At 25.3% G+C, this 139,811-nt stretch overlaps 18 protein-coding genes and 1 non-coding gene across 25 annotated transcripts; 13 read left to right on the forward strand and 6 right to left on the reverse strand.

Annotated features, from left to right (window-relative positions):
* Positions 1-3,718: 3,718 nt before the first annotated feature.
* Positions 3,719-4,896, forward strand: Bm4020 (Uncharacterized protein; the record flags this gene model as incomplete). The annotated part of the gene is made up of 3 exons (XM_001896006.2): positions 3,719-3,881; positions 4,338-4,500; positions 4,674-4,896. 3 exons carry the CDS (start codon positions 3,719-3,721, stop codon positions 4,894-4,896), a joined length of 549 nt encoding a protein of 182 aa, XP_001896041.2.
* Positions 4,897-6,827: 1,931 nt separating this feature from the next.
* Bm2199 (phosphorylase B kinase alpha regulatory chain, putative) lies at positions 6,828-19,043 on the forward strand (the record flags this gene model as incomplete). The annotated part of the gene is made up of 28 exons (XM_001896008.2): positions 6,828-6,941; positions 7,508-7,641; positions 7,953-8,164; positions 8,488-8,570; positions 8,873-9,008; positions 9,216-9,301; positions 9,420-9,578; positions 9,746-9,898; positions 10,253-10,371; positions 10,636-10,769; positions 10,918-11,050; positions 11,381-11,498; positions 11,629-11,787; positions 12,197-12,297; positions 12,690-12,844; positions 13,153-13,272; positions 13,498-13,622; positions 14,063-14,121; positions 14,381-14,494; positions 14,751-14,829; positions 15,060-15,293; positions 16,148-16,237; positions 16,665-16,877; positions 17,017-17,193; positions 17,449-17,529; positions 17,791-17,844; positions 18,240-18,401; positions 18,885-19,043. The coding sequence occupies 28 exons, from the start codon at positions 6,828-6,830 to the stop codon at positions 19,041-19,043; spliced, it is 3,663 nt and encodes a 1,220-aa protein (XP_001896043.2).
* A 2,380-nt stretch (positions 19,044-21,423) lies between these two features.
* Bma-chl-1 (helicase, putative) lies at positions 21,424-28,771 on the forward strand (the record flags this gene model as incomplete). The annotated part of the gene is made up of 17 exons (XM_043076146.1): positions 21,424-21,526; positions 21,995-22,194; positions 22,398-22,534; positions 22,713-22,869; positions 23,299-23,496; positions 23,866-24,023; positions 24,251-24,407; positions 25,015-25,213; positions 25,483-25,627; positions 26,010-26,142; positions 26,254-26,332; positions 26,750-26,934; positions 27,166-27,292; positions 27,571-27,665; positions 28,076-28,237; positions 28,550-28,656; positions 28,753-28,771. The coding sequence occupies 17 exons, from the start codon at positions 21,424-21,426 to the stop codon at positions 28,769-28,771; spliced, it is 2,361 nt and encodes a 786-aa protein (XP_042932080.1).
* A 6,084-nt stretch (positions 28,772-34,855) lies between these two features.
* Bm8003 (Uncharacterized protein) lies at positions 34,856-41,797 on the forward strand (the record flags this gene model as incomplete). Its single annotated transcript, XM_043076147.1, has 14 exons — positions 34,856-34,867; positions 34,979-35,115; positions 35,293-35,470; positions 35,804-35,925; positions 36,581-36,662; positions 36,805-36,957; positions 37,588-37,767; positions 38,254-38,565; positions 38,916-39,026; positions 39,376-39,596; positions 39,813-39,933; positions 40,533-40,752; positions 40,897-41,135; positions 41,600-41,797. The coding sequence occupies 14 exons, from the start codon at positions 34,856-34,858 to the stop codon at positions 41,795-41,797; spliced, it is 2,286 nt and encodes a 761-aa protein (XP_042932081.1).
* A 2,148-nt stretch (positions 41,798-43,945) lies between these two features.
* Bma-scrt-1 (Uncharacterized protein) lies at positions 43,946-47,224 on the reverse strand (the record flags this gene model as incomplete). Its single annotated transcript, XM_043076148.1, has 4 exons — positions 43,946-44,064; positions 44,649-44,735; positions 45,021-45,419; positions 47,035-47,224. The coding sequence occupies 4 exons, from the start codon at positions 47,222-47,224 to the stop codon at positions 43,946-43,948; spliced, it is 795 nt and encodes a 264-aa protein (XP_042932082.1).
* An 11,396-nt stretch (positions 47,225-58,620) lies between these two features.
* On the reverse strand, positions 58,621-63,835 carry Bma-let-611 (uncharacterized protein; the record flags this gene model as incomplete). The annotated part of the gene is made up of 11 exons (XM_043076149.1): positions 58,621-58,779; positions 58,896-58,986; positions 59,619-59,668; positions 59,972-60,073; positions 60,549-60,632; positions 60,985-61,112; positions 61,289-61,430; positions 61,726-61,964; positions 62,268-62,424; positions 62,899-63,156; positions 63,686-63,835. The coding sequence occupies 11 exons, from the start codon at positions 63,833-63,835 to the stop codon at positions 58,621-58,623; spliced, it is 1,560 nt and encodes a 519-aa protein (XP_042932083.1).
* Positions 63,836-64,232: 397 nt separating this feature from the next.
* Positions 64,233-65,038, reverse strand: Bma-mrpl-36 (ribosomal protein L36 containing protein; the record flags this gene model as incomplete). The annotated part of the gene is made up of 3 exons (XM_001902356.2): positions 64,233-64,364; positions 64,635-64,755; positions 64,956-65,038. 3 exons carry the CDS (start codon positions 65,036-65,038, stop codon positions 64,233-64,235), a joined length of 336 nt encoding a protein of 111 aa, XP_001902391.2.
* A 2,817-nt stretch (positions 65,039-67,855) lies between these two features.
* On the forward strand, positions 67,856-69,498 carry Bm9047 (Uncharacterized protein; the record flags this gene model as incomplete). Its single annotated transcript, XM_001902357.1, has 6 exons — positions 67,856-67,978; positions 68,171-68,283; positions 68,427-68,547; positions 68,823-69,010; positions 69,126-69,279; positions 69,373-69,498. 6 exons carry the CDS (start codon positions 67,856-67,858, stop codon positions 69,496-69,498), a joined length of 825 nt encoding a protein of 274 aa, XP_001902392.1.
* Positions 69,499-70,878: 1,380 nt separating this feature from the next.
* Bma-mrps-10 (conserved hypothetical protein,hypothetical protein) lies at positions 70,879-72,068 on the forward strand (the record flags this gene model as incomplete). Of its 2 annotated transcripts, XM_043076150.1 has the most annotated exons (4): positions 70,879-70,979; positions 71,263-71,377; positions 71,513-71,783; positions 71,989-72,068. In XM_043076150.1, 4 exons carry the CDS (start codon positions 70,879-70,881, stop codon positions 72,066-72,068), a joined length of 567 nt encoding a protein of 188 aa, XP_042932084.1. The 2 variants fall into 2 exon arrangements, with proteins under 2 accessions (XP_042932084.1, XP_001893263.1); XM_001893228.1 differs by lacking the exon at positions 71,989-72,068 and having other exon boundaries at positions 71,513-71,944.
* A 384-nt stretch (positions 72,069-72,452) lies between these two features.
* On the reverse strand, positions 72,453-74,102 carry Bm4021 (Hypothetical UPF0131 protein CG2811, putative; the record flags this gene model as incomplete). Its single annotated transcript, XM_043076151.1, has 5 exons — positions 72,453-72,483; positions 72,993-73,135; positions 73,359-73,448; positions 73,505-73,603; positions 73,911-74,102. 5 exons carry the CDS (start codon positions 74,100-74,102, stop codon positions 72,453-72,455), a joined length of 555 nt encoding a protein of 184 aa, XP_042932085.1.
* Positions 74,103-76,355: 2,253 nt separating this feature from the next.
* Positions 76,356-79,063, forward strand: Bm9048 (Uncharacterized protein; the record flags this gene model as incomplete). The annotated part of the gene is made up of 6 exons (XM_043076152.1): positions 76,356-76,695; positions 77,021-77,198; positions 77,606-77,774; positions 78,047-78,223; positions 78,423-78,538; positions 78,982-79,063. The coding sequence occupies 6 exons, from the start codon at positions 76,356-76,358 to the stop codon at positions 79,061-79,063; spliced, it is 1,062 nt and encodes a 353-aa protein (XP_042932086.1).
* A 2,593-nt stretch (positions 79,064-81,656) lies between these two features.
* Positions 81,657-85,984, reverse strand: Bma-spe-6.1 (Uncharacterized protein; the record flags this gene model as incomplete). Its single annotated transcript, XM_043076153.1, has 7 exons — positions 81,657-81,806; positions 82,493-82,559; positions 82,935-83,085; positions 84,128-84,279; positions 84,678-84,851; positions 84,987-85,154; positions 85,806-85,984. 7 exons carry the CDS (start codon positions 85,982-85,984, stop codon positions 81,657-81,659), a joined length of 1,041 nt encoding a protein of 346 aa, XP_042932087.1.
* A 1,220-nt stretch (positions 85,985-87,204) lies between these two features.
* On the forward strand, positions 87,205-89,998 carry Bm17323 (Uncharacterized protein; the record flags this gene model as incomplete). Its single annotated transcript, XM_043076154.1, has 5 exons — positions 87,205-87,282; positions 87,960-88,055; positions 88,316-88,636; positions 89,128-89,352; positions 89,918-89,998. 5 exons carry the CDS (start codon positions 87,205-87,207, stop codon positions 89,996-89,998), a joined length of 801 nt encoding a protein of 266 aa, XP_042932088.1.
* Positions 89,999-91,470: 1,472 nt separating this feature from the next.
* Positions 91,471-96,384, forward strand: Bma-cup-4 (Uncharacterized protein; the record flags this gene model as incomplete). Its single annotated transcript, XM_043076155.1, has 9 exons — positions 91,471-91,561; positions 91,897-92,087; positions 92,280-92,389; positions 92,668-92,740; positions 93,592-93,763; positions 94,017-94,152; positions 94,917-95,143; positions 95,411-95,587; positions 96,278-96,384. 9 exons carry the CDS (start codon positions 91,471-91,473, stop codon positions 96,382-96,384), a joined length of 1,284 nt encoding a protein of 427 aa, XP_042932089.1.
* Positions 96,385-100,828: 4,444 nt separating this feature from the next.
* Positions 100,829-106,491, forward strand: Bm17325 (Uncharacterized protein; the record flags this gene model as incomplete). Its single annotated transcript, XM_043076156.1, has 2 exons — positions 100,829-100,988; positions 106,349-106,491. The coding sequence occupies 2 exons, from the start codon at positions 100,829-100,831 to the stop codon at positions 106,489-106,491; spliced, it is 303 nt and encodes a 100-aa protein (XP_042932090.1).
* A 3,654-nt stretch (positions 106,492-110,145) lies between these two features.
* On the forward strand, positions 110,146-110,217 carry Bm14549. Its single transcript has one exon. It is a non-coding gene; the product is annotated as a tRNA-Ala (tRNA).
* A 1,057-nt stretch (positions 110,218-111,274) lies between these two features.
* Bma-let-765 (Notch signaling pathway homolog protein 1, putative) lies at positions 111,275-123,700 on the reverse strand (the record flags this gene model as incomplete). 6 transcript variants are annotated; one of them, XM_043076158.1, is made up of 30 exons in its annotated part: positions 111,275-111,375; positions 111,555-111,794; positions 111,917-112,139; positions 112,247-112,410; positions 112,524-112,739; positions 112,879-113,093; positions 113,280-113,355; positions 113,435-113,522; positions 113,647-113,790; positions 113,862-114,047; positions 114,364-114,485; positions 114,584-114,751; positions 115,353-115,544; positions 115,838-115,959; positions 116,110-116,255; positions 116,451-116,558; positions 116,704-116,844; positions 116,947-117,083; positions 117,242-117,401; positions 117,942-118,106; positions 118,261-118,333; positions 118,624-118,708; positions 119,007-119,115; positions 119,299-119,451; positions 119,876-120,093; positions 120,292-120,464; positions 120,625-120,790; positions 120,879-121,056; positions 121,219-121,747; positions 123,663-123,700. In XM_043076158.1, the coding sequence occupies 30 exons, from the start codon at positions 123,698-123,700 to the stop codon at positions 111,275-111,277; spliced, it is 4,836 nt and encodes a 1,611-aa protein (XP_042932092.1). The 6 variants fall into 6 exon arrangements, with proteins under 6 accessions (XP_042932092.1, XP_042932091.1, XP_001891576.1 ...); XM_043076157.1 differs by having other exon boundaries at positions 119,876-120,464; XM_001891541.1 differs by lacking the exon at positions 123,663-123,700 and adding an exon at positions 121,923-122,086 and having other exon boundaries at positions 119,876-120,464.
* A 4,076-nt stretch (positions 123,701-127,776) lies between these two features.
* Bma-set-1 (Protein set-1, putative) lies at positions 127,777-130,433 on the forward strand (the record flags this gene model as incomplete). The annotated part of the gene is made up of 6 exons (XM_001891542.2): positions 127,777-127,841; positions 128,832-128,927; positions 129,137-129,251; positions 129,428-129,572; positions 129,771-129,958; positions 130,296-130,433. The coding sequence occupies 6 exons, from the start codon at positions 127,777-127,779 to the stop codon at positions 130,431-130,433; spliced, it is 747 nt and encodes a 248-aa protein (XP_001891577.1).
* A 2,374-nt stretch (positions 130,434-132,807) lies between these two features.
* On the forward strand, positions 132,808-138,548 carry Bm6018 (uncharacterized protein; the record flags this gene model as incomplete). Its single annotated transcript, XM_043076162.1, has 14 exons — positions 132,808-132,867; positions 133,151-133,259; positions 133,657-133,742; positions 133,927-134,073; positions 134,292-134,373; positions 134,729-134,808; positions 135,198-135,267; positions 135,665-135,760; positions 136,183-136,311; positions 136,406-136,545; positions 136,710-136,844; positions 137,351-137,483; positions 137,666-137,861; positions 138,362-138,548. 14 exons carry the CDS (start codon positions 132,808-132,810, stop codon positions 138,546-138,548), a joined length of 1,650 nt encoding a protein of 549 aa, XP_042932096.1.
* Positions 138,549-139,811: the final 1,263 nt, after the last annotated feature.

The following is a 139,811-nucleotide window of genomic DNA, read 5'->3' on the forward strand; positions in this document are numbered from 1 at the left end:
AAACAGAGCAATTCACATTGAATACGAATAACCTAAATTTGTTTCGAGGCGATGAAATCGTTTTTATTGAAAATGAAATAAACACAAAGATAAAGGGGGTTATATCATAAAAATAAAAAAAAAAAAAAATTTGGTGACCATTTTTTTTTTTTCAATAATTTGTCAAATAATATGAAATTTTTGAAATTGAAAAAAATTGATTTAAAAAAATTTTTTTTGAAATTTAAGAAAAATTTTTTTTTTTTTTGAAATGTGATGCTTTTTCGCAGTTTAGTAGTTAAAATTTCCTATCTTATTACTTCTTTCATACTGAATCTAGCTTTATATTTAATTTCAAATCAATGATAATGTTCAAACCAAAAAATGGTTGTGTATAAATGTATAAGTTTACAAAAATTAAAGAACTTTAGTTTCTCAAATGTAATATTTAAACAAATTAAATTTTCCAAATAGAAAAATTAAGAAATTTCAATTCACTAAATTTTATTTCGTATACTAAAATTAATTTGTGAAAAATATTGTAAAAAATTTCTACCTCTTAGTTTGAATAAACGATTGTAGCGATGCAACCAATTTCATTTTATATCAATTTCAATCAGTTCACATCTCACTTATCAATTATATCAATGAAATTTGAAAACATCATGATAAATCACTTCTAAATTTATTATTTTATTTATATTTTTCTATCATAATATTTTTGATATCTTCCGTAGAATTTTCAAACAATTCCTGATACATTCCTAATTGTTTATCATATTTATCTCATCAATCATTTAAGCCACTTCAAAAAAAAAAAAAAAATGAAATTATATATAATTTGACAAAGCAAGGAAAAAAATTTTCTTCAAACTGAAAAAAAATTCAAAAATTTGCGTTAAAAAACTTGAAAAATAAGTTTGAAAAAAAAAAAACAAAAGAAAAACAAGAGAGAGAATTTTCCACAAATTTTCACAAAATATCTATAGTACATGGTTTCAAAAAAATTTTTAAATTACAAAAATTATAAATATTTCCGCATGAAATTTAAAAAAAAAAAAACTTTTTTCTTTCCTCTTTTTTTTTTCTTTTTGTTTAAATATTTGACCTTTGTCTATTTCACACATTTTGTTTTTATAATTGTTTCAATGTTTTTTTTATCCACAATTTTTTCAATTTGTAACATTAATATCTGCCAATAAGTAAACATTGTCATTTTCGCAAACAATTAATTGCTTCCAATTAATTAACTCTTTTTTTGCAAACATCAGTGACTACCATGTGCGCACAGTAACATGTGATTTCACGACAATATTCATAGATTTTCATGGGATCATAAATCAGTGATCAGGGATGATCGATTGCATGTGAATTTTTACATATTTATTAGCAGGACAGGTATTGTAACAATCAATGATAATACAATGCAAATACCGTAGTGCGGTCGAACCATACTGTAACCATTGAATACAGTACGACAGTTACAGAGGTACTGTAGTAGCTGTTGGTCATATAAAATCTAAACGAATATTTCAACAGTTAATGAAAGTAATTAATGTTGTATAAACTAAAACTGTAACAATCAGTGATGTACACATGTTATTTATCATTCATAAAGTATAAAATGGCTGAAACGAGAAAATCAAGAAAATATTTATTAATAAAATATAATTATGATGTAATTATACGATCATATAATCAAAGAAATAAAAATGATTATGCTAGCTATTATTTTATACATTACACGTATTCCTATCATTTTGAAAGTTTATTTGCTACGCAATAATTAGCTAATTTTGCATTTTTACCTTTGTATCATATGAACATATTATAGCTTTTATAAAATGTTAATGAAATATACTGATTTATTCCAAAATTTCTTATTTTAATCAATTCAGATATGGTTAATCGTTAATGTAATAATAAATCAAAGAATATTTTGATCGGCTTATTGTATGCTTTGTCATTAAGTGGTGCAATAGTCTTTTTCCATTCACTTTCTATGGTTAAGTAAATTATTATTACTAATATTATTGCTATTATTGCTATCATTATTATCATTGTTATTATTATTATTATTATTGTTATTAATTATTATTATTATTACTGTTATTAGATAATTATTGTTATTCGCTAACATTACTTATTCCAAAAAGTGAAAAGATGAAATAAAACACTAAGTATTACAATCAATAAGGTTTATATTATAAAATTTGTCGCCGAATTTTGCTATTTCCATTACGTCTTACAACATAAAGTAACATTAACATTCTACAACTGGTTTTATTTATGATTATTTTGCTGTAATAATAATTCCTGCTAGTATTTAGTAATAACTACGCAATCAAAATATTTCATTTGCTCGCCTTTTCCTTTTAATGATAATTTTTTATTTAAATAGATAGAAGTTGCTTTGTGCTATTAACTGTGGTTCACAAATGTTCTAGTATTATAAACTACTTATAACTATAGCTAATATAAAATAAAATTATCTGCTGATACTTACACATTTAATTTTTATTTAATATCACTAATTTTGCCTTATTAATAAATAATGATTAATAAAAAAAAAAAAAAAAAAAGATAAATTGTTTTCTTGATTTTATTTCATATGTGTTATAACAGATAATATTTACTAATTAGAAAGATGAATGATAATGTTGAAAACAATAGTAAAATTGCAATCATTCTTTTGATTAATTCACCGATTGAAGTTAATCATTTGTTTAACATCCAATTCAAATAAAAAAATCTATACAGGACACATTGAAAACAAGATAAAACAAAACAAAATAAAAAATAAAAATGTTGCATATAGAATTAACAAACGCTTTAATAATAGTTTAGCATAAAATGTGATTCGAAATAATAAAACTAAAAAAATATTTGCCTGAATTATTCAGTATGGACATGAAAGTTTCAATTAAACGATGAAATTTGATTCAATTTTACAAAAAAACAAATACATGATATATATATATTTTTTTAATGCTATAACAAATTTTATTTGTAACTAATACTTTATGCGATTATTTTATTCAGCAAAAAATGTATATCATTAAAAAAATTGTTAGAATCAAGCAAAAAAAAAAAAAAAAAAAACAAATTGATTGATAGAAAAATCAATCAGAATGAATGAATTGATTAGAGAATGATTGGTGTAATAATCAGCTGTTATTCGAAACAATAATATTTTATTTAAACAACAAATTTTTCTCTCTTATAAATGCAACTGAATTTTATTCACTTGTTTTTTGAATTAAAAACAAAAAATAAAAAACTATAAATTTTATTCCCACTATTACTATTATCATTACTGTCGTTAATTTACGGCATGAAATTAAATTAGTTTGCTTTTTTGGTCACTTATTGAAAATAATTATAAGTAGAAAATTTTGCATATTTTGAAAAACTTAATTCATTCCTTTGTTTTGACATATTTTTCAATTCTTGTTGTCATGTTTAGTTTAAGACTTAATTCAAGCATTAAAAAAAAAAAAGCAAAAAAATATTTAAAATTTTAAATTTAGATTTTAAAGTAAAATTTTTGAAGGTATTTATTCCTAATGTGTTATTTTTTGCATTATTTTGTGATTCTATTACTGCTTAACAGAAAATATTAAAATTTATTGTTCTGAGTCTCGTCTAGATAGAATACATTGCTAATGAAATTTTATAATATTAAAATTCAAACTAAATTTTTGCATCATTATTTCAGAATTTCATTAATTGATTTCAGATGCTTAAAATGTTATTTGTGATAGCATTGTTTGCAGTAGCTAAAGTATCTCTATGTGAAATTACTTGTAAAGCTCCAAATGGTACCGAATCGAATTTTGTTTGGACAACTTGCTCAGATGGACCTATAATATATCATAATATAACGCTCATGGATGAAAATTGTTTGTTTACTTTATTAAAAAAGAAAAAATGAAATAATTTTTTGCTAGAAGCATCAATAATTCTCGAATATGCATCAATATTCATTTTATAATAAGATTAACAATTATACTTCATTGGATATAAAATTTTCATTCATTTGTACACGGATTTAATAAATTATTGTTAATAATTATTATCTCCTTACTTGCTTTTGTATGAAAATATTATTTTTTCTTTTTTTTTTTTAAACTGATAAATTGATTAGAAATGAATTTTTTTTTTTATTTTTACTTTGGAGACAAACTTAATTGCAGTATAATTTGAGTAAAGCTTTTTTAAAAAAAAAAAAAAACGATGATTTTCTTTCTTTTTTCATAAAATTGCAAAATTTTCAAAATAACTTACCAAATTTGTAAAATATTTCAAATCTTCAATGAAAATAGAAAAGGAAAAATAAAAAAAATATTTATTTACAGATAATGAAAGATATCCAATCATTGCAATAAAACCATTTATTATATTAGCTAATATAACAAATACCGGTGAACAATATGATAATTTGGAATCATCTATCAAACTATACAAATGGGGAGGATGGCTTGGCTGCGGATGGCATCGAATTCCAACTTTTGGGATACTGTAAGCTACAGTAATGACATCTACCATGTCATCATAATCATTATATCACAGTCAGATTTCAAAAATTTATTGTAGTGCAAATTTTTAAATTGTTATCAAAAAAACAAAAAAAATTTTTTTTCGTCCCGAATGTTAGTTAAAATTTGAATTTTACTTTAGAAAATTACTTTCAGTGATAATTTGGTGCAATGCAATAAAAGCATTCGATGTCCAATAAAACCTGGGAAGCAAGAATTACCAGTAACGCTTGACTTGAGTGAATTTCGATTCTTTATCAAAGTACTTCCGGATAATATACCATACAGGATGCAAATTGAGATTGGTAATCAAGAAAAGAAATTATATTCATGTATTGATCTTTGGTCTATAATAAGATCCCGTAGTGATCCTCATTGATAATTTAATTATTAAATTTGTTCATATCATGCAATGTTTCATAACAATTTTAGCTATATAAATAAAACAATTTAATATCTCAATATAATAGAATTAATTTAAATTTAAACGCTTATGGCACATTCAGTATTGAGGTCTAATTAAAGCGAATTAGACTTGGATTCATTCAAATTACTTAAATTCGAATTAAACTTACATTAAGCATGCCAAGCATCTCTAAAAAAAGAAAGAATTAAATGTCAAATAAATGATAACTAAATTCGAATTTTCGTTTTCTATTTACATGGAATTGTAATATGCATAATTTTTCTATGCTGTTTCGTGTGAAAAAATAGCTTTCACTTTGATACTATGAAGTAATTTTCTTGCTTTACTACCAAATTTGACTTAAATTCAATCTTTCTACAAAATTTTGATTCCAAATAGAAAAAAAAAGGATCTCATTAGTGGTAATATCATTAGTACTTTTAGAAAATGAAATCATTCATAATATAGCAAAAATACAAAAGTTAATTTTAATGATTTTGTAATTGAAGTTAGATAGAATTTAAACGCTCAAAAATTTGGTAATCTTAAGAGATTTTAATGGATTTTGGTTTTTTCTTATGAGATTAGAGACTCAAGTAAAACTAAGACATGAAAAGATATGTAATAATTTTACAGATTGGCTAAATTCAATCATTCCTGAATATATAAATTTATGTATTTTAATGTTGTAACTGTTAATGTGTAGTTTGATTGTGCAATTCATATACTTTCATGTATTTGAATTCCGGACAATATGCAAGATATTAGCTATTAAATCATTCCGTTTAATCCATCTATTCAATCGGACAGTAGTTCTAATCATATGAATCATTTATGATTTAAAACTCACTGAAAAAAAAAAAAGAAGAAACATATGTTATTCATAAATTGGAAGGTTTTATATTTATTTATTAAATGTTATTCGTAAATTTTAATTACTATTTGGAATTTTATAAAAGTTTTTCAAATTATTTTCTTGATTACTTTAACATTTTTCATTACTTATCATAAATTTTCAAGATTCGTTGATAATATATTGTGTGGATAAAAAATAATAAAGTTATTATTCCATTAGTGAACTTCATAAAAGGTCAACCCATAAGGCAGATATCTGACCTTAAACACGACCAGACATAAAGTTTCATCCCATAGCTGCTTCCTTTGTTTGCAACTTGGGCATAAGCCCAGCCACTGGATTTTAGCTTCCGGGCGCATTTTGTATGTCCTCAAGGAGATATTGTGCCTTACAGTCGTCCAGATCTCATCACTCTCTAACTTCATCAAAAGCATTCTATCTTGCAAATCTCATCACTCTCTAACTTCATCAAAAGCATTCTATCTTGCAAATCTCATCACTCTCTAACTTCACCAAAAGCATTCTATCTTGCAAATCTTATCACTCTTTAACTTCATCAAAAGCGTTCTATCTTGCAAATCTTATCACTCTCTGATTTCACGAAAAGCGTTCTCTCTCGCATATCTTATCACTCTCTAATTTCATCAAAAGTGTTCTGTCCTGCAAATTTTATCACTCATTTCTCAAAAAATACTAATCAGTTATATATTTTTATACGTTATCTTTCTATGTGATTATTTACGTACGTACATATCATTTATACGATTACTTATCTTTTTTTTGCGTGTGTTTTCACGTGTTTTGGAGGATTATAATGAATATATAGTATTACATTCATAATGTTAAAGATTCGGATTGGAAAACGTGAATTTTTTTTCTCATAAAACTCTGAAATAAATTTGCAAAAACGGAATAATTCATGATAAGATGAAGAAAAAGAACAGAAGAAATGTTCATGTCAAATGATGAGAAAAGATGATATTCCTTCCGGATTACGATTTTTCAGGATTTTAAAGGAAGTTTTTGGGTGAACAAATTGATTAATAGAATGCGTTCGAGAAGTGGTTCTAGTGTACGTTTGGACTGTTTGATGCATCTTGTTGAAGAGACCATTCTAAAATATCAAAATCCTGTTACTGGCTTATTCACCAATGACATAGAGGTATGGTTTTTCACAAAATTCTAAATTAAATTTCAAAACGGAATAATTCATGATGAGAATGAAGAAGAAAAAGAGCAGAAGAAATGTTTCTGGACGAATAACTTAGCATGATATAATTAAGTAATTGTTTGATTCCTTTTTTAATTAGCTGAATTATTTGCTAATTGTTTAATAATGAATTAAATGTTATTTGGTTATTGTACGTAACTTTTTGTGTGTGATGCTGATTTTGCAAATACTCAAGATTGGTTAGATAATTATTAGATGGCTGAAATTCAAACTGTTTCTGCTTCAAATTAAATAATTAACTATTAGATGAGACGCAGTTATTTGTTTTATTCTGGTAGGTTAGTTAAAAAATAAATTTACATTATCATATTCTGGATAACAGAAGTTTTTTCAAACAGCATATAGTATATTACCATTACTCATTTATGATGCATTAATAACTTGCTTTATTTCAGGTTATTTTTATTATTATGGGAAATGTAAAGAGTTGCTCTTTTTTTTTTTTCTTTGTTTTTTTATCTCCTTCTATACTTATTTATTATTTTTTCATATTTGAGGGTTCACCTGATCATGCTTGGGTGCGTGATAATTTATATGCAACTCATGCAATATGGGCAATGTATCGTGCATACCAAAAAAGTGCCGATGTAAACGAAGATCTCGCTAAAGCAAATGAATTAGGATTAACCTGGTAAATTATTTCATTGGACTAAAGATAGAATGTCAGTAATGATAAGTGTTTTGTTGTTTCATCGATTAGATTAACAGTCTAGCCATTTATTTGCTAACCATTTGGACATTCGGAAATATCACTGGCTATAATATTACGTATTAAATTTTGTGAAATAAACAGCATATAGCATTATGACAGTGATCTGATTAAGTATCATAATAACATTGTGGGAGTTTTATTTTCTTATCATCAGTTTCTTATCATTGTACATTGAAGTGCGCATTTTTTCATTACATTGGTTTGCATCATTTCTTTTTCAATAATTTTAGTGTGAAAACTATGCAGTCATTGTTGGAATGTATGATGCGTCAATCAAATAAGGTTGAACAGTTCAAATTATATCAGCGTAAAAATGATGCTCTTCATGCTAAATATTCAGCACAAACAAAGAATGCTGTTGTTGGTGATGATGAATGGGGACATTTGCAAATTGATGCAATATCACTCTTTCTACTAACACTAGCCCAATTAACGGCATCAGGTAAATGTAACCTTGAGAAGCATGAATTAGCTTTGAAGAAAAATTATAAAATTTTTTTGAGATTTTAATGATCTTATTAGTTTAGACGACAGCTTTAGTGATGAAATGGCAGCCCCGAATGTCAGTCAGTTTGGAAAATATATTTAACCATTATTATATTGGTTTGAAAGACATATTGGAATATAAATTAAGTGAACAAAAATATTACCCGCATTTCTGATTCTTTGTTCAGTTTTTTCCAGTTTATTATTACGTTTTTTTTTTTTATTATCAAAATATTAAATTAGTTACAACAAATAAGTATACAATATTGCAAGTTTTAGGACTGCAAATTGTTCGAAATTTTGATGAAGTTGCTTTTGTACAAAATTTGGTGTATTACATCGAAGCGGGTTATCGAACACCGGTAGCTGTTTTCATTTTTACAAATATGCATCAGTAGTGGTTTCGTTCAAGTACTTATGGAAAATTTTTCATTTACTGTTTTATTTTACTAGGAAATTTATTGACAATTCAATTGATGTGAAAATTTTACTCCAAAATTTTTTTTTTCGGTATGTAATTCTGACGTAGTATTCGAAATTAAAATCCATTTTTAGAATAAGAAATTAGTCCAGAGCTAACCATCGTTTGGTGGTCAGTTTTTGTCTGTTTGTTCGTTCGTCTTTTCTTTTTCATGTAATTTCTCTTATTATGAATAAATTTGAGGACTATGGTGTTTGGGAACGTGGTGATAAAACAAACCAAGGAATACGAGAACTAAACTCTAGTAGTGTTGGTATGGTTAAAGCGGCATTGCAAGCTCTCAATGATGTTGGCGATTTGTTTGGAGATGGTTCAAAAGGTTTTTCTTGATTTAAAATGTTTTCATATTATCGATACTTCGATTTATATCATGCATTCATGAATTGTTAAATTTTTAATATTTGTCAATTGACTCCATCTTTCTTTTCTTGCTTATTTTTGTAAAAAAGAGAAGAAGATAAGGAGACTATCATCTTTGAGGTTTGTTTCTTGTTTTAATCTTGCCAATTTTTTTTTTTTTTTTCAGGATCTGTTATTCATGTATTACCGGATCAAATTCAGCAATGTTCAGCTTTGTTGACATCAATGTTGCCCCGTGAATCATTTTCTAAAGTATATTTTTTAGGCTTTTTTTTTCTTTTGCAATTTGACTTCTCCTCATTTGTTTGTTCTCCTTATATTTGTGCAATTTTTTGCTAATTTAAGGATTTTTTTTTTCAAATGATTTAAGGAAACTGATTTGGCGCTTCTGAGTATCATTTCATATCCGGCATTTGCAGTGGAAGAGCAAAGTTTAATTCAACTTACTCGTCAAACAATCATTGATACGTTGCTTGGTCGTTATGGTTGTCGACGTTTTCTACGTGATGGTTACAAAACACCATTGGAGGCAAAACGAAAAATTTCTAACTAAAAATTTAGTAGTAAAAAGATGTCCTAAAGTCGTGAAATCGATCGTAGCTTAACTAACAGCAATATAAGATCTTTCTCCAAATAGCCGCCAGCAGTAGATCCATGTTGATAACTATAGAGTTTCGGTATTTTTTGATTTTTCAGGATCCATCTCGTTTGTATTATAACAATTCTGAATTGCAACAATTTGAAGATGTAGAATGTGAATGGCCTTTATCAATTTGTTTTCTCATGCTGGATGCTTTGTTTTCTCGTGACGATGTTATGGTTGAACATTACTGGACAATTATGCAAGATGTATGAAATTGTTTTTTTTTTTTTTTTTCTTTTTTTGACACCATGAATTTAGCATAAGTCTGATTTTCCTTTGCAAGAAGTCAAGAAGAAATACATTTAAAATTGACGATGTTTTTAAATAGTAGTAATAAAATTTGCCAAAGAGTAGTCCTTCGCAACAACCCGTAGAGCATTTCGTAGTCCGTAAAATAATCTACTTTAGTATAAATATTTGAGAAATAGTTCGAATTGAAAAGTTTCGGTTCACCTACTTAATCTCAACTTTAAAATGTCTGGGAAATAAAGTTCAATTTATTTGGATATTTGTTGCAATTTGCATTAATTGTTTTGAAAAATGAGGAGAAAAGGTTTCAGATTGTTATCAGTGACAATGGTTTACGACTAGTGCCTGAACTTTACAAAGTACCATTTGATAAAGTGGCGGAAGAAAAGCTACAACGTGGTAGCCAAGTTAGAGAAGCTTGTGGAGCAATGTAAGTTAAAAATTGTAAACTTTTTTGAGGTTATGATTTCTGAATATTTTCTGTCCACGTTTTTTATTTTGGTTTTTCATGGGTGGTAAATTTTTATTTGAAGGTATCTTGTGAATTCATTATGAACTTCTTTTTTGAAGATAAAAAAACTTGTAATGTTATTGATGCATGATGAAATTTACATCCTGGCATATTTACATCGCAGCAAATAAACATTGGAATAGTTTTATAAAATAATTTGAAATATCACCAAGTTTTTTTTAGACCATTTTTATGGGCACAAGCACTGTATATCATATGTTGCTTACTATATGATGGTTTTCTAACACCAGCTGAACTGGATCCATTACGAAGGCGATTATCAGCATATGAAAAACATCCTCCTTGCGAAGTTCAAGGTATCTTTTTAAATCATTTAATGTTATAATATAAAAAATCGCTTTATTAAGATATTAATCAAAAAATTTTCTCGCTGTCTTTTTTTATTCATTCATTTTGCTGTCCTGTTTATGTATTGTTTGAAATGTTTCATTTTGAATTTTAAAGTATCAATATTGGCTGAAACATATGAAGTACAGCAAGAACTGTTGGCACAAGATATACAGGTGCAGAATATTAGTGAAATTGATGAATTATTTTGCATTCAACCTCCATCTGTATTTGCTCGAATTCTATCAAGGTTTGCATTTTGTTAATTTTTTTATTTAATGTTACAGTATGAGAAATCAGTTAAAATTTATTTCATGTTTTATTAAACTTTGTGTTTTTCGAAATAATGGATGGATGAACTTTTCCTATTCCTCACTGATGTCATTGTAGAGTATTCCGAGAAGATGGAAATTCATTAACTAATATACATTAAAATATAATTGAATAAAATTATCTTTTGGGACATTCGTAAACAATTGGAAATAATTTAATTCATGGAAAGTAAATTTCACGAATTATGTTTTGTTTAAAAATTGATTTATCGTATTTTTTAATATTATTATTATTATTTTTTTTTTAGATTAGGAGAATCTGAAAAATTGGGACTCACCGGTCGTCCTTTGGATCGTGAGATTGGTGTACTCAGCACTAGTAAACTTTATCAACTGGGGCAAAAATTCGTCATTTTCACACCACAGGTAATAATCTATTCAAACTTTAAAGATATCGTCTATGCATGTGTTATTATGTTTTATTTTAGTTCTCATTCATGCACTGATTGATTTTTATCATAGAGTATACTCACGTGTAATGCGTTTCCTTTTTTAGTTTATGGATCAAAAACGTTCATATTTGATGTATGATATTCGAATTCTTATGAATGAATGGAGTTCAGAGCTTCAATATATATATAGCAGTTGGAATAACACGTCAGTATCTGGTCGACCATTAATTGTACTAATTGTTGCAAAGAATATGCTTGAAGCAGTAAGTTTATTTCTTATCATATAGTGATCTCATTTCACTATGGTTTGCTGTTCTTCCATAATTATTCGTTACTTTTAAACTTACTGTTGTACTTTTCCAGCTAATGATTCAATTTAAGAAATTTAATTCTTTATCGTTTAACACTCTACTCAAGATCAAAGATTTGATAATGAAGTATTATTCAACCAGGTAGAAATGAAAAGGTACTAGAGAAAAGGAGAACAAAAAGTGAAGAAAGAATGAGAAAAAGGAAAATAAATGATAACAAGAAATTATTTTCAACATAAAAGAAAAATGTTGTTTGTATGATCATGCAATGTACTGTTCTGATTCGTGCTTTCAGATCATAATGTGATAGCTTCTTTCATTCACTTTTCATTTAATACAAAGGATTTGTTCTTGCTTTTAGGATATGACACCAAGTGATAGTTCCTTTACTGATGTTCACATGAAAGCATCCGTTATAGGAACGATCAAAAAAATTGCAACAGGTTATATTGGTGGCGCAAGGTATGTTTAAACTACTCTTATTTCTACTAGTAAATTTTTAATTTCTGTTGATAAATACAGAAAAAGATTGATATATTACTGAAAGTGTTCACGATGACAACCAATAAAAATAATATGCGAGTGTTATTGAAATTAGTACCTGGACTAGATTTTAGGTTTAAAATTTAAGCAGTGATAAATCCTGAAACAGGAATTATAAGTAAGATTTATGGCCATATAAATAGACGCATAGTAAGTACTAGGCTGATGGATTTTTCAAAATGTTACTTCATACTATCAGAAGTGATTTGTTAGTGTTTTTTAATTCTGTTAGTAATTAATTGCAAATATGCGATGCAGTAAGTTTGCTAAAGCAAAGCATTCGTTTTTTATTTTTACTTCTTTTGTTTCAGAGTAGTCATGAAGAATATATCGGATTTTTTCCGAACCACAGCAGTTAGCAAATTGGAATTTTATGGGCATAATGCTGAAGATTTGATTTTTAAAGAAGAAGAGGGAGCAATGCATCGAAATCTACCATGTTCGAACGTTGATAATTTAAAACTAAGTATGGATTTTATACAAATAAAGGAAAGAATTCTAACTAAAGGCGTAAATTATTACTCTTATATTTTGCTTGTAAATTATTATACACGATTGATAAGCAAAAAATCCATGAATTTTCTAGACCAATTATGATAAATTTTGATTGTACACGAAATTTAGATATATCTAAAGTAGTATGTCTCCCCATTAGCTTTATTACAGAGAGTTTCATTATATCTCTGTGATAAATGATTATTCAATCCTTGGTGTAACAGAAAAATGAGAAAGTGCTGAGTATACTTCCGTTGTTGAAAAATGTCACATTTTCAGTTCATCCATTACAATCATTGCCTGAACAATTATCATTGAGAAGTAATGCTGAGCGCTATAGTATTGTATACAAAACTTCAATGCGACATCGTAGTATTATGATTGATAGCGATGATCAAGGTGATTTTATTTCAAAATGATTACAAATTAGTAATTTTAAAATTTACAGACAATTTTACCAGATAAAAAAGGTATTTTGTAATTTATTTCAGTACTTTAAATTTTTGATTTTTTCTTCAGTATTTCAATAAAGATAATATTATACCACTATTCGTTGAATCCCAGTAATGTAGTATTATTTCGTCTTGTTCTGCTGTAATGCTGATTTTATGAGCTCTTTTTTAGATCTCATCAAATTATATTTATCTTATGGTAAACAAGAACAAAGCAGTCCAAATTCAACAAATGATAAATGTCCACCTTTGAAACGTTTTTTATCACCTGAAAAACGTACTTCTACAGATGATTTGGTTTGTTTATTTATTGACTTGTTTTTTAACTTTTGATAGTCACAACTATTGTAAGTTAAAGCATGGTATTTTAGTTTTGAAAAATATACAAAGAAAAGCTTAATAAAAACTTAGTGAAATGCTTTAAGTTAGCAGTATAATGGAATCCACTTTTTACATAGTTTTTATATAGTTTGTCGTTTTATATAGTTTTTATACAGTCTATATAGTTTATATAATTTTGCATAGTTTATTGCAACATGATGGATTTTGAATTTGTAGAAAATCTGAAAAAAAAAAAAAAAAAAAATGAAATACAAAGTGTTTAGAGATGTCGTAGCTTGTTGCCTTTCATACCTCATAATGAAGCATATTTAATGTTATACATAACTGTTGTCTATCGATCTTAAAATAATGATCAGTTAAAATTGATCAATACCATTCATATACCAATATTTAAGATACGAACATCGTCAGCAGTATCTCTAAGAAGTACATCTAGTGGCGATTCAGAAAAAAAGTTAGTTTTCTTACTCTAAGATAATCTACGATAATTTTCTTACTCTATGATAATACCTTAAATTAAGGTGAATATCGGTCAACTACCATTATGTGTATGTATGGTATGTAATTATGTGACTATCGTTTAGTAAATGGTCAATAAACTAAAAATGATCAATGAATAAAATGATTAATAAACTAGGATTCTCAGTCCAGTGATCATATTAATACTAAATAAAATTAGAACAAGGTTTAATTGCTAATAAGTGATATTCCAGATTGGATACAGCACAAATGGACGAAATGTCAACAGCAGATTTGATTGATATGTTAATTGGGACAAGTATTTTAGATGAGCAAGCATCCATTGTTCATTATTTGTGGATGAAAAAGTATTAATATTTGAAATTTTTATATAATAATGTATCATGCAATTTTATATTCTCGAATGCATCCTATTCATTCTAAGATGATAGAGCATTTTCAACTCACAACAACAGACTTGGCACCATACAGATAAATAACTGTAATAGATTTTTTCATTAGTAAACATGCACTAAAATATATTAGTTTTGGTATGTTAATCTTGTTAAAATCTTATTAAGCATTATGAAAAAATTCCACGTAGTAATAATTTTAATGTTTCAGAGGACCTGATTTTGATACTGAGTTGAATAATATGAAAGGTGCAACCGTTCGAGCACTCATGGAAGAAATATATTTAAAGGTTCTCAATATTTGCATTAATTTTTTAGCATTTCAAAAATTTTTATTTGCTGGAAAAAGAATCAAAAGTGCTTCTTATAGAATAGAAATGATTCACTAAATATAGCTATATTATTCTTAACACTTTAATATATGTATATTAAATATTGTTTTATTATATTATTATTATTATTATCATTCTATATAAACCACAGTCGTACTATTTTTATGAATGCTGTAGAATATTTTCAGGCATGTGAAAGTCGTAATTGGTCTTTGATTCGTCTATCATTTGGATTGTTGAAACGTTTACTGGATGAATTATCCAAATCAGTAACTCATCTTTTAGTACGTCAAAAGCAGATCACAGTTGGTATGCCATCAAAGAATGAGCAAGCAATTACAACTCCAAAAACTAAAGAAGAATTGCATGAAATTTTTAAGCTTATCTATAACGATGACGCGAATAGTTATGCTTTGTCACAGGTAAAAATGTGTTTTTTTCTTTCAAAAATTTTATTTTCCAATGAGCAATGTTAAGATATAGTTCAAATAAGATTTAAGTGTTTTTTAAATTATATTGATTTATATGCCCTGGGAAAGTTAGTATTCGAATATTATTTACCCTACATAGTAGAGTTCGTTTGAGGGGATCGGGAGGAGGGTAGTTTGGTTTAGGCGGCAGTGTTTCTAATTGTCAGTTTAATGATCTTGGATCGATTTCTACAAGCGACTAATGCGCTCGTTCATCCACTGCACTGTTTTTCAAGTTCATGTGGTTCCATGTGGCGCAAGAAAATAGTTTAAATCACGGTTTTCGCTGACATCGTGCACTAATAGTGCTGACGTTTGATAGTAGACCGTGATATATTCAAGATTTATAATTTATATTTTAAAATGGAGGAAGAAAAAATTCATGTTGTGATTGTAACTAATTGGGAACTTTGTTTTTCTTTGATTTTTCTCGTTTTATTTTGTTCTTATCTTGCAGTTAGTGGTGTTGATAATCTGTTTAGCTTTAAATTAACTCAAATTACTATTCACTCACGGCATTAATAACAACAGTAATAGTAAATAATGTTAACAGTAAAATAATAATTATTATTAATTAAAAAGAAGAACAAATAGGTTTTGGTACAAAACGGTTTAAAGCAAAAAATAGTTCCAATGAGTCGATTTATCAGTTCTGATGTAGCATTTACAGAGTAGCGTTTTTCCAATTGATGCAAAAAAAGCATTATCCAATAGTTAGTTATCCGCAGTGTGTATTTAAGTTTACTGAAAATAAAATTAATGAGAAAAATTTTTAGATTATATTTGTATATTTCTAAGTGCTGCAGGAAATTATCGTTTGTCTTGGTTCATTGGTGTTAACGGAACCGCGTTTGTTTGTAGAAATGTTCAGAATACGTATTGGACTAATTATACAGGTGTTTTTATAATTTGAGATTATCAAAAATCTGTGATTTTTGTGATTTGTCAAAAAAAAAGAGAGATTATCAAAAATCTGCGATTTTTGATAATCTCTCTTTGGTTTGACAAAATTAAATGACTGATTCCTAATCATCGTGAACTTTAGAAAATTGGTACTTAATTATTTGTATATATATATATATTATATATAATATTGCAATATATAAAATATTGCAATTCTCTCCGGAATTTATCAAGCATTTTTGGTAATGTAATAAGTAATTTTAGCTTTTTCATTACTTGAAAATAAAAAATTTTTTTCTTTTTTCCAATATTTTATGTAATTTTATGAGTAAAGATTTATTTGTATGATTTAATTAAGAAATTGAATTAAATTGGATCATTTGTTGAAATATGAACAATTAAATTATATGATTGTTTCAGGTATTAGCCAGTGAGCTGGCTCGTTTTAGTAGTATCAGTGGAATTGATGCGACACAGAAATTATTTCAACTTTCACCATTTCAAGTAAAATCAATGCTGTTATTGTTGTTAAGCGGTCGACTTCTGGAAGATTTTAGTATGGGTGCCGAATCTGGTGCAAAAGAGCAACGTAGTGGTTTGGGTTCTATAAGAAAACAAATCGAGGAACGAAAAGTAATTTTCATATTTTATGAAGTCTTTTTTTTTTTAATTTTGCTTCGAAAACACTGTTTTGAATTTTGCAAATCTTCAAACTAAAATTCTAATAGATAATATACATTACATATCTATTGTTTGACACATATAATTGTAGTCACGGAGATCCATGATAGTGAGTGATAGTACTATGGATGTTGATATGAATGCATTGGCTCCAACTGATTCTGAAGAAATAGATGTTGACGAAGCCGAAAATTTCCAATTCGGTATTTGGCTAAGACATCGTCGAATTGATGGAGCTTTGAATAGGGTTCCACCTAATTTTTATGCAGTATGTTTGATTTTTTTCCAATTTCTTTTTAAATGATATACAGATTAATGAGAACCCATAAAGGAAAATTACGCGTTTTCTTTTTTGTTTTGCTCTGTCGAATTATTAAAAATTAATCGAATAAAGTGCATGGAATATATGCTTCTTGGAATAAAAATTTACTCTTATCATTAAAATTCTTTTTTTTTTTTTTTTTGAAAATTTGCTCTTACATTTGCTCTTATCATCGATGCGTAACGATTTAATTTCTTATAGATGTTGTGGGATACTGTACGGCGTTTTCCACGTGGTCTGTCAATCAATCATATTGTTCTGCATTGGGGTGTCACACAGGAGGTTTGCTAATTTCACTATTTAATAAGAAAAAAAAAAGGAAATATTCGATTTTTTACGAGTATTGGAAATTTATGCGATCGAATTCCAGTTCAGATACGTTATTGAAATAATACTGAGATTACAACTATGCGAAGTAGAGAGTTGTCTATCCACGAATCAAGTGACGACAATTGCTGAAAGGTTTGCAAAATTAGGCAATTGAATGGAAAACTGAAATAAAATGAAACTCCTCAACATCAGCCTACTTTTTATCATTTTCAGATGACACGTAGAGAAATCAAATTTGCGTTACAAGTTGAGGAAGTATTAAATCAGGTTTGCATCATTTTGATTTCGTTTTTATTTGGCTCATTATATTCAGTATTTTCGAGTGCTGAAAGTTAAAGCGCACTTTAAGCAGATTGAACCAAACAACAGTTCATGTAAAAAATTCTTTCATACGAAACTATCCATATATAGCTATTTTTATCTTGAAAGAATAGTGATTATTTGTGTATTTCACGAAAAGTGAAACTTTTTTGGATTAGACGAAAATTATTTAATAACAAATTTAAAATAACGATGAAATTTAGGAAAGCAGTGTTATTGATCAATGATGATAATATCATGTTGATTAAATAGACTGAATGGAGTTAGTTAGCGTAGATGCTATGAATTTTTCATTGATTCCCATAAATTTTTGTAAAAAAAAAAGTGCAAAAATATTTTAGATTGCTCAACCCGAATATCGTGAAATTATGATAGAAGCTTTATCACTTTTAAGCAGAATGGATATATTATTGAAAACTGACAGTCCCAATATACCTTATGATCAATCGTTTGTAGTAGATTCTATACTACGCAGAGCAAACGAATTATTTGTTGAGCATAATGTTAGTTTATTATCTTATTAAGACTGCTTAGTTAATACCATTTTATACGATAGGAATTTTCAAATTTTAATTATAATTTTTGGCTCATTTTATTCGTTACTATAGTAATTTTATTATAATTCATTTATTTTTAACAATCTAACAATGTTGGAAACAATATACACTAAATTGTCATTAAGCTTAGTGCATATTGTTTCCAGTAATTCGATTGTTCATCAATTTGGAAATTGATAATTTGATATTTAAAATCTTACAAATCATGTAATGAACTTTTAAATACTGTCCATCGTAGGCTCTCGAATAGTAAGTATAAACTTTAAATACTAATATAGTGAAGCAATTTTTTGAAGTAACTTCGTTTAATTTTGGTCGCTGATAATTTGAATCTTTTTTGCATATTTTCTGAATGCATTACACTAAGCATGGCTGACAATTTTGATAATAATAAATTAATAAGGTAATAAGATTATCTTATTCTGACAGAAGAAAATGGAAACAGTTGTAATGGAATGTTGTGGATCTGGGAAGCGTTGTGATGGTGCTCAAGGAATGTGTCAATATTTCTATGATTCAGCTCCAGCTGGTGAATATGGTACAGCTCATTATCTGATAAAAGCTTTAATGGATATTTTCATTTTATAAACTTGGAAATGTCATTAATTTAAAAATTGTTTGACTCGTTATTCAATTAATTCGAAATTTGGCTTGCTTTAACAAGCTCTTAGATTCAATATTAGCCTAATAAATAAGCTTCAAAAAGTAGATATTTATAAGTAAATATCACTAAAATAAGTAAGTATCACTGAAATACCAACTTTGTTTTGTATTTTTATATTCAGTAATCTATGCATCATTTAAGTACATATTTCATTTTCCACTCAGCTAGTCTATTTTTTTCTGATTAAAGATGTTTGATTCTTTAGTTTTCCCTTAATTTCTTAGCTCTGCTGCGCCGACAAAATGGTTAAATGAGAATGAGCTTATTCATACTTCCTTCTCTTTTTCTTCGAAAAATTTATTCATTATTTCTTGTTTTTTAATCCTTCATATATTAACTTATAACGGTTATTTGATTTTTGATAATATTTTTTCCTTTGTTCTTGACAATTTCTTATTCTAGATAGTTTTATCAATTTGTTAGCTCTATTTTGTGCCATTATTTTGCTATTTTCATGAAATCATATATTACTATTACATTTACATTTACATTTCTTTTGATGCCAAAAGAAACTATTTGTAATTGAGTGTTTTGTTGTTTTATTTTATTAGTGATAATTATAGTTAGCTGCCATAAATTTGTGCCTTTTCATTTATTTATAATAGTGCCTTTGTTTTCCTGAGATTCAGTATGCAATTTAGATGAGTTTAATTGTTTTCTAGTCTTTTTTAATATATATATTCAAATATTTTTGTTTAGAAATATTTGTAATTGTGTATACTTGTATATATGATAAAATTTAGTTACATATACATTGTGAAATGTCTTGAAACGTTTAGATCTTATGATAAAAATTCAGGTATTTGCACAAAGAGAAGGGAAAAAAAAAAAAAAAAAGAAAGGATATGATGCAAGGAATATGAATATATCGATAATTATATATAATTTTTCGAGAGCAACTATTGCTTATATTGTAAGTTTATTATACTTTATATTTGCCTTTTAATATTTGATTGAAAAAGTTAAATGTAAAAATTGCTTTTAATTCTCGCGCATAAATGTTGATATCATCTGAATTGGTAGATATCAATAATAGAATTATGGAAATAACATGTATTGTTGACATCAATGTTTAACAATGTATTAGTTTTGCAAATGGTTAATTTTAAAATAATTCATGGATGAAATGAATCAAAGATTTAAGCAGTATGGAGAAAGATCCGGTTGGTTAATTATGTTTTCCTGATTGCTGATTAGAGGTAGTGAGGATTCAGATTGATGCAGAAGTGTTCTAAAATAATTTATTTAATTTTTGATTTAGTCCTTGCCTTGCCGATCTTTTTGAAGTCAAGAAATGACATACGGGAATGAAATTAAGAAAAGATATAAAGACAAACGATTGTCAAGAAGGAGTGACAAGATTTGTGAGAGAGAGGGAGAGAGAGAAGAGAGAAAGGGCGAGAGATAGAAACATCAATCAACCAATAATCATTATTTGATGTCCTCTTTGTGTGTCACATATATTTTTGCGGGAATGATAATTTCAAATATATTTTACTTTAGTACAAACACCAAAATGGCTCTTATTTTATAAAGCCTAGAGTTAGGTAAAAAGCCTAGGCCTAATTGTGAGTGTAACTCTACGGCTAAAGGTATTTAATTTAAGTTTTGAATTAGGCTTAGCAAAAATTTTTACGATTAACTTTAACTTCTATATTCCAAACAGTAATTTTTTTACTTTCACATTTTTTTTTTTTAAAAAAATCTCAATTTTTATTCTGTTTCACTTGCAAGTACATATGTAGTAAAATTTAGTAAAAAAAAAAAAATTTTTTTTAAACAAAGAATAAGTGATTTATGTTAGTAGAACTGTTTGACCTTGAAAGTTGTTCCAGAAATTCTTCCTTTTATCGTTCAATTGAAATTTTAAATTTAGCTAAAATTTTTTAATATTAATTTCAATCTTTGTAATAGTGTTTACCTTTGCATATGCTTACCTTTGATTGCTATTTTAAATCTATGACTTCATTTTTACTTTATATTAAATCTGTATATGTTTCATTGATACTAATATATCGTTGAATAGTATATGTTTGCTATTTAATACTTAAGGGTACTTAATATTTTGCTATTTAATGCTACTTAATAGGTGATAATTATTTTTTTTTTTTTTTTTTTCACAGATTAGATTTTTTTTTTACAGACTATTTGTTGTTTTTAAAGAGATATTTTTCAGGCATGGCAGAATTTTCGTTTCCATTTGAGCCATATGATATTCAGGTATCATTAATGCGAAGTATTATTTCGTGTATTAATGAAGGAAAAATTGGTATATTAGAATCACCTACAGGTACGGGAAAATCTATGAGCATTATTTGTGCAACGCTTACTTGGCTAGAGACATTTGAAGCAGAACGGAAAGTAAATCTCGAGAAGCAACTGAAAACAGTTGAAGATGTTGGAAAAGGTGAACTAAGTTTTAGAAAGTTAGTGGTATTTTGCTGCTTACAAGCAGTTTTATATAATGTTAATCATAAGTTTGAAGATATATATATTTTTATTTTTTTGATTGCATGCAATATTATCTACTTAATTTAAGTTTCTTGCCATATATGCTGTTTTGGATGATTTTGACTTCTCACAATTTTTTTCATCCACTCCAAAAAATACTTTTTTTTTTCCGTTAGGAAAGAAAAAAAGAAGTAGTTTTTTAATTTATAGAGTTTTACATATTGCTGAATGAAATTTATCTACCAGAAAATTTATTAAAATCTAGGGAAGAAATTCTGAGTGATAGTAGTCATGTTTTTTATCAGGTAATAAAGAAAGATAAGCTTGAGATAATCCAACTATGTATAGCATGTGGTGATTTAGATCAGCGTAAGATCAGGCATAATTTATTTCCAATGAAGTTTGATGACTGGATGTATTATAGATGATGATTGGTTGAATGCTCATATAAAGAAAGTTAAAGCTGTCGAGGATGCGAAGGAATTTTACAGTGAGCTTGAAAACGATCAGAAAATAGAAGAACGCATTCAAAAAGCATTAAAAAATTTAACAGTTGAACGAAAGCGAAAATTATTGAATGATGAAGATATTGAGGGAAAAAATGATGATGATGAAACAGATGATGTAAGTCATAATTTATTTATTTTCTGATAGATTTTGAAATTCAGAAATATACTCTTCTGAGTTATTCAATTACTTACTAACAGTCTATCAAAAGGTTCGAGGAAATTGTTCGAAACTATAAGGATTAGATTTGATACGAGTTGTAGGGGATGACATATACTTAATGGTGGAGAAGCTTGATAAATGTAATATTTTTTGTTTAGATACTGGATGAAGATTTTACAAATGATCAACTTGCAAAGAAAATTGAAGAGCCAACTCCAACCTGTACAAAGGTAATTTATGCTACACGAACACATTCTCAGTTGCTGCAATTTGCTGAAGAAATCACGAAAACACGGTTATCTGTTTTTTTTTTTTTTGTTTTTTTATTTTAAGATGCATCATGTTGTGAATTACTTAGCATACTAATCAGTCTACTAAGATAATCTCGGGAAGTTGCATTTCAAAAGAATTATTAGAGAAATAGATACTTTGCATGCAACAACGATTAAATATTGTTGGTGGCTGTTTTTCAGATTTCAACCAAGAGTGGTAACGTTGGGATCGAGGCAACATTTATGCATTAACGAATCGGTTCGTGCTTTACAGAAAACGAATCTTATGACAGAACGATGCAATGAATTGCGTGATAACAAAGCATCGGAAAAACGCCAGAAAGATGACGATGATAAAGTATATTTCATTTTCTTTTCTATTCACTTCATTCAGGAGCTCGATTAATTCAACATTTTAAATTTTAACTTGTATCTTAATAGTATAATACAATTGTTTGAACAAAGTTACACAAGCTCAAAACTCAGACATATTTTTATCTTCAATATATTGCTAATACTATTATCAATTAAAAACTTTATGAAACCAGTAATATATTTTATCATCACCCGATATGTCTTTAAAAATTGTGATATCAGTTTCATTTAATATATCAGTTAATGATTAAAATAATTTCATTTAATATATCAGTTAATGATTAAAATAACCAAAAAATTATATTCCACGAAGGCTGTTATCATATTGGGCCTGCATCTTTTATGCGAAAATTACTTAATTACTATGAGAATCATTTGAAACTTGAAACTTCTGATTTGAAGACAATTGCAGTATGTGGCAAAAGCATGTAAAGGAAGTTGTCCATTTGCAAGAAGTGATGCAATCGAAGATCTCTGTGATCAAATTCTTGCATCAAAGTTATCAAGTACACCGCAGTTAGTTGATTATAGCAAAAAAATCTCAGCTTGTCCGTACTTTGCATCACGCAAGTCAGTAGCTTATTCACAATTAGTGCTTCTACCATATCAAGTTAGTCTCGTTTTTGGAATTTTCCTTTTAATGTCTTCATTTATAAGTCAGTGCTTAGTTGTTCTCTCTTAATCGTTTTATTGAATATATTTGAGGTTTATATTCTCATTCAAACAAAAGAATGCTGTGATGACAAATAATATAAATTTTATGACAAATAACATAAAATTTCAATCATCAATCCATAATTATGTGCTATAGTATAAACATATTAGAAAATTTTTTTATCTAGTATAGTTATGAATAAGTGATACAATATTAATACTGTCACTTCGTAAAACATGTGCTGAAAGATATAGTATGATAACTTCGAAACAGATTTCAAGCGACGATGTTTGAACTGCAAATAGTTTTAGCAGTAAGTTGCAGATTTTATTTCAAGAAGAAGCACGAAAAGCTTGGGGAATTGAATTGAAGGGTAACGTTATCGTTATTGATGAAGCTCATAATTTACTAGAAACAATTACGAATTCACATTTTGTTACGCTACACGCAAAGGAATTGAAATCTGTGCTTTCAACATTAGAGTAAGCAAAATTATCGATTTCTCAAGCGTAATAATAACATTACATACTTTAGAAGTTGATAAAACCAAATCATTTTCTTACGTGTATTTTCTTTTGTAATTATACAAAGTGAAATATTAAGAAATTCTTATTTTATTTAATCCACAAACTCTAACAATTAAATAATTACAAATATTTTATACGTTTCACAGTTATATAATTTACAAATGTATTATTTATTTTTCTAGTGTTTATCTAAATCGTTTTCAAAGTCGACTGACACCGGTGCATAAGAAATATTTGCGGCAGTTATCGACCATTGTAGATTTGTTATTGGCGTATATGAATCATGCATTAGATAAGAATAAAGATTTTGTTGAAACAATGACGTCATTTGCTGGTAAAGTATGTTGATAAAAATGGACTTTTTTTCTTTGTTATTAAGGATGTAAAATTAATACTTTATAGGTTAATGGTAGAGAAAATTAGTAAAGCACTAAATTGAAATATGTTTGATTAGCAACTTTGGTTATATAATTCTTACATTAGTAAAATATAAATCGGTTATTGACTGGCCTATATTGCCTAAATTGGATTATTACATTTCGTACAAACCGAAAATTCCAAATCTGATTTATCACTGATTGAAGACCTGAATAGAGATTTTATAGAGATTTTTTTTTCTTTTTGTAATTTAAGTATTCTTGATAAGAACAATTTGCTGCAGTTCTATTAACATTTATTTCTATAAAATCTCTTATCATTAATTCATTAGTTCACAAAGCAAAAGGAAACACATCACATGTCATATATAACTTAGCCGTTTAATATGATTACAGTTTGGTACTAATGGGTAGGTACCAACGAATGGAATGCAATTACATTCAAATATTATGGATGTATTTTTGTTTATATCAGCAATTTCCTAAGAAATAATGATTTATATCAGCAATTTGCTAAGAAATAATGATTAAGTAACTTATTTAATTTCAATAACATTCGACACTTTCAGGCTTATCTTGCGCAATATAAGTTGGACATTTTATTAAAATATATTGAGGAAACTCACTTAATCATGAAGTTGAGCAAGTTTTCGAAACGTTTGGATGGACAGCACAACAAGAAAGTTGATTCTACTTATGAGTTCCGGGTAGAGCATTTACTTCGCACAAAAGATTCCTCGAATGAATCTCAAAACATTTTTGAATCCGGTTTGTTAAAGTTCATTTCATATTTATTTTAATACGGATTTTAACTTATTTTTGAAAATATAAATATACATAATATAATCAAAATCCAGGAATAACTAATCATGATTAGTATTTAAATCATGATTACTTGAAATTTCCACATTTTTACGGAGCAGCTTTACGATTTCCATGATTATAGGGATATTTCATTTATTTTTTATGATTTTAAGAAATATTCTCGCTGAACATTCGTTTTCGGATGGTCAAATTTTTATGGAATGAAATTTCAGCTTGTTCAACTAGTCAACCACTGGTTGAGGAGCGAACAATTGCATCTGCATTGTGTGCATTCCAACAGTTTTTACAAATGCTAATGCTGAATTATAAGGATGGTAGATTAATAGTAGAATGTTCCTCCGGGAAGGATGAAGCCAGGTAATGATTTCTTTCTTTTCCTTTTTTTGAACATGTCGTTTTGCTTGATTTATCTTGATTTATTTATTCCTTAAGTTTTATTCTTTATTACTTTAAATTCTCGAGTTCTGGATAATTATTGTTTCCTTGGATAATGTCTCGTATTCAGAGTTTTTTTGTTTTATCGCCCAAACTATTACCATAGCTGTTGTCGAGATATGTGCTTTCCATTAAGATAAATAGATATTATAATTCAGATTTTCAAGCAGTTTTATCTATCAGTTGCTAAATTGTTAATTTCCGTGCATCTTTCAGTCAGATTTATTAGATAGCATTCTAAATCTAGCAATTCATTGATTACAGTGGAGTGTCATTTAATAAATTTCATTTTAATGATTTGCAGAATAAGTTATTATCTTATCAATCCAGCTTCTCAACTCGGTGATATAATTAAACAGTGCAGATCTTTAATATTAATTGGTGGTACTATGGAACCGTCAGAAATCTTGATACGCTCACTTACCATGTGTTGCAAAGTTCGTTGATTTGCTAGAAATGGTTTGCGCAATCTAGAAATAAATCACTTGTTGTTTTCGATGAATTGTTATACTTTAGTTTTAATTAAACGCTGTGTTCTAAATTTTTAGGTTGACCCAAGCAAGGATCTTATCCGCCGTTCTTTTGGACATGTGATAAAGGATAATCAGTTATTGGCTCTAACAATAAGTTTGCATTTTTTAGCATATATATACATATATACTTTGTTTATTGCGTATTATTGAGGAAGCTGTTATTCAAGAAATCCTTTTTGAATCTAAGTAGCAAAGATTCATTTTGAAATTAAGCCTAAGTATTGGATGAAATCATCTGATTCATGTAAGTTGTGAATTATTACTGAGTGCAGAATTGATTATGCAGTATCGGTTATAAGTTGTAGTTTTAATCTAGAGAAAAAAATTTTTTAAATCTTTATTCTGTTAGGATCGATTATTTTAATCTCTTTACTTTTGTACTTTTTGGTATGTCGCAGTAAGGAGCGCAGTGTGCTTTGACTATTTGAGCACCAAACATTTAATAATGCTTAAAAATTGACTTTATAATACTTTTAGTGCTTTTTTTACAATTATTTTTGTATTATTGCAGCAAATGTATCTAATATGAAATTGATATTTACACATGGTAAACGAGAAACTCAAGCAATCCTAAATCTTTTGGTAATGACATTAGAACGGATTGCCGGAGCAGTTCCAAATGGAATGATCGTATTCTTTCCAAGCTATGCCTATTTGGAAGAATTTATTAAAAAAACAACTATACATGCTTTACGGGTAATCGAATATGTTTTTTTCACTACATGAATAAGAAAAGTTACCTGAATTGTCTTTCGAACTTCCGACTACTGTGCTATGCTATCTTTTAAATTATTCATGATTATGGGATTTAAATTTAGATTTTTTTTTTTTTTTTTGAAATGATTAGAAAATTAATCAAAACATTTTGTATATTCGGATTTTTTTTTTTTTTTTTCATTTTCCTAAAGAATATTATGGAATTTTCAGAAGGCTAAACCATTATTCATTGAACGGCGAAACAGTTTCTCTGGCTTGTTTAATGAATTTGCAAAGTTAGCTCGAACTGTAAAAGGTGCTTTATTGTTAGCTGTAGTTGGTGGAAAATTAAGTGAAGGTTTATTTTTTATATTTTTTACTTTTTTCCTAAATGTGTTATTTCTGATTAAAATTCAAGTAGACATATTAATGTCAATTTGTAAAGATATACTGCTTTCAGCTAAACTCTGCATATTTTTAGTTTAGAAAATTAATGCTTAATGTTCATTATTTTTGAATATTATCTCTGATAAATCTTGTATATCAGATATATCAGCATTATCAACAGAACTGCAAGCTGATTTTTCTACGAAGAATATAATATATAGGGTGAAGATAATCACAATTCATTTTCAGGAATTAATTTTTCGGATGAATTGGGACGTACAGTTGTTGTCATTGGATTACCATATATGAATAATCAGAATATTATTGTAAAAGAGAAAATGAAAGTATTTTTTATGATTTTATATAGTCTTTGTAGGATGATGTAATTATATGGGAGCAATGAGAGAGAAAGTAAAGTGAAATTTATTTGAAAGCATGAAATTAAATAAGGCAAGTGACAGATTTCTGTTAAAACGTTGTCAATCAATCGATTAATCGTGTAATCTACCACTGTAACAGTTAGTAGCAATTGGATTGATTGATTTAAAATGTAATGCTAAATGAATTTTAATGTTTACAATCAAAAATTGTTCGTATATCTTAATAATGGAATATAAAGCTGGGAATAATGCATTTTTATGCTGAAAAAAAAAGAAAAAAAAAAAGTGAATCTGATGCTAAGTTCTTTTTCAATGAGTGAAATTCTGAATTTGATATTTTATTCTGATAAATTGATAATAGAATTAAAATTTAGTTTATGCAAAGTGAATTTGGTCCAAACAGTGATACTGAGTATTATGAATCGAAATGCATGCATGCTATCAATCAATCCATTGGTCGTGTAATCCGCCATTGTAACGATTATGCAGCAATTGTGTTGATTGATTTAAGGTATAAAAGTGAACGAATTTTGAGAGTAAGTAATTATACTTTTCACTTATTTTTGAGCAAATCATTTTTTTTTTTTATTTTTAATTGATCAAATTTCGGTAATTTCATGCTGTAAACAAAAACTCTCACTAGAGAAGACTAGGATAAATGGAATTCATGAGTGAAATATTTTGATAAAGGAAGTTGTGCATCTTTCAGTTCAGTTATATTTATGGAATAGTTAAAGTCAGCATTGCTCATAATTTTAGTAGTTATAATTTTTGTCGAAATAAAAAAGCTGAAATATTACTTACATTTATTGAATATATTATCACTCAGTAATGTTGAAGTTTTGCAGGATCTTCCAGCATGGATTAAACCTCGACTGTATAATGCAAATAATTTAGATGATGGAATACAACATTTACAAAGATTCTTCAAAAGTATGGACAATTCCATACAAAAGTAATGCACAAATAATTTTTTTTTTTTTTTTTAATATTTTAGCTATGTAAATAAATTAATTTTTCTCATATTTCATGCATAAGTATTTCATTTCAGGAAGATTCTCGACAAATAAATGGTTAAATTTTCACCTCTCAAATTTTAGGATCAACTAATCCATTTGATATTTTTGAAGTGGTTTCTAAATGTGATTTTATGCTCTCAGTTGACCTAAACGAATGATATTATATATTGTGAAATATTTTAATTTCATTCTATTCTATCATTTCCATCTCATTACTTTTATTCAAGGTGCTTAAAAATTGATACGGGCGTAGTTTTATTTATGCATCATGTTTGTTAATCTGTTTCTTTTTCATGATTTTTGTATGCATTTGTTCAATTTCTCATTAGAAATAAAAATGTGTTCAAAAAGCTTTAGCAAATGATTTTTTTTTCTTTTGAAGGAAAAGATTTAAATAGCCAGTTAATCTTTATTTGAAAGCGTGTATGCTTTTCACCATAACATTTTGTAAATTCAGCAAATTCACGGTTGATTTCAAATAGAGAGAGAGAGAGAGAGAGAGAGAGAAAAGAAGATTGAGATGACGGTGGTAAGTGATGCGGGAAGGAACAAGTTTTGTTGATGCTCTTCACCCCGACACTGAAATATCCTTATAGTTGTGGTGTTAATTGAATTTCTACTAATGTAAGTGAAATGGTGAAAGAGAGAGAGAGAGAGAGTGATAATTCACTGATCAAAGGAAAGGTTGAAAAGTTTTTGGTTAATTGATAATGGTTCGATTTCATAAATCTTGAAAGAATAATTGGGATGCCAATTATGTACGATGTTTAATAAACATATTTTTCATTTATATACTATTAATGATAACAAAAAGTTGCTAAATGATAATAATGATAATAATAACAGTAATAATAAAGTGATTATGAGATTGGTTATTATATTATACTAAAAGCTTTTTTGTAAGTTGTATCAAAGATGATAGATATTATTTAGGTTTAATGATTACTAAAGTAAGTTAAATCTACAGCTATTCAGATGGAAGTGTAAAAATTTTTAAATTTATTCCTTGATGTTATAAAGCAGTGGTATTTTAATTAATATTATAATCTATTGAATGCTATTCAGTTAAAATAGCATTAAATTATTTATATCATTGAAGTTAGATAAACTTATCATTGATAAGTTTTTGCTTAACTTATCATTTTTGCTGATGATTTATTACTGTATTATAGTATTATGATATTCATTTATCACATACAGATGGTTTAAGATTTAATTTTTGTTGAAATCCTGATAAATTTTTAAAATTTGATCCAAATATTTTGTTTAAAATGCAACGTTTTAACAAATATAGTTAGCACAATGATCTGTAATTAGGGAATTAATTACTGATAAAAGATGATATAAAATAGTAAGTGATAATTAGTTATAAAACATTTGAAAATTTTAATATTTATTCAATTTTGAAGAAGCAACAACATTTTAGTGAAGAAGAAAGCAGAAAAAAGTAATGAAAATTGTTTATTTTAGTAGAATAAGTTTCGAAATAATCAAAAATCATTTTGGGATTAAATAATTTTTTTAAAAAAAAATTTTAATTTAAAAATTTATAAACTTTAAAAAATATATCATAACTTTCAAAAAAAAAAAAAAAAAAACAAATAAATAATGTTAAAAAATTAATTATGTGCAAATAATTTTAGCAATTGATTAAAAATTACAAATTTAAAAAAAAAAAAAAAAAAAAAGAGAATGGACTAATTATTGGAATATTTAATTGATTAATTAAATGGAATGCAAAAACTTTTAAAATGAAAGTTATAATTTAACTAAATGAAATGAATTTAAACTAAATGAACAGATTAAAGGTCAAACATATAAAATGGCTGATTATCATGGCAAATATAACTGATGTTTGGATAAGGCTACTACTATTCCATTCTTGTCTTATAATAAATGATATATAATTAATTTTCATGCATAGACTAAGAAAAGATAGGAGAGAGAGAGAGAGAGAGAGAGGGAGAGAGGGAGGGAAAAAAAAAAGATGAATTTTGACTTTTTTATAGTGTAATGTAAAATATTTGTATAATTGAATTTGATGAAATGACCTTGTCTAATTTCGGGATGAACGACAAGAAAATGAAATGGGGAGGGGGACACAAGGGACAGGGGGGACAGAGGGGACAGAGGTGAAATAGAAAGAGGTATGAAGTAAATGAAAAAGGGGGACAGATCGGGTTGAAAAGGCGGAAGGTTTTATTTCTTCATTCACTCTTTTCATCCATACATCAACAATAAATGCTTTCAAGTTGAAATTTCAATTTCAAAGAAACAGCGCATTGTTTCGCATAATTTCCTTTTTCTATCATTATTGAAATGATATCAAATTTTCGGAAATTTCACACTGTTTCTTTTATAGAGCAAATATATTTATCAATTGCTTTTCTAACATTCCATTGAAACAAGTTTAACTGATAATGATAAGTTTGACAATTTATAGAGCGAAAATTTTTCATAAGTATGGGTATTGTTTTTATTATCAGATTTAGTTATAAATATTATCCATTATTTGTTTTCGAAATTAATCATTTAATTATCATTTGTTTTCTTTCTTTCTTTATTTATTTACTTTTTTTTTTTTTTTTATTTTTTTTTGGGAGAGGAGAGAGATTTTAATAAATGAAAAATTAAATTATGGATTTATGTTAACAAATTGACAAAAAAAAAAAAAAAAAAGAAGAAGAAGAAAAAATAAATCATTTATGCATTTTAATTGAATTTAATACTTTTAGTCATCGTTTATCGTTCAAATCGTTCAATTTTTTTTTCGTCGTTTAATTTTGATACATAAAAGTTAATTTATTTAGATTTTATTTAAAAAAAATAAATAAATAAATGAGTAAATATAACATTGCTTGTAAAACATTATTTTTCAAATTCTTTTGTTTTTATATTTTATTTCATTTTTATATTTCAATGTTCTAAAATTAATGTTTGCATTGAAATATTAAAAATTTTTTTGTGTTATGTACATGCAAATATATATAAATACCAAATAAATAAGAAAAATTGAGAAGTAGAATTTTTAGTTTTCAAACTTTTTCTAAAATAATAATAATATAATCTTTAAATTAATTATTTTATTCGCTTTTAAACTATTAATTAAACAAGCAGTACAAGTTGTTATACATAAGTAATTGTTTTATTATATTTAATAAATTATTAGAGTATTTAGGACAATTTGTAAGAATAATTTCTAAATTATACTAACAAATTAGATTTAAATATTAAGAATTGATTTAATCACTAATTAGAAAAATAAAATTGTATAGTATATTTAATTTTTTAGTATACTTAATCACTAAAAATATACTTAATTAGATATTAATATATTGTATAGTAATATACTTAATTGCTTATTATACTTATTTACTAAAAAGTACTCAATTAGAATTAGAAGAATATAGTCATATAGTATACTTAATTACTAAAAATACTTAGTTATATAGTATAACTTAATCCCTAATATATTTAATCAGATGAATATACTTATATAGTGTACTTAATTGCTTAAAAAACTAAAAAAATTAAAAAATAATTATTAGGTGTATTTATTTAATTACTAATATATTTAATCATTAAAAATACTTAATCAGACGAATATACTTATATGGCGTACTTAATCACTTAATATACTTAATTAGACGAGTATACTTATACAGTATACTTAATTACTTAAAAAACTAGAAAAATTAAAAAATAATTATTTAGTGTATATTAGTTACTAGTATACTAATTTATTAAAAATACTTAATCGGATGAATATGCTTATACAGTATACTTAATTACTAAAATTACTTAATTAGACGAATATACTTACATAGTATACTTAACTACTAAAAGTACTTAATAAGATGAATGTACTTACGTAGTATACTTAATTACTAAAAATACCTAATTAAACGAATATATTTACATAGTATACTTACTAAAAATACTAAATTAGACGATTATACTTATGTAGTATACTTAATTACTAAAATACTTGATTAGACGAATATACTTATATATTATACTTAATCACTTAATACAATTACTAAAAATACTTAATTAGACGATTATACTTATATAGTATGCTTAATTACTAAAATACTTAATAAGACGAATATACTTGTATATTATACTTAATCACTTAATACAATTAATTACTAAAAATACTTAATTAGACAAATTTAGTATGATGTTGCGATTTAATAGTATAACAATGTCAGGGTCATCATTGTCCATCCGTTGCAGTGAGCAGTATTCATTTCTATTCTAAAATCATGATTGTTTAAATTAATTACTTTTTTCTTTCTTATCGATATTTAATCGAAATCATTTAGTATTGTTGAAAAAGTTTTTTTTTTTTGGAATAAAAGATAAAAATCAATTTTGTATTACTAATAATATAATAGATATTATTTAATTTCAAAATTAACAATATTATTCAATTCATTTTACTTATGTATATGTAAATGTTTTAAAAAAAAAAAAGAAAGTAATATATGTTTCAATAAAAAAAAAATACCATAAAAAAATTTATTTTAATTAAAAAAAAAAAGACGAATTTATTTTTGCACTAATTTATTTTTATCTTTCAAAATACTACAAAAAATAAATGCTAATTCAAAAAAGAAGAAAATTCATTGATGTAATTTATTAATACATTATTATCAAAATAAATATTATTATCATTTTTATCATTTATTAATTTACAAATAAACGAATTATTTGTTAATAAATCCTTGAAATTATCCGTTTAAAATTGTATCAGATTAATTTATCGCTATCATTTGTTGACAAATCCATATTGCAACGTTGAAAAACTTGTTTTTCAAGTTAAGAATGAATGAAAGAGAAATTTACAAATTGGAATATTAAAAGATGGCAAACTAAAGAAGAACAAGAAGAAAAAAAAAAAAAAAAGGCAATTTAACTATAATTTATGCAAATAGGTAATTATTGTTAGCATTTCTACAGTTTACCGATTATTATCAGCATTATTCCTGATCAATTGGAACCAGTTGAAATTATTCATTTTACCATTTTCCGGATCATCAATTTGTTGGCTCAATGATTTACATTTCGATTCGCTACAATTATTTATTATTTATTGTGGAATTTGAATGTTCCTAAAAATACAAATGAAACTTTCACTGTTTCGTTCATGATTAAATTTCTAACAAAATATGAAAAGAAAAAAGAAAAAGAATTTTTTTTTCTTTTTTTTTTTTTGAAAAATTAAATTAATTGTTTTGAAATTAATTAGCTAATTTTATTTGTTATATTTGATTAAATATTTAAAAAGAATTAAACATTTCAGTTTATTTTCAATTTTTAGATTTTCAAAAAATTTTTATATTAATAGGGGTGATGTAAAAAAAAAAAAAAAAATTGCATATGTCATTTTATCTCAAAAATTTCAAATTAATTATCAATTTCGTAGCAAATTAACACCGCATATTTGTGTAAAAATTTTAATTTAAATTTTAATTCACAGTTTATAAAATTATGATACTTTGCTTTTTTTTTTAATTATGATTGTAAAATGAAACGAAATTTTAAAGATGTTAGTAGTTTGTTTGAAATTATTTCACCAATAATTTAAAATTGTTTGTTTAATTAAAGTAATTATTATTATTATTATTATTATTATTATTATTATTATTATTATTATTATTTATTTATTTATTTATTTAATGCTAAACATTTTTTTTCTTTCGTTTTTTCCTTTCAAACAAATATTTAATATATTAATACTGTAAATGATTTAATATATATTATCATATTATCACATAGTATTCCAAGCATGAATGACCAGTTCTATTCATCATTGTCACATCTTATCAGTGTCAACTTTTTTTAAGAAAATTTTTTTCATAATTTTTGTTGTTTATTATTATTATTGTTTTTGATTTGTGTGTATTTTTTGTGATTGTAATGAACTTTTTTTTTAAAATATTATTTATTATTTTGCTTAAAAATTGAATTTCTATCAATAATAATAGATTTATCAAATCGTATGAAAATAAAATATGAATAAAATTTGATACTATGAAATTGAAATCTTTTAAATTTTATTTATTTATTTTTTTATTTTTTATAGGAAAATATTTGATAGTTGAATTTACAATAAGCAACGTATGAATTATGAACATTTTGGTAAGCTATTGTTTGAATTAATTGAAATTAAAGGAAGAATAATTTTGCAAATTTTAAATATAATCAATATGAATATTTGGTGAAATTATCAGCTTATCATAATCATTTTAGATATCACTACTTCTTCCAATATTATCATCGTATCCGGTGATTATCAGTGCCATACAGCAACAGAATTCACCTGGCAGGCCAATTCCATTATTTTTACAATGTGGAAATTATATGTTTAATAATGAAACTTTAGGAAGGTAAATTATTTAATTTTTAAAACAGATTTGAAAAATTTTTAAAAAAAAAAAAAGAAATTTTCCAATAAAAATAATTTAATTTTGTTAAAATATCTAAGCTAATTAATGAATAATAAATATATATATATATCTACTGTTTACTATTTGCTTCTATATTTTTCTTTCTTATATTTGCAGAGTTGATTCAATTGATTATAATCCACTTTTACGATCAGATGGACATTTCGGCTATCCGGGCCTTAAAATACGATTCAACAGGAATGCATTCAGTTATGGTAGTTCAATAATTGCTCAAATGTTAAATCAACAAATACGAAATATTCGAATACCATCATTCACTCAATGTCTACCGGAAGTATGCTAATATTTCATTTTTTTTTTTTCTAATTTGACATAAATTTAAAATAAAGTTAAAATAATATCATAATGTTATGAATAAGTTATACTGATAACGCGAACGAGATTATCATTAATATATAATTCAGGACAGATTCCTAAACTAATTAATTAATTAATTGCTCCATTCTCGAACTATTAATTTCTTCCATTTCTAAATTTTCAATTAAAAATATTTTTTCTTTCATTATGGTGACAAATAATAATAATGCATAAGTTTATATATGTTTCTTTTTTTTTTTAATTAACTAATTAATTACCAGAATAAAATATTTTACAAATATTTTTTTAGGTTAATGGATGCGCCTATCTTACAAATATTTTGGTGACAAATTATCAGTGTGCTCAACGTGTCGCATTATTTCCAATTTCACATAATGAAATTGCTCTTAATATTCAAAATTTTGACCTAAGGTTATTCTACTGTTTGATAATTAATAAAAAAGAAAATTAAGAGGAATAGAACAAAAATGAAATGAAATTTTGAAAAAAAAAAATAATAAGATTATCATTACTTATTCTATGCTTCACAATGTGCTTAAAATATCTAAGTATTTTTTATTTAAGTTTTTATTAATCATTATCTTTTTAAATTTTATCATTCCTCAATTTATAATTAAATTTGTTTGAAGTAATTTGACAAAACTTTTTCAACATTTTAGGATCATTTGCATGAAAGTTTTCGACCTTTTTTCTTTATTTAGTTAAAGTGAAAAAATTTTTTGCAATATATTTTATTTGAGATTAGAATTCAATGCAGGATGACAAATATGATATCATAATTTTTCGACAACTAAATAAAATAATTTATTCATATATTTTTCTAAAATAATTTTTCTTTCCCCAAATTTTAATTTAATCAAAATTTTGTGCTATAAAATTAAATGATAAATTATTATTGATAAAAATTTGTCTTTTTTTTTTTTTGAGCATTTAACTACTAAAATAATTTTTGCATCATATTAAATATTTTGCAATATTACTTTCCTTTTTTGTATTTTTCTCTTTATTTTTTTTTTTTTTTTTTAAAAATTTTGATTAAATTATATTGTTTGATTGAAAATTTTAGTCTAAGTGGACAACTTGGTGGACAAATTGTTGTTTTATTACCTTTACCACTTTGTGGAACATTGTGCATCGATGCTAGACAGGTTTCTTTTTTTTTTTCCACTTTTCTTTATCAATTAATTTATTAATTTACAAAAAAAAAAACTTTTTCAAAAGTTAAAAAAATAAAAAAAAATTTAATAATTAGATGGAAAAGAAGCGCAAAATGAATTTGATAATTTACAGATATCAGTATCACTACAATTAGCAATTGAACGAAATGTGTACAATAGCGCCGCATATATTCGTATGACAAAATGTTCATTAACAATTGGTTATTTAAATATACATATTGTTAATGGTGGATTAATTGGTGAAGTTATTAATAACAATTTTCGGGTAAATTTTTATTTTTTGTTAGTAAAAAATTAAAATTGTAAAATTTTAAATTTATAATTTTCTTTTTTGTTGTTTAATTTATTATTAAGATAGAAAATATTTAATGAATAATTTGCTATATTATTAAAATGATAAGAAAAAAAAGGAGGTGGATATGATTAAATTCGATTGATTAATTAATTAATTAATTGATTAATCAATTGTCATAGACGAAATTAAATATTTTAAATTATTTTGTTATCATTTTTTAAATGGTTGCATTTTTTTCACTTTATTTTACTAAATAATTAATTTCCTATATTAATGAATAATAATTAATTGCAATATATAATAATAAATAGAAAATTTTTAATTTTAGTATATAATTCAATTGAAAATTTTTCTATGATTTTTAATTAGTAATTAATTGATTTAATGAAAAAAAAAAACTTTTGACTGTATGAATTTGTTATTAATTTTTTTTTTTAAATGATAGTTTTTCTCTTCTTTTTATTATTAATAATTGAAATTGCTTTCTAATTAATAATAAATAAATAATAGTAATAAATAATCGAGAAATTGTTTTGAAAGATTTCATTATTTTTTAATGTCAATAATTTTTTTTTTTTTTTTAAGTTTTGAAATTTTTAGAATAAAATTTTATCACAAGCATATGCAGCATTGCCAGAAAAATTTTGCAATATGATACAACCATTGATTGATGAGCATATAAATTCTCGACTAATTAATATGCCACAAAGGATTCCAATTTCACAAATGATTTCATATGCATCATTCCTGATCAATAAACCGAAAAAGCTACCGGAATACGTAAGTGCAATTTGCTTTTTCCTTTTCTGTTAATACAAAAAATTTCGAGAAATTATTCGAGAATTTTTAACAGCAAATTAAATCCCGAATAATTTTTTTTTTTTGTTACTTCCGGGTAGAGTAATATGAAAGTAAAGAATATTTAAGGTAAATTATTGTTAAAAGTTCATTTGTCTTTGGTAAATTTCAATTATTAAATTTCATGAAAGTTATTTAAGCTTAAACGTATTAGAATCAAATCATTTGTATAATAATTTAAACTTCAAAATTTTTGCTAAATATTAATAATATTCAACTATAAAGAGCATATTTTTGTTAAGTATCTGATCGATATGAGAAAATGGCCTAGTTAGCCTAGCAATCATTTAATCATTAATCTAGTAAAACAATGAAAAATATCCTAATATTTTTAGTTTAATAATATATTTTTAATTTTTTATCTGTTAATGTTATTAATTTAAATTAAATTTATTTCTTTCATTTTAGTGCTATTCTGAAATTTGCAAACGCTATCAGTCCACCAATATATCATTAGCTAACAAAAAGCTTAAAACAAAAGCAATCCATTCAGCTGGTGTATCAAACATTGATAATTTTGATCAGAAAGTAATTGGCAGTAATAAACCGTTAATGAAATCAGAAGAAATGAGTGGTAGTAATAATACAATACCGGAAATTATTAAATTACCGAATGTAACAGATCAAAGATTATTGATACCTGAAACAACAATTGAGAAATTTCCTCGAAAGATTCAAAAGAATTGGCAGATTAGAAGATGGCAAAGAGCGAAAAGAAATGTAAGTGATAACAATAATAATAATAATAACAATGATAATAATAAAAAATAATAATAGTAATAATAGCTGTAATAATATTAATAATAATAATACTAGCAATGGTAATAATAATAATAACAACAACAATGTTAATAACAATGAAATATTAATGAAATGAGAAATATCACTCGAAATGATGTAGAAATTTTGATTGAATGAAAAGAAATGTAATTGAAATAATTAAAAATTTTATAAAAAAATTATGAATGAAATTTATGAGTTTATTTAATAAATTTTTTTTTTTTATTTTTGTTAAAAGAAAAAAAAAAATTGCTTAAAAAAAAAAAGAAAGAAAAAAACAATAATTGTAGAGTGGAATAATAAATGTAAACAATAATATTTGGCAACAATGTGCCAATTGTGATTATGAGAAAAGTGAGATAATATCATATTATTATGATACTGTTATCAATCATATTCAGGTATATTTTATTCTTGTCAAAAAATTTATTAATTTGAAAAAAAAAAATTTTTTTTTTTTGTTTGTTTTCAAATATATGAAATAATTTTCGAAAAAAAAATGACAAAGTAAAAAACAATTTTGAAAATAGTTAACTTTTCTTTTTTTTAATTTTTGATACTGAAAAAAAAAAAATTTGATAGAATTTAATTATAATATTTCTAGATTTAATTTAGTTAAGATTGAGTATAATTATTTGCTATTGTAGTAATATTTTAACAATAACAATAAGTTAAGTTAATAAATTTTATGAAAATAATTTTTGTTTACAATTTGCAATAACCATGTAAATTACTAATCGATTATTTCAGAATTGTGCTTCGGATTTAGTTTTAGCAACGCATTTTCTTGGTTCATCAGCAACAAACTCTGACTTAACTCTAAATTTCCTTGAAGAAATTAGTCCAAATGCGCGTGGTGGTACACCATTTGCGCCACCTATATTACAATATCCTGTATCAGATAGTGGACAAATGATTGATCTCCTTATCAGTGATTATACACTCAATACATTACTCTATCATTTTCATAGGTTTGTTATTTTTCCTTTTCAATATAAATTATAAATTTACTGATAAGCATACATACTTATGATAAAAGATATGAAATGAAATTGATACACATTACATACTTTTATTGATAATAATAAAAAAAATTTACTTTTCATTTTTTTTTTTTTGTTTTTTATCAACAAAATTTACGAATAATTTTGTGATAAAAAAAAGGAATGAAAATGTAATCTTTTTAGGAAAGGTATTTTTGCATTTCGAATTGGTCCTGAAATACCAGTTATTGGTGATTTATTAAATTTAACATGCACAGCAGAAGATATCGATTTCGATTTAAGTCTTGAATTACAGGATAATAAGGTATGCAAAAAAAAAAAAAAAAAAAATTAATAAAATTTAAAAATTAATAATCATCCATTAAATTTATGAATTTAGCAAATGAAATATAAAGTAGTATATCAATGGATATCATAGCTTTTCAACAAAAATTTAAAAATTAAATCAGTATTTCAGGGTTAATCAGGATTTTTAATTTTGAAATTGATAAGCTGAAAATTTAGTTATGTTAATAAATTAATTGCCAAATAAAATATTACTGGTAATAAAAGAGTATCATATGAGCAAAAGTAAATTAATTGCTAATAAAATTCAAAAGCTAATAATCATCCATTAAATTTATGAATTTAATAAATAAAATGTAAAGTTGAATAAATTAAAGATGCAAAGTTGAATACTTAATAATTGACTCATTAATAAAATACATTTAAAATATAATTAGCAATAGGATCCATTGGTAAATCGTTTTAAATTAAGCAGAAATGAAAATTTATAAAGGCTTAAAATTAGCATTTGAAAAGAAATTTATAAAATTTTAAAGTTTTATTTTTATTTCTTTCTTATATTTGAATTTTTTCTTTTTTTTTTGCTTATAAAGTATATTTCTATATAAGTTAATTTAGGATTTCGCAAATGAGACAGCATCAAATGAAACGAATTCGCAAACGAAATCGCAAGATAATCGTAAGAAACGACATACAGCAATGGATACTTTAATCAATTTTGGTATATGTCTAGGTGATATTGCACCCGGAATTCGTGAAAGAAATCCCGGAAAACGAACTTATATTATAATCAAAACAAATCGAGCACCATCTGTGCTATTTCAAAATGCTAATAAAGGTTAATTTTTTGAAAATTTATCAAAATTTGATAAAAAAAAAGAGATATAATAATTTTATTATTATACAATTAATTTAAAAAAAAAAAAAACTATTAAATTTTAAAATTATTTAATAAAACTAAAAATTTTTATTAATATTACAGGTACTATTGTAATTGAATTTATAATAGATGGGCTTATTTTTTTGGATGGTACCAATATAAAAGTTGGCCATTTACAAATTAGGACTGTTTCTGCAATAGTGGCCCAGCTTATAGCTAATCGAATTGTTGCCAAAGTACAAATTGAACGGATGGAATTTATTGATATTGATAAAACATTTGGCTTACCATCTGAAGCATTCACTAATCTTTCTGATTTAGCCCGAGGAATTCTTACTAGGGTAAGAATTTTACAATTTTTTTTTTTTGCAAAATGGGTAACTTTTTTATATAAATATTTTCTTACAAGAAAAATTTTGTTTTCCACAGAAAACAAAACAAAAAAAAAAAAAAAATCTAATACATTTTATTTTTTTATTTTTGTTTATTCCATTTTAATTCATTTAATTTTGCTCTATGTTATAATTTTTATATATTTATCAATAAAATTAATTTAAAAAAAAAAAAAAAACGAATAATTTTTATTATATTATAAAATATTTGGTATAATTGTTATAAAACTTTGTTATTATTAATTTTTTTCTTTTTTTTCTCAATAACCACAAAATTTTTATATCAAAAATTTATTGTATTATAATTAATTTGTTATTTGCGTATACATACATTTGAAATAGAAAAAAAAAAAAGAGAGAAAAAAATTAATTCATAAAATTTAAATTTAATCAATTTTTTTTTTTTTTTTCAGGCAATAAATAAAAAATTAGCAAATGGTATTCCATTAACAATGCCACAATTAGGCTTACCAATTCAATTTTCTAATCTTCATTTTCAAGTGATCGAACATGCTTTATTAATTTCCACCGATGTTAGCATTCCATCTTTGACATATTATTTACCATATCAAAGGTTTACCGGATGTCCTTACTATTATCAAATATCATAACTTTAAATATAAACAAAGCCAAGAAAAAAAAAAAAAAAAAAAAACCAAAAAAAAAAAAAAAGAAAATCGTTTATTGTAATAAAATTTTAATACTACAAAATTTTTTAAATTTAAATTTTTTATTTCGGTTGAAAAAAGCAACTAACTGAAGCAATAAATATATGTTTTAATAAAAAATAAAAAAAAAAAAATAAAAACTCTTACATATTTTTAGATTTTTTCTTTTCTCAAATTTTAACATTTATTCTTTGATTTGCTAAAATTAAAAAAAAAAAAAAAAAAAATATTTGTTGCTTTAAAAAATTGAAAGGATAAAATGCTATTGAATAATTAATTGTCATTATTTGTTATGTGGAAATTATTTCACTCATTTTTATAGAATTATTTGAATTAAGTCATTTCAAATTCTACCTCATTTAATTAATGAATGCTTTTTTTTTTATTTTATTGAATTAATTAGTGAAATGTTATATGCAAATTTAAATTGTATTCTTTACAATATATTTGTTTTTTTTTTTTTTTTTTTTGTTTTGATTCATTTTGAATGTTTGTGTATTATAATTTTTTTCAAAAAAGAAAAAATCATTTTGTTAAAAAAAAAAAAAAAAGATTGTTGCATTTTTGATAATAAAAAATTTTTGGAAAAAAAAAAAAGAAACTTAATAGAAATATTTTGTAAATTTCAATTTTATATTTCATTAACTAATATACATTTGCAATTTTCTTTTATTTGACACAAACACAAATAAATCAATTAAAAGATGATCGTTCCATTTTTGTAAATTTATTTTTGCTAAAATTTGTTTTAAATTTAATCAAATAATTTTGGGTTAATTAAACTTAAAATGCATCTGTTATCTTTTAAAATTTCATGTCAACGAATAAGTTCATTAATTAATTATTTAATTAATCTATAAATCAACTAAGACCATTCTGAAATTATCCTAAGATTATTCGACTTTTTTTTTTTTTTTGGCTCCATCAAACTGGATTTAAAATTTCTGATAGATCGATATAACGTAACATCAATGATTGATCGAACATTTTTCCTTATGATTCTATCATCTATGATCATCCGATCAAATTTGATTTTAATGATTGGTGACATTTGCGATCATTAGATCAAATTTGCATATTGAACCTTTTTTCTTGTTGTTATCTTATTCTTATCAAAATTAAATTCATTTAATTAATTAATTAGTTAATTATAATGACAAATTTGTAAACAAATATTTAAATGAACAAAAATTTATTCAAATTCAAGGCATTATTATTATTATTATTACTGAACAAATACCGGTACAAATGTGACACTGATTTTGTGGATGGCTACGAAATATTTCGATGCAAAAAGAAAGAAATGACTAATTATCGAAATTATTTTCATTTCTACTCCCCTTCCTTTTTTTTTTTTTTTTTTTTTTTTTGAATATTAATCAAATGAATAAGCCATTTCAATCATTTCCGGAAAGACATATCAGGAAAAGAAAGAAGAATTTAAAAAAGTACTATCCGGTTCATTATTATCAGTGAAAATGATTATGATAAAGATTTTTTTTTTCTTGTTTTTAAACTAATAACTATTTAAACGATAATTTTTTTTTAATAAAGAAAAAGAAAAAAAGGAAAGAATAATAATCTCAGTCCAATTAAACAGCTAATAATAAAAAACCAAAAGAAGTCAAAAATATTGAATCAAAATTTTTAAATACTCAAAATTTTACTTACTTACTTACTTAATATGCTTATTTGATAAAAACAGTTCTACTTTGTACATAGAAAAAGAAAAAAAAAAAAAAAGGTAGGAATAAAAGCCGTATAAGTTATATATGTTTACATAATTAAAACTTAATTCCGGCAAATATCACAACCTAAATTGATAATCAATTTACACGTAGCTCAAATGGACTAGAGAAAATTTACACGTGAAACAAGTAAAACTTATTCGTAACTTACATATTGTATACAATCCATATGGAACATTTACAACGCTAAAGATTTAATTAAAATTAACATTTATCTTACATTAACTTTATAATTTAACAATTAAAAAATTAACCAAAAAAAAAAAAAAAAAAAAATTAAGAAAGAAAAAAAAAAAAAGAGAAAGAAGAGAAATAATAATAATAATAATAATTTACAGTAAGACTAGGAATTTTTCCTTGGTTTAATAATAGATCGTATACATGTTGATTCTTCATGTTTTGATAAGTAACTTTTTAACGCAAAACGTTTCCCACAACGTTGACAAACATACGGTTTGATACCTAAAATTAAAATATAAAACTAGAATTAAAATATAAAATAATAATTAAGTGTTAAAAAAAAAAAAAAAATTGACAATAAATATTATAAAATTTTTAAATTACAAAACAATATAATGTATTAATTTGATAAAATTATTGAAATATATCATTTGTTAAGTTTAATTATTTTTAAAAATTACACTATTAAAATTAGAACAATTAAAATATTTTATCAAATTTAATTCTCATAAAAAATTTTATTCTTTTTTTTTTTTTTTTTGTTTCATATTTATTGTCAGAAAATAATCAATGAGTAAACCTTCCTGCAATTAATACTTTTTATTATCTCACTAAATACTACTGTAGCAATATAATGCAAAAAAAAAATATTACAACAATAAAAATAAAATTTTAAAGTGTAACTTTAAACAGATATTAACTTTAGAAATTAAAAAATGATTTCTAATACAAATTAATTATAATTATTATTTGTTAAAGTAAAAGTTGTTAGAAATTTAAACAAAAATATTATTTACAAAAATAAAAATAAAAAATTGCTAAAATAAATTTGCATAAAAATGAAATACTAGAAGAGTACTACTTACCACTATGTGTTTGGACATGAGCGCGTAAGTTACTTTTGTCAGCAAATGCTTTAGTACATATGGGACATTGAAATGGTTTTTCACCAGCTAAAAAATTATTTAAAAAAAAAAAAAAAAAACATTCTACCAATCTTTAAATTTGTTAATTTAATTTAAATTTTTTTAAAAAAAAAAAACAAAAAAGTTAGAAATTTAAGTGATAGTTATAATCTTTTTATTTCAAATCTAAATATAATATTTAATTTATTTACAATAAAACAAACGTTTGAAAAAATTCTTTTAAAAAAAAAAAAATTATTCAAATAATTAATTTAAATGATTAATTTTGCTTTTTCTTTTTGAGTATGTAAAAAATTAAATTCAAAAATTTACTATGTGTTCGCATATGTCCCTGAAGAAGCCAATGTCTTGTGAATGTTTTACCACATACGGAACATTTGCAAGTGTTGACATGTGATGATCGTGTTGAATTACCGTTTCTGGCACTAGCTGAACCGGATCCGGTTATTTTTGATCGATTTGTAGCATTATTTTTGGTATTACTTCTAATAGTAATACAATTGCCACTGCTGCTACTACTACTATTACTAGTTGCATTGAAATTAGCATTTGTGATAAACGATGTATTACTACTACTACTGCATGCAACTGATTGCAGCTGCAGTTGCACTTGTTGTCGATGCCATGCCATATGAATCATTAAATCAGTCGGATTTAAATAAATATTTTTGCATGATGGACACTGCAACGTTGGTCTCAAACATTTGAAAGCTGCAAATTTGATCAATTTTAAATTAAAATAATTATTTTTAAATAATATTTAACTATTACTTATAGTTATAATAATAACAATAATAATGATAAATTAAAAATTATCATTGTTATTTATTTATTTATTTATTTATTGTGAATTAATGTATGAAATAATTATTCATAAATCATTTTCGCTTATATTTTCTACAATACATACATTTAATTTATTAATATACAAATGTAATTATATAAATTTCACTCATAAAAAAGAGAAAACTTGTATAATAATTAATTTCGATTATATTTATAAAAATAATGTTCGTCTCTTTTTTCTATTATATAATTATACTAATATTATAATATAATGATTTTATTTAATACTGAATAAAATAAATGAGTTTTTAAAAGAGATTTTTAGAGTTTGAAGAGTTTTAAAGCATAATTATATGTATATATGAATAAAATAAATAGTAACAAAAAATCCTAATGTAATGCTTTATATTATTACTTAAATTATAACATATAAAATTTATATTATTACCTTAATTAAATTATAACGTATTTTTAGTAATCATTGATCTAATCCATGTTGATTAGTTGAGTAAATACAAGTATTAGTAAAATAAATATTTATATTATTATTATTATTACTTATTACATTTATATATTATATACCATTAAAGTTTATATTCTTGCCTTAATTAAATTATAACATATAAAATTTATATTATTATTTTAATTACGTATAAATTTTAGCGTATAAATTTCACGTAAGATATATTATTTATGCTATAAAGTTAATATCCCTAAATATTAATAATAAATAATATTACAATGTTGTAATAATTTGATGGATATTTGTTAATTCTGGCGATTAATATAAATTCAGATAGTTTTTTTTTTTTAGTAATGATTGATCTAATCCATGTTGATTAGTAGAGTAAATACTATACAGTAGTACTTAACAAACCACTTGACATATATCCCTGGTAAGATTTTCTAGTTATTATTTCCTCTGTTATTTAATAGTAATAATAAAAAAAAAATAAATAAGTATTCTAATCTATCATTATTTTATCATTTACATTTATTTTATTATCACTACATCTAATATTTTAAATTCAAAATATAAAAAGAAAAAAAAAAAAAGAAGAAATTAATTTTTTACCAAAGTTATTGTAAAAGTTTCATTTTTTTTTTTTTTTTTTTTTAAGGCTAAATTATATCTCCTTTTTTCTAAAAAAAAAATTTTTTTAATTTTTCTTTAATTCATTTTAAGTTAATTAAATCGATATGATAATATAAGTTGAAGTGTTTAAAATCAAAAACAGTATAAATAATCAACATATATTTTAATCATTAAAGATTTTTTTTTACTATTCAAATTTTAAAAAAATGTTAGAAGAAAATAATTTCAAATCAAAATTATTATAAATAATAATTTTTTATATTTGAAAATTAAAAAAAAAAAAAAAAATTAATAACTTAATGTATTGCATAAATGTATTTCAGACAAATTATTGCAAATATTTTACATTTGATATTGTATTTTAAAGAAATTTAATTTACAGAAAGAAGGAGGGAAAAAAGAGAGAGAGAGAGAGAGAAATAAAAATGAAAATGAATAACTTACGATCATTTAAAGTATTGAAATGTGGAAATTGAATTGGTCTAAAAAATGCGCTGCTAAAATAATGAGGCGGAAATGGTGGCGGAAAAATATAGGAAGGTGGAATGAAAAATTTGAATCGTTCTGTAGGAATTGATGATACTGATGATGGGAATGTAAAAGGTGAAGTTATTGGTAATTGTCCGGAAGTCATTGGTAGTTGTCCGGAATGTAAAGTAAACCGATCCAGTATTTATTTGATTTGATTGTGTTTTTTTTATCCTGAATAATCTAAAAAAAAAAAAAAAAAAAAGAGAAAATAAAGTTTATAATTTTGTACAATTAAAAAAAAAAAAATCGCCACAATTAATAAATAAAATTATAAATTTTACAATAATTTCATTTCATTTCATTCTATAAATAAAAATCTTAGTAATAATATTCGAATGTAACAAATGAAAAAAAGAAAAAATATTTAATTATTTTCAAGTATTCAAATTCATATGCGTTTGGGAACAAATTCAAATATGAAATTATTATTTTACTGATATTAGATCGTAAGTTAAACTTAAATTGAAATATTGCATAATAATTCCTAAATTATTCTCAATATTATTAACATAATTCATATTTCAAATTTATTAATTCATATTTCATCAAATATCTATTTGCATAAATTAAATTAAATTAAAAGGAATCATTAATTTTTTTTTTCCTTCCTTTTTCATAACAAAAAAAATTTCATATTTTTTTTTCCTAAAATTCAGATATTTCGAGAAATTTCTTACATTTATCGTTTTTGTTTTTTTTATTTAAAATTATTCAAATTTAAAATAAAAATTATTTCTCTTTTTTTTTTTTTTCTTCATATAACAAAAAATAGCTAAAATAAATTTTATTAATTTTAATAATAATAATAAATAATAGTAATGTGATACTGTAAATGAATGGCATCTTATGTGATAATTATTTAGCAAAATTTAAAATACAAATTTTTCAATGAATTTTGGAATACCGTATTCCCGGGAGAGAGAGGGAGAGAAATTTCAGATGGTTAGTGTTAGTGGGTAGTGATGATGGGTGGGTAAGTGGTGATGGGTAGGTAGGTGGTGATGGGTGGGTAGGTGGCTGTGATAGTAGACTTTACCCATTTTTACATCTTTTTCCCTCTTTCTCTCTCATCTATTCCTATTCGAGAATAGCAAATTTGTCGGGTATTTTATGGAGATACACTGGGAAAGTGAGAGAGGCTGGAGAAAAAGTGCACATACACACACATACACATACAGAGGTAGACGGTGACAGACAGATATATACTTACACATTCACTCTTGTAATTATCAAATTTGCACCAGATGTGTGTATGTGTATGTCTGTGTATGTGTATGTCTATGTATGTGTGTGTATGTGTGTTGTTAATTCGTTTTTTCTTAACGAAAGTGTGTTTTTCTCAAAAAAAAAAGAAAGCAAAATTTAGTTGAAATTCTCGAGAATTCAGAAAAAAATAGAAATTTTATTTTTACAAAATTTTCTTTAGAAATAGAAATATTCAATAAATATTCTATAATTGTTATTTTCAACATTTTACATTTAAAATTAATAAACTAATTAATTCGATTTTTTTTTGAATGCATAAATTTTAAATTGAAAATTATTTATTAGAATTAATGTTGGAAATCATAATTAATTATGACAAATGACAATGATTATAATAAATAGCAATGGAAAGATATTGAGAGTTATTCAGGCGCAGGTGACAGATACTAAGAGTTACCCACGGGTAGATCATTGAGAGCAAAATAAGTTTGCCCTGCTATTTGTGCTAATTTTATAAGTAATATTAGTATAATATTTTTCCTTTGATATTATTGCTAGTGGAATAAATTTTCAAATGTTTAATTTAATATTATCTGCTAAAAAGTATCAATCGAATAGGTAATTAAACAACAACAACAACAACAACAACAACAACAAAGCTTCAAAACAATCTAAGTAAACATTTTGCATTTCAACAATAAATTAATTTAGTAGCAGCAGTCATATATTTATTTCAAAAAGACCATTTTAAAAATCAAAAAAAAAAAAAGGAAGAAAGAGAGAAATAGCTTTTGAAATTCAATGTGTAAGTTTCAAAAAATTTTTAAAATTAAAAATTAAATAAATATTAGTAAACATTTAATAATTAACAAACTAATATTCGTTGAGCAAAATTAACGAATTTGATATTTGAAGTGAGAAAAGATACAATATTTTGTAATTTACCAACAAATATAACTTGAATAGTTATTTTAGTTTGAAAAAAAAAAAATTGCTTTAATCTTTTCAAAAAATAAACTTATTTATTTTTCCTTCGTTACTAATTAATTTAATTTAGTTTTAATTCTTTTATCAATTTCATTGCAAATAATTTTTGAAAGTTAGTTATTTAAGAAAAAAAATTTTTTTTTTTTGATAAAGAAAATAGCTTTATCTTATATTTTTTTTTTTTAAAAAAAAAAATGAGCAACAAATAAAGGAAAATGTTTATAATTATTTTACTTCTACAAAAATTCATTCCATCATTTTGAAAATACTAATAATAATATCAACCAAACACATAATCACATCATTATCATCTTTTCTTCTCTTTCCCTCCCTCTCTCTCTCTCTCTCTCCTTCATTTTCACATTAATTCAACAAAAAATTTCTCTTTTTCTCAAAGCCATTATCATAAAATTTACATTTTTTTTTTTTTAAAAGCAGAAAAATTTTTCAAACAAAATAACTAATCAATGGTGTAAATCAATCAAACTAATTCTCTAATCAGTTAGCTCACATTTGCGCTTACTTTTTCCGCTTTTTATCTTATTTCGATAATTGATAATAAATTCAAATTCAATAATTATTGAATTTGAATTTATAATTATATGCTTTATCTATTTACATTTAATTACACCCTTTTTTTTTTTACATTTTTACTTACTAAAATGATAATTGCTAAAATTACAATAATTTCATTTTTGAAATTTCAATACCCATCTTCCAATCATTCATTTCCTCAACTACTCTTGAAATTTTTTTATTTTATTCTTAAAATAAAATAAATTTTGTTAGCTATTTCCTAAAAAAAAAAAAAATTCTAATTTGTAGATATTTGTTCAAAAAATTTTGCTTCCAAATTTAAAACAAAAAACAAAAAAAGAAAAGCAACAGATGGAAGAAATGAAATTAAATCTATGATAATAATAAAAATGTGGCAAAAGAAATTTTTTTTTTTTTAAAAAAAAAAAGAATTAAAGAAAACATTCCAATATATTTCATTTTTTTGAAATATTTAACATTACTAAAATTCCAATATTACAAATTTAAGTATAAAAATGAATATATATATACATACATACACACATACATACATACATACACACACATACATACACACATACATACATACACACGCATACATATACACATACACACGGTATCGTAGTAAGTTATTAGGAAAAAAAAATGGATTACAAATTTAAATATAACAATGAATATATATATATGCATACACACATACACACACACACACATACATACATAAACACACATACATACACATACATGCACATACACACACATACATACATGCATACATACATCGTAGTAAGTTATTATCGTAGTAAGTTATTAGGAAAAAAGTATCGTAGTAAGTTATTAGGAAAAAAAATAGAAGAAAATGTTGAAATACTAAAATATTACGACAATTTTATTTATTATATTTCAAAAAAAAAAACAAAAATAAAATCAAATTTACTAATTTTATCATTTAAAATAAATTAGCTATAATAAATTAATTGCTAAAATATCAATTTTATCAAAAATTGATAAAAGTAAAAAGAAGATAAAAATGATAATAACAAGAATGATACTATTACAAGTAAAAAGTAAATATGTAAGGAAAGGATAAATGAGTAGTAGTAGTAGTAGTAGTAGTGGGGTGGCGTCAAGTTGGTGGGTAATCGCAGATCATTTCATATAATAATAATATCATCGGATAAATGTTCTTCCTTCTTGGTTATATCGCGAAAAAAAAAAAAAAAAAAAAAAAAAAAAAGAGGAAAAGCTCTTTTTGAGGGGGTAAATGTGATCGAACTATACTACCCCAAACTCATCGTTTTTACTTCTTTCTCTTCCTTCTTCCTCTCCTTTTTTTTTTTTTTATTATCTTTTTATCATTTCCTTTTCTTAATTTCTCTCTTATAATTACAAATATTTGTTCATTTGATATTCATGTGTTTAATTTGTTTACTTGTTTATTTGGTTAAATTGTATAAAAATTAGTAAAAGATTGAAGATTTTTTTTTTTTTTTTTAAATGTAATTTTACAATTCATTTTATTCAATATGCTATAATGATTTAATTATTTAATTAAATTCAACATGTTTATTTGTTTACTTGTTTATTTGTGTGTTTATTTGGTTAAATTGAATGAATTAATGTAATACATTTTAGAATTTATTTTATTCAATGTGCTGTAATAATTTAACTATTTAATTAAATTAGTAAATATAGGAAAGAAGGAAGAAAAAAAAGAGAAAAAAAAAACAAGAGAATTAAAAAAAAAATAACACATAACAATAATGGTATTTATTTATTCAATTTTGTAATAAAAATGACCACTGTCCACTTTATATTATAAAATTAAGTATTTTTTTTTCTTGCATAATCAAAAAAAAGCCACCATATATATTTTTAATAAAATTGAAAATGTCAGATTTTTTTGTAGATCAAAAAAAAAAAGGAATAATTAGTTTTTTTTTTTTTCTCTCTCTCTCTCTCTTTCCCTCTCTTTCATCATTTAAATTAGCATTTTTAAAAGTTCATAAATAAATCTATAAAACATTCATCAATTTCTTTTCTCCCTCTCTCTCTCTTTCTCTGTCTCACCCTTTCTCCCATCATTTAAATTACTATTTTTAAACTTTAATAAATAAATCTAAAAAAAAAAAAAAAACGCTTTATATACTTTTTTCTGTTTTGGTTAAAATATAAATAAACTAAATTGAATTAGTAAACAAAAAGAATTTAAAGCCGACGAAAGAAAGATGTGAAAATTGTGATATACAAAAGAAATTATAGTTTTGTTGTTAGTTTAGTGTAATTTAATTTGTTTGTTTTTTTTTTTTTTGAGTTTTGAAATTAAATTTGTGAAATTCTCATTGCTCTTTGTGAATTCCACTAGCTAAATGAATTTGTAAATAAATTATTTATTAGTTAAATGAATTTGTATTAATTAGTTAAAATTTGTAAATAAATTATTTACAAATTCATTTAACTAATTAATCATTCGTAATCAATTGAAACTAAACTATTAAAACTGATAATTGTAAAAGTCAATGATTATGAACTTTGTTTTTTTTTTAAAAAAAAAAAAAATCTTTTCTTTTTTCTATTATCATTTCTTATTATCATCTAATCATTCATAAAATAAAATGCTAAATGTTTGTTTGTTTCATTAAAAAAAAAAATAAATAATAAATTTATTTCCAAAAAATGGTACCAATTTTTTTGACATTTTCAATAAAAATTTATCATTTTGCAGTTAATTTTGAAATAAATAATATTTAATAATTTAAATTATATAATACAAACTATTTAGTTTTATTTTCTCATTCGTTTTTGTTTAATTTTCTCAAAATTATTCAAAAAATTTATGCAATAAATGAAATGCGTAAATTTTGGAATAAAAAAAAAAAATTTTGAATTAATCGGAATTCCTTATGATTAAGATTTTTTTTTTTTTTTTGCAATAATTTAAATTTTCATTTTCTTTTAAAAATATATCTATGAATGTACACGTCTTATCTAGATATTTTAGTGAGTGATTTAAAAGAAAAAACAAATTTGAATGTTAGCCTAAAATTAAAATTAAAATGGTAAACTTTCATTTTTAGATTATTGCTTATTGTTTATTCATTTAATGACATTAACAAATTCCAACTACCGTGTAAATGTTGATTGGTCATTTAAAAATTAAAATTAAAATTAAAAGAACTAAAGAATTCAAAAATATAAAAATTTAAATTTCAAAAAGAGAGAGAGAGAGAGAGGGAAAAAAAAAAAAGGAAAAACAGAGAAGAAGCTTAATGCTACCGGGCAAAAGATTTAGTGGCCGGCAAAACTAAAAGCAAATGATCATTGTGTGTGATCTGTCAACGATTGTAATTGTCAAGTTGATAAAGTAGTCTTTATTAGGTGAGAAGGATAAATGAAGAGGTTAAAAAAAAAAAATATGAGAAAAAGAAAGGGACAGAGAAAGAGAAAGGGAGGGACAGAGAGAGAGAGAGAGAGCAAAGAAAGGAGAGTTAGAAAGATAAGTGAAAAAAAGAAAAAAGATGAAATAAAATAATAGAGTGATGAGTTTTTGAACTAATATATATTTGATTTGAAATAGGTCAGAAAAAAAAAAAAAAAAAAGAAATGCCGCATATTATAATCAAATTATGGTATCAATAAAAATGTCACAGAAAAGTTGACATGTCACACTGATAAAGAAAAAAAAAAATTTTTTTTTCCTACCGATTATTATTGATTTTAAATTTTCATTTTTTGAGTAAATTTAGCTAATTTAATTAATTAATTAAAGTAATATCAGGTGTAGAAAAGAAGAAGAGAAAGCAAAGATTTATGAAAGCTTTTGAAAAATTCAAAATTTTTGTTAAAATTAAATACGAAAATATTACTGTATTAAAATTAATTAACCTTAGAAATATCATTGAAACTGATTGTATTTGAGGCTGTGAAATTTTTAACTTATTTTAAATTTTATCATACAATGATAAATTTAAAATTCCTTTTAAATATGAACGAATAAATTAAATTTTAACAAAAATATTTTTGATGTTTTATTTTTTAATCGATTAAATTATTGCAATTTATTCTTTCTCTTTCTCTCTCTCTCCTTTTAAAAAAAAAAAAAATATTAGAAATGACGATTAAATGAAATTTTGCTTAAGATAATTTAAATTTTAATTCTTTTTTTCTCAAATAAACTTTATGCCTACTTTTAAAAACAATTTAATTTTTACAATCTTTATATAATACAATTACATTTAGTAATACTAAATGTATATTGAAAATATTTCATTATCAGATATTATAATTTTGCTAATATTTGTATTCGTTAATATTTACTAATTCATATTGATAAAATTCTTTTAAGCTAATTCATATTGATAAAAATTTTTTTTTCTTCACCTAAAACACGTAACACGTATGAGATAATCGGGTACGTATATTTGATTACCTTATAGATGATATCATATTTGAACTCATAATGCTTTATTAATTAGCATTAATTATTTCAGAATTAAGTTATCACTTTTCTCGACCGATTATTTTAATTTACAAATCAAAGTGACTAAGAAATAAAATTAAAAAAAAAAAGAAATTAAAGCATAATTATTGATCATTTTGAAGTTTATTACAAATTAATAAACCAAAGCTAACCAAATTGTTTTCTTTTTTTTTTTTTTTCTTTAGTTGACCTTAAATTACAGTATGCCAAACATTTGTAAATGTCATCGTTAATTCATAGGAAAACGATATGGTTGAAAAGATAGGTGTAATGAGCGGTAACATCAAAGACAGTGTGACATAATATTCGCGTGTGTACATTAAGCATATTGTTTGTAGGTAATCTCATACTTTATCACCAGGTACTATTTGAGTCTCATCAATAAGTTTGTCATCATTCTTCTCTCAATTTATTCTTATTGAATAACAAAAATGAAAGAAAAAAATTTAGTTAAAAATTTAAAATAATTTAAAATTTTAAAAAAAAAAAGGAAAGAAAAGAGAAGGTATAATAAAAAATTTCTTAATTTCTCAATTTCAAAAGCATTGCAAGATAAAAAAGAATATATTTATAGTAGTAGTTGCAAATAAAATAAATTTATTTCATACAATAGTTGTAATTTTAGTTTTAGTTATAAATTTAATTTTAATAGTTATATAACTTTTAATTTTAGTTATAATTTTAATTTTAATAATTATATAATTTTATTTTTACTTATAACGCTAAAAATTTAATTTATATTAGTGTATAATTAGCTTATACTAAATATATAATAAAATACATTATTTATGATAATTTCATGCAAAATTTCAAATAACATAATAAAAAATAAAAAAATTTTTTTTTTTTTTACTCATACTGATTAAAATTTAAATAAAATTAATTACGTGTAAAATTTAGAACGTTGCGCAAAAATGAATAACGTATACGTGTCATATTTGTAATGTATAACTTTATTAATTTGTAAATAATTGAAATTGCTAATATTAATTATAATTTATTTTATTGAAAAAAAAAAAAAAAACAAAGAACGGAAAAGTTCACGTAATAATTCAATCGTATTTGACGCAAAATTTACAGCCATAAAATTATTTTATTAAATATTATAAAAATTTTATTTATCGTTAGTATATAGTAACTTTTTCCTCTCCTTATTATTATTTTTTTTTTTTTTTTTAATTAATCAAAAATTTATTTAAGAGGCAAAAAAAGAAATTATGAAGTTGACAGACGACAATTAAGGTAATTTACCTTTGCAAACATTTTTTTTTTTTCATTGATTTTCACTTTTATTTTTACTTAATTACTTTTTTCTTTTTTACTTCTGTATTGTTTCTGCAATTTATTTTACAATTATTTTCAAATGTTATACTTTTAAATTCTATTAATAATTTATTATTAAAATTAATCAAACTGTTTAGTTCATTTTTTTTTTCGATTTTATATATTTATTAATTATTACTGTTTGTTATTTTTGCTAGATATATCATATTAAATAAATATTTTTATACATTTTTAAAGAAATGCACAACTTTTTTTCCAAAAAAAAAAAAAAAAAAAATTTTCTTTTCTAAAATATAAATTTTTTTGAAAAAACATGTCAATAATTAATTAGAAAAAATTAAGCAAAAAAAAAAAAAAAATTAAAAACTGTAACAAATAATATAAAAATAATTAAAATTAAAAAAAAAAAAAAAAAAAAATAATAATTAAAATATACCTTATAAAATCTATGTAAGTATAATGATTGAATAAAAGCTACTCAAACATATATAAGTTCATAAATTTGAATTTGGTAACCAATATAAACAATTCATTTGACATTTTACAACCAAATATAAAATCATTAATGATAAGCTTCTGGCCAATAAACTTTTAAGCTTAAACCAATTGCGCCATCATTTTTGCTCACATCTATCTATCTATCACTTTTTTTCTTCTTTATTTTCGCTGCTATTTGTTATTTATTATTGTTACTGTTGTTGTTGTTGTTGTTGTTGTTGTTATTGTTGTTGTTACATTATTTTAACTAACATTTATCATCTTTCTTTTTTTTTCTTTTCCATACCTGTTGCTAAATTTATTACTTTATCACTCCCTAATACTTATACAGTTTACAACTATTACTCTTACAACTACTACTACTACTACTACTACTGTTACCACTTATTTATTGTGTATCTGTTCATCATAGATCCTTCTTTCTAGGTATATCCATAAATTTTTTTTTTTTTTTTTTTATTGCTTTTCAATGATATCACATTTGTTATTTCATTAAAAGAACAAATAAAAAAAATAGAAGAAAAGATAAAATTTTCTTATTTTTTTAATAAATTTTTCGTTTTCTTTTCTTTACAATAATATTTAATATTAAAATTAAAAAAAAAAAAAGAGAAATATTTGTAAAAAAAAGGCTTCAATTTTTCATTTTTTTTTTTTCAATTCTCTTTTTTTCATTCACTTTTAATTATCAAAATGATAATATTGATTTAGAATAAAAATTTAAACATCGAAATTTTTGTTTATTTTCTATTTGAAATGAAAAGATAAGTGTATCATTCATACATCTTCTAATTATTTTAATTTATAGTTGCTTAAATGTTGAATATATAATTTAATATTATCATAAATTTTTTTTTTCTGCATTCTTCATTAATTCAAATTTCAAAAAATATTATCAATTAATAGCAAATAAAATGATACCTTGAAAACAGTATAAACATTAAGTGATAAAAAAAAATAAACATATCACATATGTTTACTCCTTTTTTTTTTGTTTATAAACATATATTATCACAAAAATTTTGATCAAAAGCAAAAAACAAAAAAAAAAAAAAAAACAAAAACTCGAAATCAATATTCAATTAAATGATTTTAGCTTGTATTATATTAATACTATATGCATTTCTGTTAGCGGAAAATGTCATAAATTGCATATACTCATTCCTATAATAAATAATTTGTTTACAACATCATTTACAGTTCACATTTGAAATGCACCGGCAAATAAGGCAAATAACAGTACAATGTTATAAATCATATATAATTCTACAATTCACAATTGATCAATGGTTAGTAAGAAGTATCGAGTAGTAATAGCTTCCGAATTTTACTAATATCATTTTACCTCCTTTCTTCTTTTTACCTTCTTTTTTAGATTTATATAAATATAAAAATTAAATGATTAACATATTTCATATAAGATATTTCAATATTTTAAATAATACTAAATTGAAAAATTACTTATGTATAATTAATTAGTCCTCTTGTCATAATTAACTATTCATAGAAATGAAATATTATCAAAAAATCTTTGTTAAAAAATAATAATAATTCAACAAATGCATCTATCTTGATTAGATTATCTTAGCAATTACATTTATATTATGATTTTATAATTAATTTGGCTCATATAGTTATTAAATTTTTTTTTTTCTTTTAGCTTAAAATTTGAAAATTTATCTTGGCACATTAATTATTAAATCATTTAAATTTATTCATTAATGTTATCATTACATTTAATGTTATGTAAATAGATTCAACAAATGGTATCTGTAGCATTCAATAATAATTGTAAATTTGATTACAACCATATTTGAATAATAAAATCCGATTTAGGATTAGAGTATAAAATTAACACATCGTTACATTATTACTAGCAATAATCTATCAAATTAAGCTCTCCAATTCTTTCAACTATTTACTATTACACAAAATCGTTTAGTAATGATTCTTTTGAAAAAAGTAGAACAAAAAAAAAAAAATTCCGAAAAATTGCGTAATGTGTACTAGGCGGTACACAATCACAGAAGTATCGAAAAATAAACAATGATGGGAATGAGATGTGAGAGATAATCTGTGAAGATTTCCGATTACAGTCAAAAAATGTTTTTGTTTTTTTCTTATAATTGCAAAATTTCATCGATGCAATAGTTTACAAATATATTTTAGGAAAAAAGTATAACAATTTTTGATAATATTTCGTTGAAATATTGATATAATGATGGGTTTCCGGTTGTAGCACAGAATTCTTCATTTCTAAAACCAATCTTTTCTCCATTCTTTTTCTTTTTTTTTTTTTTTTTTTTATTCCAGGAGGTAAAAAAGAATGACAAATATTGGGAATGAAAACAGAAATTATAAACATAAACAATAATAAACAATCTCTTAATTTCCTTCATTTCTCAATGTTTCTCATATTTTTTATGGTGAAAATTCCTTTATTCATATTTTAAATCCAATAGAAGACTAATCAACAATATAAGAAAGAAAAAAGAATTTATATATTCTTAAAGTCCTCGCCTAGCAAAATTCAAAAACAATGTATATAGTAGTATATCATGGTCAATTTCAATTTCAGTACATATCAGTGCAGTTTGACCTTTACGATATTTTTCCAAAGTAGCGCGATCACCTGGTGTTAAATACATTTCTTCCACTTCACTAATCTAAAAAAGTTTGAACATTCATGACGTTAATACTCCTAATAATCAATAATCAACGAGTTGCAAAGATTCTGCGAAATCTTAAAAAAAGGAAATTGATAAAAGCCAAAAAGATCGACCTGTTGCTTCTTTGTTTCTTCATCGAGATTTTCGTCCATTTCAATATTTGCTACAATAGTTTCCATTTTCAAATTACGATCTATCAAAACTCTGAAAATTATATATCACTTATGAAATTTCTATTTTGTTTAGGTTCTTTTTTATTAGGAAGAAAAGATTTTAAAAAAATTAGGAACGGACGAAAGTAAGTAAAGAATAATCATGTGCTCCTTTCAATTTTGCATATTTAAAATTTAAAGAAAGAAATAATAGTTTGAAGTTAAACTAAACTAAATTATATTGATAAAAACACGCATTATTTCATTATTAATAGAAGAAGCACTCAAAGATACTTTATTTACAATAATGTTTTGAAACAATAATTTCATCATCAAACGTAAAAATGATCTACAACGAAAAAAAAAAAAGAATTTTTTTTTTGATATAACAAGCAATTATGAATAGCAATCTTAAGAAAAAGCAGAGTGTAAATCTTGATCTCGTGATTCTATAGATGGTATTCCTGACATATAACTTTCTACAAAAGCTAACTGTATAGTATTAAATCACAATTCCCTCCCTTTCTCTTCACGATATTTTGTATATTTTTTCACATAATGTAACTACTTGCTTCACAGTTGTTGTTGTAGAAAAAAAAAGAGAAAGTCCAATAAAAATTCACTCATGGAATTCATTACAACAAGTAAACAATTGAAAGCATAAGAAAAATGATATGAACTTACTTGTGCTCTTTAGTTTCATGACGCCTTCGTATAATTACATTTCTCAACACCTATAAATGTTTCATAATCTTGAAATAAGCATTCAACAACGAGCTACGAATCAGTTCATAGTTCTTACAAATACTATATTTATGACATTTAATTGTATCAAATTGACTACACTTTTTTTCTTTTTGTAAAATGAAGAGAAGCAGATTTAAGATTGCCATTTTCGAGATTTGAGTGAATACTGACAACTATGAATATGAATATTACATGTTAAGCGCTAGATTTTATTTGCTTTCAATGAATGCGAAGGAAATCTTTTAAAAAAAGACAAAAAAAAATCAACATCTGTGACTTAAAAAATATACCTTGCAAGTGAATAAATATAAATTGTGCGCCACGATATTTAAATCAACATAATAAAGATAAATCGTACGCGCTGGTGCAAAATCGTTTGTTTTGGCCACATGCTGAGAAAAATAGAACAATTCTATCAATACATTTAGTAGGACTTAAAGTATTAGAATGAAAAATCTAAATATATCAAACTTATAATAAAATAGATAGTATAATAGTATAGAAATGATAAGTATGAACAGTGATTTGTCCAACAGAAATTCTTTTTGACTTTTTCCTCTTTCAAAGCTTCATACTATAAATGATAAGCATTTATGCTTCATTAGAAATCATTTGATAAGAATAATCTGTACTATCTGTCTAATAAGTCATTAGTTCAAATATAATATAACATTTTAAAGTACATTCTTATGAAATCTTCAAATAAATAATTTCTTCAAATTAACAATTTAAAATTTTTCAAAATTAAAAAATGTCCGAAAAAAATTATGAACTGTTCCAACTAGTTTAATTAATAGACGATGAAAATTTTTAAAACAATTTTTATTTGAATACAAAAGAAAAGAAGAAATCATGACTAATACATACCTTCATTAAAACAAATCCCTTCTCCAATAACTGATAACAAAGCTTACGTGCTTCCGTCGATGATAACATAGCTAATTTTTCAACCTAAAATAATGCAAGCTTGAATACCAAATTAACAAGGATTAAATAACGAATATTATGAATCTTTCACGAACAGCTATGTTTATTGAGCAGTTCCGTTGTTGTTGTATTATGATTAACATCGAAATATTATTGCTGTTAATTTCTTTGTATAACTCTAAACATTTAGCATATGATAAGCATCAATGTACAGTCGGGAAGATGGGAAAGTGAAATCATCAAGAAATATATATATTGTATAAACAGAAGTATATATATATATATTGTAAAAAGAAGATATAGCAAATAAAATCTACAATTTTAAGTCCCAGAACTTTCTTTATGCTGCCAAAGTTTGATCAGTCATAAAACTCACATGATCTTCTTCTAGAAAACCCTTCTGCATAAGAAGTCGAAAAACGCGAACAGCTCGCACATCCAGCTTTTCTCGAATCGCTGACTCAACATGACGTTGGCAATGCATGGCTATTGCTTTCTCAAAATCTATAACAAATATTAGAGTGACATAATTTAAAAATAAATCGAAAAACAAAGATGAAAGTGGGGAAGAAATAAATTCACAAAGACCATAAAAGTTTTCCAGATCAAAACTAACACAAGCTACACACAATTAAAATAATTCCAAGCCTTAGTGATGAAGATAGGTGTCATTCACTTACCAACAACAAAAAGACCACCGGCACTGTCCCCAACTTTACGGACAATCCCACCACTTTCGCATAACAATCGTAATGCTACTTCAATATCATGTTTTTTTAAATTTAGTTCATTTGAGTTTGCACTTCGTACTACATCATGAATCTGAAAAAAGAAAAAAAGTTTCTTTCAACTATTTTAAACTTTGCTGTATTGCAAAAATTTGCAAACAGATATTCTAAAATAAAACATATGTAGAAATCAAACATATCGGAAAGATTATGTTGCTAAACAAATTAAATCAAAACCAGTAAAAGGAAAGAATAAACATAACATAAATGATCAGTGTCTTTTTTTTTTTAAAGTAGATGCTCAACGTGGTCGAAATGTAATCTACATTCAAAATGAAACACAAAAATTTTGCATAAGTCAAGAAATTTTTGCACTGTTTATGACTTACAGATATGGGGAAAGAAGCTGCAGCTGACGAATCAGCCTTCATTTCACTAATTTTCAGCAAGATTTTCAAAGTTTTGATGCAATTTTCGTGAACAGCATCAGAGGATTCATATGCGGTAATAACCATTTCATCACGTAAATATCGTTCAAAACGTATGTAATTCAAATGCCAATAAATATCACTATCCGGATCTTCTTTTTCATTGCTGAGATGTTTTCGCTTTCGAGATTTACCATTAACTGCAAATTAATTTATAGGAAATCTTCTACTTTTGCCAATAAATTCTCCAACAAATGCTCTAACCTAGTAAACACAGAAAGGTAATTTCTAGCATTTTAAACGTAAGTTAAAGCACAGTGATAGATTAAATACCTAAAACTACACTACTGTTAGTTAAAGATCAACAGCATCGTCGGAAAAGAAGAAAAAAATTACCTTCGTGACCACTATTTTAAGTTATGGTCTAAAATTAGAGCATAACTTAAAATCTGACCAACATGTCTAGCACAATTATTTACGTAGATTAACTCACGAAAGCTTACCACTGGTTTCTTGCTTCTTTGCATCCAGAATCACATCCGGCATCATAAATGGGTCCAGATGCTTCTCAAAAATAGGACATCCACAAAAATTGCTCTCAACTCTGGGATACCGCATAACAAACTGTGTTTCAGCAAGACGAGCAAAAATTGTTTTCACCTGAAAACAATGAAAAATTAAACCGAAACTGAAAAAAGAAACTAAATGTTTCATTCAAATCAAATCAAAATGAAAATAACTGTCTTTTGAAATCATTTTCTCCTCAGAAATTTGCACATGCCAATATAAATGATCTACTGCACTGTGTGAGTAAAGAATCCAAAATTCTAGATCAAATTCTAGAAATTTGGATTTCTAATACTGGAATTTTTATGTATTCCACTTTATTTGGATTCCTTGGTTTTTGAAGTTCTAAGAAGTGACGTTTGTAAATAACATTTCATAATCTTTGTACATGTCGATCTACACACGTTTAACATCCTTGCGAAAAATGATATCACAAATATATTCCGAACATCGAAATATTTATTCATTTATTTCTGATAAAGCACAGTGAATATAGAATCAGCCATAAGATGCTCATTTAACTATTTGTTTTAATCTGCAAGAATTGTGATATCAATAAAAGCATACCTCATTATTCGACACTTCTAATCTAGCAGCAACACGTCGGATACATGATGAACATGTCAGCCTTCCTTGACTAATGATTTCTTCACATATTGCTTCCGCTATTTCACCATACAACGTTTTGGCAACAAATGAACATCTAGCAGATCGTACTAGACGTAGAATATTAATAACTTGGGCGGAATAAATTATGCGCTGGCGTTCGTCCTGAGTAAATTGTAAGATTCCATGTTGATCCAAAATTACCATTGTTCGCCTTATCTGTGGTCAATTTAAATCATTTTAATTGATTGAAAGAATCTCGCTTCTCTTCAAAAAAGTTCTTGAAATTATTTGCCTAATAATCTTCAATTCTTCGATAAATCTATTTCAATTACAAAAGTTTCTACAATAAAACGCATTTATTCTAGTGACGTATTCATGAAAAAACGATATAATTTACCCATTCCTAAGAAAAACTTATAAGTGATGTTTCTGTCTTTCAACTCCTGAACAAGAACCACGGACAATCCTTTACATTCACAGAAGCCAATGCTCAGGATTTCCTTGATTTCCAGAACGTAAAGCTAGCAAAATTTAATACTTCAGAATAAATTCGCCTCACTCAAAATGAATTTTTATACGTTTAAGGCGAGTGGTATTATTAAAAGCAAAATAGTTTTTGATAATACTACTGACATTCATATCACACTAAATTATCTGTAGACGTATTGCCAGAACAATATAACTATGACCTATTAAGTAAGGCAGCAGAAAATAAACATAATACCATAACTCCAGAAGAACTAACCTCGGAAATTTTGAATTGTTTGCGTAATCTCTGGAATATAACTGGTAATGGTGCAGCTTCGCTAAGTAACACATTCCCAACAGCAGCTGCTATCGGACCAAAATGATCTTCCAGAATTTCGACACACGCATCAACTTCTATGGAGCTCATCCTGATCAAGATTTGCTACAATAGAACTGATAAGCTCTTTAAATTTTCTGAACAAAAGCATGACTAAAAGCGAGACATAATTCACTGATCTTGTTAATTGAACCAATTAAATCTCTCAAGGGAACACAACTATAACAAACTCACAAAGATATGTCATGAGGCACAGTGACTTTTTATGTAATGAAAAAGGTTATATACGCACTTTTATTGCAAGAAAATGAAATTTTAATTCTCAACACTGAAGTAATTAAAACTGTTACAGCATATAATTTACAAACTTATCAGAACGTGAAAATAGTGAAAGATGAAAAACTTTTAAGTGCTACCACTATGATGCAAGCATACACTGCCATGTGTCATACAAACATTTTTTCAGTTTTAGTACATTTTCGAGAAATCACCATAACAATTTCACATTAAACGGTTCTTTCTGGTGATGTTTAGCATATTCTGTACATCGCACTTCCCAACGACCATCAACTCGAATAAAGTAGCAATATAAACATCGAAGTTTCAGCTGCTGTCGGACCTAAAACATATTATGACTAAGTTGGGTTATTTATATGAGTTTAAAGAACAAAATGAAAGTGGATTTTAGGATGTATCTAATCAAAGTATAAATCAAAAAGTCGAACACAATTTCTTTAGATGATTAAGTCAACCAGTTTCACAAGAGTCTTATTTCGTTGATGTATTAAATACAATGTTAATTCCACTACAATTATCTAAAATAATGTATACATTTAAGCTCTTTAAGTAGCATAAAATCCTGCAGTTAAATTTCAAGCTTAAGAAAAACCTTAAAATTTGCTCGACTTTCAAACATGCCACTTTCCGGGTTCAACAAACCACGCAATATTGTTTGGCAACTTCGACATCCTGCAGCAGCGACACGACCAAGTGATAACATTCTTGCAATCCTGATAAAAAAAAAAATCAGATTTTGACTGGAACAATGATACACTGTGCATCCAGATCGACAAGTAGCTCACATATAAAACATAAAAATATGCTAAGCCAGATAAAGCTTAAAAACTAATCTAGTCAAAATCCTTTAAAGAAACATATAATATCTCTTTTATTTTAATTCGCTATAAAAAAAGAACAAGAAATAACTTACTCAATGGAAAATTGATGACTTACATACTCTCGCAAAAATGACTTACTAAAGTGAGAAATAATTATTAATTTCATTAAGTTCATTCATTTAACATTGTTTTACATCACTTTACATTAAACCTATTGATGGAAAAATTTTGCACATTTCGTTTTATTCATTCACATTACACGTCTATTTCGTGCAATCAAAATCAAAACTTAAGGTTTGAAATGGATCAAAGCTAATGATAAAGATTCCAATGAAAAAGTGAAATTATTTTTATCATATCCAAATTAAAAAAAAAAAAAAGAAAAAACTTAAAAACAGCAACAAAACTGGTGACAAAGAAAATATTAAAATCAAAAATGAAACAAAAAGATCAAAATCGACAAAAAAAAAACATCAAAATGCGATAAAATAACAAAAATTCTCCACAGCGAAGAGAAAGGAAACAGCAGAAATGACAAAACAGAGCTGAAAAAAACCTTATTAATCTTGAAGCGAAAGTTTGACTACGATTCACGTGACAAGAAATCAAAGTGGTTTAAACCAGAATCAGGTCTTGAAACGAGAACTTTCGCACCGTGTCCGGTAGGAGATACGGTAGCTGCGGTTTGTGTGTGTCGCATGAGGATGGTCTGCGAGTGTTACGTGACTTTCGTCTCTTTATGCATATCAGTTAGACGTCAACTAAGCCATTTCATAAGTGTCCACGACGTGAAGTCACTTCCAGTAACGTACAGCAATACAGTGGTTATACCGAGCAAAAGCTTTTGGTAAGTTTGAACAAATTTCTCGAGAAGTATTTTTATTTTCCGGTGACTCACTTTTGTTTTAATATTAGTTGTTACGATTAATATAGTGCAGATGGAACAGAATAAGTGTGCAGTTAAGCATGTGTTGCTCATTTTTTATGCGAAATGTTAGCGTACGTGTTCACGTTATGGTTTGCACGTTTTTATGTAATATGCTCTGGTATATATATGAGGTGTAATAGTATGCTTTACATTGGTTAGTTGCAAGAAGTGGACAGGAGATGTGTGATGGGAAAAGAGCACGTTCAAGTAACGTCAATGCAAAGAGTACGTGCAACAGGTGGTAGTTGCATGACTCGTATGAGAAGCAGTGATAGAGGGATGGAACGGAGACATTCGGTAGCGGTAATAGGAATTAATTATACCACATATGGAACACTAGCTCGTATCATCTAAGGTCAGAACTAGAGCGATATCTGATCACTTTCGAACCTCTGACTTTCGTTCTTGATCATTCTTGACAAATGCTTTGGCAGTTATGTGTCTCGCTACAGTGCAAGGATTTTAGTCCTCACATAGTAATATGAAGAATTGGGTACTGAGTAAGTGAGTGAAGGGAAGAAGACAGTAAACAGTAAAGTAGAGAAATAAGTTGGGTAATATTTGAATTGTTGAGGTTTTCATAAGTTTCAAAATTATTTATACATATTGGCTGTCGAGAGGTGTAGAGGGCATTTTTCGGGTCGGGACGCAGGTTTCATAGTGAATTCCTGTGGAGGGAAAAGATGAAGCTGGAACATTTTAACAAGGAAAGCAGGAGATTGATGAATTCTAATTACTCGTGGTTCACGTGCTGTACATGTGACGTTAAACAGAACGTGTTGAGTGATTCAATTGGCACCTGTCTTACTATTTACCGTAAGGACGTTCGTAATGCAAGGATAGATTACCCCGAATTAAAGCTTATTGCAGAGTTCCATTCCTAAAAACGACATTCATTGTGAATAATAATATTTTTGTTGCAGTTGAGTTGTTGTGTTTAAATTACATTTGGATCACACTTATAGCTTATTTTTAGCGGAGTAATGGAGAGCGTTATGATTCATGAAAGAACGGGTGCTACTTTCATCTTAAATCATTTGTCAGATATGATAGAAAGGGGTTTGTGTGATTGTTTGAAATAAAAGAATTGATCCTACTATTTTTTTCTTTTTTTTTTTTGAATTTGTTGTCTTTTAGTTTTTACTGTTGAAAATCATGCATTTTATATTAGCTGCAACAATGAATGTAAAATATGACCATTAGATTATCAGTACTATCGAAAAAATCAATAGTGCAGTGGGGACTATGGATAGAACATATATGTTGATAGAATCATCGGTTTACGTTATTTTTTCATTTTTATATTAAATCTTCATGAAAGATTTTAAAAGCTTTCTGGAGTGTTCTGAATATTCGAGAATGTAGATTTATATATATGTTGGAATTGTAATTTTTTTTAGACTTATTTGGGTGTAATATCATACTATACGGATCACTTGTGCTGGTTGCTGTTGTTACCAATCATTTATCAATAATCATTTATTTGGAGTGAAAAACTGGACCTTAACCAACATCTCTGATGTATTTTTGTTGCTGATTCGCAATTTTCTTTTTGGAGTTCATAGCAATTGAATCATAGCGACAAATTGGATTTTTATACACATTATCAAGCTATCTAACGAATCAATAGGTATGCAGATATTTTTCTTTTTGCAGAGTAAATACAATGGACTTTTACGGAGTGAAATAGAATATATCATATTTTGGAATTGTTGTGAAATGGTGAGGTAAACCTAGGAGAGTGATTTGGAAGCGAGGGTGGATATGTGTCAAATATTGAGAAGGAAGAAGGATTATTGTCTTAGATTTAAAAAAGCTATAATAAATGATATTAATGTCGTAGTGTAAAATCATGCAAACCCTATGTCATACTTGTGTTTATTTCCATTTCTACTCTAGTTTCTACGTTCGGGTAATCTTCACATTTACTTTTGTTTTTGATTTTCGATACTTTATTTCCACATTGCTACTGTTTTGTAGCTAAGACATACCTTAAATATTTCTGTCAGGCAACTGATATATATTGAAGTAAGAATATGCGCAAACATATGTATGAATTTACAGATGGGTGACGATTTGTCACAGTTTTTTGCTAAGAAATCTGCTAAAGTGAAAGATAAGAAGAAAAAAGTAAAGCTGAGTGTCGATGAAGTCGGTCAGGTTCTAGAAAGAAAAGCGAGACGGCAGGTCAGTTACTGAGTTATCTGGTTTTGTTACATACATTGAGGTCTTTCTTTTTTGTTAAAGAATTTAAAGTTTTTACCATATTTTAAAAAGTGTAGGCAGGATAAGAATCATAAAGAATTTTCTTAGTGTTTTCCTGGGAACAATAATCAAATGGGAATAGTGAAATATATGTCTACACACAGTTATTGTTAGGAAGAACGCGATCGTGAAGATGAGGAAGAAGAACGACGTGCCCAAGATGATGCTTCTTTTTTCGATAAACGTCCAGAAGATTCTGAATGGCTTGAATATAAAGATACAAATAAGTTCGTTCTTGTTATGTTATTTTATTCACATGTTGAATTTCTGACGTATGTAATGCATTTAGAAGTAGTACACAGGTTGAATTTAACTTGTCTTTTAGTATTTCTCATTTCGTTTATTGAACTTCCATTGTATCTTTTTATAGAGAAATTGCTCTTGAAGAACTCGGAATTCGAGACATGAATCTAACTGAGCAAACTGAAGAAGCCATGGAAGACGAAAAAGCAGCTACCAATGAAGCCCCGAAAACGTGGAGTACTGCAGAGGTTTGTTGATTTTCGAATAGTACTGTTACATAAGGGATTTTCATTTTATTGGTAATTTTACTATATATAAAACATGTTTCAGAATGATCGAAAAGAAGTGTGACTGTATGATTTGAACATGTAGTTAAATAAGTGGAACTAACTCTGTTTTGATGATTACTGTGGCAATTCGAGGCTCATTAATGTCTTTATTCAGTACAAAGAGATATAATGAATACGTAGTAATATGGGAGTATATCGGATTACGAGAAAATTGCTGTTTTTCTTTTTTGCAGAAAAAGGAATCTGAGGAAATTCTATCAGTGCCTAAAAAACAGACAACAGCTGTTTGGAAACCGCGTTGTTTGATGCAAAATATTACCAGAGCGAGTGCAGTGCCAAATATTAACGATCAAGATTTATTCCCAACTTTTGAAGCTGCAGAAAAAATCGAAAAGCTAAAGAAGGATGATGAAAAGAGGAGGTTACTTTTCTGCTGTTACTATTTCTTTGCACGAGCCGGAAGGATCTTTTAGGCGATCTGTTTGCTTGATTTATTTCCACGGTAGTTAGAAATTTACTTTTTTGTTTGATTATAGACGAAATGATGGATTTACAACAGTTTCATTTGATAGAGATTCATCAGGCCCTTGGACAAATAAAGGAACTAGCAATGCTTGGCAACATGCTAGTGGTGGTGGTATGTCATCATCGAATGCTGATCGTACCGCGTTGCTTTCAACAGTTAGACAAGTGAGTAACTGTTTATTATCTTTAATTCTTTCTTGTGAAATATAAAAGAAATATGGTTTGAGTAAATGTTGCAAATATTGTCAAAATTTGTAGGTAACATCAAGTGGGACACCAAATCCAGTACCTCCGTCACATCCACTTCAAACGAATAACTCAAATACTTATATTACTCCAATACGACGACGCTTCCAGGGGAATTTTACCAAAAAAATGTCATGAAAGTAAATGTTATTAGTAGTGGACAATTTTGTTGACTATGAATTTTTTCTGTAACTTTTTTCTGCGTTTAGCGAGACATTTGAACTTTAATTTCAAAGCTTGTAACGATTTCTTATTAGAAGCGGAACTGAGGACGTTTAGTGTTGTCTTTGATGCCCAGAATTGTTTTATTCTTCACATTTGGCTTTTCTTGAACTATTTATAATGATTTCTTTGGACCCATATATATTTGTTGGTGTTTAGTCCGAGTATTTCCCATCAGCAGTTGTGCTCTTTTCTTTGTTACGAGGTATTCGTGTTGTTTTCTCCTATGCTTTTATGTAAGCTTCTGTGTATTTTTTTCTTGTGTTTCATGGAATTTTAACTGTAGCTTTGTCTATATCTAGTTTATATACTTTTTTTTAATAACAGCTTAGTTTTTGAAGAATTTCGAATTGCTGCTGATAGTTCTTATTTCTTTTCTTTTTCTTTTTTTAAGATTTTCCTCCAAGTTTCTGGAAAAGCTATTAGTAATATATCAAAGGTTGCTTAATCGTTTAATATATAAGTAAGTGTTTGGAACTAGTTGTTGGTTGCTCGGTTACATGTTCAGCGCAATACATATATGGGCTCTGGAGAATATATCATTAGACGTCGACAGTATCGTTGTTATGTAGTAGAAATATGAAATGTTCCAGGTTTTATATCATTTGATTGGGATTTTAAAAAATTGAAAGGATGCTTTGAATTTCTTTGTGGTAAACTCGTATATATGGGCAACTTTCTTAACAGTTTATTCATTACAAATTTTAATTTTTCTTGCAGAAATGTTTTACTGTGTATTGGGTTTTTCTTTCGAGGAAATGAAAACAGGATTTTTTATACTGTCGCACATTTTGCTTATTTTGTTCTTTCGCCTTTTCGCAAATGATCATTTTACCTTAAGCAGAATCTACTTTTATGCTAAGCACGTGAAGTAGGAGGTCTTATTGTTATCTCCTGTTCTTTATCTAATTGTCGGATAGATTTTTCTTGAAAAATGATATTTCCATTGTGTTGCCTTCATTGCATTACAGCGGATTTATAGAAGTCATAATGCTTTGTCATTCTGTTCCTTTTTGCATTCATTAAAGGTCATGAAAACAATGATATTGCAAATGTGGTGAAATGACTGAGAGATAAAATGAAGCTCAGGAATGTTTAGATTTAATTCTTTGGATACTGAGGAGGTTAAATTTCGTATGCAGAGACGGAAGCGAAGAGAAGTGTTTTGTTCTGTTACTGGATAAGGTCTTATTTGAGTGGTAACTTTTTCTGTGATAGTTGCACTTTATTTATGCAGAATGACGTGGCGATAGGATGGTATACGTGTAAATCTCTCGTTACTCGTTGCTCACGGGAATGTTCGGACGCGTACATGTCGTTCGAGGTTTTCTCGATGTTTATCTTTCATCCGTTATACCTTCAGTTCGACCGTATTCACGTATCGCTGCACCACTGACGTGAGTTTCGTTCATCTATGGTGACTTTCATCGGCTGCAGTTGATAAGCTCTAATTTGAGATTGAAGCTATTGTGATCTCTTATGGTGGAATAAGTAGTGTTCGGATTTTCAAAGGAAGAGAGACGAGTGTTAGAAATAGTAAATATTCTCTTATGATATGTGGATATGTTTGAGTATGCGTATTACGTAACCAATTATAGAAAATGAATAATTGATTTCATTTTGAAGCATATTTCTAGATCACTTCTGTAGTCCTAAATTTTTTAGATATTTAAAATTTAGGCCATCTTTTAAACAAGATTCGATCGTTGAATTAGATCGATTATTCCCGCGTATTGAGTTGGAGTATAGAGGTCATGACAAGGCAGTGTTGAAGTCGTATACCACATTTCTGAAGGTAAAGTTATTTTAAAATGAACTATTTCAACTGAATGCAACTATTTCTACTTAGTGAAAACCATATATATATATATGTGATGAACGATAAGTTTGTTAGAACAAAATTGTGATTTTATGAAAATCTCTTTTTTAGGCCGTTTGCAAACACCTGGAACTTGAGATAGTTTCTGTAAAAGTATTTCCGTACGTATGGTGGATCCAAAATGCTCTCAGAGCTAAATTTGCAAAAAAGAAGAATCAAATTCATTATGAGACAAGAACGCATATTCGTCAACTTACAATTCGACATGTTACCGGTAGTACAGCGAGTACATTCCTGGAATACATTCAGCGAAATATACCGGAAGGAGTTGCAATGAAAGTCACTTATGATGAAATTGCAGTGTTACCGGAAACCATTCGGAGTAAAATGAAGCTAATGCAATCGAATGATGAAAATGTTTCGATAGCAACTCCAACTATGACTGAGGAAGAGAAAATTGCTGAAGCGTTGGTTAACGAGAACAACAAGCTTTCAGCTAGTAAAGTAACTTCTAAAAAGAGCTTTTCATCAAATAGTATTTAAATTCTTCCTTAAAATGCAGGATGAAGTGAGTGCTGTTGATCGAGAGAAAAAACTTTCGGATAAAATGTTTTTGTTTTATCGAGTGGACATTCAGGTTATTTCAGTCAACCTTCGGCACAGTTAAGGAATTCTTTTAATATGTTTGCTTCTGCAACAATTTTTTAATTAGAAAAGAAACTAGTTGTAGAAAACTTCATCTTCATACCAGACTTCACACTGTTGATTGAAAAAACCGATATTTTAATTGTATTGTTTCACCTTTGAAATTATTTTCGATTCCTTAGCTACGGCTTTGCACATCGTCACACTTACTGGTAATCTTTTCATATTTTTCAATATTGTGTTTAATTTGTCTATATAATTCTCTTCGAAATTTTGATGTAGGAAATATTTACGATGTTTACAATAAGTTCGTTTCATGCTCTTTCAACTGTTCGTTGTTTTATTTGAAGTATAAATTACAGACACATATAGAATTGTGAATTTTTCACAATGAACTACATGTAGTTCATAAATCGTCCAAACATTGGCAGTTTTCTCTGAAAAAGGATTTTATTAATATTAAATGTGTAAACTTTTTGCTCGAATATATTTACGTCAGTATTATGCGCTATTCACATCAAATGGTTAATGAGCGCTGTTTCAGACTTATTAGTAACTTAAAGTGAAATTTCAGACTGATCTGAAATAGATTCTTAACTTTTGAATATTAAGCGTAAGATCTAGGAAATGATAGACTGGTTAATTATATGCTTATAAATGCAACTTAGAGCTAGTCACACTTGAGTGTGAGTTTTTTTTTCCCATTATTTCTAATAAATTTGCATGAAATTGTATTTTTTCGTAGGCAAATGCAAATTATGCACATTTTTGGTCCTTAAGATTAATTTGAAATCTGTATATTGCCCTTTTTGGAATATGTCGCAGAGTAGCTCATCAGAAATTTATTAATTCGGACTTTTCGTTTCTCAAAATTTATCACCGCGAAATTCGGATTTTTCTCAGAAAAAAAAAAAAAATCCTAGCCTGAAGTTTCATAAATTCTAACCCTTGAATATATGGCCGATTGTGAGGACCATTAGAATTGTATGTTTCCAAGTAATTACTAGAACTTTGAAGTAAATTTGGTGTCCATTTGGGTAACATATATATCCATGCTGTTACGGTGGTACCATTATGATCCATTTCAACCTGATATTTATTCCATTGGAATTGTCACATATGAAGAGAAATTAATATGATATATTAAATTGGATGACGAATGAAACCTGTTGTGGTTGTCTTCGGTAGAAAGTTGGATGTCCTTCGAATTCATCAAGTACCTCTAGTTTTTGCTCATCAACTTCATATAATTGGAACTGTCACATATGAAGAGAAATTAATATGATATATTAAATTGGATGACGAATGAAACCTGTTGTGGTTGTCTTCGGTAGAAAGTTGGATGTCCTTCGAATTCATCAAGTACCTCTAGTTTTTGCTCATCAGCTTCATATAATTGGAACTGTCACATATGAAGAGAAATTAATATGATATATTAAATTGGATGACGAATGAAACCTGTTGTGGTTGTCTTCGGTAGAAAGTTGGATGTCCTTCGAATTCATCAAGTACCTCTAGTTTTTGCTCATCAACTTCATATAATTCGCCACTTATACGCTACAAGACATTTTTTTTTTTCTTTTTTTGTGATTTGTATTAGATAATCCTTAGAAATTAAATTAAATGGAAGCAGGAATGGAATGTCAGAAGTAAAAACTAGGAAATATTGACTGATATGAAAGGTAAAAATTATTCATTTCTATTATATAGTTTTAGCTATATCAATACAAAGCTTTCTGTATTGTTTAATTGTAAGATTTTAATTCTCTAGCAAAATTTCACTTCCCAGACCTGCTTCGATTTAATTTAATTTAATTTGAATTTCCTCTATTCAGAGAATAATAACTGAATGCATGAAACTTACATTTCCAATTCCAGGTTTGTCCAAACAAAAAGGTATATTGTATTCAGAAGCAATAATCAGAGGATATGCATTCACTGTTTTACCGGTTCCTATGAATCTTTGCATTCCGGTTACCAAATCTGCCATAATTGATGCATTTGGTTCACCACGTTTCAGTGTTCCATAAACAAATACCAAAACTCTTCGAGCCATCAATGCTTTTGTATTATCTTTTCATCCTAAATTTACAAGTAATGAAATAGTCTCGAGGTATTCTTTTTCAATAGTTAAACAAAAAATTAAACTTTAATTGTATGAATTATCATTCTGATAACTTGTGAAATGAATATGAGAAAAAAAAAGAAACGATTGACGTAATATATGATTTTATATTTCTCTTCTCTCTTTTTTCTCGGACGAGAAATTAATTTAGAAATTGATCCCGAATCTCGAAATCAATCAATCTGAAATGATATCTTTTAGGTGCTTATTGAGGTGAAGAAAATTATATTTAAATTAAAACTAGGTAAATTCTAAATGCTGAGTGTCGGGTCTCTATCGATCATACATTTAGCAATCATTATGGATGGGTAAACAGTAGATGGGCAAATAATCAAGAAAGGGTAAAAATTGATGATGATTAAGTTAGTGAAGCTGTATATGATGTTACTGCTAAGTATTGTATAGACTCTAGCTAATTTAACTACTCTATTTAACTTTCTAAATATTTTCTATGGAAAAATTTAATTAATTGGACCTAAAGAAAAAGAAAGAAAGAAACTATCTATTTTACTTTATTCTAACTGACATTAAATTGAATTTTATTAGTATAAATTTAAGTGTAATTACCTGAAAAAAAAAGTATTTAAACAGACTGAAAAAAAAAAAAAGAAAAGAAACCAGAAGAAATGATACAAAAGGACGATGATTTTGATATTTTCTTTAAGAAAAAATGCAAGAAATATGATTTTTACAACAAAAAAAAAAGTACAAATCATTACATTGTTTGAGTAATTCACTAAAATATTAAGTTTATCAATTCAACTGATAATAAATAGTGATAACGAATGAATGAATGAATGAATGAATGAATGAATGAATGATACATTTTCTTATATATATAATTGATTTCGTAAACAATAATAATAAAATAAAAGAGAGATTCAGGAAAGTAAAGAAAAAGAAGAAAAGGTAAAAATGATAACTTTTAAAAGGAATTAAGGTGTGGTAGCAGAGAGAGGGAGAGAGAAAGGGAAGGGAGGAGGAGAGAGGGAGGGAGAGAAAGGGAAGAGGAATGGAAATAAATCACATTGTGTGAGACAAACGATGAGAGAGGAAATGTTTTTTTTTTTTTTTCTCTTTTCTTTTCAGTGGTTGTCAATTTGAGGTCAAAGGTTGGTCAATTGTCCATCGTGCATGGTGTCATATTATTGAAATAGGGTTAGTTTGACCTTTTATCATCTATTCTTCCGGTATTTCTCGTTTCTTTTAAATTTTTGTTTTCTTATCATTTTCTTTTCATGTATTGATTTTTTTTTTTTTTTTTCACGTAGAAAGAAAAAAAAATTGCTTTAGAAAACTGTAAGTTTGAAATTCCATTCAATTCACTGAACGACTATAAAAATACTATGATTTTAATTATAATTATCAAAAATTTTAATTGTGAACAGAATTTGAAAATTTTGATAATCAAAAAATAAATTATAGATATAATTATAAAGTGGAAAATGATTAGATTTAGTCTCTTTTATCCTTTTTTCTTTTTTTTTTTTTTTTTTTTTTTTTGAATTTTAATGGAAATGTTTTAATGACTGTTTAAAATAAGCAACTAAGTGAAATTTTCATCCATTAACTTTATTAATTCATCAAATATTAGAAAGTATTGAGATATTTCAGATTGTTTTAGCTCTGCAAACTATGCTATCGTATTGGAATTATACGATATGAATGAACAGTTTATTGTTTATCCATTTATTTATTTCTTTCTCTCTTTTGTTTATTATTTAATTTAATATTAACTAAACTTTTTACATCTTTTATTGTAGAACTTTGTTTAATTTATATAAAAGAATAAAAGAAATAATATATATGCGAAGATTTCGTTTCATGGTTTATGTGAAATAATCATGCATATTTTATGAATATGTAAACTCAAGAAATACATATATATCTTTGTTCCTTTAATTCGTGTTGTTTTTTAATACATGAACATAATTTATATGTTTGTTAGGAATACTTCAACTAATTATGATATAAATTCCTTACCTATTTTAGTATATAAAATATATTAATTTATTAATTTCATTCCTTTGTTGTGAATATTTCACTTAACCACTTTTTATTATCGAATATGTACATGAAGGTTTAACGATAAAGCTAAAGTATCAATAATTAGGAAATTAGTAATTATTAATAATTAAATCACACAATTATTTGACGTAGTGGTAAAATATTCTATTTACAGATATGAGTAATGATCCAGGTGAATGTTCGCCATCTCAGATGAAACATTCATCATCTCAGGTGAGACGTCCATTACCTGAGATGAAGTCCGAAATTATTGCGCAACAAATCTTCAAAAAACTACTAACTAAACGTTCCTTTCAAAAGTATCTTATTGATAGTACGGTGAAAGAAATACTAAATGATGTTAGATCAACTGATACTACTACTTACGGACAACAATTAATCATTCAAAACTTGGGATTTGAATCACCAACAAGTTGTCGACGTGTGATTATCTATGAAAATGTCGATTTATTGATATGCCACTTGAAGCTTATCGTGGAATCGTTCATCAAAAGCTGTAAGTAATTACTATTAAGATATCATTGATAATAGTAATTATTGGCAGGTATGATTGAAGCATGAAAAGTTAATATATAATGAAACATCGTTTGCGATTGTTTGTTCGTTGGTATAAAATTACAAGATTAAGAAATTATAGGATTAAGAAATTATAGGAATGAAAAAGTACTATGATTCATAACTACTGTGTTTTATCATGGCCATTTGTTGTTCATAAAAATAGTTTTGAACAAATAAATTATTAAAAATTAAGCAAGGAAATAAACGCGTGAAACATATAACTATAAAAAAGACAGCGCATATAATTATGAATCATGTTTTAGCAAATCTTGCATTCTGTGATATTGGTGCTAATATAAATCGTGATGCTGCTGCATTATTTTCTGTTCGATTACAACTGGAAAAATTTTTAAATTCTGATCACTTCCAGCTGCTACGTTTCGAACAATTTATTAGACGTCTTTATACATTGTTGCGTTGTTTTGCTGCCAGAATTTCAACGTTAGTTATTATTATGGGATTTTATTTTTTTTATTTGGCATTACGTTAGTTTGTATTTTCATTTTTTTTTTTTATTTACTGTTGCAGTATTTTCATCTTTAAACTTTTAATAAAAACTAGGATACTAACCATTAATTATCATTTTTACATTAGAATTATCAATAATGACCGATAATGCTACATAGAACGAAGCGGTTTCAATGAATTGCAAAATATAGATATAGAATGAAAAAATTCTAGTTTTTCTCAGCACAAAGTACGATTGATAGTGACATTGGCAATAAATGATAATAATGATGATAGTGGAATAAGCGTCAAAAAAAAAAACTCCCATAATAATTGATTAAACCAAATCAGTTAATTGGAATTTTTCGTGAAATTCGAGTTTTGGAAATGTTTATTTTTAGTCCATTTCAAATAGCCAATTGTGCATTCTTTGCTAGCTGCCTGTGCGATATGTTGTATCGTCTTGAAGAATTTTGCTCTATACATGAAAAGAATTTCACGTCAAAATTTGAACAGCTTCGAAAAGCCATCGATGTCTTTCATAACGTGATCGTGCGACGTTTAAATGAGGTTTTTGTTTGCTTTGATACATTTAGTAGTATTATTTAATAATGTAGTTTATTTTTGAATAACCACCAGAGAGAATATATATTATTATTATTGATCATTTAAATTAACATTAATTGCCTCATTAAATTTCCGGAATCTTAAAGATTACGACAGGAAACACTTACAGAAGAAGAAATCAAAAAGAAATAAATATAATATTTTAAGTCTATAGCAAATTTTGCCTATTTTCATTATATAGTTTTGATACTTTATACGTTAGTCACTGTTTGCAGATGATCACAGGAAGAATCAAAGAGGAATATAAAACAATTAAAGTAGTGAAGCGAAAATCTAGTGAAATTAGTCCTTTACGACGCACTCCACGTAGACCTAAATCTGCGGCAACCTTTCGTGAAGTTCAGCAAACATTACATCGTAGCCCGGGATATTTACTACCTCATGATCTTCAGGTAAGTTATTAAAATGAAACTTGCACAATATAAAAAAGATTATCTGAAAAGTCATACCTTAATTTTTCTATCAAAATATTTCTGTCCTTTGCATTAAAAGAGTTTCCGTTTATATTTATTACTTATGGAATATCTATATTATATAATTTTATCAACGTTTGTACTATGACACAATTGATTAGATTCAATATTTTTCCAGGAAAAACGTCGATTAATGCAATCACGTCGAACCACAGCGTCATTTTCACCTTCAAAACAGAGATTCCCAAAAATCAGAGATACATCAGAAAAAATTCAACAAGAAACAGTTTATCGGTGCATTATTTTTTTAATTTCTCTTCCTGTCTTATGCTACAAATCATATTTCAGGATAGAAGTTTGGTAGTGGAACCACTTTACTCAATCAAATCAATGAAAATAGATTAAGTTGAAATAAAATAGTGTATTGTAAGGAGTAATATATATGTATTATAAGAATGAGCTTAAATTTAACATGAAAGTTAGAAAGAAAAAAAAAAAAAAAAAACGAATGGCATTGAGTCTTCTTCTGTTAATACTAGGTAACATTAATTTGCTTTATCTTTTAGATATTACGAACGTAATTTTTTGCGAGCTTAAATTTTACATGAAATCCAGAAAATATTACTGGGGAAAGTTTTCCCTACTTCTTATTGTTCTTAATACAACCTTATTACATCTTTATTATTTCAACTTCGGTACTTTGAGTTCAGTTTTTATTAATTCATTTTCTTTTCTAGGTTAGCTCATGAAATAACCAAAGAGATGGTAAATGGTTTGGCAGCACGTGTGGATGATGTAGCAGTAATATCCAAATGTTAAATGCTCATTGTATTTTTTACTAAATCACTTCTTTTGGAAATTGAATGAGAATGATACTCCTGTCTTGATATTTTGCATAAAATGCTTCTTCATTTATTTGTATTTCACTGAAACTAATAGCAATTAGAGCAGAGAAAAAATTATATTAGAAAATTTTCTGAAATTTTTGTTAAATTATTAACATTATAAATGTCACTAATTGAATGTTATAGCGAATTTCCATAATTTTCATCTTTTTTTTTTATAACAATGGTAGAATATTTTGTATACATGTATATATTTTATATGATAAAATTTTTCATAGAATAATATTGTATTTATTACATCAAAAGAAGCAATCATTTGGAACAAAAATTGTTTCAGTTTTGAATCATAATATATACATATTGTTAAAACTGGTAAACAAAATGCGAGAAATTTTTATAGGAATAGTAGAAATAGTTCATTTTCTAGTGTAATTTTTTCTTTTCTTTTATGAAAAAAAAAAAAAAAAATTACCTTTTTTTCCTCTCATCGCGAAATAATACTTTTGTTTTATATTTATAAATTTTTTTTTTTTTCACCAAAAATCGATAATGTCTTAAATATTTTGGGGCGAATGAAACATCACCGAATATTATTGTGACATATTTAATGATAATAATGATAATGATAATAATAGTGATTATATTTAAGCATCAAATAAAATTAAAAATTTTGAATAAAAAAAAGAAATAAAAAGTGCGAAGGATTATTCAGAGTAATCATGGAAATTATTTTTGTTTACATTTCTTTAATAATAGCATTTTCAATACGGAATATTAGATTACAAACTCTCTCCCTCTCTCTCTCTCTCTCTCCCTCTCTCTCTCTCATTTATCTACCAGTATTTATTAGAAGTTCATAGGTCAAAAAAAGAAGAAAGAAAGTATAATACTTTAGATAAGAATAATTTTCTGTAGAATAAATCAGTAAGAATCCATTTAGTATTGGAAGAAATAATAAATGCATTAGATATTTACTGAATAAACAAAAATTGAAAATGTGCTGGTCTGCTCTGGTATGTCTCGGGAAAGTGAACCCACTGAGTATGTCTGGTGATCTCATCAAAATAATCTTATCTTATCCTCTCTTATCGTACAGCATAACTGTACGGCATCTATAAGTTACTCTCGAATTCGCTTCAACCCGAGATGACCGCATTTGACCGCGATTTTTTCATTTTTCTTTTCTAATTTTTTTCAAAGCATCTAAATATTGTATGTATGAATGAAAAAAATTTTTTCAAATTAAATTAATTAATTGATAAAAAATTTTTTCAAATAGTTTTAATTTAATTGAAAAAAAAAAAAAAAAAACGGAAGTGTGGTCGAATTCGGCAGCCTTTGATGCATCGTATTTAGAAGATATTTGTCAAATTGATAAGAATAAGTGGAATACCAAAATTGAAATCATTGAATTTATGAAATATCATACGATGCATGCTAAAGACAGACAAGCATATCTGTTATCATATCAGTAATCAGTGATATCACAACTGTTATCTATCACATTTAATACTGATTGGACTTTAACATTGTATTTCTGTCTTTTTTTTGTATTTATATTGTTGATTATTGATAATTTAAGTTATCTTATCATTTAACAATATGAACAATTAAAATTTTTTGATTTAAAAAAATTTTTTAAAGATTTAAAAAAAAATTAAATAGAAAAAATATTACTTCTTATAACTACAACCAGAAATATAAATTGCAATTAATTTATGAAAAAAAAAAGATGATTAATTTAAAAAAGTATTATATGACTGAATGAATCACTTGCTATGAAATTATAATTAAATTTTAAATTTTAAATAATTATTTGAATAATAATTTATTAGGAATAATTTTTAGGATTTAAAGTTTCATTTTTACAAAATGTTTTTTTTTTCTTTATTTTAAAGCATTTCATTACTTGACAATTAACTTTTCAAAAATTTATCAAATTAATATAATACTTTTGTAATCAAATTATATTATTTATCCTAAAAATGTCATTAAAAGTTAGTGTTAGATGTGAAAAGAAAAAAATTGCTAGCAATAATTAAATTAATTAAATAATTAATTAATTAATCGCTACTTCATCAAATTCACTTTGCAGTTACAAATTAAATTTTATAATGCTTTCACAGCAGACATCAAAAAAAAAAAATAAATAAATTAGAATGAAAAAATTTTATTTTTCAAACATTTAAATTAAACTTTTAGCACTAACAGTTGTGCATTTGCAAATTAATTAATAGCAATTTTACTATAATTTTTGATTTTCATTTCAAAAAAAAAGAAAAAAAAAAAAACGAAAAGAACATAAAAGAGAAAATAAATTATAAAGAATTTGAATGAAATATAAGAAAAGTTAAAGAATCAAAAAAAAAAATGTTTTCATTTTTTAAAATCTTTTATGTATACAATTGACTATCAAATAAAATTTAGAAATAATATAATTGCATGCATGCATGCATGCATGCATGTTTGCATATTATTAGCATGCATGCTATACGAGTAAATTTTATAATAGAAAGAATAAAATGAAATTTTAAATATTGCATAATACTAAATTATTTAGCTAAAATTTATGGTACAAAAATTGTATCATCACGTTTTCGTGTTAATTCTCGTAATCGATAACTGATAAAACATGATTGACCTTGATCACCGATTACAGATGCTTTTTGAATAAGACTTGGATTTGTTTGCCATTCGAATGGTGCATTATAATTTAGCTTTAAAATAAATAAATAAATAAAAAGAAAAGAAATTCTGATATACTAAGAATAAATTTAATCTAAAATTTCAATTAAAAATTAGATTTATATTTATTAAGAATGCATTCAAAAAAAAAAAAAACATAATACTAAATCGTATGAAAAACAAAAAATACTCAAATTTTTACTTTAATAACTTAATTTCAGCGCAATTTAAATTTTAAAATTAAGAAATAAATAATCAATATGAATTATTGCGTTGAATTAAATATTTTAAAATTAAATGATAATTATTTTTTTTTTTTTTTATATTCATCATTTTTGAATGTTTGTTAGTTTTTTTTTTCCATTTTCATTAAACTTAAAATTATCATTTGGAAATTAATTTATTAAAATAAATGTTTGAGTAGAAATTGAATAATTAAGAAAAGAAATTTTCCGGGTAATTTAAATTTTGATGTGTCATAAATTATTATTATTTTCAATTTTAATGTTTCTTTTAATATTTTAAGTTTTTTTTTTTAATTATTTCAATTATTGAAAGTGTAGAATTCAAAGAATTTGTTTGTTTGTTTGTTTGTTTGTTTTTTTTTTTCACAATTTAATAATTGAAAATGCTTACTTTTAATCTGATAAAAATATTATTAATCAATTTAGAAAATTAAAAATCAATTTAGAATATTAGAAAATTAGAAAATGCTTACTTTTAATCTGACAAAAATATTTTTGATCAATTTACGGAAAGTCCGGTAATCCGGTCGTTCGAAATATCTGCAAAAATTGTAAACTTGAAATATTTTCATTTATAAATAAGTGAAAAACAAAATTGTATGTTTTTTCTTAGATCAAAAAAAACAAAAATATTTTTTTTTTGATTTTAATTAAATCATTAAATTTATTTTATTTATCTGACTTTATATTTGATCTATATTTATTGATCGATTAATTAATGGAATATTTTTTAATAATGCAAATTTATTACTATAAAAAATTCATTCCAAAATACACTAACAAAATTTTGTTAAATTAAATATAATTTAATTATTAGCAAAATAATTTGTAAAATTAATTTTTTTAATTTTTTTTTTCCAATTTTCTTTCTCTAAAAAAAAAAAAAAAAATTGAATTTTATATTAAAATAATTACTTTATATTATCAATCATTTCTAATATTTTATCAAATTCTTCTGGTACTCCCTTAAGTAATTCATATCGTCCATTAAATCTCGCATAACGTTTCCATTCGCCAATTAATAAATAATCTTCTCGAACATCTGCATTTGCCCATGGAAGTGGACCTAAATAATTTTTTGAGTTATTGATTTTAAATTATTGAATTTTTTTTAAAAATAATTTTTTGAATTATTGATTTTAAATTATTGATAAAATTATGAAATTATGAATTTAAAAAATTATTGATTTTTTATAATCTTTAATCTTAATTGTATAAGTTTTATCGTTACTTAAAATTTATATGAAAAAAAAAAAAAAAAAAAAAGTGTACTATTTTAAAATGATAATACTAATAATCGAAATAACGCCAATATTATTCTTTCAGAAAATTATTTATTATTTTTTAAAATGTTGTTTAAGAAATTAAATTGTAAAAATTTCATATAATATATGCATTACTTATATGAAATGAATTACGTAGAAAGATAAGTAATAAAATTTTGAAAAAAAGGATATATTTTTATACTTAGCGTTACTTTTAAGAAATTTATTTAGAATTCGCATATGGATGAACTTATATAATTGTTAGATTTTATATTAGTTATTACTATTTTTTATAATTATTAGATTTAATGTTAATTATTATTACTATAATTATTATATTTATAATAGTTATTATTAATTTTTTATTTATTAGATTTTGTGTTAGTTATTATTAATTTTTTATTTATTAGATTTTATATTAATTATTATTACTATAGTTATTATACTTCATATTAGTTATTATTAATTTTTTTATTTATTAGATTTTGTGTTAGTTACTATTAATTTTTATAATTATTATATGTTATATTAGTTATTATTACTTTTTATAATTATTATATTTTATATTAGTTATTACTAATTTTCACAATTATTATATTTTATATTAGTTATTATTAATTTTTATAATTATTATATATTATAATGGTTATTATTACTTTTCGTAATTATCAGATTTTATATTACACAAAGATTACTGATTAATTATATTGATAATATATGTATACTTTAAATATAATTCTGTTAGAAAAAAAAAAAGTGACTGACACGTACAATTTGTTATTGTTTACGTAAGTGAAAAATAAAAAAAAATAAACAATACGTGAAAATTAGGTATACTTTTACCTTTAATAAACTCACAAACCATATAAAACCATGATTCAATATCATCTTTTCGGCACTGATCTTTAAATGCATGCGCTGCTAACGATGAGTAATAAATTGATCCAATAAGTGCTGCTGAACTACGTGGCTGATAAAATTTACCACTTTTATCTCTTAAATTATACTTAATAAACTAATCAATAATTTAATTCTTAATTTTACATAATTAATTTTAAAGTTAAATTTTACAAAAATATTCTTTGTTATATTTTTTTTTTCCTTTTTTTGTTTCTTTTTCAAATTTATTTTAATTTAATATAATATTAGAATTCATTTAACATAATTCAAAATAATTCATACATTTTTTTTTTGCATTTAAATTAGAGCAATATTTTTATGGATGCAAAATGCATATAATATAACAATTAATATATTTTTAATGAATTTTTAACAATTAATATATATATTTTTTAATGTTATAATTAATATATTTTAATTTTAAATAATCAAATGTAAGTGATGAAACCAATGATAATTAATCATATTTACCTGAATAATTAATCATAATTACCTGAATCGTCTAGCAAATCCAAAATCAAGAATGTAAACAGTTTGATTATCATCTTTTAAACCAATTGCAAAATTATTTGCTTTAATATCACGTGAAAGCCAACCCGTATCATGTAATGTTTCAATTCGATCTAATGTTTGTATGCTAAGACGAAGTGCCGTTGTTAAAGTAAATCTAAATTTTATTAAAATTTTTATACTTTAGTTAAATGGTTTTGAATTTTTTTCTTTTACTTAAAAATTAAATTAACTATTAATTAAATTTAATCTTATCTCTTTTTTTTTTCCAAAAAAAAAACTAAAGTATTACTTTTTGCCTGGTAAACAACGACGTAATTTATCCAAATCTGGTCCAAGAAGTTGCATGATAACGTATTTAATTTGATTGGTACGTCCCTGATCAATTAATTGTGGAATACCAATCGTTTTAGTATTTTGAAATTCACGTAGTACAAAAACGTCTAATTTTAGCACTGATCTAAAAATAAACAATTATTTAAATTTGAATAAATATTCTCTCATAGCTAGCAATAAAATGATCACGTGATCACGTGAACTTTTGACCTCTTTATGTGCTTTTTATTAATCTGTCAGCTAATAATCATTTTGTTATAATGTTAATTCAATTGTTTAATTATAAATTACTATTGATTTTATTTTATAGTCAATATTCTTTTATTTTTAAAATTTACAGAAATATAAGAAACTTTTTAAATTTAAACTTTTTTATAATTTAAAAAATAAAATTTAAAGTATGTAAGCTTATAATAACAAAATATTTTCTATCATAGAAATGAAATATATTTTTCATTTTTTATCTTTCATATCTTTTTCTTTTTACATATGCAATTTTATTAAAGTATTAAAAAAAAAAAAAAAATTATAAAAAAAATTTTTTTATAACTATAAAATTAAAATAATTGAAAATTAAAACACTGTAAATGAAAGTTTATCTTATTAAAATGATAAAAAAAAAAAAAACAAAAATTGATAAGATAAAATAAAAGTTTTTGTTTTTCTTTTCTTAATTGAAATATTATTTCAAATAAATTTAAGATTTTTGCTCTCTCTCTCTCTCTTTTTTTTTTTTTTTTTATTAACTAAAATTATTATCAAATTATTTAGATACCTTTGTGGATCGTTTGTTTTCTCAATTTTCATCGCATATCGTTCATTTCCATTAAATTCTTTAACAATCATTACCTCACTAAATGGTCCAAACCAAATTTGCTTCAATATTTTATACTTTTTGCCATGATGAGTGAAAATTTGACCCGGCCGTAAAGTTGATGATAATTCGTCACTCATATCAATTACCATCAACGCTTTAGTAAAAATAAAAATTAAAATTTCATGTTTCCATTTTTTTTTTTTTTCATTCATTATTAGCATTCAAATTTTACGCTAATATTACTTTTATCAATAAAAATTGATTGATTTATTGGTAATCTTGATCAATAATTATTTGCTATTAAATAATTGAATTAATTAATAAAAAAGAAATTATGAAAAAAAACTTAATTATTAATTATTTCAAGCAAAAATCCTCTATGACATTATTTTTGTTAATTAATACAATTTCAAAAATTTCAAAAGCAAATAAACATTAAAGTAAGTATTATTTTGTGAGTAAACATTAACACAATTAAAACAACCATACCGCATGCAATTAATATTTTTTTCACGAAAACAATCGCATATTGGTAGAAAAGAATTAAATATTTGAAAATTTATTTAAAAAGAATAAAAAAAGAAAAAAATTTGCTTTATTATTCATTTTATTAATATTCAAAATTTTATTGAATATTGTATATGAGAAAATAAAATAAGAAATAAATATTAAATTGATCTAATCAATAGTAATTAATGCAATTATTATTTTTTTTTTTTGATCTTTTTATTTATTTTATTTATATTTTTATCGATTTCTTTTTTTTTTTCAAAATGATTATTTTCATATAATTTCTAATATATTTACAATATATTACCTATAAAAAAGAAGAAAATATTATTATAATCATAAAAAAAAGAAAAAATCAATAATCAATATTTGATTTTTAAATCATTCACTTATTATTTCATTTTATTTTTTTTTTTCAAATTTCTTGCTTTATTTTTCACGTTTTGAAAAAAATTCACTTCACAATTAAATCAAATAATAAAAAAAAAAATTTTTTTCAAATGAATTTTATTCAAAATTATTAATGATAAGTTTAAAATGAATAAAAAAAATTTTTAACAAATAAATAATACAAAAAAAAATTAAAAAATCTAAAACTATTTTTTTTTTTTTTTTTGTTAAATTTGATTTATTGTAGTAAGAAATGAGTGAAATAAAAAAATAATTTTGAATTTAGCAACAAAAAAAGTTTTCCTCAAACATTTTAGTTTAGTGTAAAGTAAACTAAAATGATAAAATCTTATCACATTCATCCATCCAATGAATCAATCTTTTTCCACTAAAGATTTGAAAAGTTTGAAATGAACTAAAATCTATTTCTCATTTCTAATTTTTCTAGCACTAAAAGATGTTTTTGTGTATTTTTTCATTTCTTATCCTTCAGCATGTAAATACATTTGATAGTTCCGGTAATGATGCTGAATTGGTATGTTACTTTTGCGCCAAATTTTTTTTTTTTTTTTTTTAAAGCTTATAAAATTTTGCTATTTAAGTATAAAATAGCAGGTTACTTTCAAATTCCTCTAATTTCTTCCTTTTTTTTTTCTTTTTTTTTTTTTGTTTACAAAAATTAATTAAGATTTTTATTCATAAAGTTCATTTTTTTTTAAAAAAAATATTTTAAGTGGAATAAAAAATATATATATATTAAAAAATATCTTATATCTTGTAAAAAAAACAAAATATCTTAAGTTTTTTTATTAATCTTAACATTTGCTATCAATTTTTCTTTTGTTTGCAAAATATTTAATACTAAATGTTGGAAAAAATATTTTATTGAATTATTAAATATTATGATAAGATAAATGATAAATATTATTAAATATTAATTATTAAAAACAAAATATCTAGATTTTTTTCTTGATTACTTTTTAAAATTTTTAGAATTGTAACTTTTTAACTAGTAATGTGAAGTAAGAAAGTTATTTCAAACTATAAAATGAATACTGTTTAAATGAAATGAAATAAAGCCTTGTATTGCAATACCGGAAGCTATAATTGCAAATGATAGGAACCGGATTGCTGAATATGCTTAAATTCCATCATTTTTTTTTATTATTTACTTTCTTTTTTATTTAGAAAAGTAAACATTTTATTTTTCAGGAATTAGATGAGTCACATAAAACACCGATTACAATTGATACAGTAAATAGTTTATTGAGGAAATTTGCATACAAATCTTTTAATGTGACATTCCAGGTGTTTATTTATTTTCAAGATTAATTAATTTTTAATAGAAATAAACAATTTAAAAGTGACCAAAGGTTAGTGAGAATGAAATGTTTATTTTTTTGCTTTTTTTTTTTTTTACACCTTTCTCTATTAATGAAAATAAAAATTTTCACACTTTTAAAACAGTAATGTTAATGCATTTCAAAACTTCTGTAACTTTTTTCTTTTTCTCCTTTCAGTTAATAAATATTTTAATTAAGCATATTAAAATTTGTAAAAATTTTCAGCTTGAAATTATGCGTGCTCTTGAAATGATAAATCGTGGTCGTTTAGAGTTGACAATTTGGTCACATGAATATTGGACAATTCCAGAGCTATCCATCGCTAATAAATTATGGCAATATCAAAATTTTTTAAAAATTCATTTAAATTCACGATCAGAGCTGAAATTTTCACCAGAAATAATTTTCAAAAATGCACTTTATTTCAAGGAACATTGGACACCATTACTAAATACTATTTTAGAAATTAATAGTAACGGTGATATTGGATTACATTCATTGTATACAATGGATATACCATGTACCAAAATTATTCCAACCAAATCAGTAATTATTATTTTCAATTCTCTTTTTTTTTTTTTTTTTTATTTAGAATTAATTAAAAAATATTTGATAATTTTTTGTGCTTATTTTTTGCAAGTAAATTATCAAAAGAAGGAAAGAAATGGAGAAGAAAAAATTTTTTTTATTAATTAAAATTTAATTTTTGTCTATATCATAAAAATTTTATAGTAATAGTTGAAATTTAAATGAAGTAGATAAATATAAAATATTATTATACTTTTTTTTTTCAATAATTCAGTATTTTTTTTAACAGCAAAAATAAGTAATGAAAATGAAATTTTAATTTTAATTAATTTCACTTTTCCTTTCTCTTTCCTATGCTATCGTAAATAAACAAAGACATCGCTAAAATATTTATATTTAGCTAATTAATTATATCAACGAATATAAATTTAGTTATTCGATTTCTAGAATATCATTAAAATCTTCTTTTTTTAATGCTTTGAAAAATTTTTGATAAAAATAATTTTTAGAAATGTATCAAATATGAATTATGTGGAATAGAAATTACGGAAAATCAAGATTACGGTAATGTCGATACAGTATGCGAACTTCATTACGGTAGTCTAATTCATGACAGTACTAAAATGCATCTTAATTGGGCATCTAATAATGTTCCGGAAGCAAATTTGCCATGTTCTATTGAATTAATGCCATATTGTATTATCAAAAAAATTCGATTATCTAAAAAACAAATTGTATGTTTTCATTTTTTTTAATTATTTTTTGTTTTTTTTTTTTGAATTTAATTTTGATTTTAGATTAATTTATTTATGAAAAGAAATGTTATTTTTATGATAATTTTTATAATCAGCAAATATTATAAAGCTATTAAAATTATTTTGTAATTAGTTCTACCAATTAAAATATTATTATTTATTATAAAATTATTTATTCAATATTAATTTATTATTTGTTATATTTAAAAAAAAATTTTTTTCAACCATAGTTTTTGTGTTTGAATTTTTTTCCACTTTTTTTGGTTAAATTTAAAATTTTGTCACCATATTTTTTATTAGTATTAAAATGTTTTCAAGTTTACTATTTTCATAGTTGGGCAATTAATTTTAAGCATTTAAGCTTTTAAGTCTTTTTTTTTCTCATTAGAAGTTTTTCAAATTATTCTTTTGAATTTCATACATTCAAATTAAAGTTATATAATTAAATTTTTTTTGATATTTTTTTAATTAAATTTTTTAATATTTATATAAACATATATAAATTTATGCCAATTAAATTTTTATACTTTTTTCTTTATTTCAGACATTTCTTGGTGAGAAATACGATGAATTAACCGCATGTTTTCTACTTAGTTTTTCAACTAAACATTATACAGCAACTTGAAGGAGAGAGAGAGAGAGAGAGAGAATAAGAAAGAGAGAAAAGAGTAAAATTCAAACATTTGTTGCTATTGTTGTTACTGTTATTGTTTCATCATTTTGTTTGTATTTGCAAGCAAAGATATTATTGAGTTATGCATCGTTCATCAAAATAAACAGAGTAAATATTTGTTTATTCGAGAATTTGATATGATCATTTAAATAATCGATATAAACAGTTGATAATTTCAAATTGAGTTTGAACTAAAAGATTCCCCTTAAATGATTAAATGAAACAATTCAGCTAATTATATAAGCTAATTTATTGAAAATAGAATTTTTCGGTGCAAAAAAACGAAAATTTTTTTTTCTTCATTTTCTCATTTTTTTCAATTTTTCATTTTACTAGTAAAAAATTATTAAGCTTTTGAAATGTATCATGTGTAAATATAATAAGCATTGCAGCCGTAATTGAGCTACGTAACGTGACGTACGTCATAAAATATGAAATAATCAAAAATTCATATTTCATTTTTTTTTTTTTATGAAAATTAGTAATTCTTACAGATTATTAGATGGTAATTAAATTTATAAATTATTTGAAATGTCTTTTTTTTTTCGGTTTTTCTTTATGTGAATGCTCTAAGGAAGAAAATAATCAAAAAATTCTTTGTTGAATACATTTACTAAGTAAATAAAAATAAAAAATTTATTCGTACTAATTATGTAGAAACTTTGCTTTTTAAAACGAAAAATTTATTTTTGAAGCAAATATTTAACATTGTAAACAAAATATTTGTTCATTTACTTTATTTGCAAATTTAATAAATTAAAAAATAAAGAAAGAAAATAAAAATAAAATATTGAAAATGCAATCATATTTAACTCAATTTTACCTTTTTTTCTCTCAATTATTTTTTTTTATTTAAATCATCAATTTGAAATAAAAATCATTTATATTTATATAGTAGAAGAAATTGTATATGAAAATCTGATTTAAATTTTTTCTCATTTTTCACTTCTTTTTTCCATTATCAGTTTGAAATAATTTTCAGTTATTAGTTTTACAAAAATTATCAGTTTTATAAATTTTTATCAGTTTTACGAACAAAAAAAGAAATTGATTAGTTTTTTTTGTGGTTGTCTGTAATATTTCATAGCGAAATACAATGAAATATACATTAATGAATTTTGTTTATTTAAAAAAAGTAATCTATCGATGAATTTTCATCCTATCAATGATTACTTATCATCATATCAAATTACCGTAACTTTTTCTTTTCGATCAATATTACTGCAAATGAGAAAAGACCACCTACCCACCCATTCATTCATTACTTTAAAATCATTTAATAGAAAAAAGCTATTTGACAAATTTAAATACTAATTAAATTTGCTATTATTCCTGCTACGGTACGTTACAGTAACGTTATTGTTATTATTGTTTGTTTGTTTGTTTGTTTGTTTATTTTATTTGATTTACGTTTAATTCGAATAATGGTGATAAATTATATTGTATTATTTGCATCTATATCATTTATTCGATCACAACTTACCATTCAAGAACTAGAAGAAGATAATGCTCAAGGTAACATTTTAATTCTAATTGCATTAAATGCAAAATGATTTATACAAATGATAAGAATGAGTTTTAAAATTTAGAAATGAAATCATTGAACTAAAATTTATTTATATTATACATTTTAAAAATATGAAAAAAAAATTTTTTTTATTTTTTTGTTAGCAAATTTTTACTTATTTTACACATTCATTCATTTATTTATTCAATAATTTAGCAAATATTTTAGAAAAAAAAAAAAAATAAATAAATAATAAATTTTGAAAGAAAAAAAAAAATTCTTTTCTAACATTTTTGTAAAATTTTACAATTCTTTTCATCATTAATTAGCTAATCATTTTCAGAAATAGCTAATCGAAGTTACGTTGAGGAGCAAAATGAATTACAACGTACAATATTAAGTAAATATAATAAACGTGTACGACCTATTCTGAATATATCAGAGCCATTAGACGTAGCCGTTCACGTATACATTATGCATATATCTGTTAATCAATTGGAACAAACAATTACACTTAATGGACATATTTATATGGTTTATAATATAAATTATTATCCAATAATTTGCTTACTTCTTCTTTTTCTTTGAATATTAAAATCAGTTAATCAATCAATCAATAATTGCTATACTTTAATATTAGGTGCAAAGTTAGTAGCATATTATAAATTGTTTTAATTATTTCAAAAATTAAAAATTCTATTTTTTTTTTTTTCTTCTAAATTAAAGACATGGAAAGATGAATATGCTGTTTGGGAGCCAAGTGAACATAATGGTGTACGAATAACAATGGTTAAACAATGGGAAATTTGGACTCCAGAATTGAAAATTACAAATAGGTTAAAAATTTTAATTATTATTCTTTGTGAATGGAAAATTGTGAAATTGTCAGTTTTAAAGATATTTAAAAATTTTTGAATTTTTCAAATAAGAAATTTTATTAATTAAGCATTAAAAAAAAAAATTATTGTTGAAAAAAGCGACAAAAAAAATGAAATGGCAATTTAGATTTTATAATTAAAGCATTAAAAAAAAAAAAAATTATTGTTGAAAAAAGCGACAAAAAAAATGAAATGGCAAATTTAGATTTTATAGTAAAAATAATTGAATGATTTAGTGTCTCTGGTGTTGGACAATTTTTTGAAATTTCAAAACGATCACATGTTATCATTCATTCTAATGGAAAAGCTGTAAGTATAATTTTAAATTTTTTTATTAATTCTTCAAAACATTTTCTAAATTTCCAATTATATTTGCATAAAATATATCGAATAAAGATGAAAGTCTTTTTTTATTTATTATTAATTAATGTTTTATTTTTTATTCATATTATTATTATTATTTATTTATTCTACTTAATAGACTTTCGTTTCGATAAACTATGATTAAAAAAAAAAAAGGCTGAATTTGTCAAAAAGTTATTTCAATCATTTTAAACAAATTAAAACCTTTCACTTTATACTATTTTTTAAAAAAAAGATTAAACATTAATAGCATAATTTATTGAATAATTATTGTTTATATTGATAATTTCAATCACGTATTTCTCACTTTTTTACGTTTTATAATCAAAATTATAAACAATCGATCATCATTCATGCAATAAATCCTAATTTATTTATATGCAGAAATTTCAATATATAAAATATTATATAAAAAAAAATAATGTATAAAAAATAAATAAAATAAATAGAAAAATGTATAAAAAAATAGAAATAATTATTTCAACATCCAAATAATAAACATATAAACAATATGTTAAAAACAAAAACTTATTATTATTATTATTTCTTTTTTAATTTTATTATTTATTATTATCTTTTATTTTTATTATTATTACTACTTTTAATAGCAGTAATAATAAATAAATATTCGAAATGAATACAACATATAGTAAAAAAACATTTTTTTTTTTTAATTAAAAAATGAATAATCTAATTTGATTAATATATTTTTGAAATAATTAAAATAACTTTAAAAAAAAAAAAAAAAAAAAAATTTTTATGAAAAAAAGAAAAAAACGGAATGAAATAATTTTTAGTGGAGTCGAATTGAAATTTATCCAACATTTTCCATTAAAATTGGTTGTAAATTTGATTATTCGGCATATCCGTATGATACACAAAAATGTGCGCTTGGAATTTACACAACAAATCGAATGAGTGAAGTTCAACTTTCTGTTTATTACAATATGCAACCAACCGTATTGCTTGGTTATTTTTTTTGAAATTTTGTTAAAATTTCAAATTTTCAACTCTTTTTTTTTTTATTAATTAAATAATTTTGTAACGAATGTTTTCTTACTTATTTCTTTATCGCTTTTTTTTTTTTTTTTTTTTCATTTCATTTTCATATTTTTAATTTGTTTATTTATGTTTGTTTTTTTTTCTTTCAATTGTATTTTTTCAAAAAACATTTTTTTTTTTTTGTTCTTTGTTACAAAATTATAATTTAAATTAAATTTAGGTTGGGGTAATCAATCAAATAAAAGACATGTAAGTGATTGGATGATCGATTCGGTGGTGATGAATGTTAGCTATTTTAGTGGTGGAAAATATAAAAGTGAAAAGCCAACGGATGCTGAAGAATTAGATGTTTCATGGTTAGATGCTTTTGCTTTTCTAAATTATTTCCTAAAATTATATCTTTGATTTTTTTTTTTTTTCTTCTAAAATTTTTTTTTTAAATATATCAAAACTATTATAATATGAGAAAACAGATGAAAATAAAAAAAGATATGAAAACTAATTGATGGAAAAATATTATATTAAAAAAAAATGTTTTTTTTTTTTTAAATAAAATATGAAAAAATTTTTTTTGTATTACAGACAATTTAAATGAAATTTAATAGAATCAAGAATTGGTTAATTTAGATTAATAATTAATTTTAAATTTATTTGTTATTATAAATTTAAGTTAATATATCAATGTTTTCAATGCCGATAAATTCTTATTAAATATGAGAAAAATTAAAATTTAATTCAATAAAATTTACTGCACTTTTTTTTTGAGTAAATTTACTTAATTACTAAGCAAATTTACTTAATTCAATTTTTAACCTTAAACTTAAAAAAAGATCTTCTATTAATAATTTATACCAAATAAATTTTGATTATATTCATATATTAAATTTTAAAATTTATATTTTTTAATTTTAAATTTAGCACCGATAATATTAAATGTTTAATATTTGTTATAATTTTCAAAAAAAAAATTTTGTTATTCATGTGTAAAAATTCAAATGTAACTTTATTTGTATAATATATTTTAATTATGTCAAAAAAAAGAAAGAAAAAAAATTCCATTGCTGTTAATCTATTTTAGATTTTAAAATTTTTGATTAGTTCAATTTCAGTTTAATTTTAGGTCTATCCTATATGCATGGTTAACCTTACATCGAAATGCATCATCTTTTATTTTAACATTATTGGTACCAATATTGGTATCATTTATATTTGTCATTTGTTCATTTTTGCTACCAGCACCCGATTCAGCTATTTATATTTTACTTGCTAATTTATTCTTTCTTGGTATTTTCCTTGAAGATTTTGCAGTAATGATACCACCTGCTATTGGACAATTACCCAAAATTGGTAGCAAAATTTTCCCTTTCTTCTCAAATTATTGATAAAAAAGGAAATTTAGAAATTGGAAAAAAAAAGTGAGAGTAAAAAACTTAATTAATTAATTGACAAAATTCAATGTATCATTTTATAATTGATTAAGTTATCATTTTTTATTTCATTTAAAATTGCAATTTAAATGATTTCAAGGAAAAAAAAAGAGACAAATTTAATGCTTATATGAAAAATTTTAAAGTATCAATTGAAATTGATGCATTTATTTTCTTTTTTTATTAGTTTGGTTTATTGGAATTAATTTAATACTTACAATGATGGCAATATTTTTACATCTATGGTTACGGTATTTATTGAAACGAGAGGATACCGTAGCAAAATGGTACCTTTACGTATTACACGCTAAGAAGATTATTCCAAAACGATCACGTGCTGCGCTACTTGATGATACTACCACCGGTAATGGATCTTAACAAATCTTTTTGAAATATTAGAGATATAAAATTATATAATTATCAGTAATATCAAATTTATCTATAATTATCAGTAATATCAAAAAAAAAAAATAATTATTATTATCAAATTTATCTTATTAGCATAAAAAATTTTGCAGAAATTTAAAATTTTATAGTTTTAAACTACTGAGCAAAATGTGATTTTTAGTAGAATTTAAAGAGATATAATTTTAGTTTTAATTAATTTGAAATAAGAAATTATCTTTGAAAAAATATTTTTTCAATATTTTTTCTTTTTTTTTACTAGTTAGCAATCAAATATATTAGTAATCAATTATCAAATTTAGAAGGATTTTAATTCAAAATCAAATGTTTGGGTTGTTATTATTATTATTATTATTATAAATTTATGTATTATTTTCTTCCTAATTATCAATGAGTAAAAATTATTAAATATCATAATTTTTTTTTCAAAATTAGTTCAAATTTAATCAATTTTTATAAAAAAAAATTAAAATTTATCATAATTTTTCATCTTTTAATTTTGATTATTTTATTCATCAATTAAAATTAAAAAATTTGCTCTTTTTTAATAATAAATTAATAATTATAATTTATGTAAGTTTTAATAACAATAATAATAATAATATTTCATTTCATTTCAAATGATAATAATATTATTATTTCATTTCAGATAAACAAAATACTTCATGGACGACAATTGTGAATTATATACGAATGCTTTTATTGATTGTTTATTTTTGCATATTTATCATTGCACTAATCATTGTACTTATTTAAAAGTGATAAATTTAAATGATAAATATCACAAAGAAAAAGAAAATATACATTAAGCTTATTACATTTATACAAATTGCTTCATTCTATCCAAGAATTACATCCTCTCTCTCTCCCTCTCCCTCTGCCTTCATTTTCTCTTCTTTTTTCTTTGAGAGAGAGAGAGAGAGAAAAAAAAAATAATTGATTTGGTTTAATTTTTGATTTTAACAAATAAGTAAAAATTCATGTTAATATAATTTTATCATTGCATATTTGATTATTTTCAATTCAATTGAAAATTAAATTTAAATATTCCATCCAATGTAGAAAATTTTTTCCACAATTAAATTATTTGATTTGTTTTCAATAAAAAATGTTTTTACTATTTTTATTTTTATCAAATTTTCATGTGAAATTTTAATTATTTTAAAATTTAAAAAAAAAAAAAAATTAAAAAGGAAAAGAAGGAAAATTTGATTACTTATTGATAATTAAGAATGAATAAAACTGAAATTAAATTTTTGAAAGCTTTCGAAGAATACTTTTGAGAGTAAAATTACGAATTCATTAATAATGTATTATTGTTATTATCGTTATCATTATCAATTATTATCATTATCAGTCATTCCTATTAATCATATCGTAATATCTCGAAATATTTTTTTTTCATTTTTAATCTTTTTTTTTACTTTTTCACAAATATTTCAAATTATTAAAATTTTTATTTTCAATATTCAAGTGGAGAAAAAGAAGTAAAAAAAGTAAGCAAAAATTTGGAAACGCTAAAATATTTTTTTTATCTTTTTTCTTCCATACTAATCTTTTATCCAATTCTTGTAATGTAGTATTTAATTCTTACATATATAATACTTAATAATGACTTTTTAAATACATTTATGATAAACAATAAATAAAAATAAAATTTTGTGATTTAATTTGTCCAAAAAAAAAATAATAATAATAATAAATAAAAACTTGAAGTTTAAACAAAGTATTTCTAAAATTTGCCTATTTTTTCTCAATCAAAGATTGTTTTTTTCTCGATTTGAAATAAAATAAAAAGGAAATTTCAAAAGTTTTTCCAGAAAGAAAATCAAAAATAAAAAAATACAAATCAATTTACCCTAAAATTGTGGCTTATATTTTATCCTTTAAAAATAGCAACAACCGTTTTCCGGATGACTGCTGTCAATTTCCGAATTATAAGATTCATTGCTTTCCATTTTTTATACGTCGTAATGTATTCAGCAAGAAAATTGCTTATGCAAAAAAAAAAAAAAAAAAAAAAAAAAAGCTAGAGAGAGAAAACGTTTAGATAACGCTTACCTCACGTACGTCAAGTGATAAGATGAAATAGCTGCACGAAGAATAATAGCAGATATGATAATATTTAATTTAATGGTATCTAAATTTAAAATTTGAGCTAAATATTTTGAAATTTTAATTAATTGTTTTTTTTTCTCAACTTATTATTTTTTGGAAAAAAATGAAATTAAAAGAAAAATTTCGAAAGTTTTTAGAGCAAAAATCAAATGTAAATAATTTCTAATAAAGTAAACTTCAAATGAAATGGAATGTTTTTTTATTTAATTTATTTATAATTTACAACAATTCATTAACTTTTTCTTTTAATAAAAATATTTTAATACCTTATTCTTTTGCATAGTAATACAGCACTTGCGATTTGACCTCAGTTGATAATATTCATTAGATCAATGCGATTTGACCTCAGTTGATAATATTCATTAGATCAATGCGATTTGACCTCAGTTGATAATATTCATTAGATCAATGCGATTTGACCTCATCTGATAATATTCATTAGATCAATGCGATTCGACCTCAGTTGATAATATTCATTAGATCAATAATCGTTGTAATCATAGAAAATGACTAAAATATAAATTTGAAGTTAGTTATAATAATAGTCATCGTAATATAGTATAGAGAATGATGATTATGATAAAAGATGTATAGTGATTACAATACAATCATGTTTTAATTTTAATTTTTCATTTGATACAATAAATAATTATCAGTAAGTAACAATCAATAAATGATAAATATATCAATCATAATATTGTCCTAAAATTTTGTAATTTAATTTATTTGAATGAATTAATCTAATTTTGTCATATTCGAATCATTTCATACAATAATCATTTAACTCTAAATTGATTACCTAAATATATAACAATCAATAATTAATTGCATTTCACAAAAATGAATAAATTAAAAATCAAAAAATAAAAAAAAGTAAAAAAAAAAAGAAAAACTGCTTTAGTTGAACAACTTATTTACTTTATCAAAAAAAAAAAAAAATTCTAATTTCTATTTTTGTTTTTTTTTTTTTTCGCTCTTTTCTCTCTTTTTTTTTTTGAAACTAAAACTAATAATAGTGAGAGAGTAAGAAAGTTGCTGAAAATAGCATAAAATTTATGCTTCAAATAATTTTAAGTAGACCTTCTCTCTCTCTCTCTCTCCCTCTCTCCCTCTCCCTCTCTCTCTCTCTCTCTCTCTTTCTCTTTTGAAAATTCAAATTTTCATTCAAAACTCACACAATTGAATAATTCAAAATATCGCTTTTTGCTTCTTTCACTTTTTCCTGTGCAATTATTTATTTGTAATCGATTTTTTCTTTTTTCTTCTTTCATTTCAAATTTTCATCATTATGCTTAAAATGTAAATGAATAATTATATAAAATTAAAGCAAACAATTTTCTAAGTAAAATTGTTTATCAGCAGTCTAAAATTCTTATCAGAACATTATCAGTTATTACTAATACTTTTTTATTAATTTAATCTTTAGAAAAAAAAAAAAAAAAAAAAGGAAACATTTTGTTTTTCTTAGATTTAATTTTATATTTTTATTTTTTACTACTGTTTTTGTTTTTGAGCTTTTAACTAAACTTATTTATGATTCTAATATTAGAAGCAATAAATTCTAACAATGTAAACAAAATAATGCTATTAGTTAAGCCTTAGCAGATGTAATGTTATGATTGACTTATCTTTATTTGTCTAACAAAAGATAACGATAATGATAATATAATGATAACAAAGAAAAGAATGAAACAATATTTTTCAAAATTAACATCGTATAATTAATCATTTTTGATAAATAAACCAAACATTAAAACATAATTCTTTCATCTTTTCTCTTTCAAATTTTAAATCACTTTTTAATTATAATTATATTTAGAAAATACTATTAATATAATATAATAACATACTATCAATATTAATAATTCATTCATTTTCCTTTTTTTTTTTTTTATTTAATTTATATTAATTTTTTTAAATTATTATTGAAATTTAATAATTATTATAAAATCATTCATTAAAATATTATTTTTTTTTTTTTGTAAATTATATAATACTTTGTTTCGAATTGTTTCACATTTTGTTTTTTCATTTTTTTTTAAGAAAGAGAAAGAGAAAAGAGAGAGAGAGAAAAAAAAAAAAAAACGATTCGTTTTTCATTTTGTTGAATAACTTTCTTGACGTAAACAAACAAATGGCGTAATCCATTTCAGCTGTTATTGACATTTTAGCTCAGTAACGACATTTTCAGGCTTTAACTTTATTTTTATGCTAAAACGTGGCTTATATTATTAGCTTCTATTAAATAATATTTAAATATCAAATATTATGCAATATTTGATATTAAAATTTTTTGATAATTTAATGAATTAATTAAATTTGTTTTTTCTTTTTTGATAATTTAATGAATTAATTAAATTTGTTTTTTCTTTTTTGATAATTTAATGAATTAATTAAATTTGTTTTTTCTTTTTGATAATTTAATGAATTAATTAGGTTTTTTTTTTTTCTTTTGCTATTATTTTCTTTACAAAATAATTATAATTTAGGTAAAGCAAAAAAATCTTTTTTTTTTTCTTTTATATTATTTTAATGTTTTTATAAAAAATTCTTCCTAAATTTCCACTAAAATATTTATTGTAAATTTTTATGCAATAAAATATATTTGTTTTTGTTTTTTTTTGAAAAACATAATTTTATGCAATAAAATATATAAGAATCAGTCAAAAAAAAAAAAAAAAAATTTTTTTTTTTTATAATTTAAAAAATATTATACAATGCACTTGTTCATTAGTTTTTTGAATATTTTGAATTCAAAAAAATAATACAAGAAATTATCTTTTTGTTTTTTTTAAAACTTAAAATTTCAAATTTTAAGATGTTCAAAAAATTGTTTCGCATAAAATTTTCATTTACTTAAACATTGTTTTATTTTTTTTTAAATTAAATTTTAAAATGTTATTATTATTATTATTATTTTATTGATATTTAATAGATTTGCAATTGTATATGTAGAAAATTCTATACTTATTACTTAAATTCTCTTTTTAAACGATGTGCTCTTTGTAATTAAAATAAAATTAATAATTCAATTTTTTTTTTAAATTTATTTTTTGAAATTTCATATTTAATAAATTGAAAAATGGAGGAACAAAGAGAAAATGATAATTTGGAATATATAAAAGAGCAAAATCAGGCTTACGCTCGACGTATGATTACGACAATTGCTATTACGTTGACCATTTTAGCTGTTTTCTTGGTCACTTTATCATTGTTACTTGGTTCAAGGATTGATCAAATAGGTTATTAAATTTGATTTATAATTAATTAATTAAGTAATTAATTAAGTAGTTAGTTATTTAAAATGTAAACGTTTATATTTAATATAAATTTCATACATATGAATGATACTGTTTGTATTATTTTATGATCACAAACATTTTTGTGATAAAAAATTATATTATAAATATATTTTTGCCAATTACTAAATTATACATATTTTTTCTTGATACCTAATTTACTTAATTTAATTTTTCAATATTTTCAATTATTTTAAATTCGAAATTAAAAATAAAAAGTATGTAAACAAATTTTGTTTCAAAAAAATCAATTAATTAACAATTAGTAGTTTGATTTAATTTTAACAATATTTTCAATTGTTTTTAATTCGAAATTGAATGAAAAAGTATGTAAACAAATTTCTTTTCAAAAAAATTCAGTTAATTACTTCACTTAATTGTTAAAGAAATATGCAAAAAAAAAAAAAAAAAAAACAAAAAATTTTTGAATAATTAAAAATAATTAAAATAATATTTAAAATAATGCGAATAATTTCTCAAATAATTAAATAAATTCCAATCAAATACAAATGCATGTCGCATATGAAATTTTTGCAATTTATTTAAATTAAGAAAATAAAAATAAATTAAATTTATTATTTATTCTACATAATTTAATTTTTTACTATCATTCAATTTCTCTTTTTTTTTTTTTTATCTTTGCATTTCTTCTCTTATCAATTAATTAATTAATTATTTTTAAACTTTATTTTGTCATTCTCTTTTCTTTCTTTACATTTTCTCATCTTCCTTGTTGCAAATCAAATCGTTCACATTTATAAAAATAATTTAAAATAATTAATTCATTTTCATCTATCGCAGAAAATTTTTTGAAGATTGGAATTTGAAAAAAAAAAAAAAAAACAAAATTTAGCTAAACAAATGTTAATTTTATTTCTAATAAAATTATTTTGTATTTAATAAAATAAAATTAAAGTAATATATAATAAAATAATTTTAACAATAAAAATCATTGATATATTTTGATTGATTGAATTTAATAAAAAAAAAATTTATATTCAATTGCAATTTTTATAATTTTTCCATTCTAGCAACGATTATAATTGCATTTAAATGGTTCAAATTTTCCTTTTTTTTTTTTTTTTTTGAGAAAATTTTTGAGAAATAAAAAATGAAAATTTTAAAATATTGTATTATAAAAAAAAACTTTTCATATATTTATTTATTCTTTAATATTGCTTTGCAAAAAAAGAAAAAGCAGAAATCTTAATTGAAAACTATTACATTTGGTTTATTTTATTCAAAATTATGATTAAAAAAATTTTATTCTTTTATAACGAAATGATTAGAAGTAAAATTTAAAAATTTTAAATAATTTTTAGCAAAATTTTTATTAAAACATAAAGTAATTCATTTATTGTCATATACTATACCAATGAAATTAATTGCTAAATTAAATAATTTGAAAAAATAAAGTATGTGCAGTTAAAGTAAAATAAGAATCATTGCAGTATAATTGTTATCATTTAATAAAAATTTCGAAAATTTCAATTTTTAAATTAAAATTTAAAAGTTTTAATTTTAAGAAAAATTTAAAATCAAAAAAATTCAATTTCTGAAATACTTTCATAGAATTAATTATTTCAAATGAATAATCACTATTTTAATTTTAAATGAATAAATGATAAATTGCATTTGATTAAAACTTTATTTAACATTCTTTGATTTACTCTTCTTCTTATATTTATTTCTCTCTCTCTCTCTTTCTTTCTTTCTCTTTCCCTCCCTTTCATTTTCTCTCTTTATTCTCTCTTTCTTGCTATTAAATTTTAAAAAGAGTGAAAAGTTACAATACGAATACAAATTAAATTTTTAAAAATTTGCAAGCATTAAATTTAAATTACCTAAAAACACAAACAGAATTAGTTGCATTTTATTTATTTATTTGTTTTTATTATTTTTTCATTTTATTTATTTTATTTATTTATTTATTTATTTTGTTTATTTATTTATCCATTAATTATTTCTTTATTTTATTTATTTATCTATTTTTGTTTTATTTATTTATTTGCTTATTTATTTTATTTATTTGTTTATTTGCTTCATTGCAATCATTCCTGACACAAAATTTAATAATTTCAGAATTTTTGAGAATTTTTGAATAATAAAATATTTAAATAAAGAATGTAAACAGTTTTCTTTTTTTGCAATTTAATTAAAATTTAATAAAGCTAACAGAGAAATAAATGAGATTTTTGTAGCAATAGATCGTTTTTTTTTCTTTTCTTTTTTTTCGCTATTTCAATTTCATTTATTTGTTTTAGGAAAATTTTCAAATTATTCATTTTTAAAAATTAAAAATATGTGAAAAGATAATGAATGGTAAATAATGCAAAGAGTGCAAAATATGAAATGATAATAGGGTAGAAAGATTGAAATTATTTACCTAATTCTTCGGGTCGGGTAAATTGCCCATCAAATAAATGAAAAATGCTATCATTTAGTGATGCATTCTAGCATTTTCTTGTAAAGCGGGAAAATACAATTTGCCAAAAAAAAAAAAAAAAAAGTTAAATTCTTTTTTAAATTTATTCTTCACTCATTTTTTGCCCTTCCACTGGGAAATGTTGTAGAACATATCTCTTAGTTATAAATCATTGTAAATTTTTTTTTCTTCTTTTCTTGCTTTTTCTTACTATCAAACAAATAAACAATTAGGTAAACATAAAAAATAAACAAATAAGCAGTTAGGTAAGCATAGAAAATAAACAAATAAATAATTAGGGAAACATAAACAAACAAACAATTAGGTAAACGTAGAAAATAAACAAATAAACAATTAGGTAAGCATAAAAATAAACAAATAAATAATTAGTAAAACATAAAAATTAAACAAACAGGAAACATAAAAAGTAAACAGATAAACAATAAGTAAGCATAAAAATGAACAAATAAACAATTAGGTAAACATAAAAAGTAAACAAATAAACAGAGAGAATAAACTTTCATTTGCAAATACTTGTTTTTTTTTCCTATACTTAATTTTCGAAATTTATAACATTTAAATTTATTGATAAACTTTTTAGCTATTAATTATATGAAAAAAAGTAAAAAAAAAATAATAATAATAAAATAATAATAAATGTTGAAATGTAATCAAATTTTGGTTGAATTAAAAATTTCATTTAATTAAATCATTCATTGAATTCTTTTAATTTAAACATTTCTCTTTTTTCATATATCCTTTCAAGCAGTTTTCTTCATTGAGGCATTTTCCTTAAGAATAAATTGCTAAAAAATTATTAGTCTAAATTTCATCAAAACTTTTTTAATTTCTGTCATAAAATTAATTTTAATCAGATTAAAACTAATTAAATTTTTAATATATAAGAATTTCTTTATGCTATGACATTTTAAAACATTTTTATATTTCAAATTTGTTTATTTAAATTTAAAAGATTAACCTATAAAGATGGGAAGCAAAAAGAAAAAGTATTGATTAAAGTTTAAAAAATTTTTTTTTTTTTGCTCTTTTTTCTCAGTAAATTTGCAAAAAATTTTAATTCTAAAAAGTTTTTCTCGTAACATTTTTTGTCTTTTTTTTTTTTTTAATTTTATAAAAATTCAAAGCAAATTTTTTTTTTTTGTTTGATATTTACAAATGTAAATGATTTATGAATAATTCATTCACAATTTTTAACATTTACTTTTATCTTTTCTTTTTTTTTTATTTGACATTTTTTAAATGTTAAAACTAATTTGTTCCTTTTTTTTTTAAATATAAAAAGAAAAAAGAAAAAAAAAAACAGAAAAGGGAAATAATTTAGTTGACAAAAGAAAAGTAAAATAAATGTAAAATTGCAAAAAGAAAAGAAAAAAAAAAAGCTTTAAAGTTCAATTTATGCATTCTTGTATAATAAAGTAAAATGCATTTTAAGCAAGAGATTCATTTATGAAAATGCAACAAAAAAAGAAAATTGAAAAAAATTTTTTTTAAAAAAAAAAATTTTGACAGAGCAACTGTCAAATTCAAACATAAAAATAAATATTTTTCATTTATTTTTTTCCAAGAAACATACATTTTTCAAATAATTGCAAAAGCAAAGAAAAACTTTTCTTTTTTTTTCTCGTTTGCTAAATTATCTTTGGAAAGAAAAATTGAAAAAATGTAGCATTTTCTTTCGCTTTTTTTTTCTTAAAGTTTAAATTTTTGTTATTTAGTTTAAATTACAAATTTAAACTGTTAAATTTAATTATGGTAAAGTAATGCTTATGCAAATTTTAATGATTAATTGATTAATTCAAAATTTATAATTAACACATTTATAATTTTTATCAAAGATTAAATATAAACAAAGAAAGTACTTTTAAAAAGTATAATTTTTGTTTATATTTGTTCTAAACTATTTATTTATGATGAAAAAAAAGAAAGAAAGAAATTTGCATATTGTTAAAAAATATCAATGATACATTATCTAAAACAATAAGAAAACAAAAATGCAAATGGGAGAAAAATTTTTTTTAATTTATTTTTCCTTTTTTTTTGATAATTGAAAATTTTAACTTTGCTTTTCGTTTTTGCTTTTTTTTTGGGCTTAGAAATGTAATAAAAGTAAATGTAACCAAAAAAAAAAGTATTGAAATTACAATTTGATTTTCATATCTAAACTATAAATTTGTTAGAAAACAATGTGTCATTATGTTATATGCATTGTAGCAGAGCGGGACAAGTATGGTGTGGTCATTTTATAGTTTAAATATTAAAATACGCTTTTGTAATTAAGTTTTACGCAAAAATTCGTCAGCAAAATTAATAAAAATAAATTTAAATGCATTTTTTCATTTAAATTTTTAGCAAATTATTAATTTATTACTTATAATACTTTGAAATAAATTTTAGGGAAAAATTGAAAATTACTATGGTGATAAACGTTGTTATTTAAAAATTTCCATTTGTTTTTTCTTTAAATTTTTATATTATTTTTTTATTTATGAAAAAAATTTTTTTTACTAAATTTTTATTTCTAAAATTTTGATTTTTTGACAATTTTTTTTTTTAAAAAAAAAAAAAAAGAAAAAGAAAAAAAGAAAGGGAACAAAAAAAAAAAAAGTGCATCGAAGTATTATTTGGTTATATTTATTTTGATAATCTAAAATTAATTTAATTTATTATTTCTTTCTCAATTTATCACAATTCTTAATAATACATTTTTAATGCTTAATGAATTATTTTCCTTATAATAGCATTTATTAAAGTAAATTTATTACTTTATCTTACTTTACTTACTTTAATCTTAATTAGCATATCATAATTAGCTTAGTTATCAATGTATATTTTCTATAAAATTTTTTCGATATTTCAGTAAATGAAAAATTTGATACAAATATGAAAATTTCTGGCAGTGAATTATTTCTTGGACCAAAAACAAATATTACCAATTTTGATGAATCTGAAATAACAACAACAACAACAACAACAACAAACAATAAAAACAACAAACAATAATTATTGAAGATTAAAATGAAATATTTATTGTATTTATTTGATTGTTTGTCATAAATTTTTTTTTTTTTTGTGCCTATTTATCAATGAGTAAATTAGATTTAATTAGTACTTCAATTTAATTAGCGCTTTAGCAAAAATTACTTTATCGATATTTTGATTACTTTTTTTTTTTTTCTAATTGCATAATATCATTATTCGGGTGCTTATTTATTTGTTTTTTTTTTTTTTTTTGTCAGCATTATTTATTCGATAATTGATGTTTACACTATTAGTAAAGAAATGCATATTGTGATAATTTAGTGAAATATATTTAGTTAATAATATTGTAAAATTCTCCATTAAATATTTATACAATGCTAATTAATTATTTAATTAACTACCAAATGTATGTTTATATAAGCAATAAGAAAAAAAAACAAACAAACAAACAATTAGTTTAGTAAATATGCATAAACATTTAGACAATAAACAATTGATTTGTATTATTTGTTGTTGTCGTCTATTTGGTCAAACTATTGTTATTGTTGTTTTGTTTCAAATTTAATAAAAATACACAAATAAAATTATTTTTTTCATCGCTATTTTGATAATAATTATCTTTTTTTTTTTTTTTTTTCACATGGAAGAAATAAAAATGAAAAAAGAAAATGGTATTTTTAAAAAAGTTAATTATTTTGCTTTCTAATAGAAAAGTAAAATAAATTACATTAATCATATTTGTTTGAAAATATGATATTGATAACATTACATTGGGATTGTTTTATCATCAAAAGTAACAAATCTTTGAAAAAATTTGTAAAATTTCAGAAATAAATGAAAAAATTTTTAAGTTAAAATAAAAAACTATAATTGTAATAGGCAAATTAGTAATTGATAATTATAATTAATAATTGATAATAATGATAAATGATAGTAATAATAAAATATTTTTATTAAAATTAATTCAGCTAAGAGAGAAATGCAATTTTTTGCAATAAAAGTAAAAGAATTGAACAAAATAAACTAGTGATAATGGCATAAATAGTAAAAATGAATTAATTTATATTTTATGAAAAAAAAAGTTTAAATTTTATATTTGTGCTATTTTTTTTTTTGTTTCATTAATTGGTCGAGAATTTTTGTGAGAAATTATTGTTTGAATAAAATATGAAAAAGTATAATGAAAAAAAAAAAACAAATAAAATATAAGAGAAAAACATTTTTTTTTCGCTTTTTTCTTTTTTTTTGTTTACAAACTCAAATAATTTTGAATTTTTCAAATAAAAAAAAAAAATTCAAATTGAATATTTCAATTGAAAATTTATCTAATATTATCAATTTATAGTATTAATCATATTTTCTATCAATGATCATAATGTTATCGCTAGTTAAATTCTTGCCTTTATCACATAAAGAATTTAATTTCACATTTTTTTTCCCTTTTCTTTTTTTTTTTGGAAACAAAAAAGAGAGAGAGAGAGGGAGAGAGAGAAAGAGGGAAGAAATATGAATAATGTAAAATTGGCAATAATAATAATAATAATAATAATAATAATAATAATAATAATAATAATAATAATAATAATAATAATAATAATAATAATAATAATAATAATAATAATAATAATGATAATAATAATAATAATAATAATAATAATAATAATAATAATAATAATAATAATAATAATAATAATAATAATAATAATAATAATAATAATAATAATAATAATAATAATAATAATAATAATAATAATAATAATAATAATAATAATAATATAATAATAATAATAATAATAATAATAATAATAATAATAATAATAATAATAATAATAATAATAATAATAATAATAATAATAATAATAATAATAATAATAATAATAATAATAATAATAATAATAATAATAATAATAATAATAATAATAATAATAATAATAATAATAATAATAATAATAATAATAATAATAATAATAATAATAATAATAATAATAATAATAATAATAATAATAATAATAATAATAATAATAATAATAATAATAATAATAATAATAATAATAATAATAATAATAATAATAATAATAATAATAATAATAATAATAATAATAATAATAATAAATAATATAATAATAATAATAATAATAATAATAATAATAATAATAATAATAATAATAAAATAATAATAATAATAATAATAATAATAATAATATAATAATAATAATAATAATAATAATAATAATAAAATAATAATAATAATAATAATAATAATAATAATAATAATAATAATAATAATAATAATAATAATAATAATAATAATAATAATAATAATAATAATAATAATAATAATAATAATAATAATAATAATAATAATAATAAAATAATAATAATAATAATAATAATAATAATAATAATAATAATAATAATAATAATAATAATAATAATAATAATAATAATAATAATAATAATAATAATAATAATAATATAATAATAATAATAATAATAATAATAATAATAATAATAATAATAATAATAATAATAATAATAATAATAATAATAATAATAATAAAATAATAATAATAATAATAATAATAATAATAATAATAATAATAATAATAATAATAATAATAATAATAATAATAATAATAATAATAATAATAATAATAATAATAATAATAATAATAATAATAATAATAATAATAATAATAATAATAATAATAATAATAATAATAATAATAATAATAATAATAATAATAATAATAATAATAATAATAATAATAATAATAATAATAATAATAATAATAATAATAATAATAATAATAATAATAATAATAATAATAATAATAATAATAATAATAATAATAATAATAATAATAATAATAATAATAATAATAATAATAATAATAATAATAATAATAATAATAATAATAATAATAATAATAATAATAATAATAATAATAATAATAATAATAATAATAATAATAATAATAATAATAATAATAATAATAATAATAATAATAATAATAATAATAATAATAATAATAATAATAATAATAATAATAATAATAATAATAATAATAATAATAATAATAATAATAATAATAATAATAATAATAATAATAATAATAATAATAATAATAATAATAATAATAATAATAATAATAATAATAATAATAATAATAATAATAATAATAATAATAATAATAATAATAATAATAATAATAATAATAATAATAATAATAATAATAATAATAATAATAATAATAATAATAATAATAATAATAATAATAATAATAATAATAATAATAATAATAATAATGATAATAATAATAATAATCTTTGTAATTAGAATAACAGAGAGAGAAAGAGAGGGGGGAAAAAGAAAGAAACAAACAAAGAGAAAACCTTCTCACCCATTCTAATAACACATAATTAGCTAATTTATAATGTTAATTTTAATTTTGCAAATTTTACAATTATTTCAATTGACATGATGAAAATTAAATTAATTTACATGAAAGTTTTTAAACTCTTTAACAAATACATTTTTACTTAGACTAGATATTAATTTTGTAGGTAGAATTAAGCAAATAAGCAAACAAAAAAAATTTAATGCAAATTTCAATTTAATAAAAATAAATTTAATATGGAATAAAAATCATTTATACTCCAAGACTACTAGTTGGGGGTTTAGCTCAGTGGTAGAGCGCTCGCTTTGCATGCGAGAGGGCGGGGGTTCGATCCCCCCAACCTCCAGACTAGTTTTTCCCTTTTTGCATATTGTATTATACTTTCCATTCTTCTCTATCAGAATTAATCGAAATGATTCTTTACTAAAATGAAGATTTGTTGTTGTTGGTTGAATAGATGAGAATATATGTCATATATGACAATTTTATCGAGTACTCAAATTCACAATGCATTTAGGCTAACAATTGTAGTGTCTTTCCTTTTTTTTCGCCTGAATAAACACACTTCATGCGAGACTCATCAAAATATGAGAGAATTCAAATACTACTCTTCAGCAAATATGCCTTTTGTTTGGACTAAATCTCAATTTTAGCTCAGTGATAGGAGTTTTTGTGTAAAAGTTCATCCTAGCAATACATTTCCATTAATTCAATATGTAAAGAGTAAAATATTAAATGTTACGGACTATTTTTGACTACTAATGCCAAGATATTTCGTTACACTATATCCTAGTCAAAATTTCCTTTTGACAAGAATGTTCAAGCCAAGTGTAAAATATTGTTAATGTTCAGAAATCGCACACAAATCTAAATTCATTTGATAAAATCATTAGTACAGGAAAACATATTGCGCATCAATGTGCAAAAAAGCTTTGTCAACGGCAACTGCTGAATGACGAAATAATATATAAAGAGATTAATGAGTCAACAATAACAACGCAAAACATACATTAGTTAAGAAAAGTGAAAATTGAAATAACGTAAAACAGAAGTAGATATTCACAAGATAACGAGCAATAAACCAATTTCTCAACAGACAACAGATATACTGGCTTGCTTTTGTTAAGTATACACAAATAACAAGAATTTTTTTTTTTTTTAAACAAGCAAAACAATTTTTCTCAAAATTTCTCAAACAAGAGAAAAACTCGATTCAATCTAATGCACCGATCATCAAAAAAAAAAAAAAACATGCATATAACACAGGACAAAAAAAAAAAAAAAAAATACACAAACAAGACAAAAAATTTTAAAATTTAACTGAGAACTATTTCCATGAAAGAAGTGAATGCCTGTGGACACGTATACATTTTTACCATAAAGCTCTTCACCACTGTATCAATTTAATTTAAAGTATTTGCTGATTTCGACTCCACACAACCACCACAGTGTTTCTCAAAACGCGCAACCAGTGTTCGTACATATTGTGGCAATACCAGCAATCCTAAACTAGTAAATTTTAGGATGCAAAACAACAGAACCAATTTTAATATTATAGGAAATTACAAGCCTTCAAAAACATAATTGCATAAACAAAATCTTATGCGAAGTTTCATGTCACGCCGTCACCAGTATTAACTAAAAATATGGCCTTTCATTCAGAGATAAAGCAAAAATTCATACCAACGATTTTGTGATCTTGTGGTGTTCTGACACGGATTATCTGCATCCGCTGTGATCGTCTGATTTCTCGAGCAGACATACCGCTGGACAATACTTCTTCGACGATCGGCCATACCGAGAGCACCGAACCCGAAAGAACAAAGTAAGTTCGGGTCCGCCGTCCAGTTTCACAGTATACACCCATCGCTTCGTTCCGGCAACGGCCATGAAAATAATTATGCTGACAGGTTTTGTTCGAACCTGAAAACTGAGTAAAGTTGGAAGAACGGCACTATCCCAATATCCCAATAAGCAATTCGATAGACATGATGTTCTTGACAAAATTTGAGCCGAAATACAAAAAATGATAGCAATCTACTAACCTTCAAACAAATCTTTCCAAACTTGTTCAGTTTCTTCAGGAGTGGCAAGATGAAAACGTTTTGTTAACTCATCAATTGTTTCCAGTTTTGCACTTCGACCTGTGCTTGGTCGTGTTATGCAAAAAAGGCGTGCACCTGTATCCAAACGTTTCTTGCCGATACCATAAACAAGAGCTGCAGTCTTCTTCCCATTATTACCAACCGATGCCAGATAAAAACCATCCTGAAATTCAAAAAAATAAACTGCTAGCTAACAACTCGAACATATCTACTAACTACTGGTTTTCAAGCAATGAAGATTTTTATAAGTTGAAATGGGCTTAACTTTACCTGGTCTTCGTGATGATCCTTCCAAATTGCATAAGCATCTTCCCAACTCACACCACGTTCCACACCAATTTTGTGAATCTCAACTCGGAAGAAACCACTTTCATAGCGTCCCATGAATACACGAGTTTCTAACTTGCGTGCCTCATCCCCACCCATTCCAAGATCTAAAACATCACTCAATAACTGAACAATAAAAGTAGACATAACATTAATTTAGTACTAATAAAGTCCTCAAACAGTCCAATTAAGTTCATAGAAAAGCAAAATTTTAGCTTACCCATAATACCCATATCATAAGTTCCATCATGTTTCGCTTGTGCAACCAATTCAGCAACGATATCAGAAAAATATTGGAAAAGTGCGTTCTGTGCATGTACTGGTAAGCCAAGAAGACGATTTAGAAACTTTGGTATAGTTGCAGATTCTTTTTCAATTGTATAAACACCATTATCCAGTGATAATAAACCAACACCCTCCATATAACACTGCATATCTTTAAAAATTCAAATTTTTATAGCAAATTTCGTAAGAAGAAAAACCTTGAAATATCAATAATTACCAAAAATATACGCTGCATAGATCAGGTGACTTATGTGTTTATATATTTTCAAATTGAAGCAAGAAATATTTACCAATGATGAAATTTCCAGGTTTATAATCCTTTGGTGGTGGTATAAGTGGAGGATCGAGCAATCCAGTAACCGTTCGCAGCAGTACGTCTAAGGCAGCTCGACCATATCTCGTATCCAAATTAAACTGACTCAGGTCACGTGATTCTGTCGCACGACGGTCACCATGCGTTAATGCTCCGAGAGATTCAAGTCGTTTAGCAACTATTGATGCAAACCTGTATAAAACATAATACAGTAGAGCTTCCACATAGCAAAAAATTTAGAAGAATGTTTTTAGTACTTTGCTATGACTTTAATGACTTATCATCATTAAAGCATGTTTAGCCTTCAGTGAAAAAGCCGGTTTCATGACTTTAAAAAATGAGACAGGAAAAGCTGCGACATAATCTATGCTGAATTACCTTTTTTCACCAGCCAGTTCGGATATCAAGAATATGTATTCCGGCGCACTCACTTGATTTGAACGATGTGTACGCCCTAAAACATCAATTTATTTCCTTAAACTTTCCCTCTTCCAAAATGCATTATTAACTGAATAATAAAACACAGAAATTACCAAATTGTTGAATAGCTTTATCGGCTGACCAAGGTAATTCCAACGTGATATGTACGCGACGTCGACGGTTTGTAGCTCTTCGATCCGACTAAAAACAAACTGTTAGCTTATCCAAGGCATTAAATTTTCAGTACATAAATAGAGTCCATTTCAAAAAAAAGATAAAAACTAGCCTGCAATGATATGCCGGAAGATGCTGCCTCTGAAATTACAGCAACTAATTTTTCGCCCTTCATAAATTTATCTTTTTCATCCATATTCATTAGTTCAAGCGGTACATCTGCTCCAGCATGTCGAAGTTCATATTCAACATCACCATCTTCACGGCATACAACACGACCTTTACGACCAGTCATCTGAAGATGTTAAATTAGTATCTTCAGAGAGTCAAAATTTTCAATATTTTTGAATTACAACAAAAATAAACCTCAGCGACATAATCAGGACCACCCAATTCATCAATTAACTGATCAAGCGTATTTGGTGGCAATCGAGGGCTTAGACGCTCTACAGCAGCCAGCAGTTCAGCTTTGATTAGTGAAGTTTCACCAAGCGTAAGATCCTCATCACTTACCAGACGTGAAGATGATATGAAAACATCGGCAGTACTATGCTGCAACAAATTCATTTTTTGCGGTAAGAAGCTATCTCGATCTCATAACATCATTTTCCATCCTATTATAACATGACAAATAAATGACCAATTCAATCATTGCTGGTTTTAACTGCATACTAATCAAAGATGCGGTAAATCTATTTATAAAACTCGAAATATTGCAGCCACACTAATACCACTTAATTCATCTGCTGATCAGTTATCATATCTAGCAACACTGGATACAATTAAGGTAAAAATTATTTTTACAATATTCATCAAACCAAATTTCATTTCATACACTATATTATACTATAAAAGAGAATCATCCTACCATCGCTGTAGAATCGATCTTACTAGTAGATTTTTTTTGCTTCTTTTTGATCTTCTTTTTCTTAACTTTCGTCTTCTTTGGTGAGTCCGAAATAACCTGCTGTTTTGCTGCCCATGGATCTTCTAGAATATAACAAAATTTATCTAGAAATATAACAAAATTTATTTTTTATTTCTATATACGCTGAAAATTAATTGCTCAAAAAATTTTGAAATTGTACCTCTAGTAAAATCACAAGTAAATGGATTCAATTCTTCCTCGTCACTGCCTCCCTTCTCCTTTTCACTGCCACTTTTTTCTTCAGCTGCTTCCTCATCTGAACTTTTTGCTTCATCCAATAATCTTTGTAACCAGGTATCTTCGTCACCTTGGATGGCTCCATTTGATGCTAAATTAGAATGAATCGAACCATTCGACAAGTCAGCAAATTGATTTTTTTTACCGCTGGTTATTTTCTGACTACTCCATTCATTCATAAGGACATAAAAGTAAAAGTGGTGATCTCACTAGTTTGATTGGCAAAAGCAAAAAAAAAAAAATTCAGAACAACAAATATTTGACGTAGATGATAATACTGCTTTTGGTTCCTTTTCATACCCACTCACCGCATCAATTTAGACAGAGCATCTCATTAAATAAAAAACTACAAATAATATAATGAAATTCTATAACATATTTTGTATCTCAGTAAGTTGTACTATCTAGATATTATAGAGTACTAAAATATAAAACGAAATTTAGCATTTCAAGCATTGTATGTACGACACGCTTCACCAAACAGCATTAACATCATAACAATCGTAATACTTGTACCTTTTCCATAATTTTTACTTACTGCGCAAACTGCTTTTGATTTCTACAATGATCAAATATATATTCTCAATGTTAACAATCAGAAATACCAATTTGTTTTCCAATGAATTGCAATTCAAGTTGTCATTAAATTAGTGTAGCACTATTTTACATCACTTTCAAAAAATAAAACATACGTTCTCCTTCTTCACTCGATGATTCATCTTCCTCTTCCGTTGATTGCGAACTATCATCGCGTGTTGATGACTCCGTACCATCCGAATCAGACTGTTCCTCTTCACTTGTTTGTTCTGCCGTAATCGAATTTTGTCTCATCCGTTTTGCAGATGAAGCAAAGGTTGTCAAACTCACAGACCCCAATCTGTCTACTGAAACAAGACGTAAAACATATTTTTTGGTGGTTCTCAAATCATATTTCAGCAAACTGTTCATTTTTTGTCTATAGCAGAGATAAACAATTTCAATTTTCTTTTGCTGATCAAACATCACCATGTGATATGTGATGCTAGGCATTTATAACCTAGCATATGTTATAGCCCAAGTCAAATACCAAAACAGCGACTGATTTAATCAGGAACACTGCAACGTAATACTAGATCATAGTCATCAGCCGTTGCAAATAATTCACTTTTTGCAACATATAACATTCTACTAAACGCACATTTGCGTTTGACTGGACGATCTAATTCATTGCACATTTTGTCGAAATTGGTATATACATCCGCTGAAGAATTCGTATTTTCCGTTGGGAAATGTTTTTCTATAAGCCTCGCCAATACTGCTCTAAATTATCGTTCTTCATAAATTTTTCAATTTAATGCGTATGAATATGTACGGGATATAATCATCCTTATAAGCACCAATGTCATTTCATTTAACCTTGATTATGTTATGTTTTTCAAGCAGTTTCACCAAACTTCGTTAAATACAAACTTGGCAGTGGATACGAATTCATTCAATTCGCCACCGGCATCGTCAAGTGCTTCCAGTGTTTTCGACTCACCAGTAGTTTGTAAACCAATCACAACGCACTTATTGGCTTTTATTGCATCACGCACTATCTTGACACATGATTTTACCTAAACAAAGTTTGGATATTTTAGTCCTATATTTTTAATCCTATCATCCCTTTCTACTCTGAAAAGTTTTCTAAACACCTACTTTCATCAACTGGTGCAGAAAAGCAACAGTAAATATAACGTTGTTTAATTAATATCCATAGTACAAAAATTATTCCAAATTTTTTTTCGTACAAAAAATATGTTATAATGTACCTTTGCACCAATACAGATGTACTTGAAAAATCGTTGATGTGCAGCCCAAAACTGTCCCCAAATCAGTTTCACTTGCGTTCGACCAATACAATGACGAGTAAGAGCTGCCTGCAAGAAATTTTCTTTTGTCATCTTACATTGCTCACAATATTAGTGGGATTTGAACATAATTTAGAGCGTTACTCATACCATACTTTTTTTCAATTAATGTACGACTGCTAATCAAACAAACATGCATCAAATTATAATGGACCTGGAACTGTCGTCGACATTCAAGCCATATTTTAACCGATGCGTCATAAACTTCGACGAAATCTGCCGACAGTGGCACTTCTTCAACCCGAAAGCTCACACCACGGAAAGAAAGCTGTCGCGCCAGATAAAGGCCACGCTGCTAAAAATTCTGACTTTTAACAAATTCAAAGATCAAAGACTAACTGGAAGATTTTTCATAAAAAATGGAAAGGAGCATTGGTTAAATATGTTACACAGAAACCTTCATATCCATTGCAACTACTTCCATAGCTCCAACGCCTCGTTTTTCTACAGCATTAATGAAATCACTAAATTCTCGAAATGCTTGTCCCTGTCCCCACAAGCCTATACGTGTCATATATGCCATATTTCGAGGTTCTGAAAATAATTCCACAAAACATCTTGCATTGTACTGATATCCCATAAACTGGATTAACCGGTGGTAGGTCGTGGTTTCATGAAAGTTTCATGAAAATCAATGCGCTCGTTATATAATCGATAGTAACATATATTTGAATTCGATGAACAATTTATACCTGTTGCACCAGTTGCTGAAGCATAAACAATTCGGGCGTTTGGTAAAGCTTTTTGCAGTTCCATAACACTTCGGCCAGTTTTCGTTGGTTTTGAACCGGATGTTGGAACCAAATTCTTCGCACGATGACACTCATCAAGCACAATAACACCATCGTAATCCTACAATCAAGGCAATGTAGTATAAGAGTATTTGTAATTCTGCTCAATGTTTCTTCAACAATTTTGTAATTTAGTAAACTGCAGCCCCTTTAAATTTAAATTATTGGCGATGACAGAGAAAGTATGCAAGAAGTTTGAGTTTTTTTAACACATAAGAAAAAAATATAACATACCAGAAATAAAAAAGTGATAAATGTAAAGAAGAAACATAACAAAAACTGATAAATTCTGACTAACATTTTAAACATCGACAAATAGCTAAAAGGGGATTCATGATACTATCATATATTCTCTCACAGAGATGTATTACATGACTTAGCGTAAAAACTATTCGTACACTTTATATTATAGAATCAGATAGTGCTCTAAGGTCCTAGTATTTCCAAGCTAAAAGTATCAGAGCACCGTCTTGTACTACAATAGAGCTTAAAAAGAAATATTAAAGGCCTATATGAAAATATTCAGCCCGAGACACACTAAATTATCATTTTTATGTCTGAATTTACATCAACAGACATTAGGATGAAACTAAAAACCAACCTGACCAAACCACTGGATCAGTTGTTTAAGCCTTGTTCGGTATTTACCTTTTGCTGAACGACATTCACCAATGAGTGATGAATACGTAGCAAAAATGCAGCCTTTCTTAACATCATTTTCTTTTCCACCAATTTTGGAATATTTGAATTTATTTAATGCGTAAACCTAAAAATCACGAATGCTGTGTTTAATGCCAAAATATTTATAATACCTTAGTATAACAACACAAGGAATGTTTATTGATTACTGCACGACATAATATACATATCACAATTTTAACCAACAGTTTACAAAATGAAAGGACAATTCAAGTATAAACCTTGATGTTTTTTGCACCGATATCTCTCAAATCTCGTTCGGCATCGTATCGCAAATCAGCCGAAACACTGAGCCTACAAAATATCATTTTCCAAACCAGAAAAACCAAAAACGTTTCCTTTCTCCAACCGACATATTTGACACAATTAAGGTTTTATTAAAGTTATTGGATGTTCATCAGGAATTTAATCACCGATATGTCGCGACTTAAAATTAATTGAAAACATAGCATTAGACTTCAAACAAAAGTAGTTAACAGTAGATAACGGTATTATAAGTCAAAGTAAAAACAAATGTTAAAAGTTTCAAAGTTTCTTTACTTAAAAAAACATTTAATTTCCAAATGAAAACAAAGAAATTTTACCAGATTGATCGTTTCCGTCCTAATAAATAATTTTCAAAAATGATGCAAGCAATCGTTCTTCCTTTACCCACACCAGCTCCATCACCTATGAAATCGAGAAAATTTTGTAATGTAATATCCAATTATGCAGATCACTGCTCAAGAATACAACAGTGCTGTTAAAGAAAAAACCGAAAATGAAACGGAACAATGTAAGATTAGTTTGAATTTGAGACAACAGATACATATAAACTTGCCCAAGACATGAAAAAATTGGCACAATTGTACCTAACAAAACTATAATAGCAGAACTTTAAAAGAGAAATAAAACGATGAGAAAAAACAATATCGACAATAGAGAATCGAGCAACCACATTTTTTTTCAAATAAACTGAAGGTCTTACCAATCAAATAGCCAGCGCGTTCATTCGATGGAAGGCGCATCTCATGCGCTTGACAAGCATATACAACTGCTTCCAACTGTACAGCTGAAATCGCGCCTGTATCAATGATCTGAAACATAAGTCATTAAAAAAAAGAAACAGAAGAAAAGAACTGGAATATGAATGTTTGGGTCAATTTCAGCTATTTCCTAGGTTTGATTTGAAGGATGAAAAGTTATATTTTTGGCAAAAGATCTTCACAAAAATATATCTTCTAGAAGTTAAAAAAAAAAAAAAAAAAAAACAAACAAACCTCTTCCGGGACAGTTAAATTATAACGTATATCTGGTGGCGCAACACTACTCAACGATGCAGTTTCAATAACACTGTCCGGATGCGACAAGCCGGAACGAAGTTTCGTTGGACGATAATCTGCATACGTTTCCGCATAGCCCAAATTCTCTTCCTAAAACTTATTGAGAAAGGATGAACCAACGATATAAACAATGAAGTCATACGATGCAATCATTGACTGGAATTATATGATGACGTTCACAAAACTGTATCAGTATTTCAGTTTAGGCAAGCCAAAATCAAACCATCCATTGAGTACTCTCATGGAAACCAGACATATTACATCGGTTGTCAAACTAATAGTCATTGTTGAAGAATCAATATGTCTAATCTTTGCCAGCAAACAATTTAACATGCGAAACACGCTTTTTCGACTTTGGATATAAAGTCAAAATGACATAAAATTTAGATTTATACTACACTAATTCCAAATTTTCATAAGAAATCCGCAATTTTTCAAGATGTCAAAAATATAATAACAAACAAAAATTCCGAGTATGACAACTGCAAAGAAATAAGACAAATAAAGGCTAAACCTCATCATCAATCTCCTGTTCATTTTGAGTAAGACGGCACTGTAGGGCCGTTTCCATCTCATTCCTTACGGATTTTTTTTCTTTCTGGTCCAGCAGTTTGCGTTCCATAGTGCTTGAATTATCAAAGAACACTTCGTCTTTTGATGCCCCGCTACCACGATACTCATCGGTATGTGGCGTCTTTCGTTCACTCATCCGAATACGTCGCAAAACTTCACCTACAGGTAGCCGTGGTTCAACCGAATTTCCAAGCATACGTATCCGACCGGTTGCATCGAGCTGTCGTTTTTCATTATTATTATTTCCTGATGTGTTGGATAAGATTGGTTTCATACTAGCAATAGAACCGGTTAAATGACTTCGAGCTCTCTGCAAGTTCGGTAACACACGGTTTGTTGTTACAGTGGAATGAGGACCTTGCACAGTCACTGGAGATGTTCGGCGTAAAACTGAATTCCGTATAATCCTTGCTTGAGCATTTGAAGATGTGATATTCGATTGTAATACTGCTGAAGGCAAATACTGATGTCCTGTCTCTTGCAAAACGTTCACTGGATCTCTCTCAATGCATGCTGATGGTGTAGTGCTCCTGTAAAAAAAAAAAGAATTAATGAAAAGTTCTGATAAATCAGATTTAGTTAGAATCCGAAAATTTTCGGAGACTAAATATATGCTGAAATAAACAAGAACTAAAAATAAACAGTAATTTTGCATTTCCAAAATTATTTTCTACATCAGCAAAATGTTACCTTTGCAAGAAAACAGGTGTTGATCGATCTGACCGAAAAACTGGCCGGATTATACGACTACCACGAAGGGCAAATGTTCCGTTACAGTTTCGACTTAAAACTGCACGTGTAGTCGGAATACGCCGTGGCATAATATCCCAGTTACGCTGACGTACGTAAACGACACCTATGCAAAGGAATTGTAATCTAATAGAATAGTACAAAGAGGAGTGGAACTTGTTTCATTTTCTTCTAACTTTAAATAGAATCTAAACCATTTTTGGGACGTTGCTGCATAACTATCACGCGACGTGGTAAGTTCCAAGATGCACCACTCATGCACGATGCTTCCCCGATAATTTCAACATCATTATCATCGTCAGCTCCATTGGTAGCTCTGTACATTTCACGTACTTTCACTGTCGACCGTGCTGTTACAGAGTTTCTGACTGACTGAAAAATACTCAGAACTTGAAACCATGTGATACTATTCAGATCCAGTTCCTTCTTTTTTAAAACAAAACTTTGGAAACTAGACTGATAACAGCAGAAGCTGTCCCATCATAAATATCTCGTTCATGCCCATAATAATAGTGAAGTATTTTATCAGCTTACCGTTAAATTGTTCGGTTGTAATGGTTGTTGCGATGAGGTAACTGAACGTTGTGAACGGAAAATATTGTTTCCACCATCCGGCAACTTGCCAGTATTTTCATGTTGTTCGTTTACTGTCGTCCGTTTACCATCGTCAGTACTCAAATCACTTGGTAATTCGGCCGTTCCAACGATTTCAACTGACTGTTGATGAATGGCTGTATTTTCGGTGCTGTTATTTGAGGGATCATCAGCGCGCGGTGTATCCGAACGAGAATTACTTTCAGAATCCGTATGTGAACATGAAGGAAGGATTAAACAACCATCGCTTAATATTTCTATATTTTGCTTCTTATCTTCTGGTTCGGCTTTCCCTAATGAAAATCCTGTCAAATCGTTTGTCTGATCACTGGTATTGAGTGGCCGTGTTAATATATCATTTCCTGACTTCTCAACTTCACTATCAATGATTTCCGGTGCCAACAAGAATTCTTCTAAACCAGCTTCACATATTGCTGCCGATAACAGATCATCCATTCGTATGTGAACCCTATAAATAAAGTAAAAATTTGGAATCCACTGCAAATATTTGAAATCTCTCCAAAATTAAAACAAAAATAATCTTGGATACGAGGCCAATACTACAATTATGATAAGATTTCATTAGGCAAAAGATAATCAGCTCTTACTATATGGACTTACTAATCAACTCATATATTATTAACCCTGACATTTTATCAAGTGTAAGAAATGATACACTAAAGCAATAACGTATATCTAGTAGATAACAGGTCATCCATTCGTATGTGAATCCTAGACATAAAGTAAAATCTTGAAATCCATTGCAAATATTTAAAATCTTCCGCCAAGTGTCATCAGCGCTTAACATGCCTTATATGGTTATATACTTATCCGTATGTATGTATAATACTCCATCTATTTATGTCTAATAATATGACAGTCGTAAATCATTTATGCTTAACAAGCTAATAAACCAATTTTCATATTTCATTCTCACTAATTAGTAGATTACAAAAATATGAAGAGTATTCATTCACAATTTTTAAAAAAAAAAATATTCGAAATATCACAAATTGTTAAATTTGAAAACTTTTTCGAGAAACAAACAAATTTGATATAACACAAAAGAAAATCGAAAATAGAAACAGAATTGACACTCGATAAAAGTAACAATAAGTTGGCTTAAATAGACTAATCCTACCAGAAAATGCTATAGTAAATAGATAGAGTGAAGCATTACAAGAAATCAATTTAAGATTCAAAATTTCGATTTAAATTTTTTTCCAACTTAAATCTTATCAAAATGTTTATTTTGCTTTTCACGTCTTCCTGTACATCTTTAGACTAACAACAATAGTAAATGGAATTGAAATAGAATGTAACTTAAACTATCATACAAATTTCGGTAATTAAGTTTTAAATTTAAAAAAAAAAAAAAAATCCATGAAACTTCAATATAAACATATATATTACCTAGCTAAACAGCATAATGATATGTATAAATTAGAATAACTATTGTTAACAAAACAATCTGAAATCAGAGGACAGACAGTTCCCTCATTTCCATCACTGGGAGAGTGTGAGGATGAGGAGAAGTGCGGGTAGTGTTAATCGATAGTCGTTCATTCAGATGTGTGCACTTCTCAGCATTCATTTCTATTCTTTTTAAGGGTTCTCTTTTTTTTTTTGATATGCAAATTTCTAGAAATTTGAAATTGTTCCGAATGTTAAAAGTTATACTCAAAATAGGGGAAAAAAAAAGATTGGCATTTCACAGAATTTATAAACAATTGTATATGAATTTCATCTAAATGTTGATTCTTTTTTTTTTCCCGCAACATACATCTCTTCTCTTTCCCCCTTCTCTCTCGCTTCCTAATATCGTTATGTTTAGTTCTAAACTACGAAATAAATTTAGCATCGGATTTTTTTTTCCAAATCATTCCACGAAACTATCAAAGTATATTATACATATATGTATGAAATGAATGATACCAAAACTACATACTATTTCACTTAAAATAACTACAAAACGAGCCTTTCTTCTTGTCTGCTTCGAGAAAGGTAACACTTCGTCCTTAATCACATCGACTATTGTCACTCCTTCACACTGCAAATGTATCATTCTCAATCCTCTGGTCACACTGCAATCTCTGAGGTCACACCTTTTGACGTAAACTACGTTAATTATTTGTTGGCCAGTGACAATATCCCACATCTCCTTCACCTCCTTTTTCAAATTGTTTACATCACTTTTGCAGCAATCTCTTATTCTTCCGCCTGCCTCTCTCTCTTCCTCCCTTTTTCTTTATTCAACGTTATCTCATGAATGTAATTTTACATAATGAATGGTAATGAACAATTGAGAAGCTTTCGATCTCCACTTGCTTTCAATCAATCAATTCTTGCGGAGAATTTCCTATCTGCTTTGTTATTTTGATCACCTTGAATAGTCGTTGAATGACAAAGAGAAATTCAGCATGTTCAATTAATTCTCCACCAAATCGCACGTCATTTTCCACCTTCATTTGTCTTCTTTTCAACATCGTTACGTTTTGCGTGTCATATTTTGGTGTACTTCCGACACTTACGTGACAGTCCACGTTTCTTCTTCTTCAGACAAGAAAAACAAACTACCACTGCACCACTAACCACACTTTATAAACTACTAACTCTGCACCCTGGCAACCTGCCAACAAGAGCTGCGTCGTGTTGGGACGCAGCACAGGCGTCGTCAAGCATAGAGTGCTGCAACAGTCGCCACTCAGCACAACTCAAAGAAACGGATAGGAGCGGCGGCAGAGAGAAGGGATAAAAGAGAACTCGCTCGGCGGTCTCTTTCCGCGTTGCCTTTTATACTGAGCTGTCGCTTGCGCTGCATCGCGGTGCACCGCCCCATCTCTGCTGCAGAACTGCACTCTGGATGCTTGCCAAGATGCAGCAGTGCAGCGAATCACAAACTGACAAATACTACTTGTACGTATTTTGGACTTGATTGCGTCACCACATAATACTGTCGCTCGACTGCACCACACAATGACACGCACGCGATAATAAGCCACGTGTTGCTTTCATTACACTTCAACTAAGTGATTTTGCTGTTTGAAGTTGTCTTTCAAAATTTCTCACTTCAAAACTTCACTGTCTATTACTTTCCCGTATGTATGCGTCCGTCTGTCCGTCACTTCCCTGCATGTGCGCATACGTCTGTTCATTACTTTCCCCTTCCGTGCGTACGTCTGTCCGACACTTTCCTTATACGTGCGTACGTCTGCCTGACACTTTCCCTATACGTGTGTACATCTGTCCCACACTTTCCTTATACGTGCGTACGTCTGTCCGACACTTTCCTTATACGTGCGTACGTCTGTCCGACACTTTCCTTATACGTGCGTACGTCTTCCGACACTTTCTCTATGTGTGCTTATATGTCCGTCCATATGTCACTTTGAACTCTGCCCATATGTCTCTCCACTACTTTGATTTTATCTCGTGCATGTGTGTCTACCCGTCTCCCTGTCTGCCATTGTGAAACTGTATGGATATTATTTCTCTGTTCGTCTAATTTCACAATTTCTCTCGATTTCTTAACGAATAGATTGGACTGTGTCTGTCCGTCCATCACTTTCACCTATTTTCACGTACACTCTCTATCCATAACCTTTCATATAGGGCTGAAAAGGTCAGAGTGCTATGCTGGGAGAGGTCAAGCGGACACATAATTTAGGAGGAGAAAAAGTGAAGGGACCAATCGATGTAAAGAAATGCTATATCTCTCTCTTCTCTTCAAAGAATATCGATGACTGATCAGAGATTTTCTGGGAGAATTCGAGGAGAGAAAGAAAGGAAACACTCTGTAATATTATTATATGTATAAAATTACGAATTCACGAGTAAAAATAAATTAATAGCCGTGAAACGGTTTTAATTTATCTTTTCCGGAATTATATCGTAATTGGTTGAGTAATCAAAGAGCCAAAAGGACGTGAACATGCTTGATACAGATGACATTTCTTGTTAGAGCAATGCATATGGTTGACAATCCTGTCATTTCATTTCACTCTTCGTTCATTGCTCTCCTTTCGCTATCGATGTAGAACGAAGAATTAATGAAATATTACCGGAATAATAAATCTCCCATCAAATATTTATTCTCATTCAAAATATCTATCATTTTCTCCTCTTACTCGATGATATTAGAGTAATTAATAACAAGCAGTTCTTCCCAACAACAACAACTTTTCCAGTCTTTCGAGATTTGATGAGAAATTTACAATTGTCATTTGCAAATTGTCCTTTCTTAATAATACTGAACAGATGTGAAAAGTAATGAAATGCTAGCAACATTAGCATAACTTGAAATTAGTTAAATAAGTTGCAAATTAAAATTGGCGCATATAATTGTTTTCAAATCAATCATAATTTTATTTCATTTTCGCGCTTTAGCAGTAACAATATTTACTTCTTTAATTTCATTCCAATTATGCCCTAATTTCATTCATTTATTTCTTTTCCTTGTTAATTCTGTACAACAAAAGTGCAAGTGAAAATGGATTTATTCCTTCTTTGCACATCACTTCAATGCTTCAGGAATGCTACTGAATGATTTCTCCTTTACTGTACAAAAATTTTTGAAATCGAATCAATTATTGTTTTCTCTCTCTCTCTCTCTCTCTCTCTCTCTCTTCTCTCTCTCCCTTCTTTCTCTTTCCCATCTGCAGTTTGCTCAATTTCATTGAATTTTAATGAACTTCTTTAATTGTTTGTCGATTAGTCATTTGTGGAATTTTCGCAATAAAATGTTAGAAGAAAAGGAATAAGAACACAAATGAATAATTACAGAAAGAGAGAAGGAGAGAGAGAGAGAGAGAGAGAGAGGGAGAGAGAGAGATGAGAAAAACTGTTAAAGATCCTTTTAGTTTTATTATGAAATAAAAAAAACGAAAAAAACGAAAAAAAAAAAAAAGGAAAAGAAAGAATTGGTTAAAAAATATGAGCTAATTTCGATTGAATATAGTGCAAAATATAAAATTTCTCACACTTATCTCAAAATCTATAAATGAATAAACAATATTTTCAGTTTTTCTCTCATTTTTTTTCTTCTCTTTGTTATTTCTAAAATTGAAAAATTCGATAAATGAAAATTTTTTCATCAATATCACTCTAACTAACTTAAATGACACATATACTCAAAATGACTCACTCAAATAATTGAATGTACATTAATGATAATGACAAGATAATTCGAAATGAAGTAAAATTGTCATGCAATGAATCTGCAGTTATCATGCATATAATTGATTCTTAATTAAGAAATGTAGTTGTTACGAAATATCATCTTGCAATACTTGCATGCATGCATATGCATGCACGTATGCATACAAGTAACAATTCATATTTTGTGTGTGTGTGTGTATATGTGTGTGCAATGAAATAATGCATGAATGGACGCATAATGGAATGCAAGAAATATTCACAATTATCATAGAGTGAATAATAATTATGAGACATAATTTATGAGACATACTTCCATATGCATGCATTCATCGCTTATTGCAAATAACCATTCCACTTCTGCACAATAAAGATGACACATGTATGGTGTGTATGCATGCATGCATGCATGCACATATGATCGATTTATACATTAAATACTGAAAAGAAGGACGTTGAAATATCTTTGCGCACAATGGTTGCTTTTTTTGCTATATAAAATTTGACTGATACTACGTCTGTTGCATAATGTCCTGCGTGTATAACGGACGTGTTCCATTGTAAGGTAAGGTGCGATATCTGCCTGTAAACTTCGTAAGGTTGCGTAGGTGGTACGTAAAGTTGTTACGTACTTTTTTTTCTATACGTGCAAACTTTTTGTTGAGCATGTTTTGATGAAATATTGGAAGGAATACGTGTAACAAATAAGTGTTTACTTTCACTTAATTAATTAGTAAATATTATGCAATTATTTTGTGTACATAAACATTATACTTAAAACAATCAGATAAGATTTATAATAGTATCGTATTAGAGATGCGAAAAAATACACATAAATCATATTGGTAGTATTATAAGAAAAAGTCATAGTCAACAAATTGCTTTGTGCTCATTTATCGATTAATTTGAGAGAATATCTATTTAGTATATCAACAATTATTATTACTATTGTAACAACAATTATTATCGTGTTTTTGTAAAATGTATGCTACTATTGCTCACTTTCACTGTACTGAACAACGTTTTGTTACGTCCACGTACGTATTATATTATAGATGTTCATGTGAGGAATAAGATGATTGTCATGATTTTTATGGACTTTGTTGTGCTTTTACAAAATTTCATAGATATACCACATCTTAGTTTCCGTGTTCTTCCTTCATTCTTTTATGAATTTTATTTCCTTTTTTCTTCACATATATGTTACGTTAATGGTTTTCAGCGAGAGATACTACCAATATGAAGGACAAATTCTTATCATTGCAACGAAATCATTCATAGTAATTAATTCCCTATATCATTCGATGCCACCTTAAACGTAATATTACGTGACGTAACGTAACGATGGTTATTACAGTACGACTCACGTATGGTACAGATGAGAAACGTCAGACAATACTGCTGCATCGGTTAGTTTTTCTTCGGCGCCAATTTTCAAATTTTGCTCTATTTTTTCGTCGAGAATCTGACCATATAGAGTTGATTTGTTAGTGTACGGTATGGCAAAATCAAAATTAATCCCGATTATTAAATCGGTTATAAACTTCACAGTTAGCAGCAAATTTCTATTCCACATCAACTTATGGAATGTAACTGAATAAATTTTCTTATGTACCAAATATTAGTTTTTAACACATTTATTTAATTTTTTTGCTTATATTATCAAGGATTGAATAAGGATGTTAAACATTTAAGTTCTAACTTTCAGATGTAAAGAAACTGTAAAGTGAATTCTGTTCAAGAATACTTCTAACATTTGACCACTTGTGCTATAATAAGTTAAAAGCGTCAAAATTTTAATTTAGTAAAGTGTAAACAATTTTTAATTTTAATTTAGTAAAAATTGTTTACACTTGTAACATTTAAATTTATCGGTCACATGTATTTCGTATGATAAATCATGGGAGCACAGAAAAGAAAGAATTTCGATTGAGAGAATAAATTCCAAGAGGAGAAATAAATCTTGCAGTTGTTTCAGTTATTCGTTTTTTATGCAGTAATCTACTTTAAAGCATTAGAAAACAGATGAATTGTCTTTTTCATTTATTCGCATGAGTACTGCTTTTTATATTGCATTTATTTGATTGTTGAGCTACTAAACAATTAATTAAAGTTGAGAAAAACTGGAAAATTAAGAAAAGACCAGTGATAGCTGTAATAATTTTGCACTAAAAAGGAAATATTGTTTTCTAAAAAGAAAAGGCGAGAAAATACTTAAAAAAAGAAAAGGAGAGAAAAGACTTCAAGTTTCGGTATTTTCCAAAATTCTTAGGGTATTAACCTGTAATCTTCGATTTAATACTTTATGTATTTTTTGGTATTATGGACCTGTTTGTATCTTGATGAGAAATTCACTTTCATTTTTCTTCGAACTTATAGTACGTACAAAATGATTTCAGGGGTTTACCAGTGTCAGCGTTGTCGAATCGAATGCTTGACAAAATAGTCCATCGTAAACGTGGAGGTGCTCGAAGTACCAAGAAAAAGACGACAAGGTATGTGTGTTGATTTGTATGGTTCTCTTCCAGTTGTTACAGTTATCCTTCATTTATATTTTGCGAATTACTTCCATCTATATTTTCTTAAAATTATTTCACTTTTGAACTTTTGGGTAGCCTATGGTGGATGTTATCGGTTGATTTATTAATTTGGTTTTCAACTAGAATGGTAAATAACGCTTTTCATGTTTCTTTTCCCTTTACAGGAAAGGAAAATCTGTTGGGAAAGAAACTGAGAAAAGCGATGATGCTTCAACTCACAAAATCACCGAGTATTTTCCGCTTCGTCGAAGCAGTCGAAAAACGGAAAAGCAGCTTGAAGTGGAGTTTTTTGCTTTTGCATAATTTTGCAGTACTAAAAAAATTTAATTTGTTTATTAGTTCGGCAGCAAATTCAAGACTACAAACTTTTTCTGAATCAAAATTTTTCTGTTGTTTCGCAGTTTGGAAAATTAGCATTTTCACTATTGTATTTCGAATTTTTCGGATATTTGCAGCAGGAGGAACGTGATGCAATGGCAAATGCTATTTTAACAGGTAGTAATGAGGAATTCCTTGAAATTTTTGAGTGCGAAGAAAAAGGTCGTGGAATTCGTACCTTGCGGAATTTCCAAAAAAATGAGTTTGTGGTCGAGTATAAAGGTAAAATAAGTGTAAATATATTATGAATGTTACAAATTTGCTAAAACTTAATTGATGATGGAGTCTTTTGCATTCATGGAATAATACATTAGTTGTCTGTTCTGATATCACTTTGGATTACTTTTATCCCAGTTAATTAAAAGCAGAAACAATGGATTTACCGCCGGATGCTAACGTGCGATTTACGCATAGTTTCAGGTGAAATAATAGATTTGAGGCTAGCAAGGATTCGCGAACGAGAATATGCCAAAGATGATAGCATTGGCTCATTTATGTATTTTTTCAAATATCAAAATAAGCAATACTGTGTTGATGCTACAGATGAAACACCTTACAAAGGTCGTCTGATAAATCATTCTGTGATAAGACCGAATCTCAAAACAAAAGTATGTTTAATATAGAGATTAACCATAAATTCTACTTTCTTCATACTAGTCTTATGACAGTTTTGACATTAGATTAATGATAGTGATTAGGGAACAATATTAGAATACATCGAGTTTTCATTTTTGATTGCATGAGATCGTTCTATTAAACACCATAAACGTAATATATACTAAAACTAGTTCATTACGTAACTACTTAAATTCTCTCTAAACCATCCATATTTGTTATTAAACTAGCACTGTTGTATTTAAAGTAATTATCTATTGCAGCAAATGCTATTATATGAAATTCGTCCATTTATGATAAGAAAATGAAATAAATCGATATAACGTTAAGGTTATCGAATTGAATGGATCGAAACACTTGATATTGATTGCTAAGCGAGACATCGATATTGGTGAAGAATTGCTATATGATTATGGAGATCGAACACCTTGTACTGTTGCAGAAAATCCATGGCTGTTAAACTCGTGATGTTCATCTTTGTGTTGTTAGGTCTTCATCTTGTTCCGAAAATTATGAAGTCGCTTTAATTTAGAAATTCTATAGAAATTGATGGTTTAATGAATTTAATATTGGATTGATCTTCGGCGAAGTTTTTGGATATTTGGATTATTTGTAGCTCTGAAGTTTTTTTTTATATGAATTTTTTGCACTGTTCGTTTCCTTTTTTTCGCGTGTAAGACTGCAACTTTTTTTTAACAGATATTCGCAAGAAGTAATGTTTGTACTGTAATGATGTATTTCTGATCTCATCGGTTCGCATACTTCACGCGATTTGTGATTGACTATTTGTCTGCTAAATTATATGTGATGGACCTTTAAACTGCATTAGTCCAAAGTTTCCATTTTTAGATCAGTGTAATATTCAAGTAACGTTTAAACAATAAGACAATTCAGGTAGCGAATGAGCTCATTATTTTGCTCAAATAATCATATGTTTGTATTTTCATGGATGATTATGTAAAATGTTTATTTCCTCCTGGTTGTGGCAATTCCAGTCCTGTTCCTGGTAAGATCTACGTTTTTTCAATTTTTTTTTTCACTTCCTCTATCAACAACCTACCCAAGAGATGAATTTAAGAAAGGATTTTTTAAAAATCAGTTAAAAGTTGGCTGGTATGAGTTTTGTTGATTACTGTGATATTCGGCAAGTATAGTGAACTTCTGCACCGCAATACGTGAACATTTATTTTAATATCTAACAGTTTTAAATGTCTTTATGATTTAGTATCCTTTGATTTGTTCAAATATTTTAATTTAGCAACGCCACAGTCTAATTCGCTTTATTTTTTGGGACGTTTTTGATCTCATTTTTATTTCTCATTCAGTTATTGTTATTTATTCGACACTGTTAGCGTTATCTACCCAACTCCTATAATGATGTTTATCAAATTAGCGTAAATGTTTTATCGGTTGTTGTGATTTTTGCAATAGGTTTACTGTATTTTATCTGTTTGTTTTTGTTTTTAGTTATATGAACAATTTTTGATTCTTGCAGAAGAATATTTTTAACGAAAAATATTTTTGCTCAGATCTTTAAGTCAGGTACTCTCAATAAGTAAGATTTTTCTCTAGTTAAATGTGAATAATAATTGTATTTTCAGCTGCTCATGATCTTTCTTAATTACATCATTATGGTTCTGTAAATTGAAATTGAGTAGTAATTGGCGGTTGTATTGATTTAATTTTTCTAGATATTTTCTGCGGAAAGTCATATCTGAGTAAAGAACTTACTTTTTCTCATTTTTTTGAATGGACTGGCTTTTTTGATTTGTATATTAATGGTTTCAAAAATTTGTGCTTTAATTTTTTTGTGCATTGTATTATTTATTCAGTGATAATAAATTTGAGATTACTGAGAAATCGATTTGTTGCGTTAATTGCAATATTACCATTTACATATGGCAGATAAGCTGTATGATGTGCAATAAATGCTTACATCTTTAAACTGCTAAAAAAAAAAAAGATTGTGTTTTTAATTTCATTAGTTATTCAGATTGAAACATTTCATAGAATTTCAGAAATCTAATTATTGAGAATATTAGCAGCTGTGAATATAAGGCGGTTTGTCGGTATCATAATGCATTATGGAAATGATTGGAGCTATATGTAATAACTTTTTTTTTTTTTTTTTTAGCACTTCTTACTATTAATACTAATAAATCTAATAATGTTTTACGAAATTTTTAATTGTATGATAAAAATGAGAATGATGTAACATTGCTAGGGCAATATTAGCGTGAAAGAAAATATAATTGTTGAGATTGAGGGAATCGTTTGTGAAATCAGTGTAAAACTATGTAACACTGAAATGAATGAGATATATTCAGATTAAACATGAAAGTTTTTGATATCACATATGATAGCTTCTTACTTTTAGATAATTAGAGTTTTATTTTTTGCATCAAATTCTTATTTTGTAAACGCTAATCATTTGGTGTATCATAAAAGCGTCATGTGAGTAAAACTTGTGTCGAGTTAAAATTACCATCATTCACGTAGTACGTGTAAGTTAGTTGTATGTTTGGTAAGTTTACATAATTTGATCATATTATTATATTTTTTTATATTAATGTATGATATCATGCTACTTTGCATTGAAAATATACTTCATAATAAATATGTTGTTTATAGCTTCTGTCGTAATTTTCATCCTATATATGAGAATTTATGTTATATATGATATATAGAAGAATTATTTTATGCTTGTATATATCCGTGTTATGCATCTAATTTTACTTATTATGTTTTATCATATAATTCTTGTTTTTCTTTCCAGATGTTACTTGGTATTGGCAAATCATTGAGTGCTTATGTTTTTAAAACATCAAATGTTTTTTTATGAATGGTTAGCTCAATTCTTTACGTTGCGGTCATTGGTTTTCATCATAAACGGGGATGTCAGGTAATTGACAAACGATTACTAAAGTAACATTGACTATTAAGTAAATTTACTAAGATTAGTGATTCGATGCGTAAACTCGGTTAGATCAATGGGTTTAATTGATGCGATCAATGACGAAGATTTGCAGACGAGGTCTATTCATAAGATTAATAAATGAAGTCAAAGAAGCAATTATTTCTCTTGGTGTTTTTGATAATATAGCTTTTATAAGAATTTCCAATTAAAATTTGTTATGGATTTATAGACTATTAAATTTGAATGCATCGTTAATTAGTTTTTTCAGATTGAATATTGTTATCCACCTTTAACAGACCGTGAGGGAGAACTGCCGGCAGCGTGGCAGAATTTACCATCACTTGCACTTCCTGATGGTGCGCATAACGTTGACAATGGTATGTGAGAAATTTACTTGATAGCTTTTCTCCTTAATTCTGTTATCTTTATCGAATGTTTTAAATGTTTGTTTAATTTCTATGGTTAATTCTACTATTTCTCATTGCTTGTGACTTGTATTTCATCTCAACTCTCAACTCCACGCTTTTTCGAATTTTTAAAGTTAAATTTTTCTATTTAATGATTTTGTAAATTCTTTGTATCTGTAACACAGTAGATGAAACTATCTGCAAAAGATGGACAAGGAGGATTCTCTTCTTGCATGTTTTCGATCGATTTTCAGTTACATACTATTACTTTTTTTGCATTATTTGTAGAATAAACAATGCGTTATCTGACCTACAAAAAGCTAAAATTTCATATGTTCCGTTCCTTCTTCTTTTAAAATGATTTCAGACGTAATATATTTTTTGCTGCCATCATTAGATGATCCGAACCGATCAGTCTTTGGAATTTCGTGTTACCGTCAAATTTCTGCAAAGGTTACTACCTTTATCCATTGCTAATATTATTACTCTAACAATCTTTATTACTATATTTCTACCACCATGATAAGTTGCCTTCCGCTTCTCTTATTTTTGTTTTTGTTGGGGAAAAATTATTTCAATTTTTTTCTGTTTTTTTTTTTGTGGTCTTTAATTCAGTTCAAAATTCTTGCGTTTTAAGGATCTTTTGAATAAATCAACAGATGTCACCCGAAGTAGTGTACAGAAGAGTGTTTGCGTTCTATCTCGAGTACCACTTTTCGGTATATTAACAGCTAAGTTACAACTTATTACAAAAGCATATTTCAACGAAAGGGATTTTGCTAAGGTAAGTTTCAGATTGATTAATCGATTCTTAAAAGTTTGATACATTAGGTTATCATTAGAAACTGGATTTAAGTGTTAGAATGAGTAATTCTTGAAGAAGGGAAAAATATTTTCTCTGATTGTTAAATATTGAAATGTAACTTTGGAGCAAGCGAGAACTTTTAATGATGAACTGTTTTAAATATGATTTCTACACTATCACTTTTTGACAGTTTGTAGGTTGACGTGTTATGTCAGCTATATGAAAATCTTTGTGAGATGTTTCCGGATGCGGTAACTGATGAGCAAGCTGCAGTAATGGGTATAAATATATTTGTGCTACATTTTTAATATATTTAAGATATAGTTAAGCAGAATATTCGGAAAACTGGTGTTTAAATCATTTTGACGTTAGATCCCAATTTTATTTAGTTGAGGCATCAAGGAAGCATTTAAAACTAAATAATGATGTTAGTATACCTATGAAGCACAAAAAAATATTTCTTATTTTCTTCTGCTATGTACTATTTTATTTTATTTTATTTTTTTTCTTTTTTTTTTTAAATTAAATATGGTATGTAAGGTTGAAATATTGCAGAAACGCAAGAAAAATGATTCATGATTCGTATAGAGCACACACTTCAAAAGTCTTTAAAAAAAGACAAATATTTTTGCAGATATCTCAGTGCAGTCCCTAGTAACGACATTCAGACATCGTGTATTAGTATTATTCAAATTGTTATTGTTAGAAAAAAAGGTAATTTATTTTGTTCCAGGAAATTTTTGTTTAACTATGATATCTGTCATGAATTATTTTAGGGACTATAGGGATAATTTAGAAAATTCAATTATGTTATATAGTCTCATTATTGCTTTTGGATATTGATAGTGATACATTAAGAAGAAGAAATAATCAGTTAAAGAACGAAAACTATTAATGTATAAGTTTATTTTAAGAAATTCACTGTAGCTTTTTTTAGCATAAAACTTTATTGTTATAAAAGGTTAACATTATGTTGAATGATCATATAGTTTGATCTGAGAATTCTATTCTAATCATCTTTTGTTCTCCGGAACTTTTTTTCTTTGCGTTTATCAGACATTTTTCAGTTATGAAATTTTTTCTTAAAATATACTTCTGTTTAGGTTGTGTTCTACATATCACCAGTATTTCAATTAAGTCAGTTGATGGTTGCGCTTACCTCACTTTTCCCACGTAACGTCTTCTTCAACATTATCCTTGTTCACTTTTGACAACATTTTTTTTTTCTGAAATATATTTGTTAATTTACTCATCTAAATTTTTTAAAGACAATTTTATGAATTTTGGTAATAATTTTTAGTAAACAAGTTTAATAAATTTTTGATTTCCTTTCAAAGTTTTTGATCTACATTTTTATTAAATATTTGAACATTTTTTCATCTGAAATAAGAATAATAGCAGTACTTTTAGAGCGATGTTTTCGTTTTTCTAATTTATACATGGTTAACAACTATTGGATTTTGTTTGTAATAAGTTTATATGTTTTCAATCACATTATACTTTTTTTATTTACCAGTTTGGAAAAGAATAAATGATTTAACATATTTCTAATTTAAGATTTTTAATTTAGGATTGGTTGAAGAAGGTTTATTCCATGCAGCTGCATACAACCCGAATTCGCAAAAATGTTCAGTTGAGAATAAAACTATAGATGAGAATGAAATTGGTAAGGTCGGCATTTAATTAGTATTTATAATTTTATTTCACAGTTTATATTTAATAACATGAAGGTGGATAATAGGTGAAGTGTTTTTATGTAACTTTTTGGTATAAAATTTGCATAGCTTTTCGATTTTCTGTTGTAGCAACCAAATTAAGTAATCAAATACAAATTACTTTACATATCTTCTGTTTGTGGTTTCCATAAGGCTGAATCAACATTACAGATAGTAGCTCAGGCATATTGATTCTGCAAAGTGGAAAAATTAGATTTTCGTCTCTTAGATTCAACATTGATTTTTTTCAGTCTTCAAATCTAGATATATCCTTTTAATGTGCTAATGTTCAAGTGATTTTTAACAAAAGGAACTTGACTAAAAGTGCTTAACTGTTGTCTTTGTATTGTGAGAATATGAATATTTTTTTTAGTTTTGGAAATGGGAGAAGATATATTAGGAAGCAAAGTTCTAGAATTTGGAAATGATGTAATGGTTAGCGTAAATATAGAAGAGAACCAAGTGAATGAAAATAACCCCGTAGAAGAATTTGTACACAAAGGTTCTGCTTTTAGTACGATTTATCTAACTAAATATCTCATTTCATTCGTAATGACATGTTTCTTTTCTGTTAAACTGTTATTTTTTATTTTTAGATTTACTAACATCAGCTGCGGAATGCACGTCCGAAACGCAATCTTCAACTGATATTAGTGCTGAAAGTTGTTCAAATTTAAAGCGGAAGCAAATATTGGCCACTGATTCATACGGTTTTCCATTAAGTATTTTTACAAAAGTAATAATTTTATGTGATGTATGAATTTTGATGTGAGAACATATGAGTTATAATCATAAATGAATCCATTAAATTGCGATTATGAATTTCAGTTATTGAGATTATAACTGCAGTTTACAATTTTCTTATTATTTTTTATGAAAAAATGAAGAATATTATTATAGGGTTCATTATTTCATCCTTATCTAAGTATATGCTATTTGGATATGATTCGTTCCGATCAAACACGAGCTTACTGCATCGGTGCAACGAATGCTTTATTTGTTCAACGTCGTGATTTGTTGGATGTTATAGTCACTGTAAACATTGCTTGTTGAAAAAAAAAAAGAAAAAAGAAAAAACTGTTGTTATTGCATTTTAGGATTTGGGTTTATCAGGAATATGACTTTTAGTCTACTTCAAAATCTTAAAATTTGATTACATCATACTTTTAATATAAACAGTTTGCAAATCCCGACCTATACATAGTAATATGTCAAACGTGTGATTGCATCCTATTAAGCGTTTGAAAGAAGTTAAGCTTGTTTTACATTTCAAAGTGTAACTGTGATAGTTTACGAGAGATAGCATAAAATGAAATATATGATTAAATGGCTTATATGATACAATTTATTTTTTTCTCACATTTGCATCCATGTAATGATGCTATCATCACCAAATTGTTTAAGAAATTTGCTTACATTCACTGAAATCAGCAAAAAAATTCAGTAAAAGAAAAATGCTATCATTGTGGTATTTGAAATCATTCTTTTTTTTTTTTTTTTTTTTTTTTTGAGTGTAAAAAATTGCAAAATAATTGTCTAAGGTTGATGATGTTGGCGATGGGAGTATCGATATCGTAGATATTGAATTAAAACGATCGTTGGCATTAACAGCTGCAGATTTACGCTTTATCGATTTTGTATTGAAAGAAATGGAAGCAAATGCTAAATCACCAAGTGTGCTTTTTCATACTTCTATATTATTATTTGTTATTAAATTACACTGAATTTTAACAGATAGCACTTGTTAGAAAATTTAATAGAAGCATAAACAAATTAATAATAACATTTGATTACTTTATTCGCTTCTTAGATTTTATAAAATTTTTATAATTAATTTAAATTTTTACTAATTTCAGGTTGGGAAGGTAGTGATGATTGGATACGATTGCAAATGCAAGCATATCTATTATCACTTATAGCTACTGTTCGTGCTGATTTGAAAGATTCCTTGGATGATTTCAATGAAGCATTCATAACTGAATGGAAAATGAGCAATAATTATCGTATTTTATCTTGTGGTGACTATCCTGATTTAACATCTACCATTCCAGGGTTTGTCTTTGTGTTCTTTATTTATTCTATTATTGTACAAAATGATTAAATAGCTAGTGTTTACCACTTGCTTTATTTTCCATTGTTGATTTTGCTTTAAAGAAAAGTAAAATCAACAATAAACGTTTCATTTAAAATGTTAAATCTTTCATAAAGTTTGATGTTTTTGCTGCAAAGCAGATAGTATAATTGTTTTTTTTTTTTTTCTTTAAAAAGAGAATGGAATTAAACTATTGAATATACTTTAAGTAGCAAAGATCATCCTTTAAAGCATAAACAAATTTACGTTTACGTTACTATCATAATTTTCACTGTCATAATTTATTTACTTTTATCATTGCAATAGTTTGTCATTATTCATCATATCAATAATAGCACAAAAAGTTGACATATTTTGAGCTCATCTTAAAATTTTCGTCTTGTAAAGCGATCTTTGATTAATTTAATATTTTGCATAAAAGTTTGAAATTTATTCAAAAGATAAGATTATTTGCTTGCAGACATCCATTTGCTGGTGGTCTTGGTATATCGGATGTATTGCTACGTATGGAGCATACAGCTGGCGGTACAGGAAGTGGTCGTCGTGTAGCATCGGCTGTTGTTAATACCAGTAAATATTTTGCAGATACAAGTACCAAAGTGAAGACAAGTATCACATCATGGTTGAAAGGAACTCGATCGGAATAAAATTTTACCATAGAATAATTTGCATATAATTTTGTTTCCATTTACTAACCAAATACAATTACAAGCGGACATCGTTTTTAGTCGGTAAATAAACAAAGAAAGTTGAAAAATAATTTGAGGCATATAATTTAATTGTTAAGAATATGTATAGAAGGAAATTGTGATTGAATTAATGATAATAATATAAAAAAATAGGTTTGTTATAATATATTCGGATTTAAGCTTTTTTCTTTAATGCTGCAATATGCGTTGGATTTCGTGTTGTGTGCATGAATTGAAATAGATGTCTTGCTTTTTGTTTTGGTTTGCTGCATCGTATAACTTTTTATCCTTATCATCAATGTTTTGTGAAATGAGAATGAGACGGGAAGTTCTGATAGTTGGAATCATTAATTGACATCAAAAGTTCATATATAACTATGTTGAATGTGACATTTGGAAATTTAGAATTCATTCGAGTAACTGGACAATGCTGATGTTTCCAATAAAAATATGTATTTAGGAAACTGTATTTCAAGTTGCAACTTTCAATTTCATAATATGAAATAGTCGCATTTATTTTGATGATTTTTTGATGTTGCAAAGATAAAAGTTGCTATTACGAATTTGCATCTTATATCAGTTATCAAATTAACCATAAAAGGTTTAAAATTTCTGCTATATACTATTAAGTGACACTCTTAGTACTAATTAAAAAATTTCTGATCACTTCTTACATTAGAGCTCAATTTGCAGAATTAAGCAACAGTCAATGGTATTCATTTATAAAATTCAAAGAAGAGCAACAACAACAACACTCGATAGAACTTTAGCAAATATGATGCAAGCCTAAAAAGAAATGAATGGGATACAAAGTGAAGATAAAAAGATTAAAATTAAAGTGATTAAAAAAAAGAGTAAAATTAAAATGAGATTAATGAGATATTAACCATTTGAGATGGGAAGTATTTGAAAAAACTCTTTTCTGAAATTATCTTTGTGAATGTGCATTGTCAATCTAATTCCAGTGTCTTTTTTGCTTCGTATTCTCTTTTTTTTTTTCTTTGTTTTGATTAATTAATGATGAAATACATGAAAAATGAGGAATATTTACCACAATCATGGAATTTTCTTAAAAATTTTCAAACTCTTAACAAAATACTATGAAATGTCACAAATTCTTACTGTTAACATCGAGTAAATGTTGACTGCTTTAAGTGTTTTCAATTTATTTTTAAATACTAAAAAAATTTGTTGAGTTTTTTTAAGTTTTATGTAAAATAT

This window comes from Brugia malayi (assembly GCF_000002995.4).
Source record: "Brugia malayi strain FR3 genome assembly, contig: Bm_v4_Chr1_scaffold_001, whole genome shotgun sequence".
Taxonomy (NCBI): domain Eukaryota; kingdom Metazoa; phylum Nematoda; class Chromadorea; order Rhabditida; family Onchocercidae; genus Brugia; species Brugia malayi.